General features: G+C 44.2%; 4 protein-coding genes across 6 annotated transcripts; all 4 read right to left on the minus strand.

Moving 5' to 3' along the window:
* Positions 1-6,461: 6,461 nt before the first annotated feature.
* LOC142218037 (IgGFc-binding protein-like) lies at positions 6,462-67,586 on the minus strand. Of its 2 annotated transcripts, none has more exons than XM_075286429.1 (7): positions 67,522-67,586; positions 64,138-64,191; positions 61,765-62,973; positions 61,375-61,559; positions 60,686-61,053; positions 6,866-7,122; positions 6,462-6,771 (listed from the first exon to the last, which is right to left on the minus strand). In XM_075286429.1, exons 1-7 carry the CDS (start codon positions 67,574-67,576, stop codon positions 6,620-6,622), a joined length of 2,280 nt encoding a protein of 759 aa, XP_075142530.1. In that variant the 5' UTR covers positions 67,577-67,586; the 3' UTR covers positions 6,462-6,619. The 2 variants fall into 2 exon arrangements, with proteins under 2 accessions (XP_075142530.1, XP_075142529.1); XM_075286428.1 differs by lacking the exons at positions 6,462-6,771; positions 6,866-7,122 and adding exons at positions 58,752-59,116; positions 59,819-60,081.
* On the minus strand, positions 22,163-29,664 carry LOC142218036 (uncharacterized). Of its 2 annotated transcripts, XM_075286426.1 has the most exons (7): positions 29,563-29,664; positions 27,704-27,748; positions 25,674-26,882; positions 24,837-25,021; positions 24,157-24,524; positions 23,317-23,585; positions 22,163-22,906 (listed from the first exon to the last, which is right to left on the minus strand). In XM_075286426.1, exons 1-7 carry the CDS (start codon positions 29,636-29,638, stop codon positions 22,755-22,757), a joined length of 2,304 nt encoding a protein of 767 aa, XP_075142527.1. In that variant the 5' UTR covers positions 29,639-29,664; the 3' UTR covers positions 22,163-22,754. The 2 variants fall into 2 exon arrangements, with proteins under 2 accessions (XP_075142527.1, XP_075142528.1); XM_075286427.1 differs by lacking the exon at positions 27,704-27,748.
* On the minus strand, positions 40,334-43,489 carry LOC142218437 (CUB and zona pellucida-like domain-containing protein 1). The gene is made up of 5 exons (XM_075287180.1): positions 43,442-43,489; positions 42,888-42,968; positions 42,202-42,569; positions 41,347-41,609; positions 40,334-40,485 (listed from the first exon to the last, which is right to left on the minus strand). Exons 1-5 carry the CDS (start codon positions 43,487-43,489, stop codon positions 40,334-40,336), a joined length of 912 nt encoding a protein of 303 aa, XP_075143281.1.
* Positions 67,587-73,134: 5,548 nt separating the features above from the next.
* LOC142218222 (IgGFc-binding protein-like) lies at positions 73,135-85,178 on the minus strand. The gene is made up of 7 exons (XM_075286778.1): positions 85,098-85,178; positions 82,195-82,248; positions 78,689-79,897; positions 78,310-78,494; positions 77,623-77,990; positions 74,296-74,558; positions 73,135-73,426 (listed from the first exon to the last, which is right to left on the minus strand). Exons 1-7 carry the CDS (start codon positions 85,171-85,173, stop codon positions 73,275-73,277), a joined length of 2,307 nt encoding a protein of 768 aa, XP_075142879.1. The 5' UTR covers positions 85,174-85,178; the 3' UTR covers positions 73,135-73,274.
* Between the last annotated feature and the right edge of the window lie 59,001 nt (positions 85,179-144,179).

Below are 144,179 nucleotides of genomic sequence, written 5' to 3' on the forward strand. Positions count from 1 at the left end.
CTGAACTACTACTGTTTCCACCATCTAATAGATCTGTCCCTGATATATCCATTGCAGTCTCAGGCCTTACTATAACTCCTAGGCAGTAGGCCCGCTGCCTTGGGGTCATGTGTGACGCAGACCTTTACTTCACCCCTCATGTTGAATCACTCACATGTTCATGTCACCTCCACCTCAAAAACATCTCCAGAATACGCCCTTTCCTTACCAGAGATACACTAAAGACACTTATTGTCTCTCTGATTCATTCTCACCTTGACTACTGTAGCTCCTTACTAATCGGTCTTCCCCTCACTAAACTCTCCCCTCTACAATCTATTCTGAATGCAGCGGCCAGGCTCATCTATCAGGCTAGACGCTACAGCGATGCCTCGGGTCTGTGCCAGTCACTACATTGGCTGCCTATTCATTATAGAATAAAATATAAAGTTATCCCCCTCCCCCACAAGGCTCTCCATAATGCCGCACCTCCCTACATTTCCTCCCTCATCTCTGTCTACCACCCAACCCGTGTTCTCCGCTCACTTAATGACCTAACACTTACATCCTGTATTATCAGAACCTCCCACGCTCATATACAAGACTTCTCCCGAGCTGCACCACTTCTCTGGAATGCTCTACCCCGGACAATCAGATTAACTCCCAATTTCTACAGCTTCAAACGCAAACTAAAGACACATCTTATCAGACAGGCCTATCACAATGTCTAACGTAAACCCTTAACCCTCCTCTGTCCCCGCTCCCACATTACCCCACATGATATGAGGCCATCTCAGGATAACTCTATATGTCCAAGCTCCATCCACATGTTACAGGACACGACTGTCGACGGCTCATAAAGTCTTATGTTTGTGTAATGACAGTCACCTCTATTACAGAAGTGTCTGACCTCTGCATAAGCAATACCGCCCCTGCTACCTCCTGTGTCACCCCCTCTACCTCATAGATTGTAAGCTCTTGCGAGCAGGGCCCTCAGTCCCATTGTGTGAAATGATTTTCTTTGTAATGTATCTGTCTGTCTGTATTTGAACCCTACAAATTGTACAGCGCTGCGGAATATGTTGGCGCTATAGAAATAAAATGTATTATTATTATCTTCTATCTATCTATCTATCTATCTATCTATCTATCTATCTATCTATCTATCTATCTATCTATGACTATAGCAGGTTTACCAATCCATACATCCATACTTGTATTGCCATAAACAGTCTATAGACAAAAAAAATTATTTGCAACCTGTTCACTTTGAATAAAGCAGCAGAGGAAGGAAGTGGGCGGAGCCTGATAGGAGGCGGGAAGGAGGAGGAGACTACAATGGCAGAGCTGTGAGGAGGAGCGGCCAGGATCTTGGAGCAGGTCCTGAGAGACTGTTTCATTGTACCTGAGGGGAAAGAGAGAAGAGAAGACTCCTCCATTTCACTTGAAGCAGAGAGACAGAGAGGAACAAGAGTAAGGTAAGAGCCAACAGTGTCATCTGAGGTACAGTGACCAGGCAGCCACCATTATACCACATGTACCCCCAGATATACAGCCTCCTCCATTATACCTCATGTACCCCCAGATATACAGCCTCCTCCATTATACCTCATGTACCCCCAGATATACAGCCTCCTCCATTATACCTCATGTACCCCCAGATATACAGCCTCCTCCATTATACCTCATGTACCCCCAGATATACAGCCTCCTCCATTATACCTCATGTACCCCAGATATACAGCCTCCTCCATTATACCTCATGTACCCCCAGATATACAGCCTCCTCCATTATACCTCATGTACCCCCAGATATACAGCCTCCTCCATTATACCTCATGTACCCCCAGATATACAGCCTCCTCCATTATACCTCATGTACCCCCAGATATACAGCCTCCTCCATTATACCTCATGTACCCCCAGATATACAGCCTCCTCCATTATACCTCATGTACCCCAGATATACAGCCTCCTCCATTATACCTCATGTACCCCAGATATACAGCCTCCTCCATTATACCTCATGTACCCCCAGATATACAGCCTCCTCCATTATACCTCATATACCCCAGATATACAGCCTCCTCCATTATACCTCATGTACCCCCAGATATACAGCCTCCTCCATTATACCTCATGTACCCCAGATATACAGCCTCCTCCATTATACCTCATGTACCCCAGATATACAGCCTCCTCCATTATACCTCATGTACCCCCAGATATACAGCCTCCTCCATTATACCTCATGTACCCCCAGATATACAGCCTCCTCCGTTATACCTCATGTACCCCAGATATACAGCCTCCTCCGTTATACCTCATGTACCCCCAGATGTACAGCCTCCTCCGTTATACCTCATGTACCCCCAGATGTACAGCCTCCTCCGTTATACCTCATGTACCCCCAGATGTACAGCCTCCTCCGTTATACCTCATGTACCCCAGATATACAGCCTCCTCCATTATACCTCATGTACCCCAGATGTACAGCCTCCTCCGTTATACCTCATGTAACCCCAGATATACAGCCTCCTCCGTTATACCTCATGTAACCCCAGATATACAGCCTCCTCCATTATACCTCATGCACCCCCAGATATACAGCCTCCTCCATTATACCTCATGTACCCCCAGATATACAGCCTCCTCCATTATACCTCATGTACCCCCAGATATACAGCCTCCTCCATTATACCTCATGTACCCCAGATATACAGCCTCCTCCATTATACCTCATGTACCCCCAGATATACAGCCTCCTCCATTATACCTCATGTACCCCCAGATATACAGCCCCCTCCATTATACCTCATGTACCCCCAGATATAGAGCCTCCCCCATTATACCTCATGTACCCCCAGATATACACCGTGTTCACAAGCCTGGTGAAGATTTGGGTAGAAGCAACTGCGTGATCAAACTGGTGAAGAGGTCACAACTTTATCCATTCCTGTAATCATTAAAGCCCCCCCAACGCAGGTGTTACATTATCTATCTATCTATCTATCTATCTATCTATCTATCTATCTATCTATCTATTTATCTATCCCATATCTATCTATCTATCTATCTATCTATCTATCTATCTATCTATCTAAACAGTCACCCTGTTGTTAATTTATTTGTATATTTCTAGGGAAATATCTGCAAAACTATACAACATAAAGTTATAAGAATATGTTTCAGAAATACTATTTTATAGGGAATAGGTTGATTCTGTGTACTGGGGCCAATATGGGGACATAATACTGTGTGCAGGGGCCAATATGGGGTATTATAGTATGCGTAGAAATGTGGGGGGAGGGGGACGGCGACGGTAGGAGTCAGTTGGTTGAGATCTTCAGCGTCAGTCGGGGGGGGGGGGGCATGTCAAAAGTTCGCCACGGGGCCCCGCCATTCCTAGTTATGCCACTAGATAGATAGATAGATAGATTTATAGATGGATGTTTAGATAGATAGATGATAGATATAGATAGATAGATGGATGTATAGATAGATAGATTTATAGATGGATGTTTAGATAGATATAGATAGATAGATAGATGGATGTATAGATAGATAGATTTATAGATGGATGTATAGATAGATAGCCTTTTACTCACATTTGTTGGTAGTTTGACATAGACTTAAACCACAGAAGAACAATACAAGAACAGACTGGAGATACATTGTAACTGTGTATACCTAAAGATCTGCTCCTCTCCTTCTTATATAGGACATCACAGACACTTCTCTAGAGATCCAATTATTTGCATTCGCACATATGACGATAAGGAAATGTTCTTTCACGTGTCCTTTTCTGTTTTAATTTATACAACGTGCGTAATTTGTGAGTAGGGATACATTGTGCTCTTGTGTATTCTCCTCCGTTCCGTACAGGAGACTGTCTTAAGGAATTGTTAAGGAGTTTGTGACATTCTGGTGGGATTGGAGCCCTCACAAATCCCTTTCCACATGACAGCTTACACGTACTATAGTTTCCATAAGGATGCAAACCCTTCATGTTGGAGGTCCCGTTGTGACAGATGATAACATTACCTGTCAGGTAGACTTCATGGACATTATCAAACTGCAGTGCATGGAAACTTAAGCGTTGTCGCCTCTGGTCCGGTGTGGGGTAAACTTATATACTTTCATCTGAGAACAAAATATCACTGACTATATAATAAAGAGCAGATAGATGGATAGATTTCTACTCAAGTTTGTTGGGGGTTCAACAGAGACTTAAACCACAGGAGTAGAGCAATACAAGCACAGACTGGAGATACAATGTAACTGTATATATCTACAGATCTCCTCCTCACCTGCTTATACAGGACATTAGATATTTCTCTAGAGATCCTATTATTTGCATTCGCTCATATGGCAATAAGGAAATGTTCTTTCAGGTGTTCCTTTGTTTGCATTAGTTTATATAATGTGTGTATTCAAGAGTAGGGATACTTTGTGCTCTTGTGTATTCTCCTCCAGTCGTCTAGTCATGAGTGCTCGGCTCAGCAGACTCCTATCATTGACTTGCTCTATGGACATTATACCCAGCTCTATTTTCTGGACTAGGCCATTTGCTTAAACCCTTGGGCTTGTTTTTGGATACTTGTTCTACAACCATTACTACATCTGACTTTGTACTTGCTCATGCTCATGAGATTCTCCCATCTCTAGTGTTAATAGTCACAAGCTGGTCCTGCAGATCAGACCATGGATACTAAAGCCGGCCATAACCTTAAATAGGAGTCGGCCAAACCCATGGATATTGATGGGGCCGACTGACCGTCTAAGGCGCACACAGGCCCCCTGAGTCTCCGTAATGGCAAAAGTTGGGTTAAATATGGATTGGGTAGATGTTTTTTCCCTGAGGAAATATTCTGTTGCCAGAGGTGTAGAATTTACATATCTTGTAGTGTTCCGTCACATAAGTAAGCTATATTAATTCACTATTATATGTCAATCGATTCTTGCATCCTTGAATCCTCTGTGACACAACAGGGTACGTTGCAGCAATAAAGAAAAAGGAACAACAGCGAAATGGAATGCAAAGAGAACATTGGTTTTATTGTATTCAAGTTACAACACATCCATATGGAGCATTGCAGCAGAGGAAACATAGAGAGAGGCCATAGAGGTGACTGAATGCAAACCCTGAGGGAAGGTAACCAATGGAGAGGAGCAAACCAATTCGGAGTGAATGAGATTTGACCCAAATTTTCCAAAACATTTGGGTTTGACTAAAACCTATAACTTTAGAGGTTTATCACCCACAAATCGGAAATGACCTCAGAGTATAATGCGTGGAGGCCCAGGGGAGGTATGGAGACATAACAAACTCTTCCAGGCTTTCTCTCTGCTTCACCCTCTTCTGACCTACTGGGTGACATCACACACCCTGGGGTCACCAAAGACCACCACTGGCTCACAAAACAATATAAGACAAAGAATGGAACTAGTTCTGCAGAGGGTCACTTGGATGTTAACAGACACCCTGAAGAACGAAGAGTCTGAAGGATTGTTACATTGTAGCCGGTGGCCGCGTATTGTCCTGGAGCTTTGTCTAAGTCCAAAATGTTCAGCAACATATTAGATTGCTCACAAGGGCTGCGGGTCTGCATTAAAAACATAGGATTGGGAATGACCCCATTACTACAACAGGTCTGTGTGATGTTCAAGTCTTGTCTACGTTAACTCAGATTGCAGACAGGTGTGAATCCTGGCAGTGTGAATAAGCCCTTACACTGGGAGAGTGTGCTATGGTACTGGAGTCAAGGAAATGTGTCCTGAGGAGACCCGACCAGTAAGGGACCATTTCGTAAGCAGTAGCTATAAATACTTTCCTGCTGCTAATATAGAACAATACAAGAGGCCACATGGACCCCTAATGGTGCCAGGACATTGTATATAAGAGGCCGGTGTGTAGTTGGTAACAATGCCTTGCCAGCGCAGGTTGTGGTAAGGGGTATATTTCCTTGGACCTATAGTGACATACAAGTTTCAGGCAAGAGTCAAGCATCTTGAGAACATTCTGACCAAATGACCACCATAATGTAACCAGAACGTTGTAGCCATAGTTAACCATTGTGAAGAGAAGTCTTCATCAACCCATGACAGAGGCTGAATAGAAAGGGTAACATTCCTTTACTAGTATGTAAATGGTTGCAAGGTAGGAAAATGAGTCGAATTATTGGGAGATGACATGGGGCACATGCCCTGAGGCCTACACCACCCTGACATCCCATGAGGCCACCATCACCCACCTTCTCTGATGGCCCTTAGTGATCCTAACCAGCCAAGAACAGATCAAGTAATGGCTATGAAGTCTAAACTAGTCATTCGCTTGACTTCCTCCATTACTACCTGGAGAGGACAATTACCCCAACTATAGGAGACTGTCTTAAGGAATTCTTAAGGAGTTTGTGACATTCTGGTGGGATGGGAGCCCCCCCAAATTGCCTTCCACATGACAGTTTACATGTACTATGCTTTCTATAAGGATGCAAACCCTTCATGTTGTATGAAGACAACTGTCAGGAAGAATATCAGTATGAAATCTGTAAGGACGTAATCTAAAGTGAAGAAGAATAGGAGGACACCCTCAACCAACACCACAAATACACCAACTTATACAACTATAGTGACTTCATTAGATGCCCCTATTTTTCAAGAGCAGGTTTTGTTGTCGCTTGTAGTGAAAATTTTGAACCACAAGACCCACTGCCAAGATGCCGATAAGACAAACTGTTGCCACTAAAACTGCTGGAGGAGTCTTGAAGTCGTCATCCTCGCTCTTTCCTTCTGCTAAAGAAAAAGGGAAGATCTGTGAATTACAGATCATAGATCGGGGTAATGCTGGTATCATAAATGCTATGAACGTTTTAGCAGTACTTACGAGATTTGACCACGATGGGCCCCTGAGACAATACGTCAGAGTCCTGTTTTTCTTCCAAGCCTCGGACATCACGTCTCTGTCTGGTGGTGATACAGCCTTTCGTGCAGCGATTCGGGGAGGTCCCGTTGTGACAGATGATAACATTACCGGTCAGGTAGACTTCATGGACATTATCAAACTTCAGTGCATGGAAACTTAAGCGTTGTCGCCTCTGGTCCGGTGTGGGGTGAACTTGTAATGTGGAGTCTTTTTTACACCTGCGGAGAAAATGGAGAAGATATCACTGACTATATAATAAGAAGCAATGAGATGTGGCCAGGAAAGACGACAATAAGGAGAACAGACCAATAACCTCACAGGGAGTCCTTTGCCTTTTATTGGTACCATTTTGAGAGATATCCAACTTTTTGATCACTTTTTATACAACTTTTGGCGGCAGCGTGACCAAGAAACAGCAACTCTGCGGTTCTTGTGTATATATAGTATGGTATGGCTCGTCACAGACACGTGAATGCCAAATATGGTTACCTTATATTATTTTTTTACAGTTTTGTATTGGGAAATGGGCTATTATGGGATTTTTTAGGTTTTACAATATTTTATGTTAATTCTTGAAGACCACATGGCGAGGGCTCCATCAGTTGTATAATACACTGCAGTAATTCTGTATTGCAGTGTGTTATAGAATGTTGTGTAACAGACACACTTAGTCTATTGGTGGGGGGCGTCAATGGGGGCCTGAACACTTACACACCCCTTAGATGGACAATTAGAACAAGACCTTTAATATTAAAGGGAATGTCTGTTTCTAATCACATGGAGTCCTTCACCTGGGACTGTCAGTGATCCCCTGTAACTTGTATTGAAACTTGACAAGTTCTCAGTTTTCCTGCAGCACCCCCACAGATGAAAGCAAGTATTACAAGGCACCATTGCAATTAGCCCAAAAGGGATGGGAGAATCTTATGGGTTTCTTACCCGTCCTGGATGACTTTGTATTTCTTCTTTGTATCCTGTAGAGAAGGAGAAGCCATGAGGGTCTCTATAAATATCTGCAACTCCTCATCTTCTGACTCCACCTTGAGCTCCACATGTAGATTGCTGTGTAGATCCACCTCATAAGGATACAGTTTAACTGGCTCCGTGAAGCGCTCATTCTGGTAGAGTTTCATAGAGACATTGTAAGAACCTTTACAGATCAGGTCGTTCACTTTAGGGTTAAAGAGCAATTCCAGGGTCTTGTTACCCTCCATTTCACATCTCACTGGGATCTCAATGCGATGAACATCAGTGTTGGGGATAGTGCCGTAGATGGTATTAGCGTAGAAGTTTCCACCATTTTCATGCTGCAGAAAAAAAACACATGGGTAAGTCAATGGCGAGTGTAGACTTCTTGCCTTCTTTTTCAAGATGGGTCATTGACCAGCCCTCTGAAAGGTTTCAGCAGATGTCTCTGAATATTTCCGACTTTATATAACACGTCTCTGACCTGTGAGATGAGCCACAAACTCTACTCTTCCTAGTGGGAGGATTTTCTCAGCCTAAAGTTCTCAGTAGTAATGTTCTTTATAGACACAAAGTACTGGTATATATAGATACATCTAATTCATATACTCTGCTAGGTACCACCAGGACACATGCTCTTTGTCATTTGTCCAGTCCTCCAAGACAGCAATTGTGCAAAAAAAAAAAATTATAATATGATATCTGTTTTCTCATGAACTTCAACGCTGTGATTCCTTCTACCAGCAACAGTTACCATTCCTGCAACATTCTACAAGAAAGTCACATACAAAGAATATCTCCGACACCTTCTACCGTTCTTCCAAACTCCAGTACAAAAAGAGAATACTCTCAGATTCCTTCATATACATGCAATCTCAGTTTATAGAAGTATACAAGCCTTCTCTCACCATTAGCAAAAGGATTGGGCATATTGAAGTCTAAAGGTCTGATCTTTATCTCCCCCAACATCTGCCATCTGAGAAGACTGGAGAGGCCCCTCAAGTAGATTAGATGGTCAGCTGACCTTGTATGCAACATCTAATGTGTATGGCCAACTTAAAGGAGCATCATGATGTCTTCTCAATCAAATAAACCCCATGAAATAATAAGACGATGAACTTTACCAGGACATTGGATCCACATCTGTTGAATGGTATTTTCACGAAATAATGACCGTTCCTCCTTTCTGCTCGGCACTGAGGGTCTTTGAGGTGAATACTAAGTACATCTAGGTGAGACGCATCTACTAAACTGTATGGTAGGATATATTCAGCATAACCCGGGAGGCAACGGATGGAACATTCAGGTTCATTGTCTAACCAAAAACAAGAATGATACAATGTTAAGTCAACATTCTGGGGTACATACTATAGGGGCCGACTGTGCAGCTTCTAGTTGTACATTTTGGTGTCCTAGGCAGATAAAATAGATTAAACCCCCTCTTTTCACCAGATAATTTTTGGCTGGAACGTCTGAAGAAACCCCTGTCAGACTCCATAATAAATACAGAGAAAGCCAAATTGAAAAAATGTATCCAGCACGATGTAGTCTTACATTTAAAACATAACCTTTAATGGAGGAATGTATAATCCATAAAAACTACTTTCCACACAACACTGAACATAAAAAATGAAGTGAAAACATTAAGACATACCGGACTTGACAAGACATTAACAAAACATATTGACCCGATGACGCGTTTCGGGGCAATGCCCCTTAGTCATAGCGATACCAACCAGTGTAACAATTAGGGTATATATACCCTCATACGTCTGGTTTAAGCTTGATTACGACACCAGGTTTGGAACACATGCACGTCAATAAATTTAAAAAAAATTAAGAATTTTTGACACATAAACAATGTGTCCATATAAGAATACACATCCTAAACTTATACCTAAACAATAAACATATATACACAAACATAATGTAGGTCTCCAATGCATAAAATCACTGGAGTATACAAGCGCAGGAGAAACTCCAAAGAGATAACGGCATTACCACATCATACGTCCAACAATCTTACATAACTCACCCTGTATGAAATCCGGTAATATAAACGCTGCAGAGCATGATCACCCTCTTGTTATGTGTAAAACGGAAACCGGATAGTCCTGTAACTAGGGACGCTATGTCACGTAATCAAAACAACCACGCGACCTAGCGTAACCACGTGATCCATAGGAAAGCTCCGGTATTATATTTTTGGGGTCACATGACCTGCAGCGAAAAGAACTTGAAAAGGCACCGCTTTGTATCACTTAATTAAAACAATCTATAGTCACATTGTATCAATAAGACTATTTTATTGTCAAAAAACGGACTCGCAAAAACATATTTCACAGGTAAGTATATGAAAAATAATCCTATATGACGATACCTGAAGGATATAAATATAACGTCACGTAAACCAAACCATGATTTACTCGTAAAACAGACTCACACAAATATATTACACAGGTAAGTATAGGATTGTGTCTCGTATACAGACCCTAACATAAATAAGAATACAAACCCCTGCAGTGGCGGATCCAGGGTTTGCAGGGCCCTGGGCAATTGACTTTGGCGGGGCCCTACTTACCGGGGGGTCTCGCGCTTCTAATCTGTACCTCCCAACTTTTGAAGACTAGAAAGAGGGAACAAAACGTGCGGCGCGCATAGCGCGCTGCGGGAAATTGGCTCCGCCCACTTTTATGTTGACTCCGCCCACTCATTCATTTTTCATGTGCTCCCACACAGTATAATCCTCCTACAGTCACCCGTAAATTATATGTCTCCCCTCCATCTCTCCCCCAGTTTCATATACACCCTTCATCTGCCCCTAGTTTTATGTCCCCCCCCCTCCATCTCTGTCCCCAGTTTCATGCCATTCTCCCCCACTTCATCTGCCCCAGTGCCATGCCGTTCTCCCCCCTTCATCTGCCCCAGTGTCATGCTGTTCTCCTCCTTCATCTGCCCCAGTGTCATGCCGTTCTCCCCCCCTTCATCTGCCCCAGTGCCATGCCGTTCTCCCCCCCTTCATCTGCCCCAGTGCCATGCCGTTCTCCCCCCTTTGTCTGCCCCAGTGTCATACCGTTCTTCCCCCCCCTTCATCTGCCCCAGTGTCATGCCGTTCTCCCCCCCTTCATCTGCCCCAGTGTCATGCTGTTCTCCCCCCCCCCCCATCTGCCCCCAGTTTCATGGGCCCCCTACATTATGTTCCACCTAAATGTTTAACACAAGAAATCCGTAGGACGCCGATGAGTTGAAATCGGGACATGCCGACCGGGACCGTTTTGTTTAGTCCAGGCCGCGCCGTGGGGCCCCGCTGGGCTCGCCCGGCCCTGGATCCGCCCCTGAACCCAAATAACCACACAAGAAACACCCTCCATAATAAATACAGACCTCATACTGAGTATAAGCAGAGACTGAGAATTACACCAAATATACAGGACAAGAGAAGTGCTACTGTGAAGTGGCTAAACTGCCACAGTGCTATATAAGGTACCCATAATAGACAGTGAATCCCTAAATTTGCTCCCTTCTTTTTGCTATGAGTTGACATCCTAGGGGATCGCATACATCTGTCCTTCCTCTTCCCAGCCCTGAACATAGGTTAGATCGGTCTAAGGGTCATACCTGCATATGGAGAGTCCTGTCCGGCTGAATATCCATAAGTTGCGTAGCTATTTGTTCCAAAAATATACAATGTGAATATGGAAGTATTGTGGTAGATCTCATGCTTGCCATTGATTTTACCCAATGTGACTTGCCAACCTCTAAAGCCATTAAATTCTTTCTTGGTTTTTGTGTAAGAACTTAGTGGTTTTCCATCCAGGTAGAACCCAAGATCTGAAGATGCCTGAGAAACAATGATGATGAAGTTGTCGTATGTAGACTGAGTCACAAACTGGTAATATCTTCTCCCCAGGAACGATGGAGGAACCGTAGTGAGAAAAGGGTCATAGTAATAGCCTAGACTGGAGTAAGTTTGCTGAAATAAATAGGAAACCATGATGGGTTTGGAGGAATTAATGAGCATGAATCTGTCTGCTGTGAGCTGCACACTGGCACCTGCTGTAAGATTGTGGTGAGAAGTTCCTTGAGGACTATCAATGCTCACAATGGTATCCGGACTGGCGGCCATTATATCGATGACATCTTTGATATGATTGAGAAATGGAAACAAGGCAAAGAATGTTCCCCAATTCTGTACGGGATGGAGCTGTTCCACGAGGCTGTCCCAATTATTAGCATTATTATAATAATAAAATCCTTGGTAATAGACATGACCCGTGAACACGGCCACAGGGACTGAGGATGAGATTTTGGTTCCTGTGACATCAACCTTGCTTTGAAACTGAACAACTTCTTGTTGCTTTAGAGACAATGATAAGACACGTCCAGTATTGTAGGTTACTCCTTTATATGTGATGGTTCCTGAGACTGTGACATTCACATGAGCAATGGTCTCAAAGCCATTGGCAATTGCAAATACTTGACCTGAAACTGCCTTTGGAGTGATTATATAGTAGTCCTGACCCAGGTCTTCTTCTGGTAAACAGGCGGTGGCATCAGCGCTGTGACCAGCTGTATAAAATGCAAAGACAGAAATGGCCACATCGGATGTAATAAGTATAACTTTGGATGTGATGTCGCTCTCAGTGATCATATATGTATAGTCCAGGGTCACCAGGCTACTACTGTCCTTGTCAACATGAAACGTCTTGTTGAATGATGGCCGAGACACCGTCACCGAGACTGTAGCCGCCTTATCACAGGTGACAAGATACAGCTGGAGTGTTGTGGCAGAGGATACGTAGTAGTTCTTCATGAAAAGCATTACAAATCTTCTCTGTACCTGTCCTGTAAATAAAATACAATTATGTTATGTAAAATGGACGTGGAAATTGGTCAGTTTATTGTAAGAACCCAAAGTGTAAGTCTTGAAGTGAATGGACCAGAATTAGGCCACAATTGGAGCAGAAGGGAACTGCACATACTTAAACAATAATAACCCAACCAACAATAACTTGATAACAAGAATACATCTCACTTTAATCACTGTTCTTCTTCCTTTACTTGTAACAAGGACTCTTCCACCCCAAATCACAATTATCAGTAATAAAATCTTTATCTCTCCTACCCCACCATCTGACCTTCTCTGTATAGCTACTCCCAAACCTGCAGGCTTTCCACCCTAGAAACACACAACCTCCCCACACACTCTCCTACTTATACCTGTTGTCCCTCTCCATGCTTCTCCTTACTTCTGGGGACATATCTCCTAATCCTGGACCACCTTGGCACATCCCTACTGTCAGATCTTCTGCCTCTACCACATAACTGGCATCAGTACATGGAATCCCCTAAATCTTACAATTATCTATCTTGCTCCTGCCCCTCTGGCACCTCCTCTCGCCCTCGCCGGTTCACTCTAGAACACTTACTCCATACACTTGATTATATCCACGACCTCTTCATTTATCGTGATTTTTTTTTTCTTGGCATAAAAGAAACATGGCTGACACCCTCAGACACTACCTTACCTGCTGTCCTTTCCTATGGAGGTCTGCAATTCTCACACATGCCGCGCCCCAACAACAAACCTGGTGTAGGTGTCCTGTCTGACAATTGCTTTTTTGCCCCAATCCAGCCACTACTTGCTTTTACCCTCCCCTCCTTTGAAGTGCACTCTGTTTTCATTTACTCAACCTCCAAATGGCTTTCATATATCGACCACCAGGACCTACTGCTACCTTCATTGACAATTTCACCACTTGGCTCAAAGACACCTCCCCCTACCATGGGTGATTTCATCATCGCCTTTAATGCAAACCATCCCTCCACTTTCAACCTCCTATTCCTCACCGCCTCCTTCGGTCCCTCTCAATGGTCCACCTCTGCCACCCACATAGAGGGGCACAAACACAATAGACTTCATATTCACCTGCCTCTGCTCTCTATGCAGTCTCTGTAACTCTCTGTGCACGCTCTCTGACCACAACTTACTAACATTCTCTTCCTTCATCTCTGTAATAGACACCCCAACCCCAAAATCAACACATCCCCGCAAGAACCTTAAATGTCTTGACACCGTTACACTCTCTCTTCGCATTCACTGACATATCCTCTCTCCGGGATGCAGATGCCGCTGCTGCCTTCTATAATACTACCATTACTTCAGCCCTTGACTCTGTGGCCTCCTTTACAAACACCAGAGTCCAACCGATCAACAGGCAACCCTGGCACACTGACCTGACTAAAAAACTGAGATGCTCCTTTGGAAGAAAAGCCACTCACAGGAGAAGTTCCTCAGGTATAAAGAGGCAGTACTCACATTCAAGAAAGCACTCATCTCTGCAAAGCAGGTCTACTTCACAACACTCATATCTGCACTCTCTCGCAACCCCAAACAGCTATTCACTACCTTCAACTCCCTCCTCCATCCTCCTGCCCCCCCTCCGACGTCACTTATCTCAGCTGACGACTTCACCACTTACCGTATTTTTCGGACTATAAGACGCACTTTTTTCCCCCAAAATTTGGGGGGAAAAGAAGGGTGCGTCTTATAGTCTGAATGTGGCGCCTGGCATCCGCTGTAATAGAGAGGCAGAAGCCGGCAAGTGATAGACGCCGGGGCCTGAGACATCGCTGCGCTCCTCTGTCCTGCATGAAGCCAGCAGCGGGAGGAGTGATGCTATTCCACTTCTCCGTCCCCCCGCCGCTGGCTTCATGCAGGGCAGAGGAGCGTAGCGATGTCTCAGGCCCCGGCACCTGTGATGGCGTCTATCCCTCCCCGGCATCCGCCTCTCTAGTACAGCGGATGGCGGGGCAGTATCGGTGGCCTCTTCTCCTCCGGGGCCGGTCCCCACCGGCCCCGTACCTGTGACGTTGCAGGCCGGCTCCTGAGCCGACCTGTTCGGGTGACAGCCGGGAGCCTAATGAGGCTCCCCGGCCTGTCACGGCTGTATTAGTATTGCGGCTGGTCTCTATGACCAGCCGTAATACTAATAGACAGAATGTCCCATAGACGGCAATACAGTTGTATTGCCGTCTATGGGACTTGCAATCAAGTGACTGCAGGTTCAAGCCCCCAGGGGGGAATAAAATAGTAAAAAAAAAAAAAAAAAAAAAGCTTTAAAAATATATAATAAAAATATAAAATAAATAAAAGTTCTAGAAGAAATAGACATTCCCCAAAATGGTAAACTAAAAAGTACATCTGGCCCCGCAAAAAAAAAAACGCCCTATACATCCCCGTACAGCTGCAGGGTCACCTGTCAATGTGGCCTTGCAGCTGTTGCAAAACTACAACTCCCATATATTAAATATTTTACAAGTTTTTGCTTCAAAATTTTTTTCCCTATTTTCCTCCTCTAAAACCTTCACCATCAGAGACAGTCTCACCCTACTCCCCCAACAACCCCTCTATCCAATTACTCGCAGCTCATCATCCCTAACCTGTTTCTTCACCATCACTGACAAAAAAAACTCTCCTCCCTAATCTCTAATTCCCACCTCACCTCCTGCGCCCTTGACCCAATCCAATCACATCTCATTCCCAAACTCGCTGAAGTCATTACTCCAGCCCTAACCCATCTCTTCAACCTTTCCCTAGCCAATGGATCCTTTCTTTCCACCTTCAAACATGCCGCAGTCACACCTATACTTAAGAAACCGTCCCTCGACCCATCCTCTCCAGCCAACTATCATCCCATCTCACTGCTCCCGTACGCCTCAAAATTGCTGAACAACACGTCCACTCAGAACTCTCCTCCTATCTCTCGTCCAACCTGCTCTTTCACAGACTTCAGTCAGGCTTCAGACCCCGGCACTCCACTGAAACTGCCATAACAAAAGTCACTAATGACAAGCGCCATTACTCTGTCCTCCTCCTCCTCGACCTCTCCTCTGCCTTTGACACAGTTGACCACTCCTTCTTGTTAGAAACGCTCTCATCCCTTGGTATCTCAGACCTGGCCCATTCCTGGATCTCCTCATACCTCACCTACCGCACATTCAGTGTCTCCCACTCGCACACCACCTCCTCACCACGCCCTCTCTCTGTAGGTGTCCCCCAAGGCTCCGTCCTAGGACCCCTCCTGTTCTCCATCTACACCCTCGGCCTGGGCCAACTCATAGAATCTCATGGTTTTCAATACCATTGCTATGCCGATGTCACCCAAATCTACATCTCTGGACCAGACATTACCTCTCTGTTGTCCAGAACTCTGTTGTGTCTAACTAGCCGTAGTCTTCTTTCTCTCCTCCTGCTTTCTCAAACTCAACATGGAGAAAACACAGATCATCTTCGCCCAACCCCGTATGGCCCCTCTACCTGACCCATCTATCAAAATTAATGAAACCCCACTTACCCCTGTCCCACTGGTCTGCTGCCTTGAGATAACCTTAGACTCTGACCTATGCTTCAATCCACACATAGAAACCCTCAACACCTCCTGCCGCCTCCAACTCAAGAACATCCATCGAATCCGCACCTTCCACATCCCTGAAGCCATAAACATGCTAGTCCATGCCCTCATTATCTCCCACTTAGACTACTGCAACACCCTTCTCCATGTTCTCCCAGTGAATGCTCTCACCCCCCTCCAGACCACCTTAAATTGCGCAGCTCGCTTAATACACCTCTCCCCTGTTCCTCATCAGCAGCTCCCCTCTGCCAATCCCTTCACTGGCTACCCATTGCCCAGCGAACTGAGTTCAAGTTACTAATGTTAACATACAAAGCCATCCACAACCTGTTCCCTCCATATTTCTCCAACCTAATCTCCCGCTACCAAAGACCCCCTACAACAGTCTACTCTCATCCGCTCCTCACACAACCGTCTCCAAGACTTCTCCCGTGCATCCCCCATACTCTGGAACTCCTTACCAAGACACATAAGACTGATCCCCACAATCACAGGCTTCAAGAAGGCCCTGAAGACTCTCCTATTCAGGAAGGCCTACAACCTCCAATAACACTATCACCGCACCGCCGTCTGTACAGTCTCCCCCTCTCCTTCTGTCTATATCCCTCTTCCCTCATGGATTGTAAGTCCTCGCGGGCAGGGCCCTCTACCCCACTGTGCCAGTCAGTCACTGTTAGTATCATAATTGTTTTGTATATTTCGTGTATTGTATATAAACCCCCATATGTAAAGCACCATGGAATTAATATAATAATGTACAGCACCAAGGGGTTAATATAATAGTGTGTACATTTGAAAAATTCTTCTCGTCCCTATATACTGATGTGGATGTTTTCATGGATATTTTGGAATAAAATCTATCTTATCTATCTATCTATCTATCTATCTATCTATCTATCTATCTATCTATCTCCTATCTATCTATCTATCTATCTATCTCATATCTATCTATCTCCTATCTATCTCATATCTATCTATCTATCTTGGAGTACTGCCTTCTTCCATATTTTCTCTACGTGGGATCTTATGCCGAATATTTTTGGCTTAGTGCCCATCCTCTGAAGGATTATTACACGATGCTGCTCTATACATGTCTTGGATTTCTATTTTCTATCTATCTTGATCTGTCAAATGCAAATTATTCACATTTATTAGTGACCTGGTATTAAACACTTTAAGATGAATATATGAAAAACGCACAAAACACTGGAAAAAAATTCCCTGATACAATACCTCGCTTTAGATGACATTTTCCAGTTAATTGAGAAGAAAGATCGTCTGTAGAAAGAAGAAACATCTCAGGTGAATCATTACTATAGTAATGAAAATGTACAAAAATAGATAGATAGATAGATAGATAGATAGATAGATAGATATGAGATAGATAGATATGAGATAGATAGATAGATAGATAGATAGGAGATGATAGATTAATAGGAGATGATAGATAGATAGATAGATAGATAGATAGATAGGAGATAGATAGATAGGAGATAGATTAGATAGATAGATAGATAGATAGATAGATAGATAGATAGATAGGAGATAGATTAGATAGATAGATAGATAGATAGATAGATAGATAGATAGATAGATAGATAGGAGATAGATAGATAGAGAGATAGATAGATATGTTATGGACCTTTGATGCTGGTGGCTTGACATAGACTCCAGCCACAAAAGAAGAGCAATACCAGCACAGACTGGAGATACATTGTGACTGTGTATAACTCCAGATCTCCTCCTCACCTTCTTATATAGGACGTCACAGATATTTCTCTAGAAATCCTATTATTGTATCCGTACACAGGAAATAAGGAAATGTTTTTTTAATTGTTCCTCTATTTGTATAACTTTCTACAATATGTATTATCAGAGATAAGAGATTGTGATCTTGTGTATTCTCCTCCTTTCTCGGGTATTTAGGACATCGCAGACATTTCTCTGGAAATCTTACTATTTGCAGTCACACACAAGATGATAAATAGAGTAATAATAACATTTCTTATAAGATGTGTAAGAGATTAGACATGACTTTGCTTCTGATATTACTGGTTTTCAGGTTATATTCTTTCTTCTCATAGGATTGTGGTGATATTATGCAGGTGAAGTTACCTAATATGGGGTTTGTAGTGGAAGTCTCCAGTTTTTGTTTTTCTCGCTCCTCTTTGGTCCTTCCATCCACCCTATCAGAGCAGATGACCATCTGGTCAATCTCATTGTGATCTCAGTCATCACTAGTCTTTGGTTACTCAGAACTAAGGAAGCTGAGACTTCTGGACTCAGTGCTTGGCTCGGAAGGCTCCGATCACTAAATTACTCTATAAAGTTTAAACCCAGATCTGCTTACTCAACTATGCTGTAGTCCTTTGGACTTGTTTTCTGATACCTGTTGTTCTACACCCTCTACTTGAGCCATGACTACAACTCACTTTGCAGCAAGTTACACATATCAGAAGATGACAGTTACAGAGCAAACCATAGAACACATATCAGAAGGTGAAAGTTACACAGTACAACATAGAACACATATCAGAAGTGTGATGAACAGACCCCCAGCTCTCTATATTTCTTTGAAAGGTATTTTTTACTTGTTCATATCAGTCCTACACATACCTTTAGGAATGTTGTGTTTAAACTGTGTTTACATTGGGGGTCAATTCGCTTCAGTGGTGTCATGTATATACCATCGGAGAGAGCCCTATCTATTGCCCCTGGAGGGCAGATGTCCAGGGAGGGAGATGAGACTAGTGACCCTAAGTTCACCCCTAGACACACATCTCTCCCAGTACTTATGAAGACATCCTTCTTTCCCAGGCTTCTGCAATGGAGGAAAGAAGAGGGGGCCTACTAGGGAGGGAAGTGTGGGTGAGACACTAGTCATATACTGGAAAGAGAACTAGATTCTTGGTCACTCAGCAAAGACTCAGCAAGGAGACAGCATGTAGAGAGCACATGCTCGCTTACTGACTGAAGAAGGACGCGCCCTGAGGCCTAGCAGTGAAGCCTCGGTAAACCAATTACAAACTCATTTTGGTATTTTTTTCTTTTCTATCTGTTATTTCCATTTTATTTTCCGTATAGTATTGTACTTTTACCTGTATGTGCTTGACATACACTGACATGTATTTCTGTATATGTTAGTGGCTAGTATTGATCCACTCGGATTAATAAATATATAAATTTTATAAAGCTTGTTTCATATTATCCTATGAGCTCAGCACACTTACAGTGCGTGAGGGGAAAATAAGAAGGGTGATCGCGGGTGTTCACCATGTAATCCACAAGTGCAAGTTAAAGCTGTATCGTACAAAGCCATATATTAACCCAATTCAGAAATGTACTGAAGCAAAATGGAAAACTGTTCTGTTCTGCTATCATTGGATTGCTCTCTGTTCTGTAAACTCAACTCTGTTTTCTGGATTGTGCTATTTGATTGAACTTGTTTGCTGACACCTGTACTTCTGAGCCGTCTTGCCCCTTTTTGGATTGTACATCTGATCCCTCCTGCACAACCCCTGAGGCTGCTTCTTGGAGTATTTCCTTGCTATTACCCATAGTTCTAAACCTTTAGCTTGTGCTGCTCAGTTGTACGTGATTGGTTATCCTGCCCTGGTTGGGCACCCCTTGGCCATTTTGACCTTAGAATCTACCTTGAACATAAGGTGTAACCCTGACTTCGCTATTATATCTTGCTGGGTCTCCCCATAATAGTGTCATTAGCTGTAGCCAAACAAAACCCCTACCTCCGAGCTTATTAGGAAGTTACCTGCTGGCATCCAGTGATGGGTGATCTGGTTTGAAACAAGCCAGATTCATAACAATTTTTTCCAAAAACTTCAGGTTCTATCAAATCTAAAAATTTGAAGGAATCCAACATAATGGCAGCCAACTGGTCACTATTTTGCTGTCTGCTTTAGGGGGTCGCCTAGGTGTATCAATATAAGACATTCACTTCACTGGAGTTGGTGGAGATGGTGAACGGTCCTTCTTAAGGGGACTGTTAGAAAACACAATATTCAGGCTTGGCCTTGGATAGAAATGGTGCTGGATTAGAAAACAAATTAGATTATTTAATTTCCAATCCTTCAAGCAATAAGGAAAAAATTCAGATTCCCAGGCTGCCAATATAAAAGAAGCGCGATAAGCACACCATGCATTGTGTGATAGCAATAACTATAGAAACAAAGGCTTGTCCTGTATCAATGTGATACCGCCTATTTGCACAGAATAGGTCATTGGCAATATACACACATGTGCAAGATAAGAAACGAAAATAATTTCTTTGAAACCAGGTTTCTCCAGAACAGAAGGGAACTTCTATAGAAATGTCCTCCCATTATAGCCCCACAGCCAAACACCCCAAAATAAGCAGAGCAACCCCCATGTTAGCCAGTACAGTCATACACCCCATGCTCCCCATTAAAAATACAAACCTACTTAGATCAGCACAGTATGTTTGTGTTGGCTGAGAAATCTTGAAGGTGGCTGTGTTTGTGAGTTATCCGCTGTTCTCTGGTCCTTAGCTGTGTTATGTGACCAGAAATCGAACGTTTCGACTGACACAGCTTCTATTTATTCCTATGAGATTCATGTTGAGCCTATAACTTCCTGTCCACACATCACAGATATGAATTCTGATTTCTGGTCACATAACACAGCTGAGGACCATAATTCCTTTAGTGCTAACATTTTATGAATTATGTTCATTTCCTACTATATGAACAAGAGTGTTCACCTATTATCTCAATTCTTGGAACCTAGCGACTCTGGAAACATTGTTATGGATAAGTTGGTCAAAATGTTAGATAAGCACCTCTATGGAGCCCGATTAGAGATGAGCGAGTACTGTTCGGATCAGCTCATCGGATCACCTGGTACTTCCGCTTCGACGGCGGCCGGCCGCTTAGCCCCCCCCCCCCCCGCGTGCCGGCTACATCCATTCATTTCTATGCGAGCGTGCTGTTCGGATCAGCTGATCCCAACAGTACTCGCTCATCTCTAAGCCTGATGTTTAGCCCAAATAATGTTCTTTAGAGTTGATTTTATGTCACATGTATAATTGTGCTAAGAGAGTGACCCTCATTGTAAGAGAACTTTATGATGGCTGGTGCCAGGCTGGTTGGCTGGTTCTGATGGCTGGTGCCAGGCTGGTTGGCTGGTTCTGATGGCTGGTGCCAGGCTGGTTGGCTGGTTCTGATGGCTGGTGCCAGGCTGGTTGGCTGGTTCTGATGGCTGGTGCCAGGCTGGTTGGCTGGTTCTGATGGTTGGTTGCCAGATATTTGGCTTAATAACCCCTGTTTTTGGAACATTTGTAGACTTTTCTGCCTTATGAGAAGTCTCCGTAGCTATGCCTCTTTGTTTGATATATTCTAAAAATGATCTCGGCTTTATTCACCTCAAAGATGGTTTATCTCTTAATTTTTATAGAACGATATTGAGGTAAATTCAGCTTATTCTACTGACGTGCAGTGCTATCACTTTGCACTGTATTGTATTAGATGTTGTTCTCAGCGCTGACAATCCAGTCCTGCCCACATGGTTACATGTATATGGAAGTCCAAGGGATAAAAATTGCTGCTATTGTATAAAGTCAGCAGTCAGGCAGAATATAGGCATTACATTTCAACAGAACCATTGAACACACATATTACACCGCCCGTCATCACAGCTGACATGCCACTTGGTTAATCCATAAGTACACACTGCTCTCAGGCATAAAAATGGGTAACTGCTAGAACACCAGCACTTAAAAGGTTAATACAGCTAAGCCATACTTTTTGCCATAGAGGTTATGGTTAACTTAGGGGAACAAGGACAAACTTATTAATTTTGAGATTTAATATTCAAAAGTACAAAGCTTAGAGAAAAGGTTACATATAAGGAAAAAAGAGATACAAAAATATAATATAACATATAAAAAAATGTAAAATGTGTAAAAAAAAAAAAAAAAATTAAAATTTTTACCGGAAATGAAATATTGATCATTTGAAAATTATTTTGAAATATTAAAGTACAGTGCTTAGCAAAAAGTTACATGAAATGATGACAATAAAGCAAAAACATTACACAGCTATCAGTCCACCTGGAGAGATCCATAAGGGCTCATTCACACGGGGCAAGAGGGGGCAGATTTTGGCGCTGAATCCACGTCAGAATCCGCCCCCTCACAATAGAGGTTTATGTGAGCGGCGGAAAAAAAAAGCGAGCTGCCCTTTCTTCAGGTGGATTCTGCTGCTGCTTCAGCCCCGGCGTCCTCCAGACTAGGTCTATTCATGTGGGCTTACTACGGAGCGGGAAGCCGCGACTGTTGGAAGCCGCGACAGTCATGGCAGGCACATTTTGGCCCTATTCTCCCATGTCAAAATCAGGACCATAATACAACTGTGCCCCGTGTGAACTAGCCCTTAATCACCCTTTTATTATACAACAGTTTTTGAGTATAAGCTTAGACTTGTGTACTGATTTAGTTAATTGCTTGCGTTTTGCATATGGAGGTTTTGCCTTCTGTTGTAGTAAAATCTTTGAGCCACAAGACCCGTGGCCAAGATGCCGATAACACAAATCGTTGTGCTGAAAATTGATAGAGGAACGTTGAAGCCGTCGGCCTCGCTCTTCTCTCCTGTAAAAAAAAAAAAAGAAAATAAGTTGACACAATGTGACCCTATAAATGACGGAACATTTCATGAGATTGTTGCAGGTGTACGTATGCAAAGGCCAGGGCTCTAACTGTTATACAGCACTGTGCAAATGTTTTAGGTAGATGTGAAATAAATGCTGCACAGTAAGAAATAGAAACCTTTGCACACTACTGTACATGTGAGTCATTATTATACCAGGGCAATTGTCTGGAGCCCTGTTACACATTTTGCATTGAGTTATTAGAGTTTCAAGCTACATCAATGGCCAAGGTTGGTTTTAATACTATCTAAGATATCGGCTCTTTTGAACCTCTATACGTATACAACGTGAACGCTACACACAATGGGTGGCGGTAATATCATTATTGCTGGGAACATGTGAAGTACTTACTGGATTGTAACACGATTGGCCCCAGAGACAATATATCAGAGCCTACTACTTCTTCTTCATCTCCCTTCAAGCTTCGGACATCCCGTCTCTGTCTGGTGGTGATACAGCCTTTCGTGCAGCGATTCGGGGAGGTCCCGTTGTGACAGATGATAACATTACCGGTCAGGTAGACTTCATGGAAATGATCAAACTTAAATGCATGGAAACTTAAGAGTTGTTGCCTCTGGTCCAGTGTGGGCAGAACTTGTAATGTTGAATCCTTTCTGCAACTGAGAACAAGTGTTTACATACAGCGCCTCGCAAGGGAAAATGAAGTATTACAGAGACTTAAAAGAGTAGGCTGCCTGTTTGATACACTGATGTCCCTGGTCCTCCAGTCTTGGAGGAGTCTTGGTGCTTTGTCTCCCATTCTTCTCCAGCTAACCAAGTGAACAAATCCCACACAGATGAAAATTGGTTTTCCAAACCTGGCCACCCTTTTAAGGACCCTGACAGGGTGCTTCACGTATATGATTGTGACTCCTTGACTATGGGACTAGATGCAACCCCATATTATGGTTTTCTGAGCTTGCCCAACACCAGTCTAAGGATGTCATCTTCACATGGAGCAACTTTTCTATTACTAAAAGGTGTCCTTCCTTTATAATCCTTTTTCTTAAAATAAGCTAACCACAGGGACCAGTGATCAGATGTAATCTGCATGGAAAGTTGGCAGCAAGTGTTCAATTTTTCCTACAGCACCTCCACAGGAGAAATTAAGTATTACATTCAAACTTAAGTATTATTTTGGTCTATCTGGCTCCAGTAGATGTGAGATAGAGAGTGTTTATACTTTCTTACCCATGCTCGATGACCATATATTTCTTCTTTGTGTCCTGTAGAGAAGGAGAAGCCATGAGGGTCTCTATGAATATCTGCAGCTCCTCATCTTCTGACTCCACCTTGAGCTCCACATGTAGATTGTTGTGTAGATCCGCCTCATAAGGATACAGTGTAACCGGCTCAGTGAAGCTCTCGCTCTGGTAGAGTCTCATGGAGACGTTGTAAGATCCTTTACAGATCACATCAGTCACTTTAGGGTTAAAGATCAATCCCAGGGTCTTATTCCCCTCCATGTCACATCTCACTGGGATCTCAATGCGATGAACATCAGTGTCGGGGATAGTGCCGTAGATGGTGTTAGCGTAGAAGGTTCTCTCGTCCTCATACTGCGGGAAAAAACTTACAGTCAAGAGAATGATGAGTGTAGATTTTTTGTGTAGTATTTTTCAGAATATTGGAATGGTGACATGCCAAAGCAAATAATGCTGCGTATTACAGTAACTGCAAAGTGGATGAGACTCCGGCTAATCCCATCCACAGACTGCAGAAAAAAATCCGGAAATGCTGCGATTTCAAAAACAGAATGTCAGCATGTCAATTATAGCTGCGGAAATGCAGAAGACGTTTACACTGACTTACCAAGAGGAGCAACATGACGTCTTCTCAGCCCCCTGAAATAATAAGATGATAGACCTTACCAGGACACTGGATCCACATCTGTTGTAGGGTATTTTGATGAGATAATGATCCTTCTCCTTTTCTGCTCGGCACAGAGGATCTTCAAGATGAATATCAAGAACGTCTAAGTGAGCCTCAGACAGCAAACTGTATGGTAGGATGTACTCAGCAGAATCCGGGAGGCAGCGGATCGAACATTCAGGATCTGAGGGGAGCAAGCAAAAATATAGCAAGATTAATTTGATGTTGAGTCACCATACAAGTGTATACATACCATTGGGGAAGACCGTATGGCTACCAAGGGACCCTTAGACAGAGGGAGCCAATACCTGCTTGGTCATTCCCCCCTTACTACTGATCAGGTCTATTCTCTACAGCAACATTCCATTATTGGCAATGTGGGGAATCGCTCAGATGGATGCTCGGTAGCAGTGCAGGAAACAGGGACACAGACTGGATTGCACTTAAGTTCAGTATTTATTCACTTCTTGTGCAAAAACTGCCTTTGCAGAGGCACATACAAACAAAACAAAAACCTTCTCGGTTGAGAACTAACTAAACATAAGAACCTTTTCCCCTGACTATGCAGGAGACTGGCTACCAGACTCCCGCTATGCAACAGTAACGGGTGGCACAGTACCTGCTTTGTAGGTTCGGTCTGGACAGGTCATCTCTGTCAGTGTGGCGCCACACTCCTAGTCCTCACACACAGACTATATCAGGCCTTGATTACACAGCTGACCTCCCTGGTGTGGGTCTTACCAAACACCCTTTAGCTGCCTGGCTGGAACATACCTGTCTTCCCAGACCACACCCTTCACTCTCTCACAGCAAACATAGGTGATATTGGACCTTACCTGCATATGGAGACTTCTGCCCCACTGAATATCCATAAGAAACATAGCCTCCTGTTCCAAAAACATAGAATGTGAACACAGATGTCTCGTGGTAGATCTCATGCTTGCCTTCAGTTTTACCCAATGTGACTTGCCATCCTCTAAACCCGTTGAATTCTCTCTTGGTTTTTGGGTAAGAACTTAGTGGTTTTCCATCCAGATAGAACCCAACATCTGAAGATGCCCGAGAAACAATGAAGATGAAGTTGTCATATGTAGACTGAGTCACAAATCGGTAATATCTTCTCCCCAGGAATGATGGAGGAACCATCAGAAAAAAAGGATCATATGAATAAGATACAGCACTTGACTTAGTTTCTTGGGATACATAGGAAACCATGATGGGTTTGGAGGAACTAATGAGCCCGATATTGTCTACTGTGAGCTCAACATGGACACCTGCTGTAAGGTTGTGGTGAGACGTTCCTTTAGGACTATCAATGCTCACGATGGTATCTGGACTGGCGGCCATTATATCGATGACATCTGTGGTATGAGTGAGGAATGGAAACACGGCAAAGAATGTTCCCCAATTCTGTACGGGATGGAGCTGTTCTACGAGGGTGTTACATGCTGTTCCTCGATAACAGACATGACCACTGAACACGGCCACAGGGGCTGAGGATGAGATTTTGGTTCCTGTGAGGTCAACACTGCCTACAAACTGAATGACTTCTTGTTGCTTTAGAGACAATGATAAGACACTTCCAGTATTGTAGGTTATTCCTTTATATGTGATGGTTCCTGAGACTGTGACATTCACATGGGCAGTGGTCTCAAAGCCATTGGCAATCGCAAATTCTTGTCCTGCCGATATTTTTGGAGTAACAACATAGTATTCCTGACCCAGATCTTCTTCTGGTAAACAGGCGGTGGCATCAGCTGTGCCAATAGCTGTGTAAAATGCAAAGACAGAAATGGCCACATCGGATGTAATAAGTATAACTTTGGACGTGATATCACCCTCAGAGATCATATATGTATAGTCCAGGGTCACCAGGCTACTACTGTCCTTGTCAATATGAACCGTCTTCTTGAAGTATGGCCGAGACACCATCACCGAGACTGTAGCCGCCTTATCACAGGTGACAAGATACAGCTGGAGTGTTGTTTGAGAGGATACGTAGACGTTCTTCATGAAAACCATCACAAATTTTCTCTGTACCTGTCCTGTATATAAAATAGAATTGTAGAAAACTGTAAAGAATCTATCTATCTATCTATCTATCTATCTATCTATCTATCTCCTATCTATCTATCTATCTATCTATCTATCTCCTATCTATCTATCTATCTATCTCCTATCTATCTATCTATCTATCTATCTATCCATCTATCTCCTATCTATCTATCTATCTATCTCCTATCTATCTATCTATCTATCTATCTCCTATCTATCTATCTATCTATCTATCTATCTATCTATCTATCTATCTATCATCTATCTATCTATCTATCTATCTATCTATCTATCATCTCCTATCTATCTATCTATCTATCTATCTATCTATCTCTATCTATCTATCTATCTATCTATCTATCTATCTATCTATCTCCTATCTATCTATCTATCTATCTATCTCCTATCTATCTATCTATCTATCTATCTATCTATCTATCTATTTATCTATCTATCTCCTATCTATCTATCTATCTCCTATCTATCATCTATCTATCTATCTATCTATCTATCTATCTATCTATCTATCTATCTATCTATCTCCTATCTATCATCTATCTATCTATCTATCTATCCATCTATCTCCTATCTATCTATCTATCTATCTATCTATCTATCTATCTATCTATCTATCTCCTATCTATCTCCTATCTATCTATCTATCTATCTATCTATCTATCTATCTATCAGCTTTCTACGTTGATCAGTGAAATGTTATTCATATTTATCATGGACCTAGAATTAAACACAGTTTATAAGATCAGCAGAAAGACACAAAACATTGAAAAAAACCCTTTCCATGATACATTACCTGGCTTTAGGAGACATTTTCTAGTTAATTGAGAAGAAAAATCGTCTGTAGAAAGAAGAAACGTCTCAGGTGAGATTTGTAAAAGGAAAATAAGGAAATGTATCAATTGTTCCTCTACTTGTATAACTTTCTACAATATGTATTGAGGGGATATTGTCACTCCATAGGGAGAGAAACACCATTTAGGTGTCTGGAGTCTTATTAAGCCATCAGCGCTCCACTGCAAAGGAACATGGGAAGAATATGCAAATCTGACTTCCATGATGTTAAAGGGAGCGCCCTCTATAGGTTTGTTTGACTGAGACTCTGTCTTCCTAATTACATCATGGAAGATAGACTTGCACAGTCTCAGTCAGCGCCCTCTATTGGTGTGCATACTTGACGCACTGGCATCGTAATTACATCATGGAAGTCAGATTTGCATATTCTTCCCATGTTCCTTTGCAGTGGAGCGCTCATGGCTTAATATGAGATAAGAGCAGAGTGGAGTATGTAAGAAGGTAAATCGGGACATTGTTTCTCGATTGATGTTACCGCTCTTCAGGTTATATCTTTTCTTCTCACAGGATTGTGTTGATATTATGCAGGCAAAGTTATCCAATATGATATCTCTAGTATAAGTCTCCATTTTTTGTTCTTCTCGCTCTTCTTTGGTCCTTCCTTCCACCCTATCAGAGCACATGACCATCTGGTCAGTCTCCTTGTAATTCAGTCATTGCTAGTTTTTGGTGTCTCTGAACTCAGGAAGCTGAGACTCAGTGCAGATTTCGATCATTGAATTCCTCTATAGACTTTAAGCCAGACCTGTTTTCTGGACTAAGCCATTTGGTTAGTCCCTTGGACCTGTTTTCTGATACCTGTTGTTCCACACCCTCTACTTGAGCCTTGACTACAACTCAGGGTAAAGAAAGTTATACAATAAAGCATAGAAAGAAAAGGTACATGAAAGATAGATAGAGATAGATAACATGAGATGATGGATATGAAAAACAATATGAGAGAGCAATATAAGATAAAAAGAGATAGATATGAGCTAGCTAGATAGTGTCTTTAAAATGGTAAAACAGTTACTGTTATTTATAGAACATTCTAATAGTAGGATTTTCTATCAGTTTCTGAGAAGTTAGAGAGGTTTTACTTAAGTCAGATCACCTCCATTAGATTGGTGGAGGTTCAACACTTGAATTAATAGAAAGATAGATAAATAGTGTAAAGGCCAGTTCACACGGAGTAAACTGGCACGCAGTCTGTCACGTATACGCATGTCAGAGTTTGTGCGCTCAAAAAAGATCCCATTGATTTCAATGTGGGTTATGATAGCATCATTATCAGATCTTGTTCAGGAGCTTATATACACTCTCCAAACGCTCCCTGTAATTCTGCAGAATTCAGTATCTGACCACATTTCTGGCATAATATCCGGAAACTAATAGTGTTATATCACAGTCATGGTCCATGGAGAGAACAACAAAATACTACAAATACAAATAGGTTTATAATTGTACCAAACTTATGGAAAAACTTCCAAATTGTTATTGATAGAAAGAGATGATAGATAGATAGATAGATAGATAGATAGATAAGAGATAGATAGATAGATAGATAGATAGATAGATAGGAGATAGATAGTTAGATAGATATGACATAGATAGATATGAGATAGATAGGAGAAAGAGATAGATAGGAGATAGATAGATAAATAGGAGATAGATAGATAGATAGATAGATAGATATGACATACATAGATATGAGATAGATAGGAGAAAGAGATAGATATGATAGATAGATAGATAGATAGATAGATAGATAGATAGATAGATAGATAGATGTCTTACTAAAGTCTCATGTAATATACTCACCGGCACTGGAAACCTCCTGGAACAGACTCCAAATGGCACAAAGGAGCAGAATCATCGCAGAGATGTGATGGAACATCTTGTAGAAATGGATAGAATCATTATCAGATCTTGTCCAGGAGCTTATATACCCTCTCCAAATGTTCCCCGAAATTCTCCAGAATTCAGTATCTGGCAGGAAAGTTGACAACTCATTATGTTATATCTGGTAGTAATTACAACCATGGTCTATGGCCAGAACAGGCGCTAGAGAGGCAGTAAAGCAGCTGTGTGTAACCACCAGGGTAATCTTTAGGGTGGATCCAGAACAGATTCTACTGCAAAAACACAAGTCTGGTATTTATACAACCAAACCAAAACTAGCTGAGGACAAGGAAAGGGTTAAAATAAAAAAAATTATACTCCCCTATCCTTTACCCCGCCGCAGCTCCTCAATCCTCTCTGCCAGTCTCTAGCGCTCTAGCCATAATGTCATTTCTGTGAGTGCCAGAAATGGAAATCGGCAATAACCACATACAATTTATTTTTATATAACCTTTTGGCTAAGATCAAGTGTAGTATCTGTTTTTATCAGAAGCAGAAAGTACGTGAAACTGCCGGAGGTGCTGGACTAGGGCCCACCGGCAGGAGTAGACCGAAATCTGTGGAGATGGGAACGTGAGAACCACTTTGGGCATGTTGCAGGGGGATGCAGCTAGTAATCGGTTCTGCCAGTGGTTTTCGTCTCCGGCCACTGTAGGGGACCGATGAAGACTGCTGACGCTGGCAACATGACCACTTGGCACCTCAGTGCCATGGATCTTGGCTGGAGGGTCGGGAGGCGCTCGAAGGCCTCTTGTGTTGTGCCTCGGGGACTGAGTGGACCCCGAGGTGCCTTAATTCACTGGGCGTGGGAAACCCACTGAATGAGGCACATTGCGTGGCATAAGCAAATACATTTTTTGAGCACCCACTCCCTATGCCTGGTTTACCAGTGCGTGGAAATTTTTATAGATCCGGCGGTGAACCGGGCCTTGATTGGCACTTCACCTATTGTTTACATGTTTTTCACCTCTTTTGTTCACTCTGTCCACTTTTTTGTTTTCGACGAAGGGATGCTGTACCCTTTTGGGACGCCCCCGACGGTCGTCTGGAGGTGAAGTCTGTAATGGGCTTCCCTCCTGTCTCTGGTTGATCCCCCCTGGGTATACTGGGGGGGACGCTGGTCCTTTGGTCTGGGTCCGGGAGTAACCTTGGTGGTGGCAGCCCTAGGTGAAACCGGACTAAAGTCAGCTCTTAGTACCCTGGGTGGTGGCAGCCCCAAGGGGAAAAGGGCAGTTGAGGGCTTTCGGCTTCGGCTGTTAGCCCACTGATACTCGACTCCTCTCGGCTCCTTTTGGACTTTGTGGGGGAGAGTTAGTCGGGAACCCCCCCTCCTCTCTCCTTTTGGGGAGGGGAAGGGTAAGTTTTTGACTGACAGCATCCTGGGCACGTTTTTTTTAGTGGCACCTAACTTTTTTCGTGCACAGTGGTGTTTACGTTGGCACTGTTTGCCTTCGATAGAAAAAAAAAAAGTTGAACATCTATGTGGCAGGTGGCTATTACCTGTGAGGGGCACTACAAGGGCTAGTTCACACGGGCAAAGAGGGGGCAGATTATGGTGCTGAATCCACGTCATAATCCGTCCCCTCACAATGGAGGTCTATGTAGACTGCCAGGCTACTTTTTTCTGTGAGCGGCATGTTGCCCTTCTGTTTCAAGAGAGTTCACCGACCAGGACTCTGAGAGGGTTCAGGAGATGTCTCCGAATATTTCCGACTATTTATATAACACGTCTCTGACCTGTGAGATGAGACACAAACTCAGTTCTTCCTAGTGGGAGGATTTTCTCAGCCTAAAGTTCTCAGTAGTAATGTTCTTCTTTACAGACACAAAGTACTGGTATATATAGATACATCTAATTCATATACTCTGCTGCTGTTGCTAGATCTGGTACCTGTACCAATGCCTTTTATTTGCCTGGTCCTCCAGACCAGCGATTCCACAAAAATTTACTCTGGTCATTTTATTTTAGGTGGGTGATTGGCGATGGCCATCTACTTGGTTCCTACCCAAGACAAGTTAGGACTGTGTGATGGTAAAGAAAATAATCATCATAGCCTTTACTAATAATCATTTACTAATATATTGTAATCCCATTGTATATACACTCACCGGCCACTTTATTAGGTACACCTGTCCAACTGCTCGTTAACACTTAATTTCTAATCAGCCAATCACATGGCGGCAACTCAGTGCATTTCGGCATGTAAACATGGTCAAGACAATCTCCTGCAGTTCAAACCGAGCATCAGTATGGGGAAGAAAGGTGATTTGAGTGCCTTTGAACGTGGCATGGTTGTTGGTGCCGGAAGGGCTGGTCTGAGTATTTCAGAAACTGCTGATCTACTGGGATTTTCACGCACAACCATCTCTAGGGTTTACAGAGAATGGTCCGAAAAAGAAAAAACATCCAGTGAGCGGCAGTTCTGTGGGCGGAAATGCGTTGTTGATGCCAGAGGTCAGAGGAGAATGGCCAGACTGGTTCGAGCTGATAGAAAGGCAACAGTGACTCAAATAGCCACCCGTTACAACCAAGGTAGCCAGAAGAGCATCTCTGAACGCCGCACAGTACGTCCAACTTTGAGGCAGATGGGCTACAGCAGCAGAAGACCACACCGGGTGCCACTCCTTTCAGCTAAGAACAGGAAACTGAGGCTACAATTTGCACAAGATCATCGAAATTGGACAATTGAAGATTGGAAAAACGTTGCCTGGTCTGATGGGTCTCGATTTCTGCTGCGACATTCGGATGGTAGGGTCAGAATTTGGCATCAACAACATGAAAGCATGGATCCATCCTGCCTTGTATCAACGGTTCAGGCTGGTGGTGGTGGTGTCATGGTGTGGGGAATATTTTCTTGGCACTCTTTGGGCCCCTTGGTACCAATTGAGCATCGTTGCAACGCCAAAGCCTACCTGAGTATTGTTGCTGACCATGTCCATCCCTTTATGACCACAATGTACCCAACATCTGATGGCTACTTTCAGCAGGATAATGCGCCATGTCATAAAGCTGGAATCATCTCAGACTGGTTTCTTGAACATGACAATGAGTTCACTGTACTCCAATGGCCTCCACAGTCACCAGATCTCAATCCAATAGAGCATCTTTGGGATGTGGTGGAACGGGAGATTCGCATCATGGATGTGCAGCCGACAAATCTGCGGCAACTGTGTGATGCCATCATGTCAATATGGACCAAAATCTCTGAGGAATGCTTCCAGCACCTTGTTGTATCTATGCCACGAAGAATTGAGGCAGTTCTGAAGGCAAAAGGGGGTCCAACCCGTTACTAGCATGGTGTACCTAATAAAGTGGCCGGTGAGTGTATGTAATTCCTTTATTGCTGACATTTTCACCTGTGATCTCATTTCTTGATAAATTTGTCAAAATCTTAGCTAAGCACCTCTTTGGAGCCCAATGTTTAGCCCACATAATATTTAGAGATGAGTGAACACTGTTCGATCGAATATCAGGCCATTCGAGGTATTTGTTTCCTAATGAATACCACGAGGCAAACGCAGTAAAAATTCGTATCCCCTCCCACCTTCCCTGGCGCTTTTTTTTGCACCAATAACTGTGCAGGGGAGGTGGGACAGGAACTACGACAACAGAGGCATCGAAAAAAAAAATTGGAAAAAGGAATTGGCGGCCGAAATTAGGTGACCTCCAGTTGCGTTCCAGGGTGTTGGCATCATTTCCTGGGTTGTCATAGTGGACTTGGTGACTCTCCTGAGTCGAAGAGTGGGATCCCCTGAAACAAAGCATTTTTTCCCCAAAGACTATAATGGGGTTTGATATTCGATCGAATAGTCGCATATTGAGGGGCTATTCGTAACGAATAGAGATGAGCGAGTACTGTTCGGATCAGCCGATCCGAACAGCACGCACGCATTGAAATGAATGGACGTAGCCGGCACGCGGGGGGTTAAGCGGCCGGCCGGCGTCAAAGCGGAAGTACCAGGTGCATCCATTCATTTCAATGCGTGCGTGCTGTTCGGATCGGCTGATCCGAACAGTACTCGCTCATCTCTAGTAACGAATATCGAATATTTTACTGTTCGCTCATCTCTAATAATATTCTTTAGAGTTGACTATGTCACATGTATAATCATTAGAGATGAGCGAACACTAAAATGTTCGAGGTTCGAAATTCGATTCGAACAGCCGCTCACTGTTCGAGTGTTCGAATGAGTTTCGAACCCCATTATAGTCTATGGGGAACATAAACTCGTTAAGGGGGAAACCCAAATTCGTGTCTGGAGGGTCACCAAGTCCACTATGACACCCCAGGAAATGATACCAACACCCTGGAATGACACTGGGACAGCAGGGGAAGCATGTCTGGGGGCATAAAAGTCACTTTATTTCATGGAAATCCCTGTCAGTTTGCGATTTTCGCAAGCTAACTTTTCCCCATAGAAATGCATTGGCCAGTGCTGATTGGCCAGAGTACGGAACTCGACCAATCAGCGCTGGCTCTGCTGGAGGAGGCGGAGTCTAAGATAGCTCCACACCAGTCTCCATTCAGGTCCGACCTTAGACTCCGCCTCCTCCGGCAGAGCCAGCGCTGATTGGCCAAAGGCTGGCCAATGCATTCCTATGCGAATGCAGACTTAGCAGTGCTGAGTCAGTTTTGCTCAACTACACATCTGATGCACACTCGGCACTGCTACATCAGATGTAGCAATCTGATGTAGCAGAGCCGAGGGTGCACTAGAACCCCTGTGCAAACTCAGTTCACGCTAATAGAATGCATTGGCCAGCGCTGATTGGCCAATGCATTCTATTAGCCCGATGAAGTAGAGCTGAATGTGTGTGCTAAGCACACACATTCAGCACTGCTTCATCAAGCCAATACAATGCATTAGCCAGTGCTGATTGGCCAGAGTACGGAATTCGGCCAATCAGCGCTGGCCAATGCATTCTATTAGCCCGATGAAGTAGAGCTGAATGTGTGTGCTAAGCACACACATTCAGCACTGCTTCATCAAGCCAATACAATGCATTAGCCAGTGCTGATTGGCCAGAGTACGGAATTCGGCCAATCAGCGCTGGCTCTGCTGGAGGAGGCGGAGTCTAAGATCGCTCCACACCAGTCTCCATTCAGGTCCGACCTTAGACTCCGCCTCCTCCGGCAGAGCCAGCGCTGATTGGCCGAAGGCTGGCCAATGCATTCCTATGCGAATGCAGACTTAGCAGTGCTGAGTCAGTTTTGCTCAACTACACATCTGATGCACACTCGGCACTGCTACATCAGATGTAGCAATCTGATGTAGCAGAGCCGAGGGTGCACTAGAACCCCTGTGCAAACTCAGTTCACGCTAATAGAATGCATTGGCCAGCGCTGATTGGCCAATGCATTCTATTAGCCCGATGAAGTAGAGCTGAATGTGTGTGCTAAGCACACACATTCAGCACTGCTTCATCAAGCCAATACAATGCATTAGCCAGTGCTGATTGGCCAGAGTACGGAATTCGGCCAATCAGCGCTGGCCAATGCATTCTATTAGCCCGATGAAGTAGAGCTGAATGTGTGTGCTAAGCACACACATTCAGCACTGCTTCATCAAGCCAATACAATGCATTAGCCAGTGCTGATTGGCCAGAGTACGGAATTCGGCCAATCAGCGCTGGCTCTGCTGGAGGAGGCGGAGTCTAAGGTCGGACCTGAATGGAGACTGGTGTGGAGCGATCTTAGACTCCGCCTCCTCCAGCAGAGCCAGCGCTGATTGGCCGAATTCCGTATTCTGGCCAATCAGCACTGGCTAATGCATTGTATTGGCGTGATGAAGCAGTGCTGAATGTGTGTGCTTAGCACACACATTCAGCTCTACTTCATCGGGCTAATAGAATGCATTGGCCAGCGCTGATTGGCCGAATTCCGTACTCTGGCCAATCAGTGCTGGCCAATGCATTCTATTAGCTTGATGAAGCAGAGTGTGCACAAGGGTTCAAGCGCACCCTCGGCTCTGATGTAGCAGAGCCGAGGCTGCACAAGGGTTCAAGCGCACCCTCGGCTCTGATGTAGGAGAGCCGAGGGTGCGCTTGAACCCTTGTGCAGCCTCGGCTCTGCTACATCAGAGCCGAGGGTGCGCTTGAACCCTTGTGCACACTCTGCTTCATCAAGCTAATAGAATGCATTGGCCAGCGCTGATTGGCCAATGTATTCTATTAGCCTGATGAAGTAGAGCTGAATGTGTGTGCTAAGCACACACATTCAGCTCTACTTCATCGGGCTAATAGAATGCATTGGCCAGCGCTGATTGGCCAGAGTACGGAACTCGACCAATCAGCGCTGGCTCTGCTGGAGGAGGCGGAGTCTAAGATCGCTCCACACCAGTCTCCATTCAGGTCCGACCTTAGACTCCGCCTCCTCCAGCAGAGCCAGCGCTGATTGGCCGAATTCCGTACTCTGGCCAATCAGCACTGGCTAATGCATTGTATTGGCTTGATGAAGCAGTGCTGAATGTGTGTGCTTAGCACACACATTCAGCTCTACTTCATCGGGCTAATAGAATGCATTGGCCAATCAGCGCTGGCCAATGCATTCTATTAGCGTGAACTGAGTTTGCACAGGGGTTCTAGTGCACCCTCGGCTCTGCTACATCAGATTGCTACATCTGATGTAGCAGTGCCGAGTGTGCATCAGATGTGTAGTTGAGCAAAACTGACTCAGCACTGCTAAGTCTCTGCATTCGCATAGGAATGCATTGGCCAGCCTTCGGCCAATCAGCGCTGGCTCTGCCGGAGGAGGCGGAGTCTAAGGTCGGACCTGAATGGAGACTGGTGTGGAGCGATCTTAGACTCCGCCTCCTCCAGCAGAGCCAGCGCTGATTGGTCGAGTTCCGTACTCTGGCCAATCAGCGCTGGCCAATGCATTCTATTAGCCCGATGAAGTAGAGCTGAATGTGTGTGCTTAGCACACACATTCAGCTCTACTTCATCAGGCTAATAGAATACATTGGCCAATCAGCGCTGGCCAATGCATTCTATTAGCTTGATGAAGCAGAGTGTGCACAAGGGTTCAAGCGCACCCTCGGCTCTGATGTAGCAGAGCTGAGGGTGCACAAGGGTTCAAGTGCACCCTCGGCTCTCCTACATCAGAGCCGAGGGTGCGCTTGAACCCTTGTGCAGCCTCGGCTCTGCTACATCAGAGCCGAGGGTGCGCTTGAACCCTTGTGCACACTCTGCTTCATCAAGCTAATAGAATGCATTGGCCAGCACTGATTGGCCAGAGTACGGAATTCGGCCAATCAGCGCTGGCCAATGCATCCCTATGGGAAAAAGTTTATCTCACAAAAATCACAATTACACACCCGATAGAGCCCCAAAAAGTTATTTTTAATAACATTCCCCCCTAAATAAAGGTTATCCCTAGCTATCCCTGCCTGTACAGCTATCCCTGTCTCATAGTCACAAAGTTCACATTCTCATATGACCCGGATTTGAAATCCACTATTCGTCTAAAATGGAGGTCACCTGATTTCGGCAGCCAATGACTTTTTCCAATTTTTTTCAATGCCCCCAGTGTCGTAGTTCCTGTCCCACCTCCCCTGCGCTGTTATTGGTGCAAAAAAGGCGCCAGGGAAGGTGGGAGGGGAATCGAATTTTGGCGCACTTTACCACGTGGTGTTCGATTCGATTCGAACATGGCGAACACCCTGATATCCGATCGAACATGTGTTCGATAGAACACTGTTCGCTCATCTCTAATAATCATGCTAAGAGTGACCTTCATTGTAAGAGAATGTTCTGATCACTGGTTGCCCTAAATGTGGGTTAAGAACCCTTGTTTTTGGGACATTTGCAGACTTCTCCCCTATCAGAGGCCTTTGTAGTTATATCTCTTTCTTTCATTTATTCTTAAAGTGATATCTACCCCTTATACTCTTTTTGCTATGACCTCACTTCTAAATAAACTTTCCTTGGCTTTATTGACCTGAGAGATGGCTTATATATGGTTGTTATATTAGTTTCCATAACTATAGTGAGGTAAGTTCAGTATTGCTTGTTCTACTGACCTGCAGTGCTATCACTTTACACTGTATTGTGTTAGATGTTGTTTTCAGCCCTGACAATCCAGTCCTGCCCACATGGTTTACATGTATTATGGAAGTCCAATGGATAAAAATTGCTCCTATTGTATAAAGTCAGCTGTCAGGGAGAATATAAGAGTAACATGTGATAGGATATTATATAAAGTGAAAAATATTGTGCACGCTCAACAGAACCTTTAATCACACATATTACACCGCCCGTCATCACAGCTGACATGCCACTTGGTCATTGCATAAGTACACACTGCTCTCAGGCATAATCATGGGTAATTGCTAGAACACCAGCACTTAAAGGGTTAATACAGCTAAGCCATACTTTTTCCCATAGAGGTTATGGCTAACTTAGGGGAGCAAGGACAAACTTATTAATTTTGAGATTTAATATACAAAGTACAAAGCTTAGAGAAAAGGTTACATAGGAGGAAAGAAGAGATACAAAAATAAAATCCTATTAATATTATAAATGTGAAAGTTTGTGAGTTTGTGTGTTTGGATGTTTGTTCCTCAATCACCGAAAAACCGCTCCACCGATTTTGCTCAAATTTTCCACAAACATAGTTAATACACAGGATTTCGCAATAGGCTACTTTTCGTCACAATAATGCTCATACGTTTTTCCCAGGACTCCCACAAAAATCCAACTCACACCACTATCTCTGCAATCTCACACACTTTGGACCATAGTAACCCCCAAAACTTCACATTCCCCTCTACAGCCTAGCCCCTAACCACACACAATCACACTCACATATACTTCAGCACTTTCACACTCACCTTAACGATACTGCAGGAGCCGACCTGTTTCACTCTCCGGCCCAGCCATGTTTGCCAACCTCCACCACTAGGAAGATCCGCGGCACCGCCCACCACACTACTCCACTGTCTTCACAGGAGCATGCGCACGTTACACACATACACAATGTGTTGCCAGCACACCACCATTTACTGCCTCCAGCTTAGGCAGAAGCACCGGACACACTGGCTCCAGGCCGCAACACTCCCCGACGCCACTCTCACCTCCCTGCTGTTTGCTGTTGATGATCTATCCACCCGCCCGACACTGGTAAGTTCCCATACCATTCTTGCATTGCCAGGACCTCTGGCCTGTATACTACGCCTCCGAAATCGGCCACTAATATGTTACATGAAAAAGTCTCACGTATTCTCTAACTTACAACAAAAACAACATATCAACGTACATTTCATATCCCATACCTTACGCTCCATAATAATCTTACCCATCTACCTCCGTAGCCTATCTCTCTACTTAGCCTCCCCAACAGACCTCCCACTAACTTGCACCACAGTTCACCCCCTTAGTATGGCCCATGCTGCTGATGTTCCTATGCCAACCGCCCGCCATAGCCGCCGCTTATTGGCATACCACCGCTGACTTCATTTCTACTGGCTGGGCTCCGTGCCGGCACATGCCGGCGCTTTGGCTGTGGCAGGTGCCCGGGAGCCGCACGCCCCATATAGCCTGCTCAACCCCCGTGATGTCCCCCATCGTTGCCCACATTCCGTAGTCCGCCGCCTTCTCTGACCTGTACCGCGCCGAGCCGCACGCCCGACATAGCCTGCTCAACCCCCGTGATGTCCCCTATTCTTGCCCACATTCCGTAGTCCGCCGCCTTCTCCGAGCTGTACCGCGGCGAGCCGCACGCCCGACATAGCCTGCTCAACCCCCGTCATGTCCCCCATTCTTGGCCACAATCCGTACTCTGCCACCTTCTCTTACCTGTACCGCGCCGCCGGTCTGTCCCCCGCTGCGCGTAGGCATCCTCCTGCTGATCTCTGCCACCTACACTGAGCTATGCTGCCGCCGGCAGGTTACTATAGCAGCCACCGGGTCTCCCACGCCTCCCACTCAGCTGACTCTGTCCAGGCTGCTGGCACAATTATGCAATGCACTGCAATACATTAGTATTGCAATGCATTGCATTCTTCAGCACACCCCCTGGTGTTCTCCAACCCTATTGTTTTGCAACCTGCTGCATGCAGCCTGTAAAACTCATTTGCATTGTTTAACACACCATGTAAATGTATTAGCATTGGCACACAAGACATTGCTGCTGAGACCCCCTGGGGTTCAAGATCCCTAGGAGGTCTCATATATGCAACACACAATCAAAAAATAAACAATTAAAAATAATAATAATTAAAAAAATTACTGTGAAACACACACATCTTACCTAGCCCCGCCTCCGAAATCGGCCACTAATATGTTACATGAAAAAGTCTCACGTATTCTCTAACTTACAACAAAAACAACATATCAACTTACATTTCATATCCCATACCTTTTACACACTACTAAAACCTTGCCCGCGATTGAATTTACACACTTCTACAATCACCGCAGACGAAGTCGTGTGTACCAGCTAGTATAATATATAACAAATGTAAAATATGTAAAAAAAAATATTAAAATTTTTACCAAAAAAGAAATATTGATCATTTGAAAATTATTTTTAAACAATAAAGTACAGTGCTTAGCAAAAAGTTACTTAAAATGATGACAGTAAAGCAAAACCATTACCCAGATATCAGTTCCCCTGGAGAGATCCATAAATCACCCTTTTATTATTACAACAGTCTTTGAGTATAAGCTTATACTTGTGTACTGATTTAGTTAATTGCTTGCGTTTTTCGTATGGAGGTTTTGTCTTCTGTTGTAGTAATATCTTTGAGCCACAAGACCCGCGGCCAAGATACCGATAACACAAATCGTTGTGCTGAAAATTGATAGCGGAACGTTGAAGCCGTCGGCCTCACTCTTCTCTCCTGCAAAAGGAAAGAAAATAAGTTGACATGATGTGACCCTATAAATGACGGAACTTTTTATGAGTTTGTTGCAGGTGTACATATAAGTTATTATGCAAAGGCCCGGGCTCTAAGTGGTATACAGCACTGTGCAAATATTTTAGGTAGATGTGAAATAAAATCTGCACAGTAAGAAATAGAAGGGTTAATAGTGTATTTTTGTCAATGAACAAAATTAAGTGAATGATAAAGAAATGTAAGTCCCATCAATATTTGGCGTGACCTTTGCCCTTTGCCTTCCATCAATCCTTCTCGGTACTTGCAGACAGTTTTTGGCAGCATTTGGCAGGGAGGTTGTTCCCACCATCTTGAATCTGCTGTGGATGTTACTTGCTCCAATCCTTCTGTCTCTTCATGTCATCCCAGACAGACTGGATGATGTTGAGATCAGGGCTATATACATGGGGGGCCATATCATTGCATCCAGGACTCCTCCTCCAAAGGACAAAGGTCACACCAAATATTGATGGGATTTACATTTATTTGCTTCATTCACTTAATTTTTTTAATTGACAAAAATAGACTATTAACCCTTCTATTTCAGAAACCTTTCTTCGTTTGCAGTATTTTTTCCACTCATGCCTAAAACCTTTGCACCCTACTGTACATGTGAGTCATTATTATGCCAGGGCCATTGTCTGGTTCCCTGTTACACATTTTGCATTGAGTTCTTAGAGTTTCAAGCTACAGCAATGGCCCAGGTTGGTTTTAATACTATCTAAGATATCTGCTCTTCTGAACCTCTGCACGTATACAACATGGACGCTACACACAATGGGTGGCGGTTGTATCATTATTGCTGGGGACATGTGAAGTACTTACCGGATTGTAACACGATTGGACCCAGAGACAATATATCAGAGCCTACTACTTCTTCATCCTTCAAGCTTCGGACATCACGTCTCTGTCTGGTGGTGATACAGCCTTTCGTGCAGCGATTCGGGGAGGTCCCGTTGTGACAGATGATAACATTACCGGTCAGGTAGACTTCATGGAAATGATCAAACTTAAATGCATGGAAACTTAAGAGTTGTCGCCTCTGGTCCAGTGTGGGCAGAACTTGTAATGTTGAATCCTTTCTGCAACTGAGAACAAGAGTTTAAATATAGCGCCTCCGCAGGGAAAATGAAGTATTACAGAGTCTTAAAAAATTATCTTCCTGTTTGATACACTAATGTCCCTGGTCCTCCAGTTTTAAAGGTGCTTGGTCTCCCATTCTTCTCCATTCTTAACCAAGTGAACAAACCCCACACAGATGAAAATTGGGTTTCCAAACCTGGCAACCCTTTTAAGGACCCCGACAGGGTGCTTCACGTATATGATTGTGACTCCTTGAATGTGGGACTAGATGCAACCTCATATTATGGTTTTCTGAGCTTGCCCTTGAGATAACATTTAACTTTTAAGATACCAGTCTAAGAATGTCATCTTCATGTGGAGCAACTTTTTTTTAATACTAATAGGTGTCTTCTTTCGACAATCCTTTTTCTTAGAAGAATCTTTTAGAATAAGCTATCTACAAGGACCAGTGATCAGATGTAATCTGCATGGAAAGTTGGCAGCAAGTGTTTAGTTTTTCCTACAGCACCTCCACAGGAGAAATTAAGTATTACATTAGAATTAAGTATTATATTAGTCTGTCTCTCTGTGAGATAGAAAGACTTTATAGTTTCTTACCCATGCTCGATGACTTTATATTTCTTCTTTGTGTCCTGTAGAGAAGGAGAAGCCATGAGGGTCTCTATGAATATCTGCAGCTCCTCATCTTCTGACTCCACCTTGAGCTCCACATGTAGATTGCTGTGTAGATCCGCCTCATATGGATACAGTGTGACCGGTTCCGTGAAGCTCTCGCTCTGGTAGAGTCTCATGGAGACGTTGTAAGAACCTTTACAGATCACATCGGTCACTTTAGGGTTAAAGATCAATCCCAGGGTCTTATTCCCCTCCATGTCACATCTCACTGGGATCTCAATGCGATGAACATCAGTGTCGGGGATAGTGCCGTAGATGGTGTTAGCGTAGAAGGTTCTCTCGTCCTCATACTGCGGGGAAAAACTTACAGTCAAGAGAATGATGAGTGTAGATTTTTTGTGTACCATTTTTCAGAATATTGGAATGGTGACATGCCAAAGCAAATAATGCTGCGTATTACAGTAACTGCAAAGTGGATGAGACTCCGGCTAATCCCATCCACAGATTGCAGAAAAAATCCACTGCAGAAATTCTGTGATTTCAAAGACAGAGAATGTCAGCATGTCAATAATAGCTGAGGAAATGCAGAAGGCAATTACACCTACCTACCAAGAGGAGCAACATGACGTCTTCTCAGCCCCCTGAAATAATAAGATGATAGACCTTACCAGGACACTGGATCCACATCTGTTGTAGGGGATTTTGATGAGATAATGATCCTTCTCCTTTTCTGCTCGGCACAGAGGATCCTCAAGATGAATATCAAGAATGTCTAAGTGAGCCTCAGACAGCAAACTGTATGGTAGGATGTACTCAGCAGAATCCGGGAGGCAGCGGATCGAACATTCAGCTGCTGGTGGGTGCAAGCAAAAATATAGCAAAATTTATTTGATGTTGAATCACCATACAAGTGTATACATACCATAGGGGCAGACCATACAGCTACCAAGTGACCCTTAGACAGAGTAGCCAATACCTGGTTGGTTGTGCCCCCCTTACTACTGATCAGGTCTCCTCTCTACAGCAAAACTCCATTATTGGCAAACCTAGGTGAGACTGGACCATTGGTCTTACCTGCACGGGGTAGATAAATGCTTCTGCACACCGTATGAACGTGAGAAGTGAAAAATTTATTGGTACATATACGCCATGAATAAGTTTGAAAAGCATATAGAAAGCACTAGATCATTGTAGTAAACATAACGTTTCGGTCATAACAGACCTTCCTCAGATAGGATCTAGAGGTTAGCAGAGTGCGCAGTGGAGTCATGGCGTGACACCATGACTCCACTGCGCACTCTGCTAACCTCTAGATCCTATCTGAGGAAGGTCTGTTATGACCGAAACGTTATGTTTACTACAATGATTTAGTGCTTTCTATATGCTTTTCAAACTTATTCATGGCGTATATGTACCAGTAAATTTTTCACTTCTCACGTTCATACGGTGTGCAGCAGCATTTATCTATACTGTACTTGAGTCGCAGGACTCTTTGTCTGCTAGCACTCATACTCCTTGTCTACAAGTGTGCGGTTCCATTGTTCTCTATATATTACCTGCACGGGGTAACTCCTGTCCCACTGAATATCCATAAGAAGCATAGTTTTCTGTTCCAGAAACATAGAATGTGAATGTGGACGTCTCGTGGTAGATCTCATGCTGCCCCTCTGCAGGTGGTAACTCCTGCCCCATTGAATAACCATAAGATACACGTTCTTCTGTTCCAAAAACATAGAATGTGAATGTGGACGTCTCGTGGTAGATCTCATGCTGCCCCTCAGTTTTACCCAATGTGACTTGCCAACCTCTAAACCCATTAAACTCTTTCATGGTTGTTGCATAAGAACTCAGTGGTTTTCCATCCAGATAGAACCCAACATCTGAAGACGCCTGAGAGACAATGAAGATGAAGTTGTCATAGAAAGAGTGAGTAACAAACTTGTAATATCTTCTCCCGAATAATGATAATGGAACTGACAGAAGAAAAGGATCATATGAATAAGATATAGCACTTGACTTAGATTCTAGGGATAGATAGGAAACCATAATGGGTTTGGAGGAATTAATGAGCATGATATTGTCTACTGTGAGCTCAACATGGACACCTGCCTTAAGATTGTGGTGAGAAGTTCCTTTAGGACTATCAATGCTCACGATGGTGTCTGGACTGGCGGCCATTATATCGATGACATCTTTGGTATGAGTGAGGAATGGAAACACGGCAAAGAATGTTCCCCAATTCTGTACCGGATGGAGCTGTTCCATGAGGGTGTCACATCCAGATCCTCGATAACATACATGACCCGTGAACACGGCCACAGGGGCTGAGGATGAGATTTTTGTTCCTGTGAGGTCAACACTGCCTACAAACTGAATGACTTCTTGTTGCTTTAGAGACAATGATAAGACACGTCCAGTATTGTAGGTTATTCCTTTATATGTGATGGTTCCTGAGACTGTGACAGCCACATGAGCAATGGTCTCAAAGCCATTGGCAATAGCAAATTCTTGGCCTGTCGATAACTTTGGAGTGAAAACATAGTATTCTTCACCCAGGTCTTCTACTGGTAAACAGGCGGTGGCATCAGCGCTGCGAGCAGCTTTATAAAATGCAAAGACAGAAATGGCCACATCGGATGTAATAAGTATAACTTTGGACGTGATGTCGCTCTCAGTGATCATATATGTATAGTCCAGGGTCACCAGGCTACTACTGTCCTTGTCAACATGAACCATCTTGTTAAAGTATGGCCGAGACACCGTCACCGAGACTGTAGCCGCTTCATCACTGGTGACAAGATACAACCGGAGTGTTGTGGCAGAGGTTACTCTGAAGTTCTTCATGAAAACCATCACAAATCTTCTCTGTACCTGTCCTGTAAATAAAATAAAAACTGTAAAGAATCTATCTATCTCCTATCTATCTATCTATCTATCTATCTACACTCACCGGCCACTTTATTAGGTACACCTGTCCAACTGCTCGTTAACACTTAATTTCTAATCAGCCAATCACATGGCGGCAACTCAGTACATTTCGGCATGTAGACATGGTCAAGACAATCTCCTGCAGTTCAAACCGAGCATCAGTATGGGTAAGAAAGGTGATTTGAGTGCCTTTGAACGTGGCATGGTTGTTGGTGCCAGAAGGGCTGGTCTGAGTATTTCAGAAACTGCTGATCTACTGGGATTTTCACGCACAACCATCTCTAGGGTTTACAGAGAATGGTCCGAAAAAGAAAAAACATCCAGTGAGCGGCAGTTCTGTGGGCGGAAATGCGTTGTTGATGCCAGAGGTCAGAGGAGAATGGCCAGACTGGTTCGAGCTGATAGAAAGGCAACAGTGACTCAAATAGCCACCCGTTACAACCAAGGTAGCCAGAAGAGCATCTCTGAACGCCGCACAGTACGTCCAACTTTGAGGCTACAGATGGGCTACAGCAGCAGAAGACCACACCGGGTGCCACTCCTTTCAGCTAAGAACAGGAAACTGAGGCTACAATTTGCACAAGATCATCGAAATTGGACAATTGAAGATTGGAAAAATGTTGCCTGGTCTGATGAGTCTCGATTTCTGCTGCGACATTCGGATGGTAGGGTCAGAATTTGGCGTCAACAACATGAAAGCATGGATCCATCCTGCCTTGTATCAACGGTTCAGGCTGGTGGTGGTGGTGTCATGGTGTGGGGAATATTTTCTTGGCACTCTTTGAGCCCCTTGGTACCAATTGAGCATCGTTGCAACGCCAAAGCCTACCTGAGTATTGTTGCTGACCATGTCCATCCCTTTATGACCACAATGTACCCAACATCTGATGGCTACTTTCAGCAGGATAATGCAATGCCATGTCATAAAGCTGGAATCATCTCAGACTGGTTTCTTGAACATGACAATGAGTTCACTGTACTCCAATGGCCTCCACAGTCACCAGATCTCAATCCAATAGAGCATCTTTGGGATGTGGTGGAACGGGAGATTCGCATCATGGATGTGCAGCCGACAAATCTGCGGCAACTGTGTGATGCCATCATGTCAATATGGACCAAAATCTCTGAGGAATGCTTCCAGCACCTTGTTGTATCTATGCCACGAAGAATTGAGGCAGTTCTGAAGGCAAAAGGGGGTCCAACCCGTTACTATCATGGTGTACCTAGTATCTAGCTAGCTAGCTACAACCCAAATTTCAGTGAAGTTGAGTAAAACATAAATAAAATCAGAATACGATTAAGACTGGGAAAGTTGAGGAATGCTCAAAGAACACCTATTTGGAGGCGTTCACACTAGCGCTGGTGACCATCAGTAGTGTTTGTTGCTTTTGTCCGCTACAAGTATTTAGCAACTGACACTAGCTGAACCGTCAGAAATCCATTAATTTCAATAGGATTTTATCTTGTTCTGTTAATGTCCGTTTACACCCAATCTTTTTCGCGGACAAAAATTTTTCGTGTGCTGCAGGCTAAGGTGAAGGCGCAAAATGGTGGTGTGCTGGAAACACGTTGTGTATGTGGGTAAGATGCGCATGCTCCTGTAAAGACAGTGGAGTGGCTGGGTGGGCGGTGCCGCGGATCCTCACAGCGGTGGGGGTCGGCAAAGATGGCTGGGCGGAGAGTAAAAGAGGTAACCTCCTGTAGTATCGTTAAGGTGAGGGTAAAAATCGTAAAGTGTATGTAAATGTGATTGTGTGGGGTTAGGGGCTAGTCTGTAGAGGGCAATATGAACTTTTGGGGCTTGGTATGGTCCAAACTGTGTGAGATTACAGACATGGTGGTGTGAGTTTGGGTTTTGTGGGGGTCCTGGGAAAAACGTATGGGCAGTATTGGGACAAAAAGTAGCCTATTGCGCAATCGTGTGTATTAAGTATGTTTGTGGAAAATTTGAGTCAAATCGCTGGAGCGGGTTTTGTGTGATTGAAGAACAAACATCCAAATATCCAAACACACAAACCCACAAACTCACAAACTTCCACATTTATAATATTAATAGAATGTTATTTTTTAACATTGAAGTCTATGGGTAATGGACTGTAATTGATAGCCATCAGTTACTGTCCATTATTTTGTCTGTTTTTTCCCTGCACATGCTCAGAAATCATAAACAACAAAAACCCAAAACGGACAGTGTACAAAAACAGACACTAATGGACGCACCTGGGTGTCCAAAATGGCGCATCATACTGTGTCCAGGGGCCACTATGGGACATAATACTGAGTGAAAGTGCCTGAAGTTGGAAAGGTTCATAACAAAGCTAAACTTACATCATTACAGCCCCACAGACAGATAAGTTACTGTCACCAGACCCAGCATATAACTCCAGCCCTGCAGATAGATAGGTTAGTGTCACCAGAACCAGTATATCACCCTAGCCTTGCAGATAGATATTGCAGATAGATAGGTTACTGTCACCAGACCCAGCATATCACCCCAGCCCTGCAGATAGATAGGTTAGTGTCACCAGAACCAGCACATCACCCCAGCCCTGCAGATAGATAGGTTAGTGTCACCAGAACCAGTATATCACCCCAGCCCTGCAGATAGATAGGTTACTGTCACCAGACCCAGCATATCACCCCAGCCCTGCAGATAGGTTACTGTCACCAGACCCAGCATATCACCCCAGCCCTGCAGATAGATAGGTTAGTGTCACCAGAACCAGTATATCACCCCAGCCCTGCAGATAGATAGGTTACTGTCACCAGACCCCAGCATATCACCCCAGTCCTGCAGATAGATAGGTTAGTGTCACCAGAACCAGTATATCACCCCATCCCTGCAGATAGATAGGTTAGTGTCACCAGAACCAGCACATCACCCCAGCCCTGCAGATAGATAGGTTAGTGTCACCAGAACCAGCACATCACCCCAGCCCTGCAGATAGATAGGTTACTATCACCAGACCCAACATATCACCCCAACCCTGCATATAGATAGGTTAGTGTCACCAGAACCAGTATATCACCCCAGCCCTGCAGATAGATAGGTTACTATCACCAGACCCAACATATCACCCCAACCCTGCATATAGATAGGTTACGGTCACCAGAACCAGCATATCACCCCAGCCCTGCAGATAGATAGGTTACTGTCACCAGAACCAGTATATCACCCCAGCCCTGCAGATAGATAGGTTACTGTCACCAGAACCAGCATATCACCCAGCCCTGCAGATAGATAGGTTACTGTCACCAGACCCAGCATATCACCCCAGCCCTGCAGATAGATAGGTTACTGTCACCAGAACCAGCATATCACCCAGCCCTGCAGATAGATAGGTTACTGTCACCAGACCCAGCATATCACCCCAGCCCTGCAGATAGATAGGTTACTGTCACCAGAACCAGAAAATAGATAACTATATATGAGATAGATAGATAGATAGATAGATAGATAGATACTGTAGATAGTGTTTCTAAATGGTAAAACAGTTACTATCATTTATAGAACATTCTAATAAAATGATGATAATTCTACAAGTTTTTGAGAAGTTAGAAAGGTTTAACTAAAGTCAGATCACCCAGATGAGATAGATAGATAGATCAATAAATGAATGAATGAATAAATAAATAAATAGATTTGAGATAGATAGATAGATAGGAGATAGATAGATAGATAGATAGATAGATAGATAGATAGATGAATAAATAAATAGATTTGAGCTATATGGATAGATAGATAGATAGATAGATAGATAGATAGATAGATAGGAGATAGATAGATAGATGATAGATAAATAGATAGATAGATAGATAGATAGATAGGAAATAGATAGATAGATAGATAGATAGATAGATAGATAGATAGATAGGAGATAGATAGATAGATAGATAGATAGATAGATAGATAGATAGATAGATATGAGATAGATAGATATGAGATAGATAGATAGATAGATAGATAGGAGATAGATAGATAAATAGATAGATTGGAGATAGATAGATAGATAGATAGATAGATAGATATGAGATAGATAGATAGATAGATACATAGATGCATAGATAGCTAGAAGATAGATACATAGATAGATAGGAGAGAGATAGATAGATAGATATGAGATAGATAGATAGATACATAGATAGATACATAGATAGCTGGAAGATAGATAGATAGATAGATAGATAGATAGATAGATAGATAGATAGATAGGAGATAGATAGATAGATAGATGATAGATAGATAGATAGATAGATAGATAGATAGATAGATAGATAGGAAATAGATAGATAGATAGATAGGAGATAGATAGATAGATAGATAGATAGATAGATAGATAGGAGATAGATAGATATGAGATAGATAGATAGATAGGAGATAGATAGATAAATAGATAGATTGGAGATAGATAGATAGATAGATAGATATGAGATAGATAGATAGATAGATAGATAGATGCATAGATAGCTAGAAGATAGATACATAGATAGATAGGAGAGAGATAGATAGATAGATAGATAGATAGATAGATAGATATGAGATAGATAGATAGATAGATAGATAGATAGATAGATACATAGATAGCTGGAAGATAGATAGATAGATAGATAGATAGATAGGAGATAGATAGATATGAGATAGATAGACAGATAGATAGATAGATAGATAGATAGATAGATACATAGATAGCTGGAAGATAGATAGATAGATAGATAGATAGATAGATAGGAGATAGATAGATAGAAGATAGATGTCTTATTGAAGTCCCATGTAATATACTCACCGGCCTCGGAAACATCCTGGAACAGATTCCAAATGGCACAAAGGAGCAGAATCATCTCAGAGATGTGACGGAGCATCTTGTAGATATGGATAGAATCATTATTAGATCTTGTCCAGGAGCTTATATACCCTCTCCAAATGTTCCCCGAAATTCTCCAGAATTCAGTATCTGGCATTAAATTTGACAACTCATTATGTTATATCTGGTATTAATTACAACCATGGTCTATGGCCAGAACAGGCGCTAGAGAGGCAGTAAAGTAGCTGTGTGTAACCACTGGGGTAATCTTTAGGGTGGATCCAGCACAGATTCTACTGCAAAAACACAAGTCTGGTATTTATAGCAACCAAACCAAAACTAGCTGAGGACAAGTAAAGGGTTAAAATAAAACCATTATACTGACCTGTCGTTCACCCCGCCGCAGCTCTTAATCCTTTCTGCCGGTCTCTGATTCTAGCGCTCTAGCCATAATGTCATTATCATCTGTGAGTGCCAGAAATGAAAATGAGCCATAACCACATACAATTATTTCAGTTGTTATACATGGTAGAGCAGGAAGTATTTAGCTCCCTGCTCTACCATTCTGTAAGTCGCATACCACTACAGGGCTGCTGGTTCATAGAGTGCCGGATCTGCTCAGCAGTCAGCTCACGATGACATCACAGAATTGCGCCTCCTGTGCTGTGATACAGACATCCTGTTTGTGCCTATGCGCCTTGTCAAGCAGACTAGATAACAACTCCGTGCAGCAACGGATCACAGGCAGGTGAGGAAGTGGTCATGGCGGTCCAGAGGGAAGAAACGGGAAATGTGAATGATTAGAATGAGAGACGTCACTTGTAAGTTGCAATGAGACAAGTTATGTATTATTATCTAATCGTATGTGTAGTGAATGTTGTGTTCATGTTTGTTCAAAGTGGTTGTGTGTATACAAGGGGGTCAGATGAACCAGATATGGTTTTATAGCTTGGCATGGCATGGCAGATTACGGGAAGCTCCCTTTTACAAATACAATTTAGATGAGCTGCCACTGGCCCTATCCTCCCCATTCCCATACCTGTCCACGCCCCCTACCATCAAAAACGCTACCCACCAACCCCCATGAATAAACTCATACTCACAATCAGGGATGGATTTAATCGGCCACAGCAGCTGTTTTTATTAACAAACAACAAAAAATAAACTTAATTAGCAGTAACAAAATATCTTCAAGAAAATTAACATAAATTAACATAAATAACCTGGGTAAGAGCCCTTGGAGCTACGAAGAATCGAAACCACTGGCCATGACACACCACCAGCCGCGACCACCGGCTTAGCGGCACCATGATTAAAGATGAACTCCTTCTTTCATGTACTAGCTCATAGGACTAAGCCCTATAACCATTCTGCAAGCACCAGGCCAACCACAACAGATTAGTTACCACCGAATGGTCTCCCGTTGACCCCACCCTATTTCTCCAGAATTAACCACCAACTCCAAGGACTCCACCCGCAATGGCTACCGCGACAACAAAACCTGTAAAAGAAGAACAAAATTACCACGTCCTAACCAAAGGGACAACCTTCCAGTATGCCGTGCGGCTCACGATAAACCGTTACCCGAGCCGTGTGGCATAGTAGAAACAGGCCCCGCTAAGCCCTGCCCCTATCGGCTTCGCGCCGACGCTTCTGATTGGTCCCCCCTACTGCCCCGCCCCTAGTCATGTTCCCTGCGCTCGACGGAGCGCCACTCTGGTCATTATTTATGATATTTTTGGTTTAGTGACCCTGAGAGAGGAATATGGGCACCTTGGACTGACCACCAGAGCCAATAGAGACATACAGCTTTCCCAAAGATAAGTTGTTCATCCCTTACCTCAGGGAGTGAGAGGAGGCAGGCACCTTGGCAGGGAGGTGTGGTTGGGCATTAGACTTACCAGAGACCTGAGGACCATTCATTATAGAATACAATATAAAGTTATCACCCTCCCCCACAAGGCTCTCCATAATGCTGAACCTCCCTACATTTCCTCCCTCATCTCTGTCTACCGCCCAACCCGTGTTCTCCGTTCACTCAATGACCTAACGCTTACATCCTCTATTATCAGAACCTCCCACGCTCGTATACAAGACTTCTCCCGAGCTGCACCACTTCTCTGGAATGCTCTACCCCGGACAATCAGATTAACTCCCAATTTCTACAGCTTTAAGCGTAAATTAGACACATCTTTTCAGACAGGCCTATCACAATTCCTAATGTAAACACTTCCACACCGTCATTAGAATCCCCAAAATTTAACCCTCCTCTGTCCCCTCTCCCACATTACCCCACATGATATGAGGCCATTTCAGGCTAACTCTATTTGTCCAAGCTCCATCCACATGTTAAAGGACACGACTGGTGACGGCTCAAAGTTTTATGTTTGTGTAATGACAGTCACCTCTATTACAAAATTGTCTGACCCCCTGTATAAGCAATGTCGCCCCTGCTACCTCTTGTGTCACCCCCTCTACCTCATAGATTGTAAGCTCTTGTGAGCAGGGACCTCAGTCCCATTGTGTGAAATGACTTTCTTTGTAATGTATCTTTCTGTCTGTATTTGAACCCTACAAATTGTACAACGCTGCGGAATATGTTGGCGCTATATATATAAAATGTATTATTATTATCAGGGGTAAATGTATGCTTTGTGCCACCTGAGGCGGCCGTCAGAAAGCCGCCCTCCCCCCACCCCCGGGAGGAGGGGGCGGGGCCGAGCGGAGCAAATGAGCGGCGTTAACAGGCAGAGAGCAGGCAGGGAGAGGACCTGCTCTCTGCCTGAGCGTGAGGGGCGGCCGCTGGAGCAGCGCTGCGTCCAGCAGGGCCGCCCCAATCTACTGCTTGGTGACGCTAAGCCAGTCCAGGACAGCTTGTCCTGGACTGGCTTAGGTCGACAAAAGTGCCGCCCTCCCCTGGAGCCTGGCATAGCGCCGCCTGAAGCGGTCGCTTCAGGTCGCCTCATGGGAGGTGTGTCGCTGATTATTATTAACTGTCAGCTAGTAGAGCCGGGTGTGTCCATATCCAACATAAGATCGTCCAAACTTCCAGGAACCACAGGCTGTTTTGCAATGTTAGGTTTTTTTATGTATATTTCTTGTATATAGAGCACAAAACTCTTTGGGTTTTAAATGGTTAAATTTGAGGTTACTTTGTTTTGCTCTTTGAACCCATTACTTTTTGAAGTGTGTTTGTGTCTGTCTGCTGGGAGTAGTAGTGCGTGTCTGGTATTGTCCATTGTGAATAATAGGTGGTGGCAGTGTGTATTTGGGGGTGCGTGGACTATGTTGGGGTGTGATCTATGCTCAATTTGCAGCCTGAGTGAAGGGTGAGTGCGAGATTGAGTGAGTGGAATGAGTGAACCCCTGAAAGTTGCACCTGCATCACTGCTCTGTAAGTACAATATAACTATATAGAGCAACAGAATACGAAACGGTACTTGGGGAAAGTAGGTAATTACCTTGGGGGTGCTATTATCTCACTATTACAGTAATAGTGCCCCCCACAGGTAATAGCATATTACTTATGTGAGGAGGCTATTAGCTGTGAGGGGCACTATTACATATGAGCTGTAGTTGACTATGTAGCAGGTGGCTATTACCTGTGAGGGGCACTACAAGGGCTAGTTCACACGGGCAAAGAGGGGGCAGATTATGGTGCTGAATCCACGTCATAATCCGTCCCCTCACAATGGAGGTCTATGTAGACTGCCAGGCTACTTTTTTCCGTGAGTGTCATGTTGCCCTTCTGTTTCAAGAGAGTTCACCGACCAGGACTCTGAGAGGGTTCAGGAGATGTCTCCGAATATTTCCGACTATTTATATAACACGTCTCTGACCTGTGAGATGAGACACAACCTCAGCTCTTCATAGTGGGAGGATTTTCTCAGCCTAAAGGCCTCAGTAGTAATGTTCTTCTTTATAGACACAAAGTACTGGTATATATAGATACATCTAATTCATATACTCTGCTGCTGTCGCTAGATCTGGTACCTGGACCAATGCCTTTTATTTGCCTGGTCCTCCAGACCAGCGATTCCACAAAAATTTACTCTGGTCATTTTATTTTAGGTGGGTGATTGGCGATGGCCATCTACTTGGTTCCTACCCAAGACAAGTTAGGACTGTGTGATGGTAAAGAAAATAATCATCATAGCCTTTACTAATAATCATTTACTAATATATTGTAATCCCATTGTGTATATGTAATTCCTTTTTTGCTGACATATTCACCTGTGATCTCATTTCTTGATAAATTTGTCAAAATCTTAGCTAAGCACCTCTTTGGAGCCCAATGTTTAGCCCACATAATATTTAGAGATGAGCGAACACTGTTCGATCGAATATCAGGCCATTCGAGTTATTCATTTCCAAACGCAAAAGGCAAATGCAGTAAAAATTCGTATCCCCTCCCACCTTCCCTGGTGCTTTTTTTGCACCAATAACTGTGCAGGGGAGGTGGGACAGGAACTACGACAACAGAGGCATCGAAAAAAAATTGGAAAAAGGAATTGGTGGCCGAAATCAGGTGACCTCCAGTTGCGTTCCAGGGTGTTGGCATCATTTCCTGGGGTGTCATAGTGGACTTGGTGACTCTCCTGAGTCGAAGAGTGGGATCCCCTGAAACAAAGCATTTTTTCCCCAAAGACTATAATGGGGTTCGATATTCGATCGAATAGTCGCATATTGAGGGGCTATTCGTAACTAGAGATGAGCGAACACTAAAATGTTCGAGGTTCGAAATTCGATTCGAACAGCCGCTCACTGTTCGAGTGTTCGAATGGGTTTCGAACCCCATTATAGTCTATGGGGAACATAAACTCGTTAAGGGGGAAACCCAAATTCGTGTCTGGAGGGTCACCAAGTCCACTATGACACCCCAGGAAATGATACCAACACCCTGGAATGACACTGGGACAGCAGGGGAAGCATGTCTGGGGGCATAAAAGTCACTTTATTTCATGGAAATCCCTGTCAGTTTGCGATTTTCGCAAGCTAACTTTTCCCCATAGAAATGCATTGGCCAGTGCTGATTGGCCAGAGTACGGAACTCGACCAATCAGCGCTGGCTCTGCTGGAGGAGGCGGAGTCTAAGATAGCTCCACACCAGTCTCCATTCAGGTCCGACCTTAGACTCCGCCTCCTCCGGCAGAGCCAGCGCTGATTGGCCGAAGGCTGGCCAATGCATTCCTATGCGAATGCAGACTTAGCAGTGCTGAGTCAGTTTTGCTCAACTACACATCTGATGCACACTCGGCACTGCTACATCAGATGTAGCAATCTGATGTAGCAGAGCCGAGGGTGCACTAGAACCCCTGTGCAAACTCAGTTCACGCTAATAGAATGCATTGGCCAGCGCTGATTGGCCAATGCATTCTATTAGCCCGATGAAGTAGAGCTGAATGTGTGTGCTAAGCACACACATTCAGCACTGCTTCATCAAGCCAATACAATGCATTAGCCAGTGCTGATTGGCCAGAGTACGGAATTCGGCCAATCAGCGCTGGCTCTGCTGGAGGAGGCGGAGTCTAAGGTCGCTCCACACCAGTCTCCATTCAGGTCCGACCTTAGACTCCGCCTCCTCCGGCAGAGCCAGCGCTGATTGGCCGAAGGCTGGCCAATGCATTCCTATGCGAATGCAGACTTAGCAGTGCTGAGTCAGTTTTGCTCAACTACACATCTGATGCACACTCGGCACTGCTACATCAGATGTAGCAATCTGATGTAGCAGAGCCGAGGGTGCACTAGAACCCCTGTGCAAACTCAGTTCACGCTAATAGAATGCATTGGCCAGCGCTGATTGGCCAATGCATTCTATTAGCCCGATGAAGTAGAGCTGAATGTGTGTGCTAAGCACACACATTCAGCACTGCTTCATCAAGCCAATACAATGCATTAGCCAGTGCTGATTGGCCAGAGTACGGAATTCGGCCAATCAGCGCTGGCTCTGCTGGAGGAGGCGGAGTCTAAGGTCGGACCTGAATGGAGACTGGTGTGGAGCGATCTTAGACTCCGCCTCCTCCAGCAGAGCCAGCGCTGATTGGCCGAATTCCGTACTCTGGCCAATCAGCACTGGCTAATGCATTGTATTGGCGTGATGAAGCAGTGCTGAATGTGTGTGCTTAGCACACACATTCAGCTCTACTTCATCGGGCTAATAGAATGCATTGGCCAGCGCTGATTGGCCGAATTCCGTACTCTGGCCAATCAGTGCTGGCCAATGCATTCTATTAGCTTGATGAAGCAGAGTGTGCACAAGGGTTCAAGCGCACCCTCGGCTCTGATGTAGCAGAGCCGAGGCTGCACAAGGGTTCAAGCGCACCCTCGGCTCTGATGTAGGAGAGCCGAGGGTGCACTTGAACCCTTGTGCAGCCTCGGCTCTGCTACATCAGAGCCGAGGGTGCGCTTGAACCCTTGTGCACACTCTGCTTCATCAAGCTAATAGAATGCATTGGCCAGCGTTGATTGGCCAATGTATTCTATTAGCCTGATGAAGTAGAGCTGAATGTGTGTGCTAAGCACACACATTCAGCTCTACTTCATCGGGCTAATAGAATGCATTGGCCAGCGCTGATTGGCCAGAGTACGGAACTCGACCAATCAGCGCTGGCTCTGCTGGAGGAGGCGGAGTCTAAGATCGCTCCACACCAGTCTCCATTCAGGTCCGACCTTAGACTCCGCCTCCTCCAGCAGAGCCAGCGCTGATTGGCCGAATTCCGTACTCTGGCCAATCAGCACTGGCTAATGCATTGTATTGGCTTGATGAAGCAGTGCTGAATGTGTGTGCTTAGCACACACATTCAGCTCTACTTCATCGGGCTAATAGAATGCATTGGCCAATCAGCGCTGGCCAATGCATTCTATTAGCGTGAACTGAGTTTGCACAGGGGTTCTAGTGCACCCTCGGCTCTGCTACATCAGATTGCTACATCTGATGTAGCAGTGCCGAGTGTGCATCAGATGTGTAGTTGAGCAAAACTGACTCAGCACTGCTAAGTCTCTGCATTCGCATAGGAATGCATTGGCCAGCCTTCGGCCAATCAGCGCTGGCTCTGCCGGAGGAGGCGGAGTCTAAGGTCGGACCTGAATGGAGACTGGTGTGGAGCGATCTTAGACTCCGCCTCCTCCAGCAGAGCCAGCGCTGATTGGTCGAGTTCCGTACTCTGGCCAATCAGCGCTGGCCAATGCATTCTATTAGCCCGATGAAGTAGAGCTGAATGTGTGTGCTTAACACACACATTCAGCTCTACTTCATCAGGCTAATAGAATACATTGGCCAATCAGCGCTGGCCAATGCATTCTATTAGCTTGATGAAGCAGAGTGTGCACAAGGGTTCAAGCGCACCCTCAGCTCTGATGTAGCAGAGCTGAGGGTGCACAAGGGTTCAAGTGCACCCTCGGCTCTCCTACATCAGAGCCGAGGGTGCGCTTGAACCCTTGTGCAGCCTCGGCTCTGCTACATCAGAGCCGAGGGTGCGCTTGAACCCTTGTGCACACTCTGCTTCATCAAGCTAATAGAATGCATTGGCCAGCACTGATTGGCCAGAGTACGGAATTCGGCCAATCAGCGCTGGCCAATGCATCCCTATGGGAAAAAGTTTATCTCACAAAAATCACAATTACACACCCGATAGAGCCCCAAAAAGTTATTTTTAATAACATTCCCCCCTAAATAAAGGTTATCCCTAGCTATCTCTGCCTGTACAGCTATCCCTGTCTCATAGTCACAAAGTTCACATTCTCATATGACCCGGATTTGAAATCCACTATTCGTCTAAAATGGAGGTCACCTGATTTCGGCAGCCAATGACTTTTTCCAATTTTTTTCAATGCCCCCAGTGTCGTAGTTCCTGTCCCACCTCCCCTGCGCTGTTATTGGTGCAAAAAAGGCGCCAGGGAAGGTGGGAGGGGAATCGAATTTTGGCGCACTTTACCACGTGGTGTTCAATTCGATTCGAACATTGCGAACACCCTGATATCCGATCGAACATGTGTTCGATAGAACACTGTTCGCTCATCTCTATTCGTAACGAATATCGAATATTTTACTGTTCGCTCATCTCTAATAATATTCTTTAGAGTTGACTATGTCACATGTATAATCACGCTAAGAGTGACCTTCATTGTAAGAGAATGTTCTGATCACTGGTTGCCAAAAATGTGGGTTAAGAACCCTTGTTTTTGGGACATTTGCAGACTTCTCCCCTATCAGAGGCCTTTGTAGTTATATCTCTTTCTTTCATTTATTCTTAAAATGATCTCTACCCCTTATACTCTTTTTGCTATGACCTCAATTCTAAATAAACTTTCCTTGGCTTTATTGACCTGAGAGATGGCTTATATATGGTTGTTATATTAGTTTCCATAACTATAGTGAGGTAAGTTCAGTATTGCTTGTTCTACTGACCTGCAGTGCTATCACTTTACACTGTATTATATTAGATGTTGTTTTCAGCCCTGACAATCCAGTCCTGCCCACATGGTTACATGTATTATGGAAGTCCAATGGATAAAAATTGCTCCTATTGTATAATGTCAGCAGTCAGGGAGAATATAAGAGTGACATGTGATAGGATATTATATAAAGTGAAAAATATTCTGCACGCTCAACAGAACCTTTAATCACACATATTACACCGCCTGTCATCACAGCTGACATGCCACTTGGTCATTGCATAAGTACACACTGCTCTCAGGCATAATCATGGGTAATTGCTAGAACACCAGCACTTAAAAGGTTAATACAGCTAAGCCATACTTTTTCCCATAGAGGTTATGGCTAACTTAGGGGAGCAAGGACAAACTTATTAATTTTCAGATTTAATATACAAAGTACAAAGCTTAGAGAAAAGGTTACATAGGAGGAAAAAAGAGATACAAAAATATAATATAAGATATAAAAAAAATGTTACAAAACATTACCCAGATATCAGTTCCCCTGGAGAGATCCATAAATCACCCTTTTATTATTACAACAGTCTTTGAGTATAAGCTTAGACTTATGGACTGATTTAGTTAATTGCTTGCGTTTTTCGTATGGAGGTTTTGCCTTCTCCTGTAGTAATATCTTTGAGCCACAAGACCCGCGGCCAAGATGCCAATAACACAAATCGTTGTGCTGAAAATTGATAGAGGAACGTTGTAGCCACCGGCCTCGCTCTTCTCTCCTGTAAAAAACAATGAACTAAGTTGACCTTTTTGCAATTGTTGCAAGTGTACATATGAGTTATTATGCAAAGAATGGGGTTCTAACTAGTATACAGCGCTGTGCAAATGTTTTAGGTGGACGCAAATTAAAGTAAGAAATAGAAGGGTTAATAGGGTAAGAAATGCAACATTTGGTGTGACCTTTGCCCTTTGCCTTCCATCAATCTCTCACCATCTTGAATCTGCTGTGGATGTTACTTGTCATCCCAGACAAACTGGATGATGTAGAGATCAGGGCTATATCTGTGGGGGCCATATCACCACTTCCAGGACTCCTCCTCCAAAGGGTAAACGTCACACAAAATATTGATGAGATTTACATTTTTTTCTACATTTACTTAATTTTTTTTTGACAAAAATAAACTATTAACCCTTCCATTTCTGAAACCTTTCTTCGTTTGCAGTATTTTTTCCACTCATGCCTAAAACCTTTGCACGCTACTGTACATGTGAGTCATTATTATGCCAGGGCCGTTGTCTGGTTCCCTGTTACACATTTTTCATTGAGTTCTTCGAGTTTCAAGCTACAGCAATGGCCAAGGTTGGTTTTAATACCATCTAAGATATCTGCTCTTCTGAACCTCTGGACGTATACAACATGGACGCTACACACAATGGGTGGCGGTTGTATCGTTATTGCTGGGGACATGTGAAGTACTTACGGGATTGTAACACGATTGGACCCAGAGACAATATATCAGAGCCTACTACTTCTTCATCCTTCAAGCTTCGGACATCACGTCTCTGTCTGGTGGTGATACAGCCTTTTGTGCAGCGATTCGGGGAGGTCCCGTTGTGACAGATGATAACATTACCGGTCAGGTAGACTTCATGGAAATGATCAAACTTAAATGCATGGAAATTTAAGCGTTGTCGCCTGTGGTCCAGTGTGGGCAGAACTTGTAATGTTGAATCCTTTCTGCAACTGAGAACAAGTGTTTAATTTAAATACAGCGCCTCCGCAGGGGAAATGAAGTATTACAGAGACTTAAAAGAATAGGCTGCCTGTTTAATACACTGATGTCCCTGGTCCTCCAGTCTTAAAGGTGCTTTGTCTCCCATTCTTCTCCAGCTAACCAAGTGAACAAACCCCACACAGATGAAAATTTGTTTTCCAAACCTGGCCACCCTTTTAAGGATCCTGACAGGGTGCTTCACGTATATGATTGTGACTCCTTGACTGTGGGACTAGATGCAACCTCATATTATGGTTTTCTCAGCTTGCCCTTAAGACAGCATTTTACTTTTGAGACACCAGTCTAAGAATGTCATCTTCACATGGAGCAACTTTATTAATACTAAAAGGTGTCTTATTTTGACAATCCTTTTTCTTAGAGGAATCTCTTAGGATAAGCTAACCACAGGGACCAGTGATCAGATGTAATCTGCATGGAAAGTTGGCAATAAGTGCTCATTTTTTCCTACAGCACCTCCACAGGAGGAATTAAGCATTACATTAGAATTTAAGTATTATATTGGTCTATCTGGCTCCAGTAGATGTAAGATAGAGAGTCTTTATAGTTTCTTACCCATGCTGGATGACTTTATATTTCTTCTTTGTGTCCTGTAGAGAAGGAGAAGCCATGAGGGTCTCTATGAATATTTGCAGCTCCTCATCTTCTGACTCCACCTTGAGCTCCACATGTAGATTGCTGTGTAGATCCGCCTCATAAGGATACAGTGTAACCGGCTCAGTGAAGCTCTCGCTCTGGTAGAGTCTCATGGAGACGTTGTAAGATCCTTTACAGATCACATCAGTCACTTTAGGGTTAAAGATCAATCCCAGGGTCTTATTTCCCTCCATGTCACATCTCACTGGGATCTCAATGCGATGAACATCAGTGTCGGGGATAGTGCCGTAGATGGTGTTAGCGTAGAAGGTTCTCTCGTCCTCATACTGCGGGGAAAAACTTACAGTCAAGGGAATAATGAGTGTAGATTTTTTTGTGTAGCATTTTTCAGAATATTGGAATGGTGACATGCTGCAGAAAATAATGCTGCGTATTACAGTAACTGCAAAGTGGATGAGACTCCGGCTAATCCCATCCACAGATTGCAGAAAAGAAATCCACTGTGGAAATGCTGCGATTTCAACAACAGAAAATGTCAGCATGTCAATTATAGCTGTGGAAATGCAGAAGATGTGTATACTGACCTACCAAGAGGAGCAACAAGACGTCTTCTCAGCCCCCTGAAATAATAAGATGATAGACCTTACCAGGACACTGGATCCACATCTGTTGTAGGGGATTTTGATGAGATAATGATCCTTCTCCTTTTCTGCTCGGCACAGAGGATCTTCAAGATGAAAATCAAGAACGTCTAAGTGAGCCTCAGACAGCAAACTGTATGGTAGGATGTACTCAGCAGAATCCGGGAGGCAGCGGATCGAACATTCAGGATCTGAGGGGAGCAAGCAAAAATATAGCAAGATTAGTTTGATGTTGAGTCACCATACAAGTGTATACATACCATAGGGGCAGACTGTACGGCTACCAAGGGACCCTTAGACAGAGGGAGCCAATACCTGTTTGGTCGTACCCCCCTTAGTACTGAACAGGTCTCTTCTCTACAGCAAACCTAGGTGACATTGGACCACTGGTCTTACCTGCAGGTGGTAACTCCTGGCCCACTGAATATCCATAAGAAGCATAGCTTTCTGTTCCAAAAACATAGAATGTGAATGTGGACGTCTCGTGGTAGATCTCATGATGCCCCTCAGTTTTACCCAATGTGACTTGCCAACCTCTAAACCCATTAAATTCTTTTGTGGTTGTTGGGTAAGAACTCAGTGGTTTTCCATCCAGATAGAACCCAACATCTGAAGACGCCTGAGAAACAATGAAGATGAAGCTGTCGTAGAAAGAGTGAGTAACAAACTTGTAATATCTTCTCCCGAATAATGATGATGGAACCGACAGAAGAAAAGGATCATATGAATAAGATACAGCACTTGACTTAGATTCTTGGGAGAGATAGGAAACCATAATGGGTTTGGAGGAATTAATGAGCATGATATTGTCTACTGTGAGCTCAACATGGACACCTGCTGTAAGATTGTGGTGAGAAGTTCCTTTAGGACTATCAATGCTCACGATGGTATCTGGACTGGCGGCCATTATATCAATGACATCTTTGGTATGAGTGAAGAATGGAAACACGGCAAAGAATGTTCCCCAATTTTGTACAGGATGAAGCTGTTCTACAAGGGTATCACATCCAGCTCCTGAATAACAGACATGGCCTGTGAACACGGCCACAGGGGCTGAGGATGAGATTTTGGTTCCTGTGAGGTCAACACTGCCTACAAACTGAATGACTTCTTGTTGCTTTAGAGACAATGATAAGACACGTCCAGTATTGTAGGTTATTCCTTTATATGTGATGGTTCCTGAGACTGTGACATTCACATGGGCAATGGTCTCAAAGCCATTGGCAATCGCAAATTCTTGGCCTGTTGATAACTTTGGAGTGAATATATAATACTCCTGACCCAGGTCTTCTTCTGGTAAACAGGCGGTGGCATCAGCGCTGTGACCAGCTGTATAAAATGCAAAGACAGAAATGGCCACATCGGATGTAATAAGTATAACTTTGGATGTGATGTCGCTCTCAGTGATCATATATGTATAGTCCAGGGTCACCAGGCTACTACTGTCCTTGTCAACATGAATAGTTTTGTTAAAGTATGGCCGAGACACCGTCACCGAGACTGTAGCCGCCTTATCACAGGTGACAAGATACAACTGGAGTGTTGTTGCTGAGGATACTTGGATGTTCTTCATGAAAACCATCACAAATCTTCTCTGTTCCCGTCCTGTAAATAAAATAACATTTAATTTAGAATGAACATGAAAGACACAAATTATTTACCTCACATTTATCTATAGATCTGGCAAATTCAATACCTCTTTGATCTTATGAGCTCCAGACCTCCACAAACTAAGAGAAGACCCCCAGCCAAATTTTAGAGAGGCTCTAGGTTTGCTATGGCCACCGCTCAGTGACTACTATAAGGACTCAGGTGGAATCTTTGATCCAGAGTGGCGATGGTAAATTTGTTAAGCTGAGTAATGGGCGATACTCACGAGAACCTGAAGAGGCAAGGTCCAGCTTTTGGCCAGGTCATGGACAGGAGTAGCTTGTGAAGGTTGAGGTCCCAGTCTCATTATGCACTGTGATGCCAGTGGCAGTTCTTCGAGGAAGACTTAGAACTGGGGAGCTAAAAGTATTGTAATGGCCTTACTGGTTCAGGGAAGGAGAGATGTATGAAGAGAATGCCGCTCTTCCCCTATAGTACCCCTCCTGGCCCCATCATTTGCTTCTCACCTACAGTACCCTTCTTACCCTAATAAAAGGCCTCTCACCTACAGAACCGTTCCTGATATGCATCATTGGCCTCTCATTCTACAGTACCCCTTCTCACCCCATCAATGGCCTTCACCGTTAGTATTCCTAATGACCTCCAATAATGGCCTCTCACCTATGCTTCCCTACAGAACCCCTACTGCTCCTCATCATTGGCCCTCACCTAGCTTCACCTACAATACTCCTCTGGGTCCTAACAATGACCTCTCACCTATCCTTCCGTACAGTATTCCTTATTCCCATCATAGTCCCTCACCTAGCTTCACCTACAATACCCTTTCAGGCCTCATCAATAGCCTCTCACCTGGTGCCAGAGGCAGGTTTTTTCCATCTGGTAAGGTTACTGTCTATATCTTTTCCCAAGGTAGCGATATACGGCATGGGATGGCGATGAAATAATGTCCCAGAAACATTATGGCGTATTCCTATGTGTTGTGTATAACAGACATGTCAGGAGGGGGCAGATCCTCTAGAAATGTCATGTTCAGTATTAACCTGTGAAATGTTATTTATTTACAGATATAATGGCCAGGACTGTAAGCACAGGGTACAAGAAGATGGAAAAAATTTATTATTTAATTTCAGTTTTGATAAATCCTTTATGCCACGTTACCTGGTTTTAGATCACATTTTCCAGTTAATTTAGATGATGAAGAAGAGAGATCGTCTGCAGAAATAATAAATAATAATAAAAATATAAAGAATATACAGATCTCCCCCGTAGATAGATATTAGAGAGATAGATAGATAGATATGAGATAGATAGATAGATAGATGATAGATAGATAGATAGATAGATAGATAGATAGGAGATAGATAGGAGATAGATAGATAGATAGATAGATAGATAGGAGATAGATAGATAGATAGATAGATAGATAGATATGAGATAGATAGATAGATAGATAGATAGATAGATAGATAGATAGGAGATAGATATTAGATAGATAGATATTAGGTGGATAGATAGATAGGAGATAGATATATAAATAGATAGGAGATAGATAGATATTAGATGGATAGATAGATAGATAGGAGATAGATAGATAGATAGATAGATAGATAGGAGATAGATAGATAGTAGATAGATAGATAGATAGATAGATAGATTGGAGATAGATAGATAAATAGATAGAGAGATATATAGATAGATAGATAGATAGATAGATAGATAGACAGACAGATAGGAGATAGATAGATAGATAGATAGATAGATAGATAGGAGATAGATAGATAGATAGATAGATAGATAGATAGATAGATAGATAGATAGATAGAGGAGATAGATAGACAGATAGATAGGAGATAGATAGATAGATAGATAGATAGATAGATAGATTGGAGATAGATGGATAGATTGGATTATAGATAGATAGATAGATAGATAGATAGATAGGAGATAGATAGATAAATAGATAGATAGGAGATAGGTAAATAGATAGATAGGAGATAGATAGATAGATAGATAGATAGATAGATAGATAGATAGATAGATAGATAGATTGGAGATAGATAGATAGATAGATAGATAGATAGATAGATAGGAGATAGATAGATAGATAGATAGATAGATAGATAGATAGATAGATAGATTGGATTATAGATAGATAGATAGATAGATAGATAGATAGATAGATAGGAGATAGATAGATAAATAGATAGATAGGAGATAGGTAAATAGATAGGAGATAGATAGATAGATAGATAGATAGATAGGAGATAGATAGATAGATAGATAGATAGATAGATAGAGGAGATAGATAGACAGATAGATAGGAGATAGATAGATAGATAGATAGATAGATAGATTGGAGATAGATGGATAGATTGGATTATAGATAGATAGATAGATAGATAGATAGATAGATAGGAGATAGATAGATAAATAGATAGATAGGAGATAGGTAAATAGATAGATAGGAGATAGATAGATAGATAGATAGATAGATAGATAGATTGGAGATAGATAGATAGATAGATAGATAGATAGGAGATAGATAGATAGATAGATAGATAGATAGATTGGATTATAGATAGATAGATAGATAGATAGATAGGAGATAGATAGATAAATAGATAGATAGGAGATAGGTAAATAGATAGGAGATAGATAGATAGATAGATAGATAGATAGATAGATAGATAGGAGATAGATAGATAGATAGATAGATAGATAGATGATAGGTAAATAGATAGATAGGAGATAGATAGATAGATAGATAGATAGATAGATAGGAGATAGATAGATAGAGAGGAGATAGATAGATAGATAGATAGATAGATAGATAGATAGATAGATAGGAGATAGACTACAAACTGCACAGAGGAGCAGAATCATTCCAGAGATGTGACAGAGCATCTTGTAGAAATGTATAGAATCATTATCAGATTGTCCAGGAGCTTATATATACTCCCCAAATGCTTCCCGAAATTCTCCGGAATTCAGTATCTGACCACATTTATGGCATAAAAGCCGAAAACTGATAGTGTTTAGAGATGAGTGAACAGTAAAATGTCCGATATTCGATATTCGTTTCGAATAGCCGCTCAATATGCGACTATTCAAACAAATATTGAACCCCATTATAGTCTATGGGGAAAAAAGCTTTGTTTCAGGGGATCCCACCATTCGACTCAGGAGGGTCACCAAGTCCACTATGACACCCCAGGAAATTATGCCAACACCCTGGAAAGCAACTGGGACAACAGGGGAAGCATATCTAACATGCTCAAGTCACTGTATTATGTCGGGATCCCTGTCAGCTTGCGATATGCGGGGACCTGACTTTTTCCCATAGGAATGCATTGACCAGCATTGATTGGCCAGTGTACAGCATTCGGCCAATCAACGCTGGTTCTGCTGGAGGAGGCGGAGTCTAAGATCCGTCTACAGCAGTTTCCATTGTGGTCCGATATCAGATGTAGCAGTGCTGACACAGTACTGTACATTGGAGATGAAGCAGAGCTGGCCGTGCGCTCTGCTTGGCTGCATCTCCAGAGTAGTTGAGCTGAGCGCACGGCCCGATGTAGCAGAGCTGGCAGATGTAGCAGTCCGATGCAGCAGAGCTGAGTGTGCAGCAGGTTCAGCTCTGCTTTATCTCGGCATAGGAATGCATTAACCAGTGTTGATTGGCTGAATGTCATACTTCTGTATGTTCGGCCAATCAACGCTGGTCAGTGCATTCCTATGGGAAAAAGTCAGCTCGCTCATATCGCAAGCTGACAGGGATCCCAACCAGATACAGCCCCAAAGAGCTGGGTGAGTGACATTCCCCTCTAAATAAAGCTAATCCCTAGCTAACCCTGCCTGTAGATCTGTCCCTGTCTCACATTCATATAGTTCACAGTCCCAAATTAGTCCACCATTCTTCTAAATTGGAGGTCACCTGAATTAGCCAGCCAATTCCTTTTTACGATTTTTTTTCAATGTCTCTTTTGTCGTAGATCCTGTCCCACCTCCCCTGCGCAGTTATTGGTGCAAAAAAACGCGCCTGGGAAGTTGGGAGGGGATACGAATTTTTACTGCGTTTGCCTCACGGTATTCGATTGTAATTGAATACCTTGAACAACCTGATATCCGACCAAATATGTATTCGATTGAACGGTGTTCGTTCATCTCTAATAGTGTTATATCTGGAATTAATCACAACGATGGTTTATAGCCAGAACAGTAAAATACTACAAGCACGAAACAGGTTTATAGCTGTAACAAACTGATGGTAAAACTGCCAAATTGTTATTGATAGAAAGAGAAGATAGACATAGATAGATATGAGATAGATAGATAGATAGATAGATAGGAGATGGATAGATAGATAGATAGATAGATAGATAGATAGATAGGAGATAGATAGATAGATAGATAGATAGATAGATAGATAGGAGATAGATAGATAGATAGATAGATAGATAGGAGATAGATAGATAGATAGATAGATAGATAGATAGAGAGATAGATAGATAGATGTCTTACTGAAGTCCCATGTAATATACTCACCAGCACTGGAAACATCCTGGAACAGACTCCAAATGGTACAAATGAGCAGAATCATCTCAGAGATGTGACGGAGCATCTTGTAGAAATGGATAGAATCATTAGCTCTTGTCAGGAGCTTATATACACTCCCCAAATGTTCCCCGAAATTCTCCAGAATTCAGTATCTGGCAGGAAAGCCAGAAACTGATAGTGTTATATGTAGTATTAGTCACAGACATGGTCTATGGCCAGAACAATAAAATAATACAAGTACAAAATAGGTTTATAGCTGTAACAAACTGATGGTAAAACTGTCAACTTGCTATTGATAGAAAGAGATGATAGATAGATAGATAGATAGATAGATAGATAGATAGATAGATAGATAGAGAGATAGGAGATAGATAGATAGATAGATAGATAGATAGATAGATAGGAGATAGATAGATAGATAGATAGATAGATAGATAGATAGATAGAAGATAGATAGATAGATAGATAGATAGATAGATATGAGGTAGATACTGTAGATAGATAGATAGATAGATAGATAGATAGATAGATAGAGAGATAGATAGGAGATAGATAGATAGATAGATAGGAGATAGATAGAAGATAGATAGATAGATAGATAGATAGATAGATATGAGGTAGATACTGTAGATAGATAGATAGGGAGATAGATAGGAGATAGATAGATAGATAGATAGATAGATAGATAGAAGATAGATAGATAGATAGATAGATAGATAGATAGATAGGAGATAGATAGATATGAAGTAGATAGATAGATAGATAGATAGATAGATAGATAGATAGGAGATAGATAGATATGAGGTAGATAGATAGATAGATAGATAGATAGATAGATAGATAGAATGAAATTATAAATTGTCTTACTGAGTCCCATGTAATATACTCATATTCCCCAAATGTTACCCAAAATTCTCCAGAATTCAGTATCTGGCAGAAAAGTTGACAACTCATTATGTTATATCTGGTATTAATTACAACCATGGTCTATGGCCAGAACAGACGCTAGAGAGGCAATAAAGCAGCTGTGTGTAACCACCGGGGTAATCTTTAGGGTGGATCCAGCAAAGATTCTACTGCAAAAACACAAGTCTGGTATTTATAGCAACCAAACCAAAACTAGCTGAGGACAAGGAAAGGGTTAAAATAAAAAAAAATTATACTCACCTGTCCTGCACCCCGCTTCAGCTCCTCGATCCTCTGTGCTGGTCTCTGATTCTAGCGCTCTAGCCATAATGTCATTTCTCTGTGCACCGGAAATGGAAACCAGCCATAGCCACATACAATTATTTCAGTTGTTATACATGGTATAGCAGGAAGCATTCGGCTTCCTGCTCTACCATTCTGTAAGTCGCATACCACTTCAGGGCTGCTGGTTCACAGAGTGTGGGGACCAACAGACAAGATGTCTGCTCAGCGGTCAGCTCGCTATGACATCACAGAATTGCGCCTCCTGTGCTGTGATTGAGATATCATGTTTGTGTCTACACGCCTTGTCAAGCAGAGAGAATAGATAACAACTCTGTGCAGCAACGGATCACAGGCAAGTGAGGAAATGGTCATGGCGGTCCAGATGGAAGAAAAGGGAAATGTAAACGATTACAGTCAGAGACGTCACCTGTAAGTTGCGAAGTTATGTATTAATATCTAATCATATGTGTAGTGAATGTTGTGTTCATGTTTGTGTTATTAATCCACCTCTATGGTTGTGTGTATACAAGGGGGTCAGATGAATCAGATGTGGTTTTACAGCTTTATGATATTTTTGGTTTAGTGACCCTGAGAGAGGAATATGGGCACCCTGGACTGACCACCAGAGCCAACAGAGACACACAGCTTTCCCAAATATGAGTTGTTCATCCCTCACCTCAGGGAGTGAGAGCAGGCGGGCACCCTGGCAGGGAGATGTGGCTGGGCATTAGACTTACCAGAGACTGACAACTGTCAGCTAGTAGAGCCGGGTGTGTCCATATCCAACATAAGATCATCCAAGCTTCCAGGAACCACAGGCTGTTTTGCAATGTTATGTTATTCTGATATATTTCTTGTATACAGAGCACTGAACCCTTTGGGTATTAAATTATTACATTTAAGATTACCTTCTCTTGCTCTGTGAACCCAATACCTTTTGAAGTGTGTTGGTGTTTGACTGCTGGGAGTAGTAGTGCGTGTCTGGCATTGTCCCTTGTGAATAATAGATGGTGGCAGTGTGTATTTGGGGGTGCGTAGACTGTGTTGGGGTGTGATTTATGCTCAATTTGCAGCCTGAGTGAAGGGTGAGTGCGAGATTGAGTGAGTGGAATGAGTCAAGCCTTGAAAGTCGCACCTGCATCACGTATTAGGACGGCCCCTATGTAACAAATTGGTGGCAAGTGGTCAGACTGGTGTAAGCCTTGAGAGGAATGCACCAATGCTAAAAAACTATCTGAGTGCTTACTATAACAGAGGTCTCCACACAATGGGCCGTGGCCTAGTACCGGGCTGTGGATCACCTGAGCCACAGGCTCCCCCAGGCGACCTCCTATGTGCTCTGAAATGTACAATTATTGTAGTTACAGAACGCAGATGGGCAAGGCCTCCCACAGAATAGGCTGAAGGTTCTAGGGGAAAAGTAGAAGTTGTGCACAGGATATGTGCAAGAGGAGATACGGCCTGGAACCTTGACCCCTATGCTATGGTTTCAGAGAGTAGAAAATAGAAGATATGCACAGGCTGCATGCAAGAGTAGGCCCTGCCGCCCCATCACTGCTCTGTAAGTACAATATAACTATACAGAGCAACAGAATATGGAACGGTACATGGGGAAAGTGGGTAATTACCATGGAGGGTGCTATTATCTCACTATTACAGTAATAGTGCCCCCCACAGGTAATAGCATATTACTTATATGAGGAGGCTATTAGCTGTGAGGGGCACTATTACAGTAATAGTGGCCTAATAGAACTGCCCACAGGTAATTGCCCCCTCCCTACATAAGTAATGAACTATTATCTATTATTTTCTGGAGGAGTCTTGAAGTCGTCGGCCTTGCACTTCTCTTCTGTTAAAGAAAAAAGATAAGAACTGAGTGACATATTGGGAAGAAAGAGCGTTTAACTTTGTACGAAGAGGGGATCTTCGGTGAGCCTGCCATATTGGTCGTGTTGTCCTGTATGTGAGCACCTTCATATGATCCCCTCTACTGGTCTGTCTCTTCCATCAGGAGCCTGGTTGCCCAGTGTGTGTGCCTTCACGTGACCACTGTTCCCAACACCTAATAAGCCAGAATGGTCTGGATGGTGGACAATGGCCAGGAAAGATTTTTTTTTTTCACTTTTCCCGAATATCAGATTGGTGAAATATATATATCTAACATGTTTAATTAGCAAATCTTTCAAATTTTTTTAATATTACCGTATATACTCGAGTATAAGCCAACCCGAATATAAGCCGAGAGCTCTAATTTTACCACAAAAAACTGGGAAAAACTTATTGACTCGAGTATAAGCCGAGGGGTAGGGGAAATGCAGCAGCTCCTGGAAAATTTCAAAAATTAAAATGGCCAGAATTTTTGGGTGCAGTAGTTGCTGGGGAAGGGGAGGGGGTGTTTTGGTTGTCTGTCTGCCCCTTCCCTGAGCTTGAGGACTGGGGTTTTTTCCCCCTACTTGGAACTCAGTCTGGCTGACTATAGGGGATCTGCAGTGCTCCTATTAGCCCCTTCCCGACGGAACAAGAGCACTGCAGATCCCCTATATTCAGTAGACTGGGACTTTCAGATACAGGGATACCTAATGTGTATGTTTCACAGTAATTTTCTACTTTGAGGGCAGGTTCACACCAGCGCCCGATCTCCGTTATACAGGCTTCCATTTCCTGGGTTTGAAAAGTGTCCGCCTGTTAGCATCTTCTGCTCTCCGCGGCGAAACGTTTTTTGTTTTTTTTAACTGGACACAAAGTCGGACAAGCAGGACTTTGTGTCTGGTAAAAGAAAAAATGGTTTTGCCACGGAGAGCAGAAGACGCTAACTGGCGGACAATGAATGTCGGTTTCCATCTTCTGCCAACAGAAAACGGAAACCTGCATAACGGAGATCGGGTGCTGGTGTGAACCCGCCCTTATATGTATTCTAGGGAAAGGAGGGATTTAGTCAAGTGCGCAGGAGGTGAGGTGGGATTTGGAGATTAGGGAGGAGAGTTTTTCATCAGTGATGGAGGAGAAACAGGTCAGGGATGATGAGCAACCAGTAGTTGGGTAGAGGGGTTGTCGGAGGTTTAGGGCGAGACTGTCTCTGATGGTGTCAATTTTAGTTTTGAAGTAAGAGGCGAAGTCGTCAGCTGAGATAAGTGATGTCGGTGGAGGGGCAGGAGGACAGAGGAGGGAGTTGAAGGTGGAGAATAGCTGTTTGGGGTTGCGGGATAAGGCAGATATGAGTGTGGTGAAGTAGACCTGCTTTGCAGAGGTGAGTGCGTTCTTAAATGCGAGAACTGCATCTTTGTAGCTGAGGAAGTCTTCCTGGGAGTGGCTTTTCTTCCAGAGGCGTTCTGCAACCCGTGAGGCACGTCTCAATTTTTTTTGTCAGGTCGGTGTGCCAGGGTTGTCTATTGATCGGTCGGGCTCTGGTGTATGTGTAGGGGGCCACAGAATCAAGGGGTGAGGTAATGGTGGTATTATAGAAGGCAGCAGCGGCATCTGTGGGGGGTCTATTGGAGAGGAAATATAAACTCTTCTAATATATTGTCATTAAAAAGATTGAAAGATTTATCTTTTTTGCCCGGACACCGGAGGAAACAGTCCCTTGCCCTTCTGCTTCAAGAGAGTTCACCGACCAGGACTCTGTAAAAGGTTCAGGAGATGTCTCTGAATAGTTCCGACTATTTACCTGTATATAACACGTCTCTGGCCTGTGAGATGAGACACAACCTCAGCTCTTCCTAGTGGGAGGATTTTCTCAGCCTAAAGGCCTCAGTAGTAATGTTCTTCTTTACAGACACAAAGTACTGGTATATATAGATACATCTAATTCATATACTCTGCTGCTGTTGTCGCTAGATCTGGTACCTGGACCAATGCCTTTTGTTATTTGCCTGGTCCTGCAGACCAGCGATTCTACAAAAATTTACTCTGGTCATTTTATTTTAGGTGGGTGATTGGCGATGGCCATCTACTTGGTTCCTACCCAAGACAAGTTAAGACGTGATAGGATATTATATAGATTGAAAAATATTGTGCACACTCAACAGAACCTCTAAGCACACATATTACACCGCCTGTCATCACAGCTGACATGCCACTTGGTCAATGCATATGTACACACTGCTCTCAGGCATAAACATGGGTAACTGCTAGAACACCAGCACTTAATAGGTTAATACAGCTAAGCCATACTTTTTCCCATAGAGGTTATGGCTAACTTAGGGGAGCAAGGACAAACTTATTAATTTTAAGATTTAATATACAAAGTACAAAGCTTACAGAAAAAGTTACATATGAGGAAAAAAGAGATACAAAAATAAAATATAATGTATAAAATATGTAAAATATGAAAAAATATTTAGATTTTTTTTTACTGAAATTGAAATATTGATAATTTGAAAGTTATTTTTAAATATTAAAGTACAGTGCTTCGCAAAAAGTTACATGAAATGATGATAATAAAGCAAAAACATTACACAGCTATCAGTTCCCCTGGAGAGATCCATAAATCACCCTGTTATTATTACAACAGTCTTTGAGTATAAGCTTAGACTTATGGACTGGTTTAGTTAATTGCTTGTGTTTCGCATATGGAGGTTTTGCCTTCTGTTGTAGTAATATCTTTGAGCTACAAGACCCGTGGCCAAGATGCCGATAACACAAATCGTTGTGCTGAAAATTGATAGAGGAACGTTGAAGCCGTCGGCCTCGCTCTTCTCTCCTGTAAGAAAAAAAAAGAAAAGAAGTTGACACAATGTGACCCTATAAATGACAGAACTTTTCATGAGATTGTCAGAGGTGTACATATAAGTTATTATGTAAAGGCCCGGGCTCTAAGTGGTATACAGCACTGTGCAAATGTTTTAGGTAGATGTGAAATAAAATCTGCACAGTAAGAAATAGAAGGGTTAATAGTGTATTTTTGTCAATAAACAAAATTAAGTGAACGATAAAAAGAGAAATGTAAGTCCCATCAATATTTGGCGTGACCTTTGCCCTTTGCCTTCCATCAATCCTTCTCGGTACTTGCAGAAAGTCTTTGGCAGCATTTGGCAGGGAGGTTGTTCCCACCATCTTGAATCTTCTGTGCATGTAGTCTTGCTCCAATCCTTCTGTCTCTTCATGTCATCCCAGACTGACTGGATGATGTTGAGATCAGGGCTATATACATGGGGGGCCATATCATCGCATCCAGGACTCCTCCTCCAAAGGGCAAAGGTCACACCAAATATTCATGGAATTTACATTTATTTTCTTCATTCACTTAATTTTTTTAATTGACAAAAATAGACTATTAACCCTTCAATTTCTGAAACCTTTCTTCGTTTGCAGTATTTTTTCCACTCATGCCTAAAACCTTTGCACCCTACTGTACATGTGAGTCATTATTATGCCAGGGCCGTTGTCTGGTTCCCTGTTGCACATTTTGCATTGAGTTCTTTGAGTTTCAAGCTACAGCAATGGCCAAGGTTGGTTTTAATACCATCTAAGATATCTGCTCTTCTGAACCTCTGCACGTATACAACATGGACGCTACACACCATGGGTGGCGGTTGTATCATTATTGCTGGGGACATGTGAAGTACTTACCGGATTGTAACACGATTGGACCCAGAGACAATATATCAGAGCCTACTACTTCTTCATCCTTCAAGCTTCGGACATCACGTCTCTGTCTGGTGGTGATACAGCCTTTCGTGCAGCGATTCGGGGAGGTCCCGTTGTGACAGATGATAACATTACCGGTCAGGTAGACTTCATGGAAATGATCAAACTTAAATGCATGGAAACTTAAGAGTTGTCGCCTCTGGTCCAGTGTGGGCAGAACTTGTAATGTTGAATCCTTTCTGCAACTGAAAACAAGTGTTTAATTTAAATATAGCGCCTCCGCAGGGGAAATGAAGTATTACAGAGACTTTAAAAAATTATCTGCCTGTTTGATACACTGATGTCCCTGGTCCTCCAGTCTTAAAGGTGCTTTGTCTCCCATTCTTCTTCAACTAACCAAGTGAACAAACCCCACACAGATGAAAATTGGTTTTCCAAACCTGGCCACCCTTTTAAGGACCCTGACAGGGTGCTTCACGTATATGATTGTGACTCCTTGACTGTGGGACTATATCAATTAGAAATGGAACGTCACACTTGTAGATGTGCCAAAACAATTTATTGGAGTAGAGTAAAACGTTTTTCGATATTTCTTATATCTTCTTCAGACTCTACATACAAAAAAATAATAAAAAAAACAAACAAATGCGTTCGCATTATTGTATGCACACAAACATAAAAAACATAAATTTCCAGAGCCAGTCAAAACAGTGTAGGTATCAGCGTGATCTCCAAAGTCAGGTGAGTATAATAATGTCCATGTGAAAGCGGGGTAAATCAGGTTGGAGACCTTAAGTTATAGAATGAAAGGTTAAGAATAAATAGTAACAATAATATAGTATATATATTAATGCACCATATACAATATATACAATGTAAAGAAGAGGATAGGAAAAGGACTAACTGGACACAGAGTCCTAATGAACTACCAAATAAATGTGATGAGACAAAGAGGCAAAGCAATGTAACAATAAAGATAGGAATACCTTCAGATAAAGTAATCACTTCCTAGTTTAGGATTCCTTGATATGAATGACAGGTTCTGTAAATCATGTCAAATGGGAGAAACTGAATATCATGTAGGACAATATTAGTCAAGTCCTTATAATGCAAAATTAAGTATCCAATGTACAGATCATGGATGGTATATATCTGTATCACAATATGTAGACATTGTTGTTACATCCCGGCGGGATTGTACCTCCAGGGTCCGCAATTTTCATCTATAGTATCCTTTAATTCACCCATTATTTTGTATTTTATATTTTGTATTTTATATTTCATATATTATAATTTTATTTTTATTTTTATTTTCCTTTTTTATTTTTATTTTTATCTTTATCTATTTTTCATTTTTCATTTTTTCCATTTTTTCAATTTTTATTTTTATATTCTTTGCAATTTTTGATTTTAATTTTAACTTTTATTTTATTTCTTCATTTCTTCATTTTTTTCTTTCTTCTCAGCTCTTTTTCCTTTATGTGTCTTTTGTCACTTGTATTGGTGTTCTCTTGCTCCTGATAGATTTATTTATTCATATATGGTTTTTTATTTGGTTTTCTCCATAATCATTCTTTACCACCGTTTGTATTCTATTGTTCAGTAGGCTGGGTATTGGGTCCCACTAACAGTTCTTTACAGACTATCAGTCTCCCTGGATTAGTTCATCTATAGTTCTATACACACATACGCTCTTCAGAGATTCACCCATTCACTTCTATATACCTGTGTTTCATTATTCCTGTGTATCGCGGCTTCGCGATAGTTTTACTACAACCCGACTTGCAGCGCATGCGCGCTCGTCAGATAGCCGCTTAACACGGCTTTATCCTTTTCAGTCATGCGCACTGGCGCTTCTTCTTGAGCGCATGCGCTCATGTATTGCGGTCATTTTGACCGCTTGTTGCGGCCCCTCCCATTGGAGCATGCGCAGTTGTTGCGCTCTTACGTGACGGCTCCCGGCTTCATTTATAAGCCGGCACTCGGGATGAGGCCGCACGCCAGCATTGCTCAGCCGGACGGAATATTCATATTTGGCGACTATACCCTAACCACCACTGCTTCTTTATTTTTGCTTGTTTAACGGACCCTGCAGGCTCCACCGTGCGGAGGTAAGATTGTATAACCTATACAACGAGCTTTTTCACCTATTGTGCACTATCCTAGTAATACTGCACCTAGTATCACTGTACTCAGAATAGCATTTGACCTGAATAACTCCATGTATATATGTAACAACAATGTCTACATATTGTGATGCAGATATATACCATCCATGATCTGTACATTGGATACTTAATTTTGCATTATAAGGACTTGACTAATATTGTCCTACATGATATTCAGTTTCTCCCATTTGACATGATTTACAGAACCTGTCATTCATATCAAGGAATCCTAAACTAGGAAGTGATTACTTTATCTGAAGGTATTCCTATCTTTATTGTTACATTGCTTTGCCTCTTTGTCTCATCACATTTATTTGGTAGTTCATTAGGACTCTGTGTCCAGTTAGTCCTTTTCCTATCCTCTTCTTTACATTGTATATATTGTATATGGTGCATTAATATATATACTATATTATTGTTACTATTTATTCTTAACCTTTCATTCTATAACTTAAGGTCTCCAACCTGATTTACCCCGCTTTCACATGGACATTATTATACTCACCTGACTTTGGAGATCACGCTGATACCTACACTGTTTTGACTGGCTCTGGAAATTTATGTTTTTTATGTTTGTGTGCATACAATAATGCGAACGCATTTGTTTGTTTTTTTTATTATTTTTTTGTATGTAGAGTCTGAAGAAGATATAAGAAATATCGAAAAACGTTTTACTCTACTCCAATAAATTGTTTTGGCACATCTACAAGTGTGACGTTCCATTTCTAATTGATATATTCGGGAACGGGACCCTACGTCTACACCTACCCACTGTGGGCCTTGCATCCCTTGATCACATGACTGTGGGACTAGATACAACCACATATTATGATTTTCTGAGCTTGCCCTCGAGATAACATTTTATTTTTGAGACACCAGTCTAAGAATGTCATCTTCATGTGGAGCAACTTTTTTACTACTAAAAGGTGTCTTCTTTCGACAATCCTTTTTCTTAGAAGAATCTCTTAGAATAAGCTATCTACAAGGACCAGTGATCAGATGTAATCTGCATGGAAAGTTGGCAGCAAGTGTTTAATTTTTCGTACAGCACCTCCGCAGGAGAAATTAATCATTGCATTGGAACTTAAGTATTATATTAGTCTGTCTCTATGTGAGATCGAGAGACTTATTAGCTTCTTACCCATGTTCGATGACTTTATATTTCTTCTTTGTATCTTGTAGAGAAGGAGAAGCCATGAGAGTCTCTATGAATATTTGCAGCTCCTCATCTTCTGACTCCACCTTGAGCTCCACATGTAGATTGCTGTGTAGATCCGCCTCATATGGATACAGTGTGACCGGTTCAGTGAAGCTCTCGCTCTGGTAGAGTCTCATGGAGACGTTGTAAGATCCTTTACAGATCACATCAGTCACTTTAGGGTTAAAGATCAATCCCAGGGTCTTATTCCCCTCCATGTCACATCTCACTGGGATCTCAATGCGATGAACATCAGTGTCGGGGATAGTGCCGTAGATGGTGTTAGCGTAGAAGGTTCTCTCGTCCTCATACTGCGGGAAAAAAACTTACAGTCAAGAGAATGATGAATGTAGATATTTTGTGTAGCATTTTTCAGAATATTGGAATGGTGACATGCCAAAGCAAATAATGCTGCGTATTACAGTAACTGCAAAGTGGATGAGACTCCGGCTAATCCCATCCACAGATTGCAGAAAAAATCCACTGCAGAAATTCTGTGATTTCAAAGACAAAGAATGTCAGCATGTCAATTATAGCTGCGGAAATGCAGAAGACATTTACACTGACCTACCAAGAGGAGCAACATGACGTCTTCTCAGCCCCCTGAAATAATAACATGATAGACCTTACCAGGACACTGGATCCACATCTGTTGTAGGGGATTTTGATGAGATAATGATCCTTCTCCTTTTCTGCTCGGCACAGAGGATCCTCAAGATGAATATCAAGAATGTCTAAGTGAGCCTCAGATAGCAAACTGTATGGTAGGATATACTCAGCAGAATCCGGGAGGCAACGGATCGAACATTCAGGTGCTGGTGGGTGCAAGCAAAAATATAGCAAGATTAGTTTGATGTTGTGTCACCATAGCGGGCACTATACATACCATAGGGGCAGACAAAACAGCTACCAAGGGACCCTTAGACAGAGGGAGCCAATACCTGGTTGGTTGTACCCCCCCTTACTGCTGTTCAGGGAAACCTAGGTGAGATTGAACCACTGCTCTTACCTGCAGGTGGTAACTCCTGCCTTGCTGAATAACCATAAGAAGCAAATTCTTCTGTTCCAAAAACATAGAATGTGAATGTGGACGTCTCGTGGTAGATCTCATGCTGCCCCTCAGTTTTACCCAGTGTGACTTGCCATCCTCTAAACCCATTAAATTCTTTCATGGTTGTTGAGTAAGAACTTAGTGGTTTTCCATCCAGATAGAACCCAACATCTGAAGACGCCTGAGAAACAATGAAGATGAAGTTGTCGTACAAAGACTGTGTTACAAACTTGTAATGTCGTCTTCCCAATAAAGATGGTGGAACCGACAGAAGAAAAGGATCATAGTTATATTTTATACCACTTGACTTAGATTCTAGGGATAGATAGGAAACCATGATGGGTTTGGAGGAATTAATGAGCATGATATTTTCTACTGTGAGCTCAACATGGGCACCTGCTGTAAGATTGTGGTGAGAAGTTCCTTTAGGACTATCAATGCTCACGATGGTGTCTGGACTGGCGGCCATTATATTGATGACATCTTTGGTATGAGTGAAGAATGGGAACACGGCAAAGAATGTTCCCCAATTCTGTATGGGATGGAGCTGTTCTACGAGCTGGTCACATCCAGCTCCTGAATAACAGAGATGACCCGTGAACACGGCCACAGGGGCTGAGGATGAGATTTTGGTTCCTGTGAGGTCAACACTGCCTACAAACTGAATGACTTCTTGTTGCTTTAGAGACAATGATAAGACACTTCCAGTGTTGTAGGTTATTCCTTTATATGTGATGGTTCCTGAGACTGTGACATTCACATGGGCAATGGTCTCAAAGCCATTGGCAACTGCAAATACTTGGCCTGCCAATAACTTTGGAGTGAAAATATAATACTCCTGACCCAGATCTTCTTCTGGTAAACAGGCGGTTGCATCAGCGCTCTGACTATCTGTATAGAACACAAAGGCAGAAATGGCCACATCGGATGTAATAAGTATAACTTTGGACGTGATGTCCTCTTCATTGATCATATATTTATATTCCAGGGTCATCAGGCTACTACTGTCCTTGTCAACATGAAATGTTTGGTTAAAGAATGGCTGAGACACTGTCACCGTTACTGTAGCTGCTTTATCACAGGTGACAATGTAGAGCTGAAACAATGTTTTTGAGGATCCCCGGGAATTCTTCAAGAAAACCATTGCAAATCTTCTCTGTACCTGTCCTGTGAAATAGAATTATGTAATTTAGAATGAACATGAAAGACACAAATTAACTATCTCATGTCTATCTAAAGATCTTGCAAATTCAATGCCTCTTTCATCTTATGAGCTCCAGACCTACACCAACTAGGGGAAGACCTCCAGCCAAATTTTAGAGAGGCTCTAAAATTTCCTTTGGGTGGAGGTTTTTAGTGGTTTTGCTATGGCCACCGATCAGTGACTGTTATAAGGAGTGAGGTGGAATCTTTGATCCACAGTTGAGATGTTGAATCTGTTCAGCCTAGTAATGGGTGACACTCATGAGAACCTGAAGAGGCAAGGTCCAGCTTCTGGCCAGTGTACGCTCATGGACAGGAATTGCGTGTGAAGGTTGATATCCCGGTCTCATTATACACTGTGTTGATTATGGCAGTTCTTCAGCGAAGACCTATTCACTGTGGAGCTAAAAAGTATCGTACTGGCCTGATTGGTGCAGGGAGGGAGAGATGTATGAAGAGACTACATAATCCCTTCACAAATAAGTGTGCCAGACTGGCACAGATTTGCATTATAACTAATGCCAGAATATTGGCATAAGTTATAATAACTCTATAAGGCTGAGGTGGCCCAATTCCCACCCCACTCAGCCCATGAACATTTTACACAAGAAAGAGCCTTGCTCCATATGTGCGCCTCAGTATCATCCGTCTTTACCAGAAAACTTGAGTAAAGCGAATGTTGAATCTTTTCCATAATTTCTCTTGACTCACGTCAATGATGTCTCATCTATACTCACCTACAGTATCTCTTGTGACACCTCATCCATGGCCTCTCTTCTATGCTCACCTACAGAACCGTTCCTGACTTCCATCAGTGACCTCTAAACTACAGTACCCCTTCCTGACTCCATCAATGGCCCCTCACTTAGAATCACCAGTAGTACCCCTCCTGATCTCCACCAATGGTGTCTCACCTAGAATCACATATAGTACCCCTCCTGATCCTTATAAATGGTGTCTCACCTAGAATCACTTGTAGTACCCCTCCTGATCTCCTTCAATGTCCCCTCACCAAAAATCACCTATAGTGCCCTTCTCATCTCTGTCATGTCCTCTCACCCAAAATCATCTGTATTAGGCCGGGTTCACACGGAGTTACGTGCCGCGAGATTTGGCACGTAGACGCCGCGTGACCCTTTGCGTGCCGTACACGCTCCCATTGAGTTCAATGGGAGCGGGGATCGTATGCGCCGCGCTAATTTGCGGCCGTGCATTTATCCACGGCCGCAAACTAGCGCGGCGCATACACTCCCCGCTGCCATTGAACTCAATAGGAGCGTGTACGGCACGCAAAGGGTCACGCGGCGTCTACGTGCCAAATCTCGCGGCACGTAACTCCGTGTGAACCCGGCCTTACCCTCCTAATCTCCATCAGTGGCCTCCCACCAAGAATCACCTGTAGTATCCATCCTGATATTCATCATCTCACCCACAGTATCCCTCTAGACCCCATCAATGGCCTCTCACCTATCTTTCCTTAAAGTACCCCTTCTGATCCCCATCATTGGCCCTCACCTAGACTCAACTACAGTACTCCGCCAGGTCCCATCAATGGCCTCTCACCAAAACCAGAACCCTGGTCTGCACTGAAACAGGTCAAGAACCCCAAAACAGCCATATGCAGATGTGTTTCTTATATTTTTGAAAGAGATTTACTGACTTATAAGCAGCTACCGGTCACTACCAGGTGCCAGAAGAAGTTTTTTTTTCCTTCTTGTGAAGTTTATTTGCATATCTTTTCCCAACGTCTTTATAACAAACAGGAGGTAGTGATATACGGCATGGGATGGCGATGAAGTAATGTCCCAGGTAAGAAACATTACGGCATATCCCTGTCTGTTGTGTATAACAGACATGTCAGGAGGGGGAAGATCTAGAAATACCAAGTTCAGTATTGACCTGTGAAATGTTATTTAGGCTAGCTTCTCACCAGTGCCCAGGGATTCGATTCCCCATTCCGCTTTAAAAATGGGGAGAGCAGAAACCCGAAAGACCCCATTATAGTCTATGGGGTCCGTGGATATCCAAGGGTAACTGTTATTTTTACACAGTTTAGGTTTCCGTTTGGGGGATCCCCAAGTGGATACCCCAAACAGAAACCCGAACACAGGTGTGAACCTAGCGTTAGTCACAGATATAATGAACCTGACTTTAAGTACAGTTTATAAGAAAATGAAGAAAAAGAAGAAAAAATGTGAAAAAAATTGTGAAGAATTTCATTTAACATTAGTTTTGAAAATAAATCCTTAATTCTACGTTACCTGGTTTTAGATCACATTTTTCAGTTGATTTAGATGATGAAGAAGAGAGATCGTCTGCAGAAATAATAAATAATTTTAAAAAATGTTAAAAACATACAGAGTCCCACCACAATACATAGATAGATAGATAGATAGATAGATAGATAGATAGATAGATAGAAGATAGATAGATAGATAGATAGATAGATAGATAGATAGATAGATAGGAGATGATAGATAGATAGATAGATAGATAGATAGATAGATAGATAGATAGATAGATAGATAGGAGATAGATAGATAGATAGATAGATAGATAGATAGATAGATAGATAGGAGATAGATAGATAAGAGATAGATATGAGAGAGAGAAATAGATAGATAGATAGATAGATAGATAGATAGGAGATAGATAGATAGATAGATAGATAGATAGATAGATAGATAGATAGATAGATAGATAGGAGATAGATACCTAACATGGCCACCTACCTGGAGAGAATACCTCACCCCAAACACAGACAGACTCTGAGCCAGTACAGACTGAGCGCCCACAACCTAGAGATAGAGACGGGGCGACACAGGCAGATGTACAAGCCATGGGAGAACAGACTGTGCCAGCACTGTGACCAGGGGGCCCTAGAAGACCAGACCCACTTCCTGCTACACTGCACCAAATACTCAGCTGTGAGGGCCGTCTACTACCAAAGACTCTCTGCCCACATCCCAGACTTCATATCTGCAGACGAGAAGAGGAAACTCTACATCCTACTGGGAGAAGAAGAGGCCACTGTGGAGATCGCTGCCCAATACGTGTCCAGCTGTCACCAAACAAGAGGAAGATGAGACTCCACGGACCGTTATACCCCAAACCACCCACCACTCTCCCCCCCAACCCCAACCTTCTCCCTCCTCCCCCCACTTTACTAGCTTTGCCTGTGCCAAATATCTATTCAGACGTGCCAATAAAGCTTGTTTGATTCTAAATAGATAGATAGATAGATAGATAGATAGATAGATGATAGATAGATAGGAGATAGATAGATAGATAGATAGATAGATAGGAGATAGATATAGGAGATAGATAGATAGATAGATAGATAGATAGATAGATAGGAGATAGATAGATAGATAGATAGATAGATAGGAGATAGATAGATATAGGAGATAGATAGATAAATAGATAGAAGATAGATAGATATAGGAGATAGATAGATAGATAGATAGATAGATAGATAGATAGATAGATAGATAGATAGATAGATAGATAGATAGATAGATAGATAGATAGGAGATAGATAGATATAGGAGATAGATAGATAGATAGATAGATAGATAGATAGATAGATAGATAGATAGATAGATATAGGAGATAGATAGATAGATAAGAGATAGATACCTAGATAGATAGATAGATATAGATAGATAGATAGATAGATAGATAGATAGATAGATAGATAAATAGGAGATAGATGGATAGATAGATACAAAAAACTGCAGCCACACGCCGCACACAGCAGCAGGACATATGGTCATGGAAAGCCAATGGCACTACAAATATTGATAAAATCATCTAATATAATCTATAAATTAGAGGTTCTTTGTTATTCACATTTGATGAAACAGTAAGAAACTAGTACTTGCCCCGACAAAGCGACCTCATTCAGACGGGACCCTGCACTAAATAAACAGACATCTCTTGGACCTGAAATAGGTCTACAGTGTGAACACAGGGCGAGTAGGGTCCAGAGCACACTCTACTTTAAAATAATCTAATGCAGATGGGGAAGTGAAAAGTAGATACACAGTACTGCGTTCCAATTAGATAAACCCCTGCAATCAGGAGGGAGTAATATGTAAATTCAAAAAAAAATCAAACTGCAGCCACAGTTGTATTAGCATGTTACCCTTGTAGCAAGCACCTATTCACACTGCGATGTGTAGTCTATACCCCTTTTGTTTTTATGTGTACCATAGAAGTGAGGGGTGGCTTTCTCCATGGTTGGACTACTACTCCCATCTGAATGAGGTTGCCTTGTCGAGGCAGGTACAGGCTTCTTACTGTTTGGTCAAATGTGTATAAGGGAGCGTTCACACTACCGTCGGTGTCCGACATGTAGTGTCCGCTCCTAGTGTCCGCTCAAAATCTGTCACGGACACTAGGAACGGACACTAGATGTGTCCGTGACACCTGTCATTCACTTTAATGGGCATCGGGTGCGTTCTTTTGCACTCCGTGCCCGTCCTTCCCTGTCCGCAAGAGAAGATGTCCGACTTCTCAAGCGGACAGAGGAACCCTGCATGCAGGGTTTTTCTGTCCGCTTGAGAAGTCGGACATCTTCTCTTGCGGACAGGAAAGGACGGGCACGGAGTGCAAAAGAACGCACCCGATGCCCATTAAAGTGAATGACAGGTGTCACGGACACATCTAGTGTCCGCTCCTAGTGTCCGTGACAGATTTTGAGCGGACACTAGGAGCGGACACTACATGTCGGACACCGACGGTAGTGTGAACGCCCCCTAACAAAGAACTTCTAATTATTGATTATATTGGGTGATTTATCAATATTTTTAGTGCCTTTTGACTTCCCATTACCATATATCTTGCTGCTGTGTGCTGAGTGCAGCTGCAGTTTTTGTATTTGCATATTACCCATGTAGCAAGCACCTGTTCTCCCTTGGATGTGCAATATAAACCCCCTTTGTTTTGTTGTGTAGATGGATAGATAATGAGATAGATAGATAGATAGATAGATAGATAGATAGATAGATAGATAGATAGATAGGAGATAGATAGATAGATAGATAGATAGGAGATAGATAGATAGATAGATAGATAGATAGATAGATAGGAGATAGATAGATAGATAGATAGATAGATAGATAGATAGATGTCTTACTGAAGTCCCATGTAATATACTCACCAGCACTGGAAACCTCCTGGAACAGACTCCAAATGGCACAAAGGAGCAGAATCATCTCAGAGATGTGACGGAGCATCTTGTAGAAATGGATAGAATCATTATCAGATCTTGTCCAGGAGCTTATATACCCTCTTCAAATGTTCCCCGAAATTCTCCAGAATTCAGTATCTGGCAGGAAAGTTGACAACTCATTATGTCATATCTGGTATTAATTACAACCATGGTCTATGGCCAGAACAGGCGCTAGAGAGGCAGTAAAGCAGCTGTGTGTAACCACCGGGGTAATCTTTAGGGTGGATCCAGCACAAATTCTACTGCTAAAACACAAGACTGGTATTTATACAACCAGACCAAAACTAGCTGAGGACAAGTAAAGGGTTAAAATAAAAAAATTATACTCACTTGTCCTTCACCATGCGGCAGCAAATTGATCCTCTCTGCCGGTCTCTGACTCTAGCCATAATGTCATTTCTCTGAGCACCGGAAATGGAAGCCAGCAGAGAGGACTGAAGATCTGCAGCTGGTATGGCGGGAGATTGTCATAGTGGCTACAGGACTCAACCAAATGCTCTAGCTCTCCTCCAGGCAGAGCTGATGGTGGTGGCACTATGCCCTTGGGGTACGTCCTGATGATCCTTAGCCCTCCTGAGCCTGATGGAAGTTGGAGTGTCCATGATGGAAATTCAGGGAATGAGACTCAGGTCTCCCTCCACATTGCAGAACCCCCATAGAATGTTAATGTACAACAGACTGAGCAGCTCCAAACCAGACAAACAATGTAACAAAAAAATCAGCAAACACCGCAGGTCAGTGTCAAGGTATGCATTAGGCCATGGGTGCCCTTCCTGCAGCCTTGAGTGATGTAATGAACAAGGCTGAGATCACCATAAATGACAAATGGTAGTCAGTAGCAATAGTAAGTAAAAAGATATGTTCTGAGCTCACCCTTTTTCCAGTTTCTTTCGGTGGTAGTGGAAGCCTTTCTTCGGGGTGCACGGCACATCCAGGACTGGAGAATGTCGCCAATGAATCTTCTAGAAATTGAAAAAAAGCCGGCAACTCCTTCTGAAGGTGTGATAATAAAATATAACTTTTATTGTAAAATCATAAGAAAATAAACAAAAAAATCCCCCTAAAAAAACTCCAACACGTTTCAGAACATTCAGTTCCTTTCTCAAGGCAAAAGACAAAAGAGGAGACAGGAAAGATATGTATATTATATACACATGAAAAGCATTATTGTACCTGTGTAATAGTCTCTTTATGATCTCACAAAGTATAATGCCCCCTGAGCTATAAAACATAGTGTATAACTTTCAGGGATCCTAGGTACCTAGCTATATAACATAGTGCAGAACACTGTCAGGACTCCTAGGAACCTATCTATAACACATAGAGTATAACACTGTCAGAGCTCCTAGGAACCTATCTATAATACATAGTGTATGACACTGTCAGGGCTCCTAGGAACCTATCTATAATACATAGTGTATAACACTGTCAGGGCTCCTAGGAACCTATCTATAACACATAATGTATAACACTGTCAGGGCTCCTAGGAACCTATCTATAACACATAATGTATAACACTGTCAGGGCTCCTAGGAACCTATCTATAATACATAGTATATAACACTGTCAGGGCTCGTAGGAACCTATCTATAAAACATAGTGTATAACACTGTCAGGGCTCCTAGGGACCTATCTATAATACATAGTGTATAACACTGTCAGGACTCCTAGGAACCTATCTATAATACATAGTGTATAACAGTGTCAGGGCTCCTAAGAACCTATCTATAAAACATAGTGTATAACACTGTCAGGGCTCCTAGGAACTTATCTATAAAACATAGTGTATAACACTGTCAGGGCTCCTAGGAACCTATCTATAAAACATAGTGTAGAACACTGTCAGGGCTCCTAGGAACCTATCTATAAAACATAGTGTAGAACACTGTCAGGGCTCCTAGGAACCTATCTATAATACATAGTATATAACACTGTCAGGGCTCCTAGGAACCTATCTATAAAACATAGTGTATAACTTTCAGGGATCCTAGGTACCTAGCTATATAACATAGTGCAGAACACTGTCAGGGCTCCTAGGAACCTATCTATAATACATAGTGTATAACACTGTCAGGGCTCCTAGGAACCTATCTATAACACATAATGTATAACACTGTCAGGGCTCCTAGGAACCTATCTATAATACATAGTATATAACACTGTCAGGGCTCGTAGGAACCTATCTATAAAACATAGTGTATAACACTGTCAGGGCTCCTAGGGACCTATCTATAATACATAGTGTATAACACTGTCAGGACTCCTAGGAACCTATCTATAATACATAGTGTATAACACTGTCAGGGCTCCTAGGAACTTATCTATAAAACATAGTGTATAACACTGTCAGGGCTCCTAGGAACCTATCTATAAAACATAGTGTATAACACTGTCAGGGCTCCTAGGAACCTATCTATAAAACATAGTGTAGAACACTGTCAGGGCTCCTAGGAACCTATCTATAATACATAGTATATAACACTGTCAGGGCTCCTAGGAACCTATCTATAAAACATAGTGTATAACTTTCAGGGATCCTAGGTACCTAGCTATATAACATAGTGCAGAACACTGTCAGGACTCCTAGGAACCTATCTATAACACATAGAGTATAACACTGTCAGAGCTCCTAGGAACCTATCTATAATACATAGTGTATGACACTGTCAGGGCTCCTAGGAACCTATCTAAAATACATAGTATATAACACTGTCAGGGCTCCTAGGAACCTATCTATAAAACATAGTGTATAACACTGTCAGGGCTCCTAGGAACCTATCTATAACACATAATGTATAACACTGTCAGGGCTCCTAGGAACCTATCTATAATACATAGTGTATAACACTGTCAGGACTCCTAGGAACCTATCTATAATACATAGTGTATAACAGTGTCAGGGCTCCTAAGAACCTATCTATAAAACATAGTGTATAACACTGTCAGGGCTCCTAGGAACTTATCTATAAAACATAGTGTATAACACTGTCAGGGCTCCTAGGAACCTATCTATAAAACATAGTGTAGAACACTGTCAGGGCTCCTAAGAACCTATCTATAATACATAGTATATAACACTGTCAGGGCTCCTAGGAACCTATCTATAAAACATAGTGTATAACTTTCAGGGATCCTAGGTACCTAGCTATATAACATAGTGCAGAACACTGTCAGGGCTCCTAGGAACCTATCTATAATACATAGTATATAACACTGTCAGGGCTCCTAGGAACCTGTCTATAAAACATAGTGTATGACACTGTCAGGATTCCTAGGAACCTATCTATAATACATTGTGTATAACACTGTCAGGGCTCCTAGGAACCTATCTATAAAACATAGTGTATGACACTGTCAGGGCTCCTAGGAACCTATCTATAAAACATAATGTAGAACACTGTCAGGGCTCCTAGGAACCTATCTATAAACATAGTGTATAACAGTGTCAGGGCTCCTAGGAACCTATCTATAAACATAGTGTATAACACTGTCAGGGCTCCTAGGAATCTATCTATAAAACATAGTGTATGACACTGTCAGGGCTCCTAGGAACCTATCTATAAAACATAGTGTATGACACTGTCAGGGCTCCTAAGAACCTATCTATAATACATAGTATATAACACTGTCAGGACTCCTAGGAACCTATCTATAATACATAGAGTATGACACTGTCAGGGCTCCTATGACCTATCTATAATACATAGAGTATGACACTGTCAGGGCTCCTAGGAACCTATCTATAAAACATAGTGTATAACACTGTCAGGGCTCCTAGGAACCTATCTATAATACATAGTGTATGACACTGTCAGGGCTCCTAGGAACCTATCTATAATACATAGTGTATGACACTGTCAGGGCTCCTAGGAACCTATCTATAAACATAGTGTAGAACACTGTCAGGGCTCCTAGGAACCTATCTATAAACATAGTGTAGAACACTGTCAGGGCTCCTAGGAACCTATCTATAAACATAGTGTATAACAGTGTCAGGGCTCCTAGGAACCTATCTATAAACATAGTGTATGACACTGTCAGGGCTCCTAGGAACCTATATATAAAACATAGTGTATGACACTGTCAGGGCTCCTAGGAACCTATCTATAAAACATAGTGTATGACACTGTCAGGGCTCCTAGGAACCTATCTATAATACATAGTGTATGACACTGTCAGGGCTCCTAGGAACCTATCTATAATACATAGTGTATAGCACTGTGAGGGCTCCTAGGAACCTATCTATAAAACATAGTGTAGAACACTGTCAGGGTTCATAAAAAACTATCTATATAACATAGTATAGAACACTGTCATTACGTGCTGGGTATATTATATCTATATGAGGTATCTACCCAGAGTAATGCCATATTCCCAAAATGTGTCAAACCTATTTATCTTTTACACCAGCTATATTAGGAGCTCTGAGATTGGAGCTATCTCTATACACTATACTTCACTCCACTGTATCATTTATGAGGATGCGTGTACCTTGTCATGTTTCAGGTGCTCCCTCCACCAACAATGGGGTTATGAAGACTGCTGTTGATAAAGCAAGTCTTCATAAATTTTCCCAAATGTGTAGAGGTGGTGGCTGCTGGTGTTTAGGTAGAACGGCAGCTGCATTCTCTACTCATCAGAGTCCACTGTGCTGTACGTAGCCTCGAAATAGAGAAATTCCCTTAGTTCTGTTCCTGTATATATATTTCTAGTTTGGATCTTGGTTCTGTTATGAGTTTGGTTCTTGTGCTGTATCCATGGCATGATATTCATTCTGGTGCTGTTTTTCTGTTATGTGCTTGAGTCTGTTGCTTTGTGTATGAAGTGATTTTGGTTCTGGTGCTGTAATGTGTTATCATGTTGGTTCTGGTGCTGTAGTTCTGTCATCCAACACTTAAACAAATAAACGAAGATTGATCTCTCATACTCCTAGAAGACTGGCCAAGTCTCCCGTGCCCACCAGAATCCTTCCACATCTACAGAGCTTGCCGTCATTTATATATGTGTGTTGGTAACTTTATGCTGAAGTAGAGTGATGCAATGATCAAAGAGTAGTTCTTCAAAACTTGAAATCTCTGCGGGGTCTTGCTGTACTCTAGCAGAATAATCCTTCATAGATGATGTTATAAAACAGGCATCCAAACAGGCAGATTGGACATGAGCAAACTAGTTCTTAATGCACCAAGTTCAATGCAAATTTTCCCAACGTTTCAAGTTTGGCCAAAGCCCAAAAATTTTTCGTTCCCTGCCAGCAATTCACCACCCCAAGACCTCAGAGTATAATAAAGGGAGACCCAGGAGAGGTGCAGGAAACATCATAAGTACTGATATTCACAGATATTACTGTGCACTTCACTACAAGCTGAACTGAATGTGAAATTATCTGGTAAATACACAAGAGAAAACTTAGGAGGACTTTCACCAGAAATCTCAATGTAAACTGATAATGAACAACAGACTGAACGGTTCCGATCCAGAAAACAAAGAAATAACAGATGGCCAGTCTAAAATGGTACAGACTGTAAATCAGTGGTGGAGACAGACTCTGGTGTCACTTCAGTGTATTACACAGACCCTGCCCTAGACAGGGACTCATAAAATGGCCATGGAACCGTACACGAGTCACTGCAACCCACATACTAACCATAGGGGGCGCCAACTGCTTCCCAGTTCAAGATCATTCTTGGTCCGCAGCATGGCATGGTGCCATGGCATCTTGGTGCCAAGCATAGCTTTCCTCTTGTTCCTAGTCACCAGCATGGTATCCCCTAAAATCCTGGTCCTTAGCGTGGCTATCTCATTCTGAGTCCCCAGTAGGATTTCAAATATCACAATTAAAAAAAAAACAATAATCATAAAATTATATAATTTTTATTGTAAACAATCATAAAATATAATCAGCAAATCAGATGGTGTAAGCCAATGAAAGCACAGACACAACAAGAGTATCCATAGACAAAAATATTATAGGAGCGGATATATCAATCCTCAATTTAAATATATTGTGTAAAAACAAAAAGAGAGAGAGACACCGAGCGCTCTGAGTGTAGTATTGTATAGAGCTTAATACATGGCGTAATGATATAGAGGCAAAAAACCAGATGGCCTCTCACCTGGAATAGGTCACGTTTAGGTCCAGGAGAGAGTGGCAGCAGAACCAGCAAAACACCGGAAGTACCGGAGGAGTAGGCTATAGGAAGACACAGGTCCGCGCTCACTGGTAGACTTAGATAAATGACGGGTAGTCAGATATTAGAATAAACCATAGATTATTAATGTAGAACAAGCACGACGCGTTTCGGACCACGGGTCCTTTCTCAAGTGCAGAAACAACTTCTCCTTCGTTCCCTCGCAGCTCTCTCCTGGAGCTGCGAGGGAACGAAGGAGAAGTTGTTTCTGCACTTGAGAAAGGACCCGTGGTCCGAAACGCGTCGTGCTTGTTCTTGTTCTACATTAATAAATAATCTATGGTTTATTCTAATATCTGACTACCCGTCATTTATCTAAGTCTACCAGTGAGCGCGGACCTGTGTCTTCCTATAGCAATTTAAATATATATACAGTACAGACCAAACGTTTGGCCGCACCTTCTCATTTAAAGAGTTTTCTGTATTTCCATGACTATGAAAATTGTAGATTCACACTGAAGGCATCAACACTATGAAGTAACACATGTGGAATTACCGTATGTTGGTCCAGGTCTTGTATATATACCCTGTTTCCCCGAAAATAAGACAGTGTCTTATATTAAATTCTCTTCCAAAATATATGACCTGTCTTATTTTCGGGGGATGTCTTATGGAGCGGCTGGAGCGAGGGACAATCAGCAGTCATGTCGGCGCTTCCTTAACGGAGTGCCGGCATGACTGCCGGTTGTAGGTGGTGCAAGAGGTGGTGGTGGGGGAGGTATGCTAGTTACCTTCCCCATCTTCATAGCAGCGCTGGTGCTGCTGTTGGTCACAGTGGTGGAAGTGGTTGGCGGGGCTTAGCGGAGATTAGCGAGGCTTCCGGCGGTTGTGCCAGAGAGCCTCACTTAGTGGGCATTGCAGCCGGCTGAACGCTGTGCTCCGTGTGCACAGGAAAGCCGGCTTCCTCCTCTGCTGTGATACCACTGTTCCGGCTGCTGTGGGATGAGCTGGGAGAGTGGACTCCCCGCAGCATACGATGCTTTCACAGCTTATCTTACAGCAGCAGGAACAGTGGTATCACAGCAGAGGCAGCAGCCGGCATACCTGTGCACACGGAACATCATGCACAGTGTTCTACCGGCTGCAGTGTTTTTGGGGATGTCTCATTTTCGGGGGGTGCCTTATATTAGGCAATTTAACAAAACCTCCCCCATGCCTTACTTTTGGGGGATGTCTTATTTTCGGGGAAACAGGGTATGTACATACATATATAAACAATATAATATAAATGAGGTATCGCCGTAACCGTACCGACCCACAGAGTAAAGGCCACATGTTACTTATACTGTACGCTGCAGGGCGAAAAATGTAAAAGGTAAAATACAATACCAGAATTGTTTTTTTTTTTTTTTTAAATCCAGCAAAAAAGAGTTAATAAAATGTATTCAGTAAGTTGTAGGCACCCCAAGATGGTGTCATTACAAAATACATCTCATCCCGCAAACAACAATATGGCCACGTCACCAGAAAAATAAAGAAAATATAGCATCTAGTAATGTGAGGACAAAAAACCCCAAAATCGCCACATTATTAGAATCCAACTGGCTGCGGCAGGAAGGGAATATATAAGCTGTGCGAGCGAATATCAGGAGACACCCCAGATTTACAGCTTATGAGCGAAAAGACACCAGAAGTGACCCCTAAAGTGACCCCAGAGTGACCCCCCCCCCCAATCATAGGAGCTACTGGGACATAGTAGGCAATGTGGTGTCTGCAATGTCCTCCGCACCGCTTATATATTCCCTCTTCGCCATCCGCTGTGCAGTCACGTCCGGGATACTAATACTACACTACACCCCCTGATAAATTCTTTGAGGGGTGCAATTTTCGAACTGGGGTCACTCCTTTGGAAATCCAATTTTCTGGTACCTTACAGGCTCAACAAACATGACATGGCGTCCAGATACCAAACATCTGAATCTGCGCTCCAAAACCCGCATAGCGCTCCTTCCCTTCTGCGCCCTGCTGTGCGCCCAAACTGCAGTTTATGCCACATGTATGACACTGGTGTACCCGGGATAATGTATGTAATGTGATATGTGGTATATACTGATATTAGGGCACATGTATGACACTGGTGTACCGGGATAATGTATGTAATGTGATATGTGGTATATACTGATATTAGGGTACATGTATGACACTGGTGTACCTGGGATAACGTACGTAATGTCATACGTTACAGCCGGACACAGAAGGGAAGAAGGTTATTTGGTTTTTGGAGCACAGACTTAGACGGTTTGGTTTTTGGATGCCATGACACTTTTGCAGAAACCCTAAAATTGCCCCTACAAAATGGGGTCACTTCTTGGGGAATTCCAGTTTACTGGCACCTCCAGGGCAAAAACAACATGGCCCCCAGAAAGTCCCTCTAAATCTGTACCCAAAAGCTAAAAAGTGCAGTGCTCCTTCCCTTCTGAGCCCGGCTGTGTGCCCAAGCAGCAGTTTACACCCACATATATAATTTTTTCCCCTCGGGACGGCCCCTTAATAGTTTTAGGAGTGCAGGTCTCTGACAACACAAAGTGGGTGCAATGTATTGGGCACCAAAATTGCAGATTTCTTTAAAAATTTCAATTTTTGGGAAGCATTTTTAGTCTCAAAATCATAATACATTCCTTGACGGGTGTAGTTTCTAAAATGGGGTCACTTTTGAGGGGTTTCCATTGTATTGATACTTTAGGGGCTCAGCAGATGCGACATGGCACCTCAAAACTATTCCAGCAATATCTGCCCTTCAAAAGCTAAATAGCGCTCTTTCCATTCCAAGCCCCGCCATGTTCCCATACAGCAGATTATGGCCACATATGGGGTATTGCCGTGTTCAGGAGAAATTGTGTAACAAACTGGGGGGGGGGGGGCTTTTTCTACTTTAACCCCTTGTGAAAATGAAAACTTTGGGGATAAAGTGACATTTTAGTCATTTATACATTCCAATGTTCGTGAAATCTGTGAAACAGGCGTAGGGTCAAAATGCTCACTATACCCCTTGATGAAATCTGTCAGGGGTGTAGTTTATAAAGTGGGGTCACTTTTGGGGGGTTTCCACTGTTTTGGTACGCTAAGGGCTCTGCAAATGAGACATAGGGCATTAAAGCTATTCCAGCAAAATCTGCTGTTCAAAAGCCCAGTGTCGCTCCTTCCCTTTCGTGCACTGCCGTGTGCCCAACACTCAGTTTACACCCACATGTGGGGGATTGTTTACACCCACACGGGACAAATTGCACAATAAACTGCCAGATGCATTTTCTAATTTAACCCTTTGGAAATGTGTTAAATTTAGGGCTAAATTAATGCATTAGTGAAAAAAAAGTTAAATGTCTAAATTTCACCTCCATATTATTCTTATTCTTATGAAAAGCTTAAAGGGTTACCAAACATCCCAAATGCTGTTTTTAATTATTTGAAGGGGGCAGTTTTGAAAATGGGGTGATTTGGGGGGGTTGCTATTATATAGGCCTTTACAATTCCTTTCAGAACTGAAGTGGTCCTTAAAAAATTAGTTTGGGGAATTTTCTTGTAAATCTGGAAAATCGCTGTTCCACTTGTAAGCCTTGTGACGTCCGAAATAAATGAGAAGACAATCAGAAGATGACTCCGATATAAAGCAGAGATATGGGGGATAATATGTATTCATGTATTTGGGTGGTATGACTATCGATTTTTCCAACTTTCCATCAAATTTCCTATTTTTTTTATAAATAAATACAAGAATATTGCTGAGTGTGTACCCCTAACATGAAGTACAGTGTGTCATGAGAAAACAATCTCAAAATCACTTGTGTAAGTTAAAGCGTCTCAAAGTTATTGCCATTTAAAGTGACACATGTCAGATTTGAAAAAAGAGGCCTTACCGCACTTTTGGACTGTATCTCTAAGAGGTTAATCCACATTCGCAGTTTGCTACTTTTAAACATGTCGGGAAAAAGAAAATCTACTTTGTTGCAAAATTCTAAAACAATGAGAGCTCTGAAGGAGCCAGAAGTCACAGAGCGATCCTGAAGTGCAGCTCAGGGGGATCATCGGCGCCAACAACGCGCTCATTATTTTTTGTCCCAGCGAGCTGCTGAGATGCTGAACAATCACAGGCACGACGTGAGGAACAAGTTCAGCAGCAGGACAGTTTAAAAGCTGCCGAAACGCTGGAGCAGGCAAACCATCGACGGCAGCAATTTGCTGAACATAAACGGATTATCGACACCAACAACACGGAGATGAAGTCGTGGGCAGAAACACACACACAAACAACATACAAAACACACAAGTGCAAAACTGGGCAATTCTTATAGGGCCACTACTCAAACAAAAAATTAAATATACCTGTGTGAAGCTGAGTCCTCCTGCTAGCTATTCTATAAAATCCTGGTACCTTCCTGTGTTGTAGAGAGGTCCTTGGGCTCGCTCAGGTTCCAGTAGTGATTGCTACCTCTGCACCCCTATAGATACGGCCCTACCTCTTTCTGGAGTTCCAATGGGATTTGAACAATTTCATAGACCCAACCTCCAGTTTATACCTTGTCCTGCCCTGTTCCCCCCTCTTATACCCATATATATGCAGTCCAGTTATTTGTGCCCCATATTCAGTGCCCTCTTACCCGTGTGTGGGGTCATTACACCCCCACTGCCCTACTGGCACTTGTACAAATGAGAATAAAACTACACAGAGACTAAAATGTGGCAGTGATAAGTTATAGCAGCATTTATTAGTGGCAGTGATAGGATATAGCAGCAAAAAATATGAGGTAGATAAAATAGCAGCAATAAGAAAATGAGGTAGATAAAATAGCAGCAATAAGAATATGAGGTAGATAAAATAGCAGCAATAAGAATATGAGGTAGATAAAATAGCAGCAATAAGAATATGAGGTAGATAAAATAGCAGCAATAAGAATAGCACCAATAAGAATAGCAGCAATAAGAATATGAGGTAGATAAAATAGCAGCAATAAGAGTAGCAGCAATAAGAATAGCAGCAATAAGAATATGAGGTAGATAAAATAGCAGCAATAAGAATATGAGGTAGATAAAATAGCAGCAATAAGAATAGCACCAATAAGAATAGCAGCAATAAGAATATGAGGTAGATAAAATAGCAGCAATAAGAATATGAGGTAGATAAAATAGCAGCAATAAGAATATGAGGTAGATAAAATAGCAGCAATAAGAGTAGCAGCAATAAGAATAGCACCAATAAGAATAGCAGCAATAAGAACATGAGGTAGATAAAATAGCAGCAATAAGAATAGCACCAATAAGAATAGCAGCAATAAGAATATGAGGTAGATAAAATAGCAGCAATAAGAGTAGCAGCAATAAGAATAGCAGCAATAAGAATAGCAGCAATAAGAATATGAGGTAGATAAAATAGCAGCAATAAGAATAGTACCAATAAGAATAGCAGCAATAAGAATATGAGGTAGATAAAATAGCAGCAATAAGAATATGAGGTAGATAAAATAGCAGCAATAAGAATAGCAGCAATAAGAATATGAGGTAGATAAAATAGCAGCAATAAGAATAGCACCAATAAGAATAGCAGCAATAAGAATATGAGGTAGATAAAATAGCAGCAATAAGAATAGCACCAATAAGAATATGAGGTAGATAAAATAGCAGCAATAAGAATAGTACCAATAAGAATAGCAGCAATAAGAATATGAGGTAGATAAAATAGCAGCAATAAGAATATGAGGTAGATAAAATAGCAGCAATAAGAATAGCAGCAATAAGAATAGCAGCAATAAGAATATGAGGTAGATAAAATAGCAGCAATAAGAGTAGCAGCAATAAGAATATGAGGTAGATAAAATAGCAGCAATAAGAATATGAGGTAGATAAAATAGCAGCAATAAGAATAGCAGCAATAAGAATATGAGGTAGATAAAATAGCAGCAATAAGAATAGCACCAATAAGAATAGCAGCAATAAGAATATGAGGTAGATAAAATAGCAGCAATAAGAATATGAGGTAGATAAAATAGCAACAATAAGAATATGAGGTAGATAAAATAGCAGCAATAAGAATAGCACCAATAAGAATAGCAGCAATAAGAATATGAGGTAGATAAAATAGCAGCAATAAGAATAGCAGCATAATGGTCACAGCAGCAAAAATAGTCTGAGAGCAGCAGCAGGAAGTGGCATTGGTATTAGGGCTTCATGTTTTGGCAGGGCAGGAGGTAATGTTCATGGCAGCATAGCAGGAGGTGAATTTTTTAGCAGCAGGGCAGGAGGTGAATTTTTTAGCAGCAGAGCAGGTGGTGATGGCATTTTCAGCAGAGCAGGTGGTGATGGCATTTTCAGCAGAGTAGGTGGTGATGGCATTTTCAGCAGAGCAGGTGGTGATGGTATTTTCAGCAGAGCAGGTGGAGATGGTATATGCAGCACAGCAGGTGGAGATGGTATTTGCAGCAGAGCAGGTGGTAATGGTATTTGCAGCACAGCAGGTGGTAATGGTATATGCAGCACAGCAGGTGGAGATGGTATTTGCAGCAGAACAGGTGGTGATGGATTTTTCAGCACAGCAGGTGGAGATGGTATATGCAGCACAGCAGGTGGAGATGGTATTTGCAGCAGAGCAGGTGGAGATGGTATATGCAGCACAGCAGGTGGAGATGGTATTTGCAGCACAGCAGGTGGAGATGGTATATGCAGCACAGCAGGTGGAGATGGTATATGCAGCACAGCAGGTGGAGATGGTATTTGCAGCAGAGCAGGTGGAGATGGTATTTGCAGCACAGCAGGTGGAGATGGTATTTGCAGCAGAGCAGGTGGAGATGGTATTTGCAGCACAGCAGGTGGAGATGGTATATGCAGCACAGCAGGTGGAGATGGTATTTGCAGCACAGCAGGTGGAGATGGTATTTGCAGCAGAACAGGTGGAGATGGTGTTGCCAGTGGAGCCGGTCTTGCAGGAGGACATGGGGGGAGGCCATCCATCAGAGGCTTTGCACATGGTGGAGGTATGATGCAGCAGGATGATGGTAGTTGTGCAAATTTTTCTGCTGCATCTCTTCTTCGCTGTAAATGAGGATTGAGGAGAAATAATCAGACATTTGGGGCTTGTCATGTATGTTGTGATTCTCTGCTTGCCCCCCAGGGACAAAATCCAAAACCAAACCCAGAAATGGGAAGTCACATGAACCACATCTATAGTGATAATGGGAGGAGCCAGAATATGTCAGACTCCTCCCACATTGATAACCCCGCCTTTATCTCTATAGTGGACCTTGACAGAGTCTTCTAGATGGAGAATTGTATTCCGACTTACAGAAAGGTGACGCAGCATCGGCATCATTACACTATGTAATCCATGTGACCGCCTGATATCACGTCTGCAGACCGCAGGAACGCGGGGAGAATCGCCGGAGCCCAGGACAGGTAAGTAACACTGTATTTATGTATAGTTACCTCCCCGCAGCCTCCATTATATGAAGATACCCTCAGAAGTGCATTGTACTTTGTGTGTGACATCCCCTCAAAATATCAAGTTCGGCTGAACCCCATAAAATTGCGGGTTTGGTCAAACACAATATTGTAAGAAAATCCCTATTTATATGGCATTTTATTAATGTAAGGGCCACTATGGGATGATGTGCTGCATGGAGGGGCCACTATGGGATGATATCCTGCATGGAGGGGCCACTCAGGGACATTATACTACATGGAGGGGCCACTATGGGATGATACCCTGCATGAAGGGGCCACTCAGGGACATTATACTACATGGAGGGGCCACTCAGGGACATTATACTGCATGGAGGGGCCACTCAGGGACATTATACTACATGGAGGGGCCACTCAGGGACATTATACTGCATGGAGGGGCCACTCAAGGACATCATACTACATGGAGGGGCCACTCAGGGACATTATACTACATGAAGGGGCCACTATGGGATGATATCCTGCATGAAGGGGCTACTCAGGGACATTATACTACATGGAGGGGCCACTCAGGGACATTATACTACATGGAGGGGCCACTCAGGGACATTATACTATATGGAGGGGCCACTCAGGGACATTATACTACATGGAGAGGCCACTCAGAGACATTATACTACATGGAGGGGCCATTCAGGGACATTATACTACATGGAGGGGCCACTCAGGGACATTATACTGCATGGAGGGGCCACTCAGGGACATTATACTACATGGAGGGGCCACTCAGGGACATTATACTACATGGAGGGACCACTCAGGGACATTATATTACATGGAGGGGCCACTCAGGGACATTATACTACATGGAGGGGCCACTCAAGGACATTATGCTACATGGAGGGGCCACTCAGGGACATTATACTACATGGAGGGGCCACTCAGGGACATTATACTACATGGAAGGGCCACTATGGGATGATATGCTGCATGGAGGGGCCACTCAGGGACATTATACTACATGGAGGGGCAACTATGGGATGATATGCTGCATGGAGGGGCCACTCAGGGACATCATACTACATGGAGGGGCCACTCAGGGACATTATACTGCATGGAGGGACCACTCAGGGACATTATACTATATGGAGGGGCCACTCAGGGACATTGTACTACATGGAGGGGCCACTCAGGGACATTATACTACATGGAGGGGCCACTCAGGGACATTATACTACATGGAGGGACCACTCAGGGACATTATACTATATGGAGGGGCCACTCAGGGACATTGTACTACATGGAGGGGCCACTCAGGGACATTATACTACATGGAGGGGCCACTCAGGGACATCATACTACATGGAGGGGCCATTCAGGGACATTATACTACATGGAGGGGCCACTCAGGGACATTATACTACATGGAGGGGCCACTATGGGATGATATCCTGCATGAAGGGGCCACTCAGGGACATTATACTACATGGAGGGGCCACTATGGGATGATATCCTGCATGAAGGGGCCACTCAGGGACATTATACTACATGGAGGGGCCACTCAGGGACATTATTCTATATGGATGGGCTGCTATGGCAATGTGAGGTTTCATTGCTAGAGACTTAATCCCCATCCTGACCTAGTCGTCCTCACACAACGGCGCTCGTCACAATGTCTCAGTGCAGACACACTCCAGGCTGAGAGCTCTTATACTGCTACATTGTGACGCCTCCACAGCTGTGTGTCCAGGACTAGGCCAAGGGAAGGATCAGCCTGTGAATGGTTCATTCTCTATAAGTGAGAAGTAGTCAATGTCAGTATGATGTGGGGACATGTAGGCGGCACATTGTATGAGGGAATGTGGGGTGTACAGCGCCCCCTTCTGGGTGGGTCTTGTGTACTTACATGTTACTCTTGGGTGGCACAGCAGCAGCAGAAGAGCGCCCAGAATCTGGAAAACAAAGAAATGGGATTTAGCTGAGAAGAGAAGCACATAGACCCCGGAACTCTCCACCTCCCCCAATAATATTCTACCTGGGGAGGGCACAACCTATAGGGATGGTTTTATCCTCGGGGGTCGGCCTTGTACTTACCTTGAGGGGCGGTTTTCATTTCTGCTGCGGCTAGAAGGAAATACAAACCATTAGTACACAGTAAATTCTCCATCCCCTGATTTCCCTGGTGGGCCGGGGGTCATGTACCTGCCCCAGGGGACCCTCTAGTGATGTCTATGTGATGTCCATGCCCTCCAAGCTCTGGCTGACAATCTGACAACTATGTCTACCATGTGTAATGTACAAGAGGTGACAGTGAATCCCGGAGATGATGAATTCGGCAGCCATAAGACCTTCTATCACTCACCTGCTCCTCCTCAGCCAGCGACTTGGTCTCCTAAAGAACCAGAAGGAGAAAAACACAAAATAAGATGTGATGAGGGAGGGAATGGGCGGGGTCAGCAGGGGGCGTATGTGACCCCCTTGTACTTACACAGTCTGGGGCTCGGGTATGGCCTCTTCATCCTCCTCACTATTGGAGATAGAACATAGAACCAGTCAGAAGATTGTCTTTAAGTATGTACCCCCCATCAGAATCGCAATAATACTATGACTGTATAATCTGTATGTAGTGAGCTCCTCCTAGTGGTGACTGTACAATCTGTATGTAGTGAGCTCCTCCTAGTGGTGACTGTATAATCTGTATGTAGTGAGCACCTCCTAGTGATGACTGTATAAATTTGTATGTAGTAAACCCCCCCTTCCCCCAATGGTGACTGTATAATCTGTATGTAGTGAGCTCCTCCTAGTGGTGACTGTATAATCTGTAGGTAGTGAGCTCCCCCTAGTGGTGACTGTATAATCTGTATGTAGTGAGCTCCCCCTAGTGGTGACTGTATAATCTGTATGTAGTGAGCTCCCTCTAGTGGTGACTGTGTAACCTGTATGTAGTGAGCTCCCCCTAGTGGTGACTCCCCCTCTGTAAATATCCTTTGTCTGCCCACTCCCTCCCCCCTCCTATAGACTTACACAATTGTCTCCAGGTTCGGCTTTTTAGAAGCAAATCTCCTTTTCTTTCTGTAATAGAGAAAACATCTCCAGTTACTATCATTAACCCTTTATTCTCTGTAGTAACTCCTCTCCCCCACATCTTATACTGTAACTGAGGAGGGGTCCGGCATGTCCCGGGATACCTACCTATAGACTGGCCTGATGTAAGGAGCAAAACTCTTAAATCTGATGGAGAAAGAGAGAAGGAGAAATATTATCTAGAAGGTTCCGTCACTTCAAGGACAACTTTCTTCTGTTTCTTATGAAGTAGACATAAATCCTGAGAGAATGTCGGGGTGACATCCAGGATTGTAGAGTGGACCCCATAATGGTCCCAAATGCTCCATTACCCCACTACCGGGGGTGAGACTATAGAGGGAGAGCCTTCCCCTCATGTGTCCCCCCAGTGGCAGGTCTCGGTACAGCCGGGTAGATGTGGGGTCAGACTTGTCACCCCCCTGGATGTAGAGATGGGACGTCTGTGCTGTGGTGTCATGTAATGTCTGTTGTCACCCCCTTCTAGCCCTCCACTTACCTAATAAGCCATTTTTCAAATTCTTTTATTTCATCTTCTTCCCTATAAGAGACAAAACAAAGAACCTGTCAGACATCAATCTGTAAGTATGTGACCCCTCATACGGACCTTAACTCCAAGGAGCTGCAGTACTGGGCATGGCCACTACAAAACGTGTGGCTCTGCCTATTGACCAATGAGAGGGCTGTCCTGCATGCTCTACCATTAGATAGGTCGGGGGCCGAGTCAGATCCAGGTGAGGCCTAACCTAAGGACAGGTCAGTAAGATTAACCCCTTCTTGCCATGGACAATTTCTGTATTGTTCTCATGTAGTACAGGAGACGAAATCTTCTTACTGGGCCCCAATGCAAAATACGTCACATCCCCACTTAGTGTGTGCTATCTATAGTACTGAGAAATGGGCGGGGTCAGCGGGGGGTGTATGTGACCCCCTTGTACTTACACAATCTGGGGCTCGGGTATGGCCTCTTCATTCTCCTCACTGTTGGAGACAGAACATAGAACCAGTCAGAAGACTTTCTATAAGTATGTGCTCCCCCCCTCATCAGAATCATCAATAATACTGGCAACTGTATAATCTGTACGTAGTGAGCTCCTCCTAGTGGTGACTGTATAATCTGTATGTAGTGAGTTCCTCCTAGTGTTGACTGTATAATCTGTATGTAGTGAGCTCCCCCTAGTGGTGACTGTATAATCTGTATGTAGTGAGCCCCCCCCCCCAGTGGTGACTGTATAATCTGTATGTAGTGAGCTCCCCCTAGTGGTGACTGTATAATCTGTATGTAGTGAGCTGCTCCTAGTGGTGACTGTATAATCTGTATGTAGTGAGCTCCTCCTAGTGGTGACTATATAATCTGTATGTAGTGAGCTCCTCCTAGTGGTGACTGTATAATCTGTGTGTAGTGAGCTCCTCCTAGTGGTGACAGTATAATCTGTATGTAGTGAGCCCCTTCTAGTGGTGACTGTATAATCTGTATGTAGTGAGCTCCTCCTAGTGGTGACTGTATAATCTGCATGTAGTGAGCTCCTCCTAGTGGTGACTGTATAATCTGTATGTAGTGAGCTCCCCCTAGTGGTGACTGTATAATCTGTATGTAGTGAGCTCCTCCTAGTGGTGACTGTATAATCTGTATGTAGTGAGCTCCCCCTAGTGTTGACTGTGTAACCTGTATGTAGTGAGCTCCCCCTAGTGGTGACTCCCCCTCTATAAATACCCTTTGTCTGCCCCCTCCCTCCCCCCTCCTATAGACTTACACAATTGTCTCCAGGTTCGGCATTTTAGAAGCAAATCTCCTTTTCTTTCTGTAATAGAGAAAACATCTCCAGTTACTATCATTAACCCTTTATTCTCTGTAGTAACTCCTCTCCCCCACATCTTATACTGTAACTGAGGAGGGGTCCGGCATGTCCCGGGATACCTACCTATAGACTGGCTTGATGTAAGGAGCAAAAGCCTTAAATCTGATGGAGAAAGAGAGAAGGAGAAATATTATCTAGAAGGTTCCGTCACTTCCAGGACAACTTTCTTCTGTTTCTTATGAAGTAGACATAAATCCTGAGAGAATGTCGGGGTGACATCCAGGATTGTAGAGTGGACCCCATAATGGTCCCAAATGCTCCATTACCCCACTACTGGGGGTGAGACTATAGAGGGAGAGCCTTCCCCTCATGTGTCCCCCCAGTGGCAGGTCTCGGTACAACCGGGTAGATGTGGGGTCAGACTTGTCACCCCCCTGGATGTAGAGATGGGACGTCTGTGCTGTGGTGTCCTGTAATGTCTGTTGTCACCCCCTTCTAGCCCTCCACTTACCTAATAAGCCATTTTTCAAATTCTTTTATTTCATCTTTTTCACTATAAGAGACAAAGCAAAGAACCTGTCAGACATCAATCTGTAAGTATGTGACCCCTCATACGGACCTTAACTCCAAGGAGCTGCAGTACTGGGCATGGCCACTACAAAACGTGTGGCGCTGTGCCTATTGACCAATGAGAGGGCTGTCCTGCATGCTCTACCATTAGATAGGTCGGGGGCCCAGTCAGACCCAGGTGAGGCCTAACCTAAGGACAGGTCAGTAAGATTAACCCCTTCTTGCCATGGACAATTTCTGTATTGTTCTCCATGCAGTGCAGGAGACGAAATCTTCTTACTGGGCCCCAATGCAAAATCCGTCACCTCCCCACTTAGTGTGTGCTATCTATAGTACTGGGGTCTTATTATGTGGTGGAGAGGCCCCCTCAGGCTCCAGGGCCCCGTAGTGATCGCTACCTCTGCACCACCTACAGGTACTCCCCTGGCCATACCAAATTTCTACAGATTTTGTTACAATGTACCAGGTGTGACCCCGCCAGTGGCCCCTGTACACACTTACACTCGGTTTTTCCGATCTTTGCGCATTTTCTCTTCTCTCTGCAGTTTCGGGGAATAGAATAGACAAGACGCTCGGGGTTACAATCTCGGAGACGGCTCATTCCATGTCAAGTAAACCAATGATTTTTACCTCTATATTTTTATTTTTAATTTTGAGATTTTGTTATTTGGTAATAGTGTGTCAGAGAATGCAAAATGTGAAAAAAAAAAATTCGAGAATGTTCTTTCAATTTTTAATTGATTTTCAAAGTTCAGAAAAAGTTAGAATTTCTGTGTTGCTGCCTTTACATTTCTCCTGATAACTCCGGCTAGGAAGCAGATAGAGAAACCAAATAAACGTCATTCTGCTCAGAACTGTCCGGGCTTTCACCAGATAGGTCACACGAGGACCTTTGGTAATATTTTACACATGCGAACGCAAAAGCAAAATTTTAAAACGCATTTCCGAAAAATACGTTTAATTTAAAAATTTCCAAAAAGACACATGTGCCTGCTCTGCTCTGAGCCAGATCTGTACCAAAATTCAAGTTGGGATTGCGATGGGATCATATTTTATACTATAACGATTACAGTGACAATTCGGGTCAGGGGATAATCGTACACATCAGGGAGAGTGTGTGCCTACATAGGCAGTGCGGAGACTTACAAGTCATTCCTGTTCCGCTAGGGATTCTGGGTAAAAAATCTGCAAATCTATTCATGCATGATGTTAAGGGGGCTGCCCTCTAGAGGGCGGTGTACAGAGTGTTCTCCTAATTACATCCTGGAGAATAGATTTGCATATTTTTTACCCAGTGTCAATTTGGAAATCTTGAATTCAGATCTGTTCGGCCTGTGGTGTAGAAGTGTGGGGTCTGTGGCTACTAAATAATCTGTGATTTATAGATATGACTGTATTATTTTATTATGTTACCGCCTCCTTCTCTGTTCTCAGGACGGAAACCTGACTGACTGTGTCCGGCTGTGAGCGCCGGTGAGTGTTTTGTGCTCTCTGCGGCGAAACCATTTTTTTTTTAACCCGGACACAAAGTCCTGCATGTCCGACTCTGCGTCCGGTTAAAAAAAAACGGTTTCGCCGCAGAGAGCACAAAACGCTCACCGGCGCTCACGGCCGGACACTTTTCTAACCCGTTCAAATGAATGGGTTTGAAAAATGTGCGCAGGTTTCCGTTTACTGTCCAGTTTCGGGAAGGAAACGGAAACCTGCCAAACGGAGACCCCGGGCGCAGATGTGAGCGAGCCCTTAGAGGGGGGTTGGTCGGGGTCTTTGGCATTGGTCAGGGGGCTCCATGTCAAAGGTTCGCCATGGGGCCCCGCCTTTTCTAGTTACACGACTGCCTGTTTCCCCAGAATAAGTCATCTCTGGAAAGTAAGACATAGGCAAGTAAGACATCCCCCAATATTAATAATCTTTCTGCGCAAAGATTGTATGAAGAAAAACATTGCAGCCGGCTGCTGACGCTGCTGTGATACGTTATATCCACTGTTCCTGCTGCTGTAGGATGAGCTGGGAGATGGCGGCTGTATATACCCTACAGTAAGCATTGTATACTGGGGGGGGGGGGGTCCACTCTCCCAGCTCATCCCACAGCAGCCGGAACAGTGGATACAATGTACAATCCCAAAGCAGCCGGCGTTCCTGTGCACATCGAGCACCGCACACAGCGTTCAGCCGGCTGCAATGTTTTTCTTCATACAGTCTTTGTGCAGCAGACACATCTCAGCCTAGCGCAGTGGTGGCAGCACAAAAATAACGTAAGACGTCCCCTGATAATAAGACATCGCATATCTATAGGACCAAAATGTAATATAAGACACTGTCTTATTTTCGGGGAAACACGGTACGATCACCTTTATTCTTTTGGTTTGTTCATTGCATTCAGGTTGACAATGCTGAACAAGTTGTTCTGATGATGAGACGGATTTATTCTGCACTTACGGGATTTGTTTTTTAGGTTTCTTTATTGTTTCTTATAAACGTTGAATTCAGCAAGAAAAGGAAGAAGCCGCACAAACAGAAAATCACAGGATTCAAGGCTTCAAAAAAATAAAATCCCAATTTGGTCCCAAGTTGAAACTCTGTACAAGTATAACCACCAACACAAGGAACACACACGCGATTTTTCACAATTTTAAAACATACATTTTTTTCACAATTTTGCATCGAAATTTTTAATTTGATTTCTCCCAAACAAATTATAAAGAAACATTGTCTTGTGACCTATCAAATGAAAGCCGGAGCCGTTCTGAGAACAATGGCCCCTCCCCCACCTCTGTATCTGATAGGATAGGATAAAAAATGTAAAGCCGTACCAGGCCAAAATTTACAGAAAAATTAAAAGATGAAGAAAAAAATTCAAAAAACTTTAAATATGTAATTAACTTAAGTTGTACTTCATAAAAATAAAAAAAAATCTAAAGACATGAGGGGAAAAAAAATTGATATTTGGATCACTTGATATGGAATGACCCAGATGTTTTGGAGTTTATTAGAATCTAAGACGTCTCGCTGCGCTCACTACATCTGTAGACGTTGGACACAGTAACAATCCCTCAGGCCCCTCCCACTATGTGTCATGTATACTATTGGGTTCTGTATATGTGGCCCCTCAGACACCAGGGGCCCCTCCTACTATGTGTCATGTATAATATTGGCTTCTCTATATGTGGCCCCTCAGACACCAGGGGCCCCTCCCACTATGTGTCATGTATAATATTAGGTTCTGTATATGTGGCCCCCCTCAGACACCAGGGGCCCCTCCTACTATGTGTCATGTATAATATTGGCTTCTCTATATGTGGCCCCTCAGACACCAGGGGCCCCTCCCACTATGTGTCATGTATAATATTAGGTTCTGTATATGTGGCCCCCCTCAGACACCAGGGGCCCCTCCCACTATGTGTCATGTATAATATTTCTATGTGGCCCCCTCAGGTACTAGGGCCCACATGTGACTTCTACCACTGTCCCTCATATATCTGCATGTTTTGGAGTTTATTAGAATCTAAGACGTCTCGCTGCGCTCACTACATCTGTAGCCGTTGGACACAGTAACAATCCCTCAGGCCCCTCCTACTATGTGTCATGTATAATATTGGGTTCTCTATATGTGGCCCCTCAGACACCAGGGGCCCCTCCTACTATGTGTCATGTATAATATTGGGTTCTGTATATGTGGCCCCCCTCAGACACCAGGGGCCCATCCCACTATGTGTCATGTATACTATTGGGTTCTGTATATGTGGCCCCTCAGACACCAGGGGCCCCTCCCACTATGTGTCATGTATAATATTAGGTTCTGTATATGTGGCCCCCTCAGACACCAGGGGCCCCTCCCACTATGTGTCATGTATAATATTAGGTTCTGTATATGTGGCCCCCTCAGACACCAGGGGCCCCTCCCACTATGTGTCATGTATAATATTGGGCTCCTTCTATGTGGCCCCCTCAGGTACTAGGGCCCACATGTGACTTCTACCACTGTCCCTCATATATCTGCATGTACTGCTATGACATTGGCCCCCCAGCAGTTGTGGCCCCTCATTTGTTACTTACATGTCGCAGATTTCGCAGAGGGGTCTCTACAAACAACTGGAAATAAGAGGAAATAAAGATTAAGTAAAGATATTGGGGTGACAGAGGGGCGCAGGGGGTGACAGAGGGGGCAGGGGGTGACAGAGGGGCGCAGGGGGTGACAGAGGGGCGCAGGGGGTGACAGAGGGGCGCAGGGGGTGACTTTACATGGAGGAAATTTCAGGAAGATGAAGGAGATGAAGGAGATGACAGGAGACAGACAGGCAGTAACTTACTCTCCAACTCAAACTAGAACTCTGAGTGAGATTCTGCTCAGCAGCTCCTTCTATATCCTCACATGATGTCATAGCCAGGTCATAGCTCATTGTTACCTATAGCAACCAGAATGCAGCTCCTACAGTAACCAATCAGAGAGCAGCTCCTACAGTAACCAATCAGAGAGCAGCTCCTACAGTAACCAATCAGAGAGCAGCTTACACTCTTATACTGCTCTGTAACGATGTAAATCCATCTCTATATATAACACTCACAATCTGCAGTATCCGCTCTATACAAATCCACAGTCCTCGCCTGATTTGGGTGAAATTTGTCACGCCCCCTCTCCACCCACAGGAGCAGAATACTGCGCACGTTACATCTCGGTAGTGTCCCCCCGGCATTAGATTGGGGCCCCCGAAGTTAGTCCCTATACATATAATGGGGAAAATGAAAGTGAAAGTGCTGCGGGGAAAACAACAGTTGTGACTGACAGGGACGGATTATAGCGACGGCGCCAAAGAGTCGCTGCTGAAGGGGCCGCAACACCACACACAACACACAGACAGCGCACAGACAACACACAGACAGCGCACAGACAACACACAGACAGCGCACAGACAACACAAAGACAGCACACAGACAACACACAGACAGCGCACAGACAACACACAGACAGCGCACAGACAGCACACAGACAACACACAGACAGCGCACAGACAACACACAGACAGCACACAGACAGCACACAGACAGCGCACAGACAACACACAGACAGCACACAGACAGCACACAGACAACACACAGACAACACACAGACAGCGCACAGACAACACAAAGACAGCACACAGACAACACACAGACAGCGCACAGACCACACACAGACAACACACAGACAGTGCACAGACAAAACAAATCAAATCAAATAGGCTTTATTGGCACGTCCGAATGGATATTTGGGATTGCCAAAGCTAGTAAAGTGGGGGGGGGGGGCGGAGTTGGAGTCGAGGGGGAGAGTATGGGGGGAGGGGGGCTGATTTGGGGTATAACAGTTCATGGAGTCTCATCTTCCTCTTAGTTGGTGACCGCTATATGGGGAGGTGGGGTGCAGCAGGTGGTTTGGGGTATAACAGTCCGTGGAGTCTCATCTTCCTCTGGTTTGGTGACAGCTGGACACGTATTGGGCAGCGATCTCCACAGTGGCCTCTTCTTCTCCCAGTAGGATGTAGAGTTTCCTCTTCTCGTCTGGGATGTGGGCAGAGAGTCTTTGGTAGTAGACGGCCCTCACAGCTGAGTATTTGGTGCAGTGTAGCAGGAAGTGGGTCTCGTCTTCTAGGGCCCCCTGGTCACAGTGCTGGCACAGTCTGTTCTCCCGTGGCTTGTACTTCTGCCTGTATCGCCCCGTCTCTATCTCTAGGTTGTGGGCGCTCAGTCTGTACCGGCTCAGGGTCTGTCTGTGTTTGGGGTGGCATATTCTCTCCAGGTAGGTGGCCATGGTGTAGTCTCTTTGCAGTAACTGGTACACGGTGAGTTTCTTGGAGTTATTTATTGCGCTTCTCCATTCCTCGATGTACCGCTCTTCGTCTCTCTCAATGACTCCTTTTATTTGAGCCTTGTTCAGGACATGTTGGGGGTTTTGGCTTGGCAGATGGCTGATGCTTGGTTGGGGGGTATCAGTTTTTCTCTGGGCTCTGTGGCTCTGACAGGCTTGGTATTGGTAAGAGCCAGGACTGCTGCCCTGTATGTGTGTCCAGAATGATAGCGCCCTCTTCTGCATGGTGAGCCATAGGGGAAGCCTGCCTAGCTATTCCCTGCAGGCCATGTTGGAGGTGTTGCGATGTACATGGAGCAGGTATTTGCAGAACTCCAGGTGGAAGTTCTCTGTTGGGCTTGAATCCCACTTTGACTGGTCTGGGTAGGTGGCTGGGCCCCAAACCTCACTGCCATAGAGAAGGATCGGGGAGATGACTGCGTCAAATATCTTCAGCCAGACCCTCACCGGTGGTTTGAGGTGGTACAGTTGTCTTCTGACGGCGTAGAAGGCTCTGCAGGCTTTTGCTTTCAGGGTTTCTATTGCTGCTTTGAAGCTTCCTGATTGGCTGAGCTCCAGCCCCAGGTAGGTACATACCACAGGGTCGGTACCCACAAGCACAACACCACACAAATATTGTCAGCTCCATACACCTGCTAATTCAGGGAAGGCCGCCCGGTCTAGCAACCACATACATGTCCATTGATTCAGTCATGGAGAGTGAACAAGCTGTAACGTTTCCATTGGAGTTCCTGAATTCTTTGGAGCCTCCTGTGATGCCACCACATAAGCTCACTTTATAAATAGGAGCCACAATCATTTTGCTTTGGAATCTTGACCCATCAAAAATGTGCAACGGCACAAGATTGTGTATTAAGAGTCTCCTGCCCAATGTTATTGAAGCCGCTATTCTTATGGGAAACTCTAAGGGAGCGAATGTTCTCCTTCCGCGTATTCCTTTACTACCGATCGACAGGCGCCTTCAATTCTAAGCGTCTGCCGTTCCCAATCCGACTTGCATTTGCTATGACTATAAACAAATCACAAGGTCAATCACTTCAAGTAGCCGGCAGTAATTTGGAGAACCCGTGTTTCTCACAGGGACAGTTGTACGTTGCTTGCTTTAGAGTGGATAACCCCAAAAATCGCTTCATATAGAGGCATGTACCTGAGGGGGAAACCAGAAACATTGTTACCAAAAAGCAACCACAATAGATAGTTGTGTAACTGTAACCAATGTTACTCTTTGGTCCGTGAACTACTTATAGATGACACTGGAGGGGGGGAGGGGCTGCTCTATGTTGTTAATTGGGTGTAAAGGTTTTATATGTTTGTGTAAGGGGCAGAAATTTGAATTTTTATTAAAAAGATAGTTGTAATAGTTTATACGACATAATATGTATTGGATATGGAACACCAATAAAAATGTTGAAATTTAAAAAAAAAACAAACCTTGTAGTTGTTCACATCAATGTTACGACAAATTAGGAAAATGACAAAATAACAAAAATGAAACCTGCTCCTTTTGTGGCCCAGTTCCCGAGATTGGGCACCTCAGTAGCTGATCCCAATGACTATGACATGGACGCTCTTCTCCAGTGTTATGGTGGGGACGTTTCTTCTCTGATGTTCCTTATATCAGGAATGGTCTTCTGAAGAGGTGTCACTGCATGTACAGTCTCTAAACATACCCTCAGAGTCAATGACAAGGTCTCCTAGACGTGGCCTTCCTCCATTGTACAGTCCTCAACCCAAGGAATCTGTCCTTCCACAGTATGGTGGCTAGAGATGGGCGGACCTCACCTTCATTTTGTCAGATACTTCTGAGGTTTGGTCCTCTGGTTGTTTTGGGGCAAACTTATTGGTAACAGACTGGAATAGCTATCATTATAGTCTGGGGTCTTCTGAGACTCTGGTGTGCAATCCAGGGGCGTAACTACTGTGGAGGCAGCAGAGGCAGCTGCCACAGGGCCCGGGACATTAGGGACAGCTTTTCAGACCCCCGAGTATAATGATCGGCGGCCCGGGAGAGGTAAGGGAATGTAACAAATAGTGTTACTTACCTCTCCACGATCCGGGCAGGCCTCAGGCCTACGGTAGTTGTCTGACGTCTCTGACATTGCATGAACCAGGCCTGCGTCCCGAGTCATGTGATGTCCAACGTCATTAAAGAAGGCCGACAGTGGAGGCCGACATAGTATGGAGCCGGGGGACAGGTAAGCAACAGTGTTTTTTTAATGTTTTTATTCCACCAGGTCTCTGATTATTATACTCTGGGGTCTGGAGAACATTTTATATAATATCCTATCACATGTTACTCTTATATTCTCCCTGACAGCTGACATTAGACAATAGGAGCAATTTTCATCCCTTGGACTTCCACAATACATGTAAACCATGTGGGCAGGACTGGATTGTCAGGGCTGAAAATAACATCTAATACAATACAGTGTAAAGTGATAGCACTGCAGGTCAGTAGAACAAGCAATACTGAACTTACCTCACTATAGTTATGGAAATTTTTATAAAAATTATGAGATAAACCATCTCTCAGGTCAATAAAGCCAATGAAAGTTTATTTAGAAGTGAGGTCATAGCAAAAAGAGTATAAGAGGTAGAGATCACTTTAAGAATAAATAAATAAAGAGCCGTAAATAAGCAGTGCCGCACCTCTAATGAGGCGAGGTGAGGCGTCCGCCTCGGGGAGCGCTCCAGAGGGGGGGGCGGTAGCCCAGGCGATTTTTTAAAACTTTTTTTACCTATACTAACGCAGGAGAGCAGCCGTTCTTAAAACAACCCGAGCGGTTCCTCCCCTGCGCTGACCTCTGCGTCTCATCGCAGGCGGCATCATCACACCACCTACACTGAGACATAGACGTCCTACTGCGGGGGAAGAAGAGGCAGCAGAGGGAGCAGCAGCGAGATCAGTAAGTAAAATAACTTTTTATTTGTTTTATAATAGGCCACTATCTGCTGGAGTATCCCCCAGCAGGTAGCGGCCTTTTTAACAAACTCCCTGGACCTGCTCACCCCCGCCCCCCGCGTCCCCTTGTACTATAGGCCGCGGAGGGCGGTAGTGAATAGGCCCGGGCCAGGCCATGATCCCACTGCTGCTATTATTATACTCGGGGGTCTTTTCAGATACCCGAGTATAATAATTTGAGCCCCAGGGGAGGTGAGGGAACATAATAAACAGTGTTACTTACCTCTCCGGGATCCGATGTTACTCCTAGCAGGCTTCAGGACTGTATGTTAATGTCTCAGACGTCACATGGTCTGGGATATTACCATATAGGCCCAAAGCCTGGGCTAGCAGTACCATATAGGCCCTAAGCCTGTGCTAGTAGTAATAGCCTGTTACTGCTAGCAAATGCTTTGGGCCTGTATAGCAACAGGCTATTATTGCTAGCACAGGCTTTGGGCCTATATGGTAATATCCCAGACCATGTGACGTCTGACACATTACCATACAGGCCTGCTAGGATTAACATCGGATCCCGGAGAGGTGAGTAACACTGCTAATTATGTTCCCTCACCTCCCCTGGGGCTCCGATTATTATATACAGGGGTCTGAAAAGACCCCCGAGTATAATAATAGCTCATGGGTGTGCAGCCATAGGGCATAATAGAGCTTTAAGGAAATATATATATATATATATATATATATATATATATATGTAACCCCTGTGTGCAGTTCTTGGCAACGAGGGGTTAACAGTTTGCAAACCTTATGCATGCAGCATGAAAGCAATTGTGTTTGTTTATCAAATCCTTGGAGAATGGGAGGGGCTGCTTTGCAAGGGAGACCATGTGCTCAGTCAGTCTGCAGGAGAGAGGGATCACAGGTGGATGCAAGAGGAAGATCTCCTGAGCTCCCAGAGGCTGAAAGCAAAAGGAAAGAGGATTTAATTCCTTCAGAGAAAAGGTTACCGGCTCCACAGGACGATCTGCTGAATAGACTGGGTGTTCGTACCCTCCACAACGGACGGAGGCGCCTCGCTGCTACACCTGAACATTCTTCCAGACTTAACCCTTTGGCAGCCTGTTGGACAGGACGGCGTTAATCCCGCTGGGACTGTAAGTGTACCTACCACCAGCATTCTTATTTAGACTGCATCCTATGATCCAGGAGTAAATTGTTCTTGGCTAGTATAACTGTTTAAGCTGGAGCCCTGCAGAAGGAGTAAAAGAGACTTGATTAGGGTTGAGGGATCGTGTTCGGAAAAAATCGGATTCTGATCGGCGATCGAGAAAATTTCATGATCGCCATTGGAATTCCGAACACGATCTTTTTATGTGAGATCGAGATTGGTGATCTTTTCCCACAATGCTTTGCTTAGCCTTCACACTGAGTATACGCTGTATACTCAGTGTGAAGGCTCTGCTGCAGTTCCATAGGAATGAATGGAAGCAGCCGGCACACAGCCATAACCCCCTGTGCGCCGGCTGCCTCCATTCATTCGAAAGGGAAGCTAAACTAAACATCTCTAGCAGCTACTTACCTCTAGAGATGGCTGCTCCGGTGCCCTCCTTCTTCTTGCCTCGCTGCCCCGCCTCCCAGGTTAGTGTTTAAAGTGCTAGGTAGGCGGGGCTTGTAGCTTAGGAGAGTGTGGGCGAGTACAGGGCGGGGAGACGTGACGTCTTCCCTCCCAGTACCCGTCCACACTCTCCTAACCCGCCCACACTCTCCTAACCTGGCAGGGAGGGGGCAGCAAAGGGAGAAGAGCAGCGGCAGTGAGGCAAAGAAGAAGGAAGGCACCGGGCACCGGACCAGCCATCTCTGGAGGTAAGTGGACACCAGGGCGGACTAAGTAGTAAGCAGTAGTAAAAAAAAATCCTCTGGCTACTTTAGTATTCACTACACAGCGTGGATTCTAACAATTGTTAGATTCCATGCTGTATAGTGAATAGGATTGCTTTTAAAATCTGATCTCCGATTAATAAAAAAATCCCATTGACTTGCATTGGGATCGGAATTGGGATTGAGATTGAGTTCGAATGAAAAATTATCGGAAATCGGATTTTAAAATCGATCCTGAAAAGTCAAGATCGGCTCAACCCTTGGACTTGATGCATCCAGGCACCTGCTGTGCTGCCATGTCCTATTGTAAGGGATAGAGCCTGCTGCTGCTGATAGATGATGGTAGCCAGTACTGGATTTTCTGCAGTGTATTAAATCTTCTGCACTAAGGAATATTACCCTGCTAGGAATTAGAGGAGCATTGTTCATTTCTGACATATCTCATGTGCACCAACGAACGAAGATTCTTTCCAGAACCGCAGCAACAGGCCTTGTATTAAGACTGTGCTTTGTGATTGTTATACATTGTCCTAGGGCTTTGCCATATAGACCTGCCATGTTCTAGATAGGGTTATCGTTTAAAGTACCACCTCTTACTGATGCTGTGAATGTTATTGCATATTGTACTTCACTGTTACTTTCATTAACCCCTTAGCGACCTTTGACGTACTATTACCTCATGGGCGCTACGTACTTCGTGCACCATGAGATAATAGTACGTCATGGTAATTCCGCCCGCTCACTAGCTGAGCGGGCGGAAGCAGGTGACAGTTGTTACAGACAGCTATCACCCTTTTCCTTAACCTCCGATCGATGCTTTTATCGATCGGAGGTTTTAACCCTTTGATTTCGATGGTCAAACATGACCACTGCAAACAAAGGGTTTCGCTGTGTTTCCCGACCCCCCAGCACCCCCCACAGCGAGATCGGGGGGTGCCGGTATCTCTACTATGTAGCCTGGGGTCTGGTTAGTGACCCCAGGCAGCCCTGAGCCCCACTTACCTCTTTGATCCTGTCAGGGTCTTCTGGAAGTGAGTGTGCCGTCCACACAGCTCACTTCCTGTTATGCTCTGTGAGACACGTGCAGGCTGTGTCTCACAGAGCATAATACAGGATTAGTGATGAAATCATCACTGATCCAAGTGTCCCATAGTGGAAAAAAAAGTTGAAAAAAAAATAAAATGTTTTAAAACAATTAATAAATTTATAAAGCCCCAAAAATCCCTTTTTTCTATAGAAAAAAAATTATATAAAAAAAAACCTAAAAATTAATAAAATCAATACATATTTGGTATCGCTGCATCTATAACAATCTGTACAATAAAATTGAAAAAATATTTAATGTATACTGTGAATGACGGAAAAAAAAATAAAATGAAAAAAAATCCGCCAGAAGTAGTGATTTTTTGCCATCTCACCTTACAAAATATGCTATAAAAAGTGATCAAAAAGTGAAATGCACCTCAGAACAGTACCAATAAAAAGCACACATTGTCCCGCAAAAAATAAGCCCCCAACCAACACTGTCATCCAAAAAATAAGAATGTTACACGTCTCAGAAGATGGCGATGCAAAAAACATTGAAGTATCTCTCTAAATGTGTTTTTATTCTGCAGAATTAGTATCGCATAAAAAAATACTATAAATGAGGTATCACCGTAACCGTACCGACCCGCAGAATAAAGGGAACATGTTACTTATACTGTACGCTGCAGGGCGAAAAATGTAAAAGGTAAAACGCAATACCAGAATTGTTTTTTGTTTTGTTTAATCCAGCAAAAAAGAGTTAATAAAATGTATTCAGTAAGTTGTAGGCACCCCAAGATGGTGTCATTACAAAATACACCTCATCCCGCAAACAACAAGCCCTTATATGGCCGCGTCACCAGGGGCGGATCCAGGGCCGGGCGAGCCGGGCAACCGCCCGGGGCCCCGCGCTTAGCGGGGCCCCGCGGCGCGGCCGGGACCTAACAAAATGGTCCCGGTCGGCATGTCCCGACTCCAACTGAGCTCAGCGTTAAAGCAGGAGCTGACAGCTCCTGCTTTAAACGCCTATGTATTTCAGCTCATCGGCGGTAGGACGCCGATGAGCTGATTTCTTAGGCGTTTAAAGCCGGAACTGTCACAGCTCAGCTCCTGCTTTAACGCTGAGCTCCGGCCTCCGGCATTTGTAGCCGCGATGTGATGACGTCATCACATCGCGGCTACAATATGTGTCTGAGGGAGAGAGCTGCGAGGGAACGAGGAATGGTGAGTGTGTGTGTGAGTGTGAGTGAGAACGGCATGACACTAGGGCAGATGGAGGAGGGAGAACGGCATGGCACTGGGGCAGATGGAGGGGGGAGAACGGCATGGCACTGGGGCAGATGGAGGGGGAGAACGGCATGACACTGGGGCAGATGAAGGGGGAGAACGGCATGACACTAGGGCAGATGGAGGGGGGAGAATGGAATGGCATGACACTGGGGCAGATGAAGGGGGGAAGAACAGCATGACACTGGGGCAGATGGAGGGGGGAGAATGGCATGACACTGGGGCAGATGGAGGGGGGAGAACGGCATGACACTGGGGCAGATGGAGGGGGGGAGAACAGCATGACACTGGGGCAGATGGAGGGGGGAGAACAGCATGACACTGGGGCAGATGAAGGGGGGGAGAACGGCATGACACTGGGGCAGATGGAGGGGGAGAACGGCATGACACTGGGGCAGATGGAGGGGGAGAACGGCATGACACTGGGGCAGATGGAGGGGGGAGAACGGCATGACACTGGGGCAGATGGAGGGGGGAGAACAGCATGACACTGGGGCAGATGGACGGGGAGAACGGCATGACACTGGGGCAGATGAAGGGGGGGAGAACGGCATGACACTAGGGCAGATGGAGGGGGGAGAATGGCATGGCACTGGGGCAGATGGAGGGGGAGAACGGCATGACACTGGGGCAGATGAAGGGGGGGAGAACGGCATGACACTAGGGCAGATGGAGGGGGGAGAATGGCATGGCACTGGGGCAGATGAAGGGGGGAGAACAGCATGACACTGGGGCAGATGGAGGGGGGAGAACGGCATGACACTGGGGCAGATGGAGGGGGGAGAACGGCATGACACTGGGGTAGATGGAGGGGGGAGAACGGCATGACACTGGGGCAGATGGAGGGGGGGGAGAACAGCATGAAACTGGGGCAGATGAAGGGGGGGAGAACAGCATGACACTGGGGCAGATGGAGGGGGAGAACGGCATGACACTGGGGCAGATGGGGGGGGAGAACTGCATGACACTGGGGCAGATGGAGGGGGAGAACGGCATGACACTGGGGCAGATGGGGGGGAGAACTACATGACACTGGGGCAGATGAAGGGGGGAGAACAGCATGACACTGGGGCAGATGGAGGGGGAGAACGGCATGACACTGGGGCAGATGGGGGGGAGAACTGCATGACACTGGGGCAGATGGAGGGGGGAGAACAGCATGACACTGGGGCAGATGGAGGGGGAGAACGGCATGACACTGGGGCAGATGAAGGGGGGGGAATGGCATGACATTGGGGCAGATGAAGGGGGAGAACGGCATGACACTGGGGCAGATGGAGGGGGGAGAACGGCATGACACTGGGGCAGAGACGGGGGGGAAATGAAACTGTGGGCAGATAAAGGGGGAGAATGGCATGAAACTGGGGACAGAGATAGAGGGGGGGGACATGAAACTAGGGGTAGATGAAGGGTGTATATGAAAATGGGGGTGAGATGGAGGGAGGACATATAATTTACAGGTGACTGTAGGAGGATTATACTGTGTGGAATCACATGAAAATTGAATGAGAATGGGTGGAGTCAACATAAAAGTGGGCGGGGCCTAATTTGCTGCGGCGCGCCGCACGTTTTATTCCCTCTTTCTAGTCTTCAACAGTTGGGAAGTACAGGTTAGAAGTGCGAGACCCCCAGTAAGTAGGGCCCCGCCAAAGTCAATTGCCCAGGGCCCCGCAAACCCTGGATCCGCCACTGCGCGTCACCAGAAGAATAAAGAAAATATAGCATCTAACAATGTGAAGACAAAATCCCCAAAATTGCCAAATTATTAGAATCCAACTGGCTGCGGCAGGAAGGGAATATATAAGCTGTGTGAGCGAATATCAGGAGACACCCCAGATTTACAGCTTATGAGGGAAAAGACACCAGAAGTGACCCCCAAAGTGACCCCAGAGTGACCCCCCCCCCCCCAATCATAGGAGCTACTGGGACATAGTAGGCAATTTGGTGTCTGCAATGTCCTCCGCACAGCTTATATATTCCCTCTTCGCCATCCACTGTGCAGTCACATCCGGAATACTAATACTCACTACACCCCCTGATAAATTCTTTGAGGGGTGCAGTTTTCGAACTGGGGTCACTCCTTTGGGAAATCCAATTTTCTGGTACCTTACAGGCTCTACAAACATGACATGGCGTCCAGATACCAAACATCTGAATCTGCGCTCCAAAACCCGCATAGCGCTCCTTCCCTTCTGTGCCCTGCTGTGCGCCCAAACTGCAGTTTATGCCACATGTATGACACATGTATGACACTGGTGTACCGGGATAATGTATGTAATGTGATATGTGGTATATACTGATATTAGGGCACATGTATGACACTGGTGTACCGGGATAATGTATGTAATGTGATATGTGGTATATACTGATATTAGGGTACATGTATGACACTGGTGTACCCGGGATAATGTATGTAATGTGATATGTGGTATATACTGATATTAGGGCACATGTATGACACTGGTGTACCTGGGATAACGTACGTAATGTCATACGTTACAGCCGGACACAGAAGGGAAGAAGGTTATTTGGTTTTTGGAGCACAGACTTAGACGGTTTGGTTTTTGGATGCCATGACACTTTTGCAGAAACCCTAAAATTGCCCCTACAAAATGGGGTCACTTCTTGGGGAATTCCAGTTTACTGGCACCTCCAGGGCAAAAACAACCTGGCCCCCAGAAAGTCCCTCTAAATCTGTACCCAAAAGCTAAAAAGTGCAGTGCTCCTTCCCTTCTGAGCCCGGCTGTGTGCCCAAGCAGCAGTTTGCACCCACATATATAATTTATTCCCCTCGGGACGGCCCCTTAATAGTTTTAGGAGTGCAGGTCTCTGACAACACAAAGTGGGTGCAATGTATTGGGCACCAAAATGGCAGATTTCTTTAAAAATTTCAATTTTTGGGAAGCATTTTTAGTCTCAAAATCATAATACATTCCTTGACGGGTGTAGTTTCTAAAATGGGGTCACTTTTGAGGGGTTTCCATTGTATTGATACTTTAGGGGCTCAGCAGATGCGACATGGCACCTCAAAACTATTCCAGCAATATCTGCCCTCCAAGACCCAAATAGCGCTCTTTCCATTCTGAGCCTCGCCATGTTCCCATACAGCAGATTATGGCCACATATGGGGTATTGCCGTGTTCAGGAGAAATTGTGTAACAAACTGGGGGGGTGGGGGCTTTTTCTACTTTAACCCCTTGTGAAAATGAAAACTTTGGGGATAAAGTGACATTTTAGTCATTTATACATTCCAATGTTCGTGAAATCTGTGAAACAGGCGTAGGGTCAAAATGCTCACTATACCCCTTGATGAAATCTGTCAGGGGTGTAGTTTATAAAGTGGGGTCACTTTTGGGGGGTTTCCACTGTTTTGGTACGCTAAGGGCTCTGCAAATGAGACATAGGGCATTAAAGCTATTCCAGCAAAATCTGCTGTTCAAAAGCCCAGTGTCGCTCCTTCCCTTTCGTGCACTGCCGTGTGCCCAAAACTCAGTTTACACCCACATGTGGGGGATTGTTTACACCCACACGGGACAAATTGCACAATAAACTGCCAGATGCATTTTCTAATTTAACCCTTTGGAAATGTGTTAAATTTAGGGCTAAATTAATGCATTAGTGAAAAAAAAGTTAAATGTCTAAATTTCACCTCCATATTATTCTTATTCTTATGAAAAGCTTAAAGGGTTACCAAACATCCCAAATGCTGTTTTTAATTATTTGAAGGGGGCAGTTTTGAAAATGGGGTGATTTGGGGGGGTTGCTATTATATAGGCCTTTACAATTCCTTTCAGAACTGAAGTGGTCCTTAAAAAATTAGTTTTGGGAATTTTCTTGTAAATCTGGAAAATCGCTGTTCCACTTGTAAGCCTTGTGACGTCCGAAATAAATGAGAAGACAATCAGAAGATGACTCCGATATAAAGCAGAGATATGGGGGATAATATGTATTCATGTATTTGGGTGGTATGACTATCGATTTTTCCAACTTTCCATCAAATTTCCTATTTTTTTTATAAATAAATACAAGAATATTGCTGAGTGTTTACCCCTAACATGAAGTACAGTGTGTCATGAGAAAACAATCTCAAAATCACTTGTGTAAGTTAAAGCGTCTCAAAGTTATTGCCATTTAAAGTGACACATGTCAGATTTGAAAAAAGAGGCCTTACCGCACTTTTGGACTGTATCTCTAAGAGGTTAATCCACATTCGCAGTTTGCTACTTTTAAACATGTCGGGAAAAAGAAAATCTACTTTGTTGCAAAATTCTAAAACAATGAGAGCTCTGAAGGAGCCAGAAGTCACAGAGCGATCCTGAAGTGCAGCTCAGGGGGATCATCGGCGCCAACAACGCGCTCATTATTTTTTGTCCCAGCGAGCTGCTGAGATGCTGAACAATCACAGGCACGACGTGAGGAACAAGTTCAGCAGCAGGACAGTTTAAAAGCTGCCGAAACGCTGGAGCAGGCAAACCATCGACGGCAGCAATTTGCTGAACATAAACGGATTATCGACACCAACAACACGGAGATGAAGTCGTGGGCAGAAACACACACACAAACAACATACAAAACACACAAGTGCAAAACTGGGCAATTCTTATAGGGCCACTACTCAAACAAAAAATTAAATATACCTGTGTGAAGCTGAGTCCTCCTGCTAGCTATTCTATAAAATCCTGGTACCTTCCTGTGTTGTAGAGAGGTCCTTGGGCTCGCTCAGGTTCCAGTAGTGATTGCTACCTCTGCACCCCTATAGATACGGCCCTACCTCTTTCTGGAGTTCCAATGGGATTTGAACAATTTCATAGACCCAACCTCCAGTTTATACCTTGTCCTGCCCTGTTCCCCCCTCTTATACCCCCTTTAAACCCTCTGCTACTGTCTCTTTGCAGTCCAGTTATTTGTGCCCCATATTCAGTGCCCTCTTACCCGTGTGTGGGGTCATTACACCCCCACTGCCCTACTGGCACTTGTACAAATGAGAATAAAACTACACAGAGACTAAAATGTGGCAGTGATAAGTTATAGCAGCATTTATTAGTGGCAGTGATAGGATATAGCAGCAAAAAATATGAGGTAGATAAAATAGCAGCAATAAGAAAATGAGGTAGATAAAATAGCAGCAATAAGAATATGAGGTAGATAAAATAGCAGCAATAAGAATATGAGGTAGATAAAATAGCAGCAATAAGAATATGAGGTAGATAAAATAGCAGCAATAAGAATATGAGGTAGATAAAATAGCAGCAATAAGAATAGCACCAATAAGAATAGCAGCAATAAGAATATGAGGTAGATAAAATAGCAGCAATAAGAGTAGCAGCAATAAGAATAGCAGCAATAAGAATAGCAGCAATAAGAATATGAGGTAGATAAAATAGCAGCAATAAGAATAGCACCAATAAGAATAGCAGCAATAAGAATATGAGGTAGATAAAATAGCAGCAATAAGAATATGAGGTAGATAAAATAGCAGCAATAAGAATATGAGGTAGATAAAATAGCAGCAATAAGAATATGAGGTAGATAAAATAGCAGCAATAAGAATATGAGGTAGATAAAATAGCAGCAATAAGAATAGCACCAATAAGAATAGCAGCAATAAGAATATGAGGTAGATAAAATAGCAGCAATAAGAGTAGCAGCAATAAGAATAGCAGCAATAAGAATATGAGGTAGATAAAATAGCAGCAATAAGAATAGTACCAATAAGAATAGCAGCAATAAGAATATGAGGTAGATAAAATAGCAGCAATAAGAGTAGCAGCAATAAGAATATGAGGTAGATAAAATAGCAGCAATAAGAATAGCAGCAATAAGAATATGAGGTAGATAAAATAGCAGCAATAAGAATAGCACCAATAAGAATAGCAGCAATAAGAATATGAGGTAGATAAAATAGCAGCAATAAGAATATGAGGTAGATAAAATAGCAGCAATAAGAATAGCAGCAATAAGAATAGCAGCAATAAGAATATGAGGTAGATAAAATAGCAGCAATAAGAGTAGCAGCAATAAGAATATGAGGTAGATAAAATAGCAGCAATAAGAATATGAGGTAGATAAAATAGCAGCAATAAGAATAGCAGCAATAAGAATAGCAGCAATAAGAATAGCAGCAATAAGAATATGAGGTAGATAAAATAGCAGCAATAAGAATAGCACCAATAAGAATAGCAGCAATAAGAATATGAGGTAGATAAAATAGCAGCAATAAGAATAGCAGCATAATGGTCACAGCAGCAAAAATAGTCTGAGAGCAGCAGCAGGAAGTGGCATTGGTATTAGGGCTTCATGTTTTGGCAGGGCAGGAGGTAATGTTCATGGCAGCATAGCAGGAGGTGAATTTTTTAGCAGCAGGGCAGGAGGTGAATTTTTTAGCAGCAGAGCAGGTGGTGATGGCATTTTCAGCAGAGCAGGTGGTGATGGCATTTTCAGCAGAGTAGGTGGTGATGGCATTTTCAGCAGAGCAGGTGGAGATGGTATTTTCAGCAGAGCAGGTGGAGATGGTATTTTCAGCAGAGCAGGTGGTGATGGCATTTTCAGCAGAGCAGGTGGTGATGGCATTTTCAGCAGAGCAGGTGGTGATGGTATTTGCAGCACAGCAGGTGGAGATGGTATATGCAGCACAGCAGGTGGAGATGGTATTTGCAGCAGAGCAGGTGGAGATGGTATTTGCAGCACAGCAGGTGGTAATGGTATATGCAGCACAGCAGGTGGAGATGGTATTTGCAGCAGAACAGGTGGTGATGGATTTTTCAGCACAGCAGGTGGAGATGGTATTTGCAGCAGAGCAGGTGGTGATGGTATATGCAGCACAGCAGGTGGAGATGGTATTTGCAGCAGAACAGGTGGAGATGGTGTTGCCAGTGGAGCCGGTCTTGCAGGAGGACATGGGGGGAGGCCATCCATCAGAGGCTTTGCACATGGTGGAGGTATGATGCAGCAGGATGATGGTAGTTGTGCAAATTTTTCTGCTGCATCTCTTCTTCGCTGTAAATGAGGATTGAGGAGAAATAATCAGACATTTGGGGCTTGTCATGTATGTTGTGATTCTCTGCTTGCCCCCCAGGGACAAAATCCAAAACCAAACCCAGAAATGGGAAGTCACATGAACCACATCTATAGTGATAATGGGAGGAGCCAGAATATGTCAGACTCCTCCCACATTGATAACCCCGCCTTTATCTCTATAGTGGACCTTGACAGAGTCTTCTAGATGGAGAATTGTATTCCGACTTACAGAAAGGTGACGCAGCATCGGCATCATTACACTATGTAATCCATGTGACCGCCTGATATCACGTCTGCAGACCGCAGGAACGCGGGGAGAATCGCCGGAGCCCAGGACAGGTAAGTAACACTGTATTTATGTATAGTTACCTCCCCGAAGCCTCCATTATATGAAGATACCCTCAGAAGTGCATTGTACTTTGTGTGTGACATCCCCTCAAAATATCAAGTTCGGCTGAACCCCATAAAATTGCGGGTTTGGTCAAACACAATATTGTAAGAAAATCCCTATTTATATGGCATTTTATTAATGTAAGGGCCACTATGGGATGATGTGCTGCATGGAGGGGCCACTATGGGATGATATCCTGCATGGAGGGGCCACTCAGGGACATTATACTACATGGAGGGGCCACTATGGGATGATACCCTGCATGAAGGGGCCACTCAGGGACATTATACTACATGGAGGGACCACTCAGGGACATTATACTACATGGAGGGGCCACTATGGGATGATACCCTGCATGAAGGGGCCACTCAGGGACATTATACTACATGGAGGGGCCACTCAGGGACATTATACTGCATGGAGGGGCCACTCAGGGACATTATACTACATGGAGGGGCCACTCAGGGACATTATACTGCATGGAGGGGCCACTCAAGGACATCATACTACATGGAGGGGCCACTCAGGGACATTATACTACATGAAGGGGCCACTATGGGATGATATCCTGCATGAAGGGGCCACTCAGGGACATTATACTACATGGAGGGGCCACTCAGGGACATTATACTACATGGAGGGGCCACTCAGGGACATTATACTACATGGAGGGACCACTCAGGGACATTATACTATATGGAGGGGCCACTCAGGGACATTGTACTACATGGAGGGGCCACTCAGGGACATTATACTACATGGAGGGGCCACTCAGGGACATCATACTACATGGAGGGGCCACTCAGGGACATTATACTACATGGAGGGGCCACTCAGGGACATTATACTACATGGAGGGGCCACTATGGGATGATATCCTGCATGAAGGGGCCACTCAGGGACATTATACTACATGGAGGGGCCACTATGGGATGATATCCTGCATGAAGGGGCCACTCAGGGACATTATACTACATGGAGGGGCCACTCAGGGACATTATTCTATATGGATGGGCTGCTATGGCAATGTGAGGTTTCATTGCTAGAGACTTAATCCCCATCCTGACCTAGTCATCCTCACACAACGGCGCTCGTCACAATGTCTCAGTGCAGACACACTCCAGGCTGAGAGCTCTTATACTGCTACATTGTGACGCCTCCACAGCTGTGTGTCCAGGACTAGGCCAAGGGAAGGATCAGCCTGTGAATGGTTCATTCTCTATAAGTGAGAAGTAGTCAATGTCAGTATGATGTGGGGACATGTAGGCGGCACATTGTATGAGGGAATGTGGGGTGTACAGCGCCCCCTTCTGGGTGGGTCTTGTGTACTTACATGTTACTCTTGGGTGGCACAGCAGCAGCAGAAGAGCGCCCAGAATCTAGAAAACAAAGAAATGGGATTTAGCTGAGAAGAGAAGCACATAGACCCCGGAACTCTCCACCTCCCCCAATAATATTCTACCTGGGGAGGGCACAACCTATAGGGATGGTTTTATCCTCGGGGGTCGGCCTTGTACTTACCTTGAGGGGCGGTTTTCATTTCTGCTGCGGCTGGAAGGAAATACAAACCATTAGTACACAGTAAATTCTCCATCCCCTGATTTCCCTGGTGGGCCGGGGGTCATGTACCTGCCCCAGAGGACCCTCTAGTGATGTCTATGTGATGTCCATGCCCTCCAAGCTCTGGCTGACAATCTGACAACTATGTCTACCATGTGTAATGTACAAGAGGTGACAGTGAATCCCGGAGATGATGAATTCGGCAGCCATAAGACCTTCTATCACTCACCTGCTCCTCCTCAGCCAGCGACTTGGTCTCCTAAAGAACCAGAAGGAGAAAAACACAAAATAAGATGTGATGAGGGAGGGAATGGGCGGGGTCAGCAGGGGGCGTATGTGACCCCCTTGTACTTACACAGTCTGGGGCTCGGGTATGGCCTCTTCATCCTCCTCACTATTGGAGATAGAACATAGAACCAGTCAGAAGATTGTCTTTAAGTATGTACCCCCCATCAGAATCGCAATAATACTATGACTGTATAATCTGTATGTAGTGAGCTCCTCCTAGTGGTGACTGTATAATCTGTATGTAGTGAGCTCCCCCTAGTGGTGACTGTATAATCTGTATGTAGTGAGCACCTCCTAGTGGTGACTGTATAATCTGTATGTAGTGAGCACCTCCTAGTGATGACTGTATAAATTTGTATGTAGTAAAACCCCCCTTCCCCCAATGGTGACTGTATAATCTGTATGTAGTGAGCTCCTCCTAGTGGTGACTGTATAATCTGTAGGTAGTGAGCTCCCCCTAGTGGTGACTGTATAATCTGTATGTAGTGAGCTCCTCCTAGTGGTGACTGTATAATCTGTATGTTGCGAGCTCCCCCTAGTGGTGACTCCCCCTCTGTAAATATCCTTTGTCTGCCCCCTCCCTCCCCCCTCCTATAGACTTACACAATTGTCTCCAGGTTCGGCTTTTTAGAAGCAAATCTCCTTTTCTTTCTGTAATAGAGAAAACATCTCCAGTTACTATCATTAACCCTTTATTCTCTGTGGTAACTCCTCTCCCCCACATCTTATACTGTAACTGAGGAGGGGTCCGGCATGTCCCGGGATACCTACCTATAGACTGGCCTGATGTAAGGAGCAAAACTCTTAAATCTGATGGAGAAAGAGAGAAGGAGAAATATTATCTAGAAGGTTCCGTCACTTCAAGGACAACTTTCTTCTGTTTCTTATGGAGTAGACATAAATCCTGAGAGAATGTCGGGGTGACATCCAGGATTGTAGAGTGGACCCCATAATGGTCCCAAATGCTCCATTACCCCACTACTGGGGGTGAGACTATAAAGGGAGAGCCTTCCCCTCATGTGTCCCCCCAGTGGCAGGTCTCGGTACAGCCGGGTAGATGTGGGGTCAGACTTGTCACCCCCCTGGATGTAGAGATGGGACGTCTGTGCTGTGGTGTCATGTAATGTCTGTTGTCACCCCCTTCTAGCCCTCTACTTACCTAATAAGCCATTTTTCAAATTCTTTTATTTCATCTTCTTCCCTATAAGAGACAAAACAAAGAACCTGTCAGACATCAATCTGTAAGTATGTGACCCCTCATACGGACCTTAACTCCAAGGAGCTGCAGTACTGGGCATGGCCACTACAAAACGTGTGGCGCTGTGCCTATTGACCAATGAGAGGGCTGTCCTGCATGCTCTACCATTAGATAGGTCGGGGGCCCAGTCAGACCCAGGTGAGGCCTAACCTAAGGACAGGTCAGTAAGATTAACCCCTTCTTGCCATGGACAATTTCTGTATTGTTCTCTATGCAGTGCAGGGGACGAAATCTTCTTACTGGGCCCCAATGCAAAATACGTCACATCCCCACTTAGTGTGTGCTATCTATAGTACTGAGAAATGGGCTGGGTCAGCGGGGGGTGTATGTGACCCCCTTGTACTTACACAATCTGGGGCTCGGGTATGGCCTCTTCATTCTCCTCACTGTTGGAGACAGAACATAGAACCAGTCAGAAGACTTTCTATAAGTATGTGCTCCCCCCCTCATCAGAATCATCAATAATACTGGCAACTGTATAATCTGTACGTAGTGAGCTCCTCCTAGTGGTGACTGTATAATCTGTATGTAGTGAGTTCCTCCTAGTGTTGACTGTATAATCTGTATGTAGTGAGCTCCCCCTAGTGGTGACTGTATAATCTGTATGTAGTGAGCCCCCCCCCCCCAGTGGTGACTGTATAATCTGTATGTAGTGAGCTCCCCCTAGTGGTGACTGTATAATCTGTATGTAGTGAGCTCCCCCTAGTGGTGACTGTATAATCTGTATGTAGTGAGCTGCTCCTAGTGGTGACTGTATAATCTGTATGTAGTGAGCTCCTCCTAGTGGTGACTATATAATCTGTACGTAGTGAGCTCCTCCTAGTGGTGACTGTATAATCTGTATGTAGTGAGCTCCTCCTAGTGGTGACAGTATAATCTGTATGTAGTGAGCCCCTCCTAGTGGTGACTGTATAATCTGTATGTAGTGAGCTCCTCCTAGTGGTGACTGTATAATCTGTATGTAGTGAGCCCCTCCTAGTGGTGACTGTATAATCTGTATGTAGTGAGCTCCTCCTAGTGGTGACAGTATAATCTGTATGTAGTGAGCTCCTCCTAGTGGTGACTGTATAATCTGTATGTAGTGAGCCCCTCCTAGTGGTGACTGTATAATCTGTATGTTGCGAGCTCCCCCTAGTGGTGACTGTATAATCTGTATGTAGTGAGCTCCCCCTAGTGGTGACTCCCCCTCTATAAATACCCTTTGTCTGCCCCCTCCCTCCCCCCTCCTATAGACTTACACAATTGTCTCCAGGTTCGGCATTTTAGAAGCAAATCTCCTTTTCTTTCTGTAATAGAGAAAACATCTCCAGTTACTATCATTAACCCTTTATTCTCTGTAGTAACTCCTCTCCCCCACATCTTATACTGTAACTGAGGAGGGGTCCGGCATGTCCCGGGATACCTACCTATAGACTGGCCTGATGTAAGGAGCAAAAGCCTTAAATCTGATGGAGAAAGAGAGAAGGAGAAATATTATCTAGAAGGTTCCGTCACTTCCAGGACAACTTTCTTCTGTTTCTTATGAAGTAGACATAAATCCTGAGAGAATGTCGGGGTGACATCCAGGATTGTAGAGTGGACCCCATAATGGTCCCAAATGCTCCATTACCCCACTACTGGGGGTGAGACTATAGAGGGAGAGCCTTCCCCTCATGTGTCCCCCCAGTGGCAGGTCTCGGTACAACCGGGTAGATGTGGGGTCAGACTTGTCACCCCCCTGGATGTAGAGATGGGACGTCTGTGCTGTGGTGTCCTGTAATGTCTGTTGTCACCCCCTTCTAGCCCTCCACTTACCTAATAAGCCATTTTTCAAATTCTTTTATTTCATCTTTTTCACTATAAGAGACAAAGCAAAGAACCTGTCAGACATCAATCTGTAAGTATGTGACCCCTCATACGGACCTTAACTCCAAGGAGCTGCAGTACTGGGCATGGCCACTACAAAACGTGTGGCGCTGTGCCTATTGACCAATGAGAGGGCTGTCCTGCATGCTCTACCATTAGATAGGTCGGGGGCCCAGTCAGACCCAGGTGAGGCCTAACCTAAGGACAGGTCAGTAAGATTAACCCCTTCTTGCCATGGACAATTTCTGTATTGTTCTCCATGCAGTGCAGGAGACGAAATCTTCTTACTGGGCCCCAATGCAAAATCCGTCACCTCCCCACTTAGTGTGTGCTATCTATAGTACTGGGGTCTTATTATGTGGTGGAGAGGCCCCCTCAGGCTCCAGGGCCCCGTAGTGATCGCTACCTCTGCACCACCTACAGGTACTCCCCTGGCCATACCAAATTTCTACAGATTTTGTTACAATGTACCAGGTGTGACCCCGCCAGTGGCCCCTGTACACACTTACACTCGGTTTTTCCCATCTTTGCGCATTTTCTCTTCTCTCTGCAGTTTCGGGGAATAGAATAGACAAGACGCTCGGGGTTACAATCTCGGAGACGGCTCATTCCATGTCAAGTAAACCAATGATTTTTACCTCTATATTTTTATTTTTAATTTTGAGATTTTGTTATTTGGTAATAGTGTGTCAGAGAATGCAAAATGTGAAAAAAATTTTTTCGAGAATGTTCTTTCAATTTTTAATTGATTTTCAAAGTTCAGAAAAAGTTAGAATTTCTGTGTTGCTGCCTTTACATTTCTCCTGATAACTCCGGCTAGGAAGCAGATAGAGAAACCAAATAAACGTCATTCTGCTCAGAACTGTCCGGGCTTTCACCAGATAGGTCACACGAGGACCTTTGGTAATATTTTACACATGCGAACGCAAAAGCAAAATTTTAAAACGCATTTCCGAAAAATACGTTTAATTTAAAAATTTCCAAAAAGACACATGTGCCTGCTCTGCTCTGAGCCAGATCTGTACCAAAATTCAAGTTGGGATTGCGATGGGATCATATTTTATACTATAACGATTACAGTGACAATTCGGGTCAGGGGATAATCGTACACATCAGGGAGAGTGTGTGCCTACATAGGCAGTGCGGAGACTTACAAGTCATTCCTGTTCCGCTAGGGATTCTGGGTAAAAAATCTGCAAATCTATTCATGCATGATGTTAAGGGGGCTGCCCTCTAGAGGGCGGTGTACAGAGTGTTCTCCTAATTACATCCTGGAGAATAGATTTGCATATTTTTTACCCAGTGTCAATTTGGAAATCTTGAATTCAGATCTGTTCGGCCTGTGGTGTAGAAGTGTGGGGTCTGTGGCTACTAAATAATCTGTGATTTATAGATATGACTGTATTATTTTATTATGTTACCGCCTCCTTCTCTGTTCTCAGGACGGAAACCTGACTGACTGTGTCCGGCTGTGAGCGCCGGTGAGTGTTTTGTGCTCTCTGCGGCGAAACCATTTTTTTTTTAACCCGGACACAAAGTCCTGCATGTCCGACTCTGCGTCCGGTTAAAAAAAAACGGTTTCGCCGCAGAGAGCACAAAACGCTCACCGGCGCTCACGGCCGGACACTTTTCTAACCCGTTCAAATGAATGGGTTTGAAAAATGTGCGCAGGTTTCCGTTTACTGTCCAGTTTCGGGAAGGAAACGGAAACCTGCCAAACGGAGACCCCGGGCGCAGATGTGAGCGAGCCCTTAGAGGGGGGTTGGTCGGGGTCTTTGGCATTGGTCAGGGGGCTCCATGTCAAAGGTTCGCCATGGGGCCCCGCCTTTTCTAGTTACACGACTGCCTGTTTCCCCAGAATAAGTCATCTCTGGAAAGTAAGACATAGGCAAGTAAGACATCCCCCAATATTAATAATCTTTCTGCGCAAAGATTGTATGAAGAAAAACATTGCAGCCGGCTGCTGACGCTGCTGTGATACGTTATATCCACTGTTCCTGCTGCTGTAGGATGAGCTGGGAGATGGCGGCTGTATATACCCTACAGTAAGCATTGTATACTGGGGGGGGGGGGGGTCCACTCTCCCAGCTCATCCCACAGCAGCCGGAACAGTGGATACAATGTACAATCCCAAAGCAGCCGGCGTTCCTGTGCACATCGAGCACCGCACACAGCGTTCAGCCGGCTGCAATGTTTTTCTTCATACAGTCTTTGTGCAGCAGACACATCTCAGCCTAGCGCAGTGGTGGCAGCACAAAAATAACGTAAGACGTCCCCTGATAATAAGACATCGCATATCTATAGGACCAAAATGTAATATAAGACACTGTCTTATTTTCGGGGAAACACGGTACGATCACCTTTATTCTTTTGGTTTGTTCATTGCATTCAGGTTGACAATGCTGAACAAGTTGTTCTGATGATGAGACGGATTTATTCTGCACTTACGGGATTTGTTTTTTAGGTTTCTTTATTGTTTCTTATAAACGTTGAATTCAGCAAGAAAAGGAAGAAGCCGCACAAACAGAAAATCACAGGATTCAAGGCTTCAAAAAAATAAAATCCCAATTTGGTCCCAAGTTGAAACTCTGTACAAGTATAACCACCAACACAAGGAACACACACGCGATTTTTCACAATTTTAAAACATACATTTTTTTCACAATTTTGCATCGAAATTTTTAATTTGATTTCTCCCAAACAAATTATAAAGAAACATTGTCTTGTGACCTATCAAATGAAAGCCGGAGCCGTTCTGAGAACAATGGCCCCTCCCCCACCTCTGTATCTGATAGGATAGGATAAAAAATGTAAAGCCGTACCAGGCCAAAATTTACAGAAAAATTAAAAGATGAAGAAAAAAATTAAAAAAACTTTAAATATGTAATTAACTTAAGTTGTACTTCATAAAAATAAAAAAAAATCTAAAGACATGAGGGGAAAAAAAATTGATATTTGGATCACTTGATATGGAATGACCCAGATGTTTTGGAGTTTATTAGAATCTAAGACGTCTCGCTGCGCTCACTACATCTGTAGACGTTGGACACAGTAACAATCCCTCAGGCCCCTCCCACTATGTGTCATGTATACTATTGGGTTCTGTATATGTGGCCCCTCAGACACCAGGGGCCCCTCCTACTATGTGTCATGTATAATATTGGGTTCTGTATATGTGGCCCCCCTCAGACACCAGGGGCCCATCCCACTATGTGTCATGTATAATATTAGGTTCTGTATATGTGGCCCCCCTCAGACACCAGGGGCCCCTCCTACTATGTGTCATGTATAATATTGGCTTCTCTATATGTGGCCCCTCAGACACCAGGGGCCCCTCCCACTATGTGTCATGTATAATATTAGGTTCTGTATATGTGGCCCCCCTCAGACACCAGGGGCCCCTCCCACTATGTGTCATGTATAATATTTCTATGTGGCCCCCTCAGGTACTAGGGCCCACATGTGACTTCTACCACTGTCCCTCATATATCTGCATGTTTTGGAGTTTATTAGAATCTAAGACGTCTCGCTGCGCTCACTACATCTGTAGCCGTTGGACACAGTAACAATCCCTCAGGCCCCTCCTACTATGTGTCATGTATAATATTGGGTTCTCTATATGTGGCCCCTCAGACACCAGGGGCCCCTCCTACTATGTGTCATGTATAATATTGGGTTCTGTATATGTGGCCCCCCTCAGACACCAGGGGCCCATCCCACTATGTGTCATGTATACTATTGGGTTCTGTATATGTGGCCTCTCAGACACCAGGGGCCCCTCCCACTATGTGTCATGTATAATATTAGGTTCTGTATATGTGGCCCCCTCAGACACCAGGGGCCCCTCCCACTATGTGTCATGTATAATATTAGGTTCTGTATATGTGGCCCCCCTCAGACACCAGGGGCCCCTCCTACTATGTGTCATGTATAATATTGGCTTCTCTATATGTGGCCCCTCAGACACCAGGGGCCCCTCCCACTATGTGTCATGTATAATATTGGGCTCCTTCTATGTGGCCCCCTCAGGTACTAGGGCCCACATGTGACTTCTACCACTGTCCCTCATATATCTGCATGTACTGCTATGACATTGGCCCCCCAGCAGTTGTGGCCCCTCATTTGTTACTTACATGTCGCAGATTTCGCAGAGGGGTCTCTACAAACAACTGGAAATAAGAGGAAATAAAGATTAAGTAAAGATATTGGGGTGACAGAGGGGCGCAGGGGGTGACAGAGGGGGCAGGGGGTGACAGAGGGGGCAGGGGGTGACAGAGGGGGCAGGGGGTGACTTTACATGGAGGAAATTTCAGGAAGATGAAGGAGATGAAGGAGATGACAGGAGACAGACAGGCAGTAACTTACTCTCCAACTCAAACTAGAACTCTGAGTGAGATTCTGCTCAGCAGCTCCTTCTATATCCTCACATGATGTCATAGCCAGGTCATAGCTCATTGTTACCTATAGCAACCAGAATGCAGCTCCTACAGTAACCAATCAGAGAGCAGCTCCTACAGTAACCAATCAGAGAGCAGCTCCTACAGTAACCAATCAGAGAGCAGCTCCTACAGTAACCAATCAGAGAGCAGCTCCTACAGTAACCAATCAGAGAGCAGCTTACACTCTTATACTGCTCTGTAATGATGTAAATCCATCTCTATATATAACACTCACAATCTGCAGTATCCGCTCTATACAAATCCACAGTCCTCGCCTGATTTGGGTGAAATTTGTCACGCCCCCTCTTCACCCACAGGAGCAGAATACTGCGCACGTTACATCTCGGTAGTGTCCCCCCGGCATTAGATTGGGGCCCCCGAAGTTAGTCCCTATACATATAATGGGGAAAATGAAAGTGAAAGTGCTGCGGGGAAAACAACAGTTGTGACTGACAGGGACGGATTATAGCGACGGCGCCAAAGAGTCGCTGCTGAAGGGGCCGCAACACCACACACAACACACAGACAGCACACAGACAGCGCACAGACAGCGCACAGACAACACACAGACAGCGCACAGACAACACACAGACAGCGCACAGACAACACACAGACAGCGCACAGACAACACACAGACAACACACAGACAGCGCACAGACAACACAAAGACAGCACACAGACAACACACAGACAGCGCACAGACAACACACAGACAGCGCACAGACAGCACACAGACAACACACAGACAGCGCACAGACAACACACAGACAGCACACAGACAGCACACAGACAGCGCACAGACAACACACAGACAGCACACAGACAGCACACAGACAGCGCACAGACAACACACAGACAGCACACAGACAGCACACAGACAACACACAGACAGCGCACAGACAACACAAAGACAGCACACAGACAACACACAGACAGCGCACAGACCACACGCAGACAACACACAGACAGTGCACAGACAAAACAAATCAAATCAAATAGGCTTTATTGGCACGTCCGAATGGATATTTGGGATTGCCAAAGCTAGTAAAGTGGGGGGGGGGGGCGGAGTTGGAGTCGAGGGGGAGAGTATGGGGGGAGGGGGGCTGATTTGGGGTATAACAGTTCATGGAGTCTCATCTTCCTCTTAGTTGGTGACCGCTATATGGGGAGGTGGGGTGCAGCAGGTGGTTTGGGGTATAACAGTCCGTGGAGTCTCATCTTCCTCTGGTTTGGTGACAGCTGGACACGTATTGGGCAGCGATCTCCACAGTGGCCTCTTCTTCTCCCAGTAGGATGTAGAGTTTCCTCTTCTCGTCTGGGATGTGGGCAGAGAGTCTTTGGTAGTAGACGGCCCTCACAGCTGAGTATTTGGTGCAGTGTAGCAGGAAGTGGGTCTCGTCTTCTAGGGCCCCCTGGTCACAGTGCTGGCACAGTCTGTTCTCCCGTGGCTTGTACTTCTGCCTGTATCGCCCCGTCTCTATCTCTAGGTTGTGGGCGCTCAGTCTGTACCGGCTCAGGGTCTGTCTGTGTTTGGGGTGGCATATTCTCTCCAGGTAGGTGGCCATGGTGTAGTCTCTTTGCAGTAACTGGTACACGGTGAGTTTCTTGGAGTTATTTATTGCGCTTCTCCATTCCTCGATGTACCGCTCTTCGTCTCTCTCAATGACTCCTTTTATTTGAGCCTTGTTCAGGACATGTTGGGGGTTTTGGCTTGGCAGATGGCTGATGCTTGGTTGGGGGGTATCAGTTTTTCTCTGGGCTCTGTGGCTCTGACAGGCTTGGTATTGGTAAGAGCCAGGACTGCTGCCCTGTATGTGTGTCCAGAATGATAGCGCCCTCTTCTGCATGGTGAGCCATAGGGGAAGCCTGCCTAGCTATTCCCTGCAGGCCATGTTGGAGGTGTTGCGATGTACATGGAGCAGGTATTTGCAGAACTCCAGGTGGAAGTTCTCTGTTGGGCTTGAATCCCACTTTGACTGGTCTGGGTAGGTGGCTGGGCCCCAAACCTCACTGCCATAGAGAAGGATCGGGGAGATGACTGCGTCAAATATCTTCAGCCAGACCCTCACCGGTGGTTTGAGGTGGTACAGTTGTCTTCTGACGGCGTAGAAGGCTCTGCAGGCTTTTGCTTTCAGGGTTTCTATTGCTGCTTTGAAGCTTCCTGATTGGCTGAGCTCCAGCCCCAGGTAGGTACATACCACAGGGTCGGTACCCACAAGCACAACACCACACAAATATTGTCAGCTCCATACACCTGCTAATTCAGGGAAGGCCGCCCGGTCTAGCAACCACATACATGTCCATTGATTCAGTCATGGAGAGTGAACAAGCTGTAACGTTTCCATTGGAGTTCCTGAATTCTTTGGAGCCTCCTGTGATGCCACCACATAAGCTCACTTTATAAATAGGAGCCACAATCATTTTGCTTTGGAATCTTGACCCATCAAAAATGTGCAACGGCACAAGATTGTGTATTAAGAGTCTCCTGCCCAATGTTATTGAAGCCGCTATTCTTATGGGAAACTCTAAGGGAGCGAATGTTCTCCTTCCGCGTATTCCTTTACTACCGATCGACAGGCGCCTTCAATTCTAAGCGTCTGCCGTTCCCAATCCGACTTGCATTTGCTATGACTATAAACAAATCACAAGGTCAATCACTTCAAGTAGCCGGCAGTAATTTGGAGAACCCGTGTTTCTCACAGGGACAGTTGTACGTTGCTTGCTTTAGAGTGGATAACCCCAAAAATCGCTTCATATAGAGGCATGTACCTGAGGGGGAAACCAGAAACATTGTTACCAAAAAGCAACCACAATAGATAGTTGTGTAACTGTAACCAATGTTACTCTTTGGTCCGTGAACTACTTATAGATGACACTGGAGGGGGGGAGGGGCTGCTCTATGTTGTTAATTGGGTGTAAAGGTTTTATATGTTTGTGTAAGGGGCAGAAATTTGAATTTTTATTAAAAAGATAGTTGTAATAGTTTATACGACATAATATGTATTGGATATGGAACACCAATAAAAATGTTGAAATTTAAAAAAAAAACAAACCTTGTAGTTGTTCACATCAATGTTACGACAAATTAGGAAAATGACAAAATAACAAAAATGAAACCTGCTCCTTTTGTGGCCCAGTTCCCGAGATTGGGCACCTCAGTAGCTGATCCCAATGACTATGACATGGACGCTCTTCTCCAGTGTTATGGTGGGGACGTTTCTTCTCTGATGTTCCTTATATCAGGAATGGTCTTCTGAAGAGGTGTCACTGCATGTACAGTCTCTAAACATACCCTCAGAGTCAATGACAAGGTCTCCTAGACGTGGCCTTCCTCCATTGTACAGTCCTCACCCCAAGGAATCTGTCCTTCCACAGTATGGTGGCTAGAGATGGGCGGACCTCACCTTCATTTTGTCAGATACTTCTGAGGTTTGGTCCTCTGGTTGTTTTGGGGCAAACTTATTGGTAACAGACTGGAATAGCTATCATTATAGTCTGGGGTCTTCTGAGACTCTGGTGTGCAATCCAGGGGCGTAACTACTGTGGAGGCAGCAGAGGCAGCTGCCACAGGGCCCGGGACATTAGGGACAGCTTTTCAGACCCCCGAGTATAATGATCGGCGGCCCGGGAGAGGTAAGGGAATGTAACAAATAGTGTTACTTACCTCTCCACGATCCGGGCAGGCCTCAGGCCTACGGTAGTTGTCTGACGTCTCTGACATTGCATGAACCAGGCCTGCGTCCCGAGTCATGTGATGTCCAACGTCATTAAAGAAGGCCGACAGTGGAGGCCGACATAGTATGGAGCCGGGGGACAGGTAAGCAACAGTGTTTTTTTAATGTTTTTATTCCACCAGGTCTCTGATTATTATACTCTGGGGTCTGGAGAACATTTTATATAATATCCTATCACATGTTACTCTTATATTCTCCCTGACAGCTGACATTAGACAATAGGAGCAATTTTCATCCCTTGGACTTCCACAATACATGTAAACCATGTGGGCAGGACTGGATTGTCAGGGCTGAAAATAACATCTAATACAATACAGTGTAAAGTGATAGCACTGCAGGTCAGTAGAACAAGCAATACTGAACTTACCTCACTATAGTTATGGAAATTTTTATAAAAATTATGAGATAAACCATCTCTCAGGTCAATAAAGCCAATGAAAGTTTATTTAGAAGTGAGGTCATAGCAAAAAGAGTATAAGAGGTAGAGATCACTTTAAGAATAAATAAATAAAGAGCCATAAATAAGCAGTGCCGCACCTCTAATGAGGCGAGGTGAGGCGTCCGCCTCGGGGAGCGCTCCAGAGGGGGGGGCGGTAGCCCAGGCGATTTTTTAAAACTTTTTTTACCTATACTAACGCAGGAGAGCAGCCGTTCTTAAAACAACCCGAGCGGTTCCTCCCCTGCGCTGACCTCTGCGTCTCATCGCAGGCGGCATCATCACACCACCTACACTGAGACATAGACGTCCTACTGCGGGGGAAGAAGAGGCAGCAGAGGGAGCAGCAGCGAGATCAGTAAGTAAAATAACTTTTTATTTGTTTTATAATAGGCCACTATCTGCTGGAGTATCCCCCAGCAGGTAGCGGCCTTTTTAACAAACTCCCTGGACCTGCTCACCCCCGCCCCCCGCGTCCCCTTGTACTATAGGCCGCGGAGGGCGGTAGTGAATAGGCCCGGGCCAGGCCATGATCCCACTGCTGCTATTATTATACTCGGGGGTCTTTTCAGATACCCGAGTATAATAATTTGAGCCCCAGGGGAGGTGAGGGAACATAATAAACAGTGTTACTTACCTCTCCGGGATCCGATGTTACTCCTAGCAGGCTTCAGGACTGTATGTTAATGTCTCAGACGTCACATGGTCTGGGATATTACCATATAGGCCCAAAGCCTGGGCTAGCAGTACCATATAGGCCCTAAGCCTGTGCTAGTAGTAATAGCCTGTTACTGCTAGCAAATGCTTTGGGCCTGTATAGCAACAGGCTATTATTGCTAGCACAGGCTTTGGGCCTATATGGTAATATCCCAGACCATGTGACGTCTGACACATTACCATACAGGCCTGCTAGGATTAACATCGGATCCCGGAGAGGTGAGTAACACTGCTAATTATGTTCCCTCACCTCCCCTGGGGCTCCGATTATTATATACAGGGGTCTGAAAAGACCCCCGAGTATAATAATAGCTCATGGGTGTGCAGCCATAGGGCATAATAGAGCTTTAAGGAAATATATATATATATATATATATATATATATATATGTAACCCCTGTGTGCAGTTCTTGGCAACGAGGGGTTAACAGTTTGCAAACCTTATGCATGCAGCATGAAAGCAATTGTGTTTGTTTATCAAATCCTTGGAGAATGGGAGGGGCTGCTTTGCAAGGGAGACCATGTGCTCAGTCAGTCTGCAGGAGAGAGGGATCACAGGTGGATGCAAGAGGAAGATCTCCTGAGCTCCCAGAGGCTGAAAGCAAAAGGAAAGAGGATTTAATTCCTTCAGAGAAAAGGTTACCGGCTCCACAGGACGATCTGCTGAATAGACTGGGTGTTCGTACCCTCCACAACGGACGGAGGCGCCTCGCTGCTACACCTGAACATTCTTCCAGACTTAACCCTTTGGCAGCCTGTTGGACAGGACGGCGTTAATCCCGCTGGGACTGTAAGTGTACCTACCACCAGCATTCTTATTTAGACTGCATCCTATGATCCAGGAGTAAATTGTTCTTGGCTAGTATAACTGTTTAAGCTGGAGCCCTGCAGAAGGAGTAAAAGAGACTTGATTAGGGTTGAGGGATCGTGTTCGGAAAAAATCGGATTCTGATCGGCGATCGAGAAAATTTCATGATCGCCATTGGAATTCCGAACACGATCTTTTTATGTGAGATCGAGATTGGTGATCTTTTCCCACAATGCTTTGCTTAGCCTTCACACTGAGTATACGCTGTATACACAGTGTGAAGGCTCTGCTGCAGTTCCATAGGAATGAATGGAAGCAGCCGGCACACAGCCATAACCCCCTGTGCGCCGGCTGCCTCCATTCATTCGAAAGGGAAGCTAAACTAAACATCTCTAGCAGCTACTTACCTCTAGAGATGGCTGCTCCGGTGCCCTCCTTCTTCTTGCCTCGCTGCCCCGCCTCCCAGGTTAGTGTTTAAAGTGCTAGGTAGGCGGGGCTTGTAGCTTAGGAGAGTGTGGGCGAGTACAGGGCGGGGAGACGTGACGTCTTCCCTCCCAGTACCCGTCCACACTCTCCTAACCCGCCCACACTCTCCTAACCTGGCAGGGAGGGGGCAGCAAAGGGAGAAGAGCAGCGGCAGTGAGGCAAAGAAGAAGGAAGGCACCGGGCACCGGACCAGCCATCTCTGGAGGTAAGTGGACACCAGGGCGGACTAAGTAGTAAGCAGTAGTAAAAAAAAATCCTCTGGCTACTTTAGTATTCACTACACAGCGTGGATTCTAACAATTGTTAGATTCCATGCTGTATAGTGAATAGGATTGCTTTTAAAATCTGATCTCCGATTAATAAAAAAATCCCATTGACTTGCATTGGGATCGGAATTGGGATTGAGATTGAGTTCGAATGAAAAATTATCGGAAATCGGATTTTAAAATCGATCCTGAAAAGTCAAGATCGGCTCAACCCTTGGACTTGATGCATCCAGGCACCTGCTGTGCTGCCATGTCCTATTGTAAGGGATAGAGCCTGCTGCTGCTGATAGATGATGGTAGCCAGTACTGGATTTTCTGCAGTGTATTAAATCTTCTGCACTAAGGAATATTACCCTGCTAGGAATTAGAGGAGCATTGTTCATTTCTGACATATCTCATGTGCACCAACGAACGAAGATTCTTTCCAGAACCGCAGCAACAGGCCTTGTATTAAGACTGTGCTTTGTGATTGTTATACATTGTCCTAGGGCTTTGCCATATAGACCTGCCATGTTCTAGATAGGGTTATCGTTTAAAGTACCACCTCTTACTGATGCTGTGAATGTTATTGCATATTGTACTTCACTGTTACTTTCATTAACCCCTTAGCGACCTTTGACGTACTATTACCTCATGGGCGCTACGTACTTCGCGCACCATGAGATAATAGTACGTCATGGTAATTCCGCCCGCTCACTAGCGGGCGGAATTACCATGACAGTTGTAATGAAAAGGGTGACAGTTGTTACAGACAGCTATCACCCTTTTCCTTAACCTCCGATCGATGCTTTTATCGATCGGAGGTTTTAACCCTTTGATTTCGATGGTCAAACATGACCATTGCAAACAAAGGGTTTCGCTGTGTTTCTCCGACCCCCCAGCACCCCCCACAGCGAGATCGGGGGGTGCCGGTATCTCTACTATGTAGCCTGGGGTCTGGTTAGTGACCCCAGGCAGCCCTGAGCCCCACTTACCTCTTTGATCCTGTCAGGGTCTTCTGGAAGTGAGTGTGCCGTCCACACAGCTCACTTCCTGTTATGCTCTGTGAGACACGTGCAGGCTGTGTCTCACAGAGCATAATACAGGATTAGTGATGAAATCATCACTGATCCAAGTGTCCCATAGTGGAAAAAAAAGTTGAAAAAAAAATAAAATGTTTTAAAACAATTAATAAAGTTATAAAGCCCCAAAAATCCCTTTTTTCTATAGAAAAAAAATTATATAAAAAACCCCCTAAAAATTAATAAAATCAATACATATTTGGTATCGCTGCATCCATAACAATCTGTACAATAAAATTGAAAAAATATTTAATGTATACTGTGAATGACGGAAAAAAAAATAAAATGAAAAAAAACCCGCCAGAAGTAGTGATTTTTCGCCATCTCACCTTACAAAATATGCTATAAAAAGTGATCAAAAAGTGAAATGCACCTCAGAACAGTACCAATAAAAAGCACACATTGTCCCGCAAAAAATAAGCCCCCAACCAACACTGTCATCCAAAAAATAAGAATGTTACACGTCTCAGAAGATGGCGATGCAAAAAACATTGAATTATCTCTCTAAATGTGTTTTTATTCTGCAGAATTAGTATCGCATAAAAAAATACTATAAATGAGGTATCGCCGTAACCGTACCGACCCGCAGAATAAAGGCCACATGTTACTTATACTGTACGCTGCACGCCGTAACCGTACCGACCCGCAGAATAAAGGCCACATGTTACTTATACTGTACGCTGCACGCCATAACCGTACCGACCCGCAGAATAAAGGACACATGTTACTTATACTGTACACTGCAGGGCGAAAAATGTAAAAGGTAAAACGCAATACCAGAATTGTTTTTTGTTTTGTTTAATCCAGCAAAAAAGAGTTAATAAAATGTATTCAGTAAGTTGTAGGCACCCCAAGATGGTGTCATTACAAAATACACCTCATCCCGCAAACAACAAGCCCTTATATGGCCGCGTCACCAGCGGCGGATCCAGGGCCGGGCGAGCCGGGCAACCGCCCGGGGCCCCGCGCTTAGCGGGGCCCCGCGGCGCGGCCGGGACCTAACAAAATGGTCCCGGTCGGCATGTCCCGACTCCAACTGAGCTCAGCGTTAAAGCAGGAGCTGACAGCTCCTGCTTTAAACGCCTATGTATTTCAGCTCATCGGCGGTAGGACGCCGATGAGCTGATTTCTTAGGCGTTTAAAGCCGGAACTGTCACAGCTCAGCTCCTGCTTTAACGCTGAGCTCCGGGCCTCCGGCATTTGTAGCCGCGATGTGATGACGTCATCACATCGCGGCTACAATATGTGTATGAGGGAGAGAGCTGCGAGGGAACGAGGAATGATGAGTGTGTGTGTGAGTGTGAGTGAGAACGGCATGACACTAGGGCAGATGGAGGAGGGAGAACAGCATGGCACTGGGGCAGATGGAGGGGGGAGAACGGCATGGCACTGGGGCAGATGGAGGGGGAGAACGGCATGACACTGGGGCAGATGAAGGGGGAGAACGGCATGACACTGGGGCAGATGGAGGGGGAAGAACAGCATGACACTGGGGCAGATGAAGGGGGGAGAATGGAATGGCATGACACTGGGGCAGATGAAGGGGGGAAGAACAGCATGACACTGGGGCAGATGGAGGGGGGAGAATGGCATGACACTGGGGCAGATGAAGAGGGGGAGAACGGCATGACACTAGGGCAGATGGAGGGGGGAGAATGGAATGGCATGACACTGGGGCAGATGAAGGGGGGAAGAACAGCATGACACTGGGGCAGATGGAGGGGGGAGAATGGCATGACACTGGGGCAGATGGAGGGGGGAGAACGGCATGACACTGGGGCAGATGGAGGGGGGAGAACGGCATGACACTGGGGCAGATGGAGGGGGGGAGAACAGCATGACACTGGGGCAGATGGAGGGGGGGAGAACAGCATGACACTGGGGCAGATGAAGGGGGGGAGAACAGCATGACACTGGGGCAGATGGAGGGGGAGAACGGCATGACACTGGGGCAGATGGAGGGGGAGAACGGCATGACACTGGGGCAGATGGAGGGGGGAGAACGGCATGACACTGGGGCAGATGGAGGGGGGAGAACGGCATGACACTGGGGCAGATGGAGGGGGGAGAACAGCATGACACTGGGGCAGATGGAGGGGGAGAACGGCATGACACTGGGGCAGATGAAGGGGGGGAGAACGGCATGACACTAGGGCAGATGGAGGGGGGAGAATGGCATGGCACTGGGGCAGATGAAGGGGGGAGAACAGCATGACACTGGGGCAGATGGAGGGGGGAGAACGGCATGACACTGGGGTAGATGGAGGGGGGAGAACGGCATGACACTGGGGCAGATGGAGGGGGGGAGAACAGCATGACACTGGGGCAGATGAAGGGGGGGAGAACAGCATGACACTGGGGCAGATGGAAGGGGAGAACGGCATGACACTGGGGCAGATGGGGGGGAGAACTGCATGACACTGGGGCAGATGGAGGGGGAGAACGGCATGACACTGGGGCAGATGGGGGGGCGAACTGCATGACACTGGGGCAGATGAAGGGGGGGAGAACAGCATGACATTGGGGCAGATGGAGGGGGAGAACGGCATGACACTGGGGCAGATGGGGGGGAGAACTGCATGACACTGGGGCAGATGGAGGGGGGAGAACAGCATGACACTGGGGCAGATGGAGGGGGAGAACGGCATGACACTGGGGCAGATGAAGGGGGGGGGAATGGCATGACATTGGGGCAGATGAAGGGGGGAGAACGGCATGACACTGGGGCAGATGGAGGGGGGAGAAC

The sequence above is a fragment of the Leptodactylus fuscus genome, chromosome 9, assembly GCF_031893055.1.
Source record: "Leptodactylus fuscus isolate aLepFus1 chromosome 9, aLepFus1.hap2, whole genome shotgun sequence".
In the NCBI taxonomy this organism is placed as follows: domain Eukaryota; kingdom Metazoa; phylum Chordata; class Amphibia; order Anura; family Leptodactylidae; genus Leptodactylus; species Leptodactylus fuscus.

What these genes read in the sequence shown, in the direction of transcription:
- LOC142218437 (XM_075287180.1), bottom strand. Translation starts at nt 43,489, where the DNA reads ATGACTCCACTGCGCACTCTGCTAACCTCTAGATCCTATCTGAGGAAG. An exon ending in TATAAAGTCATCGAGCATGG is followed by an intron (nt 41,610 to 42,201) that starts GTAAGAAACTAT and finishes TCTTGTTCTCAG; the next exon opens with TTGCAGAAAGGATTCAACAT. An exon ending in TCCAATCGTGTTACAATCCG is followed by an intron (nt 40,486 to 41,346) that starts GTAAGTACTTCA and finishes TTCCTTTTGCAG; the next exon opens with GAGAGAAGAGTGAGGCCGAC.
- LOC142218222 (XM_075286778.1), bottom strand. Translation starts at nt 85,173, where the DNA reads ATGCTCCGTCACATCTCTGAGATGATTCTGCTCCTTTGTGCCATTTGG. An exon ending in AAAATGTGATCTAAAACCAG is followed by an intron (nt 79,898 to 82,194) that starts GTAACGTAGAAT and finishes TCTATTTCACAG; the next exon opens with GACAGGTACAGAGAAGATTT. An exon ending in TCCAATCGTGTTACAATCCG is followed by an intron (nt 73,427 to 74,295) that starts GTAAGTACTTCA and finishes TTTTTCTTACAG; the next exon opens with GAGAGAAGAGCGAGGCCGAC.
- LOC142218037 (XM_075286428.1), bottom strand. Translation starts at nt 67,576, where the DNA reads ATGATTCTGCTCATTTGTACCATTTGGAGTCTGTTCCAGGATGTTTCC. An exon ending in CCAGGAGTTACCACCTGCAG is followed by an intron (nt 61,560 to 61,764) that starts GTAAGACCAGTG and finishes TGCTCCCCTCAG; the next exon opens with ATCCTGAATGTTCGATCCGC. An exon ending in TCCAATCGTGTTACAATCCC is followed by an intron (nt 59,117 to 59,818) that starts GTAAGTACTTCA and finishes TGTTTTTTACAG; the next exon opens with GAGAGAAGAGCGAGGCCGGT.
- LOC142218036 (XM_075286426.1), bottom strand. Translation starts at nt 29,638, where the DNA reads ATGTTCCATCACATCTCTGCGATGATTCTGCTCCTTTGTGCCATTTGG. An exon ending in CCAGGAGGTTTCCAGTGCCG is followed by an intron (nt 27,749 to 29,562) that starts GTGAGTATATTA and finishes TTCTTTCTACAG; the next exon opens with ACGATTTTTCTTCTCAATTA. An exon ending in AAAATGTCTCCTAAAGCCAG is followed by an intron (nt 26,883 to 27,703) that starts GTAATGTATCAT and finishes TTTTATATACAG; the next exon opens with GACAGGTACAGAGAAAATTT.